Source organism: Nelumbo nucifera, chromosome 5, assembly GCF_055504915.1.
Source record: "Nelumbo nucifera cultivar China Antique chromosome 5, China Antique-T2T, whole genome shotgun sequence".
NCBI classification, from domain to species: Eukaryota; Viridiplantae; Streptophyta; class Magnoliopsida; order Proteales; family Nelumbonaceae; genus Nelumbo; species Nelumbo nucifera.
In genome coordinates this window covers 34,375,898-34,504,581 of record NC_142653.1, presented here as the reverse complement: position 1 = coordinate 34,504,581, position 128,684 = coordinate 34,375,898, and the positions used below count along the sequence as shown (strand labels likewise).

Sequence of the window (128,684 nt, the reverse complement as noted above, 5' to 3'; positions counted from 1 at the left end):
ACATCCACTAGAATTTCTATGGAGTTAAGTAAACGTAAATAGCATATTTGCAGTGACCCAAACATGTACTTTCTGTTAAGAGGTTCAAATAAGTCAAACAATCAGCCAGTTTTGTGTGTTCCGGCCAGGATGTTGGACGTCGACCCTTCACCCACCATCGATAACAAGGTCCGTATCGGCATTTTTGCCTTGATGCCAGGTTTCTACTCTCTACTAAGAAGTTACTCAGAGTGAGACCAAGTTCGAAAAGCCCATACTGGTTTTCAGATTTTCACTAAACACAACTTCTGGTATTTTTGTGTGAGGCCCAATTGGGAATGCCAGAAACTGTCTCTAAATCCCTCTCAAATGGTTACTAATTTTGTTTTGACTTTACATCTATATATTTGGATTTTTTATTTTTTATTTTTTATTTTTTATTTTTAAAAAAAATTTAAAACGTAACTGGGGCAAGGTTTGATAAAATTGCATTTTTTTTTCTTGGCAAACTGAGCCAAAAAAACAAATGCATATTAATTGTTAATTAGAAATTGACTCGAATATATTCTGTGAAGGCCCAATAGAAATATTTAGATCCTAATCCTTAAGTAATTGCTTGAAGCTCATGATGAGCAATGGGGCATGCATGGGGTTTAGCACCTAAGAAGAAAGGGTGCCCCACTGCTCCTGCCTGCTAATAAATGGTGTTAATTAATGGGCCACCCACCAGATATTATGGGCCGGACTCTAATTGGGTCCATACATATCTTGTAAGATCAGACTGGCAGAGTGGCAGCCTGGCAGGTATCCATGCAGTTGAATCTCTAGTATTCTGCCAATTATTTATCTGTTGATATATTATTGGTCCATGGGGGGAAACAAAGAAAGAAAACACAAACAACTAAGTAGCGGAGGCAGGTGAAAGAGAAATGAACTCTGGAGGGAAAAGAATGAAACTGACGTTAAGAACGCTAAAATTTCTTATTTGTTTTGGGTTCAATCCCTGAATTGTAAACCGCAAGACAGGGTTTTATGTAATTAAGTCTCAGTTTGGAAGAAATACGAGTACAAATATATAGAGTACAAAACCTTATATTTTGTATTATTTGCACTGTATAAATCTGTATTTATATGAGGCTCAGTTAATTTGGTAGGAGTACAAATGCAAGTATGTATAGTGTAAATGTAAGGTTTAAAAATACCGTTATTATAAGATTTTGTATTGCATATATTTGTATTTATATTCTTCCCAAATTGCATTTGTCTATAGAACAGTTTTATTTATACTAGTACAAATGTATGAAAATACAAATTCTAGTTTAATTTTATTTTCAATGGATATAGTACTGAACAGAACAGAATAGTAAAACAGGATTTATGAAGGCACCAACTCCATCTAGTTGGGACAAGGCTTAGATGATAATGATGATGATTATCTTATTAACATGTTTAGTGGAAGATTGAATCATAAAAGCAAAAGTCTCTTTAATTTATATATAGAAAGCAAGCCTTAATATATTGTGTCTTCGTCATTTTAAACAACAAAATCAGTAGTGTGAGAACTAGGGTGCTCTGATAGCAAAAGTGAACCATCGCTGTTTTGCCACTCAAATATCTATCTCCATCGTCATGATCGTCAGGATCCATGTTCTTGAAACTTTGGCCAAAGTTTAATAATTTCTCTCAATAATTAAAGGTAAATTGCTAAAACCTTCTCTGAAGTTTTGGCCCATTTCTAAAACCTTTCCTAAAGTTTGGTAATTGCAATCACCTCTCATGAATTTTATGATACAGTGGCAAGTAGACCCATCTATTAGAATCCTCTAAGAGGCATGAAAATGTCCAAAATATCCATGCATCTGCTATTGAGTCAGGTTTCAACAGAAACAACAATACCAACTTTATGAAAACAAAAAATAAATAAAGTTGCAGCTTTACCTTTGTATGATTGATATGAAGGGCAAATTTAGAAAATAAATCAGTTTCAGAAAAGAGATTGGAAGGGTTTGGGGTAACAATTCATATGTAGATAAAATTGGAAGATAAACATTTTGGTCAAAGTAAATGTATGAATATTTTGAACATTTTCATGCTTATTTTCAGAGATTCTAACAGAGGGGGGTCTACTTGCAATTATGTCTGAAAGTTCAGGGACGTGATTGCAATTATCAAAATTCGTGGAGGTTTCAGCAATTTACCCTAAATCAAATTATGGGTCAAACTTGAATTCTGAAAATCATCCTATATAGTTGAAAGAAATTTGATTGAATACTTATTTGGGAGGACGTTTTGGTGGTGGCTTTTGGTTTTACTTTTATAAGGTAGGCCTCATTTAGGCAACCTATAAGCAATATGTGGTGGAGATCTTGAAAAATATGGGTAGATTTGAACCAAGCCAAATCGAATATTTGGCTTTTGGAGCTCAACTCAGCAGAGAAATATGAAGCTCAAGTTTGGGTTGGAGTTCAATTTGAGCTAGAAACATGAACTCGAATTCAGCTCAACTCAAAAGCTCATATATTTGATCTCGACTTGAGCTTAAATGACTCATGAAAAGTTCAAATTATATCCACTCCATAAATTCGCTGGCATTCAACCAAATAAGAAAAAAAAAGACAAATTTACATTTCTTTTACTGGTTTCTCCTCCTCTTCCTAAACAGCTCAACCCAAGCTTCAGCCGTCGGCCTCCCACACGGGCCCTCAATCCTTTCTCATTAATGAGGCAGCAAATTAACAACTATAAACTTTTCCTTTCCCCCCCCGCTCAGGCAATGAAATGTTTTAACCAGTGCTATACCTCCCCTTAGGCATAGAGATCAAGGGGTTAAATCTGCTCAATAGATGTAGATCAGGGGGTTGAAGTCTTGAAGATGAATCTTCAATTCTCTCAGGAAGAATTTTCTAGTAAGGTTGACAAACGTCTGCTGGCGCCTAGCCTTGGGTGGAATATGTCATTGTTGTCAAAGGCCCCACGAGGGGCCAATGAAAAGCCTCAATGATTAACCATTTCGCCTGTTTATTTTCTGTCATCCATGTGATTTCTTAATGGGTAGCGAGTATTGACTAATAAGGGGTTGAGAATCCTATCGCTACTTGTTAAAGAACCCATGCAGAAAGTGAAGCCCCACATGAGATCATTAAAGAAAAATACAGATCACTATAATTCTCTCTAGACACTAAAGGCATAAAAAGAGTTAAAATGGTAAAGTAAACGAGAAAAGAATGTCCAAGTTAAATGTCATGAACATGACGACATTGCTAGATTAGTGCTTCTATTACTTTATCACTCCCTTAACTTTTCTATTTGGATTTCTTTCTATCTTCATCACCACCTCCAATATTAATTAATATACCGCAGATGAGAATTCTCTCTGATTGTTGAGAAAAAAGATGTTTTAGAGCACACTAAAATAAGAGAAACCCAAATATCAAGAGGGGTTTGAAGTTTGAACTCATAAATGGTTAAAAGTTAACAATTAAAAACGAAGCAGAAAAGAACAGACACAGAGAATATAAGGCAGCAGTTTTTGATTGGCTAGCAAAGTGTATCGTAATGTGCTTTCAGAGCTTTTATTTGGGTTTGTATCTCGTCTTTTTCTCCCACAACTACTTAACGTATTTCTCTAATAATATGAACTTATGGAGTAAAATTGGGTGGTCCATATCCCAGTTTGATCCTCCATCCAGTGGCTGGTAGCTAGACACATGGAGTTTGGCCCTGACTGGTAACCACACCGAAGGGGCGAGACGGGGCATAAAGATCTGCTCTGGTCTGTCGACGGCCTGAAAACTCGTCTCGGAATGTTAGATATTATGCATATTAATGGCTGTCTGACTTAGTCAGAGATCCAAATTAATTGTTGCCATCAGAGTTGTCTGCACGATCGGTGCATGGCATCTGCCTGCCTGCTGTGATTTGAAAACCTGGCCGTCTCTATGCTTTTCTGCAATAAAATGGGATCGTCGACTTGAGTGGTCCAAGGTCGCATGCATTGCAAGCCCAACAGCTTGCCTCGTAGCGATAGCTCTGACGAGATTGCGATAAGGCATTGAATGCCGAGGCAATCATAAGAGGCTTGTTTTTTTTTTTTCTCTCTCTCTTCCCAAGTCGTCTTTATGGGACTTTATTCGAACACTTGGTAGCTATTAAACTCTGCTTCTCACTGTTCAACTTCGAACTGAGATGAAATGAAATATTGACTAGCTTTATCAATTGTACCGTACGTCTTAAAATCTGGACCGGACCCGGTGGGGTCGACCCGGGCCTACCCCAATTAGCAACACAACCAAGAAGTATCATCAATCACCCCACAAGATGTTGGTTATTAGCATCCAATGAACTTGGCTGGCTACATGGGTAATGAATAATCATCCGGTATTTTTGGACATTGGGATATTAGTTTAGGGACCGGTTCAATGGGTGGGCTTCTTTGGTCCAAATTTGTGACTCAGTCAAATGGTCAGAGCTCATTTTATATGCTATTTAAATTTAAGTCTGGTACATTAATTAATTAGTTTATCTTATTTATTTATTTTTGTGATTCTTTCCCACTTCACATGGTGTCATTGTCTCTGTCAATCACACTCGTAAAACCCTGTTCACTCTTGCTCCGTTTTCAGTGGGTTAGAACTTGATTAAAATGACCTTAGAAAGGTGAGGTAACATATTTCATTGTTGACTCATGACTTCACCACCATCAATATATACTTGCATGCATCAATTGTACTAGCAAAATATTTGATCAAACGTAAGCACAGGCAAATAATATACCTTACGTACTTGGATTAGATGTCTCATCAGGCCTTATTTAACATCAATTAGCAATGTTAAGCTCTTTTCCTGATCTTACTGGCTTCACTGGTACAAAGAGAAGAATAAAATTTTGGTATAAGATATTGATCCATCAAGCCATATATGATATTACCTCTCCCGTACGTCCATCCAAATCATTCCCTACTAGCTAAGCTACCTAGAAAATTTGTTCATCCTAGCATTATTTATGATACAGTGATCAATCAAATTGATGGGATATGTGAACTCTTGATCCGACCCGTAATTTCATCACCCGCTACTTTTGCTGTCATTGTGTTTGCCAAACCTTCACTATCTAGCATATAGGGGTAGGACTAAACAGGAACAAATAAATGGGTGGTTCCCAATTTGTCAAAGAAATCGCCTAAATAGGAACAAATAAATGAAATAAATTAATAAAAAAGACATATACCTCTCTGTTTACCTAACCAACCAAATCTAACTTAATATAAAAGGATAAACTTTACTTACCACCCCCATTTTCAAAAAGCTAGCCCAACTTTTCCTATTTTTGAAAAAATGTGTTATTGTCGTCTATGCTTTGTTTAGACCATCATCCTCTCATGAATAGGTGTTTAAACATAGAAATTACCTTGAATTTCATTTGGTTAAAGAAATTTGGTAATTGAAAAAAGCATTTTTTTTTCTAATTGAGTTTATGCAATTCAACTTAGGGTTACATTAAGTTCATAGTTGGAATCAGAAACAAAATTCTTTGGAATGGGAATTGGAATGATCTATTCCAATAGTCATAGTCTGTTTGGTTTAGACAAAAATGGATTGAGAATTGGAATCAACAGAAATAGAATTTCATTCCCAAGGAAAGGGCAGGGAATGGCCATTCCCTCAAATGGGGGAATGCCATTCTAGTAGGAATGGGAATGCGATTCCAATCCTATCCAACCAAACAGTTGGAATCGAAATAGCCCATTCTGATTTATATTCTAGACCCTTATTCCTATGAATCAAACAGGGCCTTAGATTAATAAAAATCATTTCCCCTTTAGTACTAGAGAGAGCTAAAGGAGATTGAGAGAGATTTGGGAGAGAGAAAGAGAAATGATTTTATTAGAAAGAGCATTTATTGTGATTTTTTACACTATAATTTAAAAATAACTAGACCACATATATAAAAATGGAGAGGAGGTTGAGGTTTGTGTGAACATTAATTGAGGTGAGACGACTCCAGCCTCCCTTTTTAGTTTCCTCCATATAACATTAACATATATGGTTAAGTGTCATTTCTTATTATTATTATATATATATACTTCAATTTCTACTGGTTATTTATTTATTATTAAACACTTAAACAGATATATCCTCCCAAAATAATAGGGTTGATACCTGTTCTTATATCAAGACCAATAAACAAAATGATATGAATATAATATAGCCCAAAATCTGTTAGCCATTTCATATAAGTAAAGAGCCTTCTCTCAATATCAGAACTATAAGATTATTTTAAGAATACCCTAATAGCAGGAGCGATTACTTGCTCTGTTAATAAGCAGGAGAACATGGGTTCATGTCTGACTCTGACCTTATTAGTCACTTGGTGCAGAAATTCTGGAGATTATACGTCTGACTGTCTGTAACCAGTCACTTAATTAGTTTTTTCATTTAATTTGTTTCCTTAATAAGAAGACCCTTGCAGCTTCTCAGTAGCTTCTAGATCAGGTTTATTTTATCAACCTTATCTAGACCTGGGTTCGGTTCTGCATTTCCTATAGGACCGGTATTTATCAAATCAGACCCGACCCGACCCGAAATGAAGTAATTAACCAAGTCAAACCTCTGTCTCTACCTATCAGCGCATAGAGTAGTGTCGGTGAATTCTAAAATAATAGTGGAAGAATTATTTATGTTTGGGCTTTGAATGCATTAAAATTTAAAAAGCTTTTACAAGTCTAAGGGTAACATGCTCCGAGGAGTGAGAGAACGTGACACATATGTAGGCCCAAATTGATATTTCTTCTGATACTGATTTGTATGATTGGATGAGAAAGAAGATGAAGAAAAGAACAAAAACCCTTAAACACTGTTACCACCTAACCTTGCTACTTGCTTGCTATACGTGACTGACTAACATGTAATGTGAAGCTTAATGGACCAACTACGTACGTCATGCAATCAATGATCTAGACTTTGTCCGTTTGGAAGTAAACTGCCCTGTGATGAGATAAACTAGTGGTGATAGCTGGCTACTAGCTTATAAGTAAGCGAAATTGTTTAAAATTCACCGTGACTTCTCAGCATTTTTCTTAAACTAGAGTAGCTATCTAGAGTTGTCTGGATGAGCAGAAAAGCTTTTCAGGTTTGAAAGTTGAAAGTTGAGAGAACTAAAGCCCGCCCGCTTTAGTTTACCTCTCCAGTCTCCATCCGTGCATGGCGTTTCTGCAGCCATTAATGTTGAAAATTACTTTTTTTTACTCTATACCTACTCCCTTCAAAATTCTCTATCATTGCCACGTCTGGACCATGCAAAGGACAAACTTTTGGAACAATGACTAGCGTAGCTACAGATCCCACAGCTAGCAGCCGGCCGGCTTGAACTCATTCTCTCCCCCCATTTCATTTTTCTAAGTGAATGACCCTATTTTTTTTTATTAGTATTTGCTACAGTCCAGATTAGTCTTAATATGTATATATATATTCAATTATGGCGTATGAATGCTTGGCCTCCTTGCATCAAACATGCAACGTTGTGGGGTCGGGAGTAGTTAAGTGCATGATTTAATTACTTCCATAAAATTATTTATATCAATCCATTAATTTATGTATATTATTACTAATTAATTTCTGATTGTTAAAAGGAAAAGTTAATTTTGCTTAATTTAGTAATAAGAAGAAACAAAAGGTTTAAGAAGGTGTGAGGTGTCGTCTCAAATTTAGAAAAAAAAGAAATAAAAAGGAAAAGAAGAAAAAATAAAAAGAGAAGAGAGAGGGACGAAAAGAAAAGGCAAATGGGCCCACGGAAATTCAACAGTGGAAAAGCTGGGTAGAAGGAATTGAATAATACAAGTATGGATGGAAAGACGCCACGAAAGCTTCATCCGGACCCGGACTGCATGACAAACGAGTTAAAGAGTGGTCCTGTTGTGATCCCAGTCGAGTTCTGTTGATCAGGTTCCTGTTCAGATTATTCAACACGTATGCAACTCGAATAATGGCTATGTGCATGGGTGTTGGGTTCTGCCTACATTGTATCCACCAGTTTCATATTGGATACCCAAACCCGGAAAAATGTGAATGAGAGCGAGAGAGAGAGAGAGATCTAGTAGACTGGTGTTAATATTGAATTAGAGGTAGAGACAGGGTTTCCAAGGTCCCTACAAAAATACTGAATACAAGGAAGACTTTTGCTTCACAAGAGAAATAATCTAATATTATTTAATTATTTGATGCTGAGCTTGCAGCCTCATGTCTCTTGGAAGTATAGGAATCACAATTATGGAAAAGTAAATGAAGTAGTTAGTCAATAAAAGTATTCAATATATTAAGATTCAAGAGAGAGAGAGAGAGAGAAAGAGATAGATAGAGAGATTAATGGTTATAATCTTAATTTGATTTTACTATGTTATGTTGAGAGGTGTAGGAGAGGTAAATCGGTAAGCTATATAAAGGGGTGAGAAGGGCTATCTCAGGACATAACCAAACCCCATTTGGTAGTGAAGATGGGAAGAAAAGGAAGCGGGGGGGCCTCAATGGCCTCCTACGTAATCGCTGCTTTAGCGGTGTTGGTTTCTCTAAGTTTGCCGTCAGAGACTACAGCGACCTACTCTTATTCATCTCCACCACCACCGACTCCTCATTACTACTACAAATCACCACCTCCACCACCTAAGCACCCCCATCCTCATCCCTACAAGTACAAGTCCCCACCACCTCCAGTTTACTCGCCTCCTCCACCTCACCCAGTCTACAAATACAAATCGCCACCTCCACCACCACCTCACCCAGTCTACAAGTACAAATCCCCACCGCCTCCTCCTCCGGTCTATTCACCACCTCCACCTCACCCAGTTTACAAGTACAAGTCGCCACCACCACCACCACCTCACCCAGTGTACAAGTATAAATCCCCACCACCTCCTCCTCCTGTCTACTCACCACCACCACCTCACCCAGTTTACAAGTACAAATCCCCACCACCTCCACCTCACCCAGTTTACAAATACAAGTCTCCACCACCACCACCACCTCACCCAGTTTACAAGTACAAATCTCCACCACCTCCACCTCACCCAGTTTACAAGTACAAGTCTCCTCCACCACCACCTAAACATCCCCATCCCTACAAGTACAAATCACCACCACCTCCACCTCACCCGGTTTACAAATACAAGTCTCCACCACCACCTCCACCTCACCCAGTATACAAATACAAGTCTCCACCTCCACCTCCACCACACCCAGTATACAAGTACAAGTCCCCACCACCACCACCTCCCGTATATTCACCACCTCCACCACACCCAGTGTACAAGTACAAATCTCCCCCACCACCACCCAAGCACCCGCATCCACATCCCTACAAGTACAAATCTCCACCGCCTCCCACCCCGGTGTACAAGTACAAGTCTCCGCCACCTCCACCTACCCCAGTTTACAAGTACAAATCTCCACCACCTCCTCCGACCCCAGTTTACAAGTACAAATCTCCACCACCTCCTCCGACCCCAGTGTACAAGTACAAGTCTCCACCACCTCCAACTCCAGTGTACAAGTACAAGTCTCCGCCACCTCCAACACCAGTGTACAAGTACAAGTCTCCGCCACCTCCAACACCAGTGTACAAGTACAAGTCTCCACCACCTCCTCCTCCCGTCTACTCGCCACCACATGTCTACTATTATGCTTCCCCTCCTCCTCCACACCACTACTAAGAGAGAAAACGGTAATTAAACACATTATATTCTTTTTAATTAAGTTATTTTAATGTCAAAACTTTTTAAATACCATCGGCGGCATTTCAGAAATGGGCTAAAGAGCACGTAGGTCAATGCATTACATATTTACGCACGTTGACAGCAAAATTTCTAATTTTATCTACAAATTTTGTGTTGTTTTTCCTTCTTGCAGGAAAGGAAGTTATTCTAAGATGGATAGGATCAAATAAGATGGAGGGCCCAGATCTTTTCTGTGATGGAAGGAAGGCGATTCTCCTGGTGCGGTTCTTTTATGAAGTAGTGTACAATAACGATCGGAAAGAAAAAGAAAGGAAGGATGCTTGAGTATTGTTTGTAATATTAATTAAAGTGTAGTGTAACAGTACATGTCTGTCAGCGGGGCAAGGCAATCCTCGTATGTGTAAGTTTGTCTACGATCCTTTGGCAACCGAGAAGTTTGATTATTAGAAATAATAGATTTCTCAGAAAAAGCTCTAGTGCAATGCTTCTACTCCATACATACAAGTTCTAAATTCTAAGAATAACCAGAAATTAAAACTTGTAAAGGCGTACATGGGTTGCATCTAAATACTTTGATATCACATGGGTTGTGAAAATTTCACTGAAAATGCTTCGAAGAAGAGATACAACAAGAAGCACGTGGAAGAGCCCAATCTTCAATACCACAAAAACTGAACAAATCTGCCATTGGATAGGAACAGAGCTCACGAATTTAGAAACATTAATTACTTCCAGAAGTATGCTTGTTGTTTTCTCTGGTAATGACATAAAATTCTATTCAATAATCAATACTCTGTGTAGTGCAGTATTGTACAATAAATACTACGTTCTCTCAGGAATAAAAAAGTGAACAGAAGTTGATCATCATACAGTCATTCCTTAAAAATGGTAAGCAATGATTAGTGAAGGGTGAAAAATTTTGGTTTTTCCAGTCTATGCGTACGAGAAGGTTAGGTCTGGTCCTCTGGAGCCTGGAGTCCTGGACTCATGCTTGTGCTTTCTGTGTGTCTCTGTATCGGAAGTTGGTGATGCTCCACGAAAGCCAACTGCATGCAAGCAGATGTATGTTGGGGCGCGACTCGCGAGTCGCGACAGTGTCAGTCCTCTCTCTTTTCTGTTTTGTCTTTTCTATATCGAAAGTAGTGATCCCAAGTTCCCAATCTCCGTAAAACGTTGGGAATGGGACTAGTGTCGGTCCTGTTCTCCACAAGATGGTCGTAAACTAAACTATGCTCAAGACGACTGATTAATTACATGAAAGCAACTTCCTTTTTATAATCAACGTCTTAAATGAAAGCAACTACTTGGGTTTTGATTTTTATATCAAAAGATCATTTGCGATAAAGCTAGATCCTACTTGGGGTTTGAATTTTCTATGTTTTCGGTAACATGTCGCAATTAGCATATATTTGGAGCATGAGAAAGAGAGAACGTTAATAGAAGAAGAACGTGGTTTACAAGAATCCATCAAAGTATGGATCGGATTTAGTGGGCCCCGTGTTAGGTGCTCTGATTCTCTGCAAATTGGGTGACTAACAAAACTTACGTTTCCAACAGTTCTTAAGTGCCTAACCTTCTCACTCATGATTCATGGACACGATGAATAAGATAAGGTAATATTATTGTCACTCTCTGTCACTTTTCTTCTACATTTCTAAATTAGATCATTTTTTCTCACTTATGAGTAATGAATGAACACATGGGCTATTAATTGAGCGTGCCCAAGCGTGGACCCCTGCAGCCATATAGTTATTTATTATACTTCAACTGTTCTTTTGCTTTATCAATCAAACTCCTAAACATTTACTAATCTAGTTTTCATTTTCTGTTTGATCAAAATCCGGTTCAGTGGATGTGGATAGATCATAATGCAGTCAGTAATTCCCTAAGTCTGTGTTTGGTTATTGAAGAAAAAAGTAAAGAAAGGAAGGAAAAAGGTGGGAAAACTTTTACAAATCTTCAATAAGTTTTCCTATCTTTTTTTACCTTTTCCTTCAAATCAAACATAAGGAGAACTAATAAAACTAGTTTATATCAAGGTTCAAAGTGTTAGAAATTTGAACATTTAAACTGTATCATATTCTATTCAATTATTATTTTTTTGACTATATAATCTATTTTTGCGCATCTCACCATAAGACTGAGACCCACCTTCTATGAGATGTGTAGATATAAATCATGTTGAAATCGTTTTTTTGTTGGGAAAAAATCTGGATTCATGATGTTTTGGATTATGAAAGATAAAAAGGGCCTAATGCTTAAAACTTAAAGACCCTCCTCCTTTTAAATAGGGTATCAAAAGTTCAAAAATCAATATGTATCATATGATATGCATCACGGGTATTTTGTCTTCAAAGTACTGCAGTTAAGGGGTTTTGGAGCAGGATTATATATGTATATATATATATATATATATATATATATATATATATTCAGGGTCGGGGCGGGGACCTCAATCCCCATCCCCGACCCGATGGGGTCGGGGAAGTTGGATTTCCATCAGGAATGGAGAAAATTGTCATCCCTACTGTCATGTTTACTCATGATTGGTTATGTAGTCCATTACATAAGGTGTGAGGAGTAACAAATTTGGACTCTAATTCATGATTTTCAAAACTAGACTGGACCAGACGGTTGGACCAAAAAACTAGGAATCAATCACCTGACCAGTTTCGTTTTACCCGAAAACTATTTTTTGGCCAAAAACCATTGATTTGGTCAATGAACTGCTGACCTGAGTAGTCGAACTGTCGAACCATCAAACCATTTTCCCGGACAACCATTTTTAAGCTATTTTTTATTCATTTTTATGTTTTTTTCAGAGTGGGCTATCTATTTGGAGTGGACGGTTGGACGGTTCAACACAGGAACTGGATCCAGTACGGTTGCCAAATATTTTGGCCCCATTGATTTGAGACACGTGGCAACTTTGGAGGGTAACATTATCCTTTTACATGCCTTGGAGGGCAATTGTGAGATTTCACCTCTAGGCTTAATGACGACCTCGTCTCTAACCGTTAGGACCTTGATCAAACACTCTAGTTCATTAAATGTGAGAAACATTAATTTAGCCACATGGTGTTCATTGTAAATGAGACAGACGGTTAATAGAGATTGACATGGGAACTGTTACAAACTTCATCAATTCGGGTATTCTCTCAGATGCACTTTTACTCTTGCACGAGCTCTCATCTGGTAGCATAGTCTTTGCTCCTAGAATTACACTTTCATTACCAATAGACCTGTTCATGGGCCGGGTGGCCCGACGGGCCGGTCCGATCCAACCCGGCCCCCGGACAAGCTTGAACACGCAAATGGGCCTGTAGGCTTAACCTCGGGCCAAAAAGCCCGGCTCACAATAAATTCGAGTTGGGCTTGGGATTTGTCGAAATAGCCCGGCCCGACCTATAATTAAAGCTAAAAATCATAGTCGAATACCCCTCTTTATTTCACCTCTTTTTCCAATCAAACCTTTCTTTTCCACATCCTCCAGAGTTCTCAGTCCTCACACTCTTAGGCAGCCAAACAACCGGCGAAGCGGCGAACGTTCACCGACGCAACAACTCCAACGGTGAGTAGACCTGTTCATGGGCCGGGCTGGGCCGGGCTCGGGCCGGGCTTTCACTTGTCATTAAGGGAAGTATGCTAGGCCCGAGCTCGAGCCCGGCCCGACCAACGGGCCTATAACTTGGGCCCGAGCCCGGCCCTGATAAAAAGCCCGAAGCCCAACCTAATAAAAAAAACAACAATTTTCCCTATTCAAATTAGAATTAAAAATTAAGAAATTTTTTTTCCTATTTAAATGAACAATGGGCCTACAAGATGGTTTTTTTCCCCTTTCTTTTATATTTTAAAACACAATTTTACATTCTTAAGTCAAAAAATTTATTCAAATGGACATAATCACACTACTCACTTTAAGTCTAATATTAGGTCGGGCCGGGCTATTTTGACAAAACTTGAGCCCGGCTCAAATTTATTGCGGGCCATGCTTTTTGGCCCGAATTTAAGCCCACGGGCCTATAACCACGTTCAAGCCCATCCAGGGGCCGGGCTGGCCTGTCGGGCCACCCGACCCATGAACAGGTCTAGCGGTGAGTTCTCTCCTTCTCTCTCTCTCTCTCCTTCTCTCTCTTTCTTTCTCTCTCTCGTTCCTCTTCTCAAATCTCAGACACCGGCGACGGCGAGGCGGCGAATATAGGCACCGGCGGCGGTGCGAGCTCTCTCTCTCTTTCTCTCTCTCTCTCTCTCTCTCTCTCTTGCTCAGACGCGAATTGATCACTGTTAAAATCGCAGGGCGCAGCTCACAGTCACCGCGAACACAATCACCGGTGGTGAGTCCTCGGGCTTCGGGCTCGGGCCTAACAAATTTCCATTAACGAAGAGTAAAAGCCCGACCCGAGCCCAGCTTGGCCCGGCCCATGAACATGTCTAATTACCAATAAGAAGAAACATCTCAACCCCTTATTGACCTTGTATTGCCCAAGATTGTACCTTGTATATTGGGATGGCAATGGGATAGGTTCGAGGAAGGGAAGGTTTTGTAAATTTTAGATCTTATTCATCTTTCTAAACCTTTCAACCTGTATCTGCTTCAAAATCCGTAGCATGTTGGATTTTGAGAATTCAAATCCCTTTTGTATATGAAATGAAAAACTCTCCCCGACTCTACCCTCCCTGTATTCAAGGATAGGGGCAGGTTGGGTTTAGACCCTGCATCTAATTTCCTATTATTTATTATCATATATAAGCAACAAATAAGTAAAAGAACACAAATATACAACAAAATTATCAATTACCTGATTAAGACATATAGAAAACACTTAAACTATCAATTATTCCAATTTTCCTTCACATAAAATTTCAAAATATTAAATTTAACACCTAATAGAATCCCAAAACCCACCCTTCACCCCGTCAGAGAGGGTAGGTGCGGGTACACACCCAATAGGGTAGAAATTGATATCCCAACATGTACCTTCATGCTTTATGCTGTTTGGTTTGCACCTTATGCAGTTGAGGTGCAGGTATAAAGAGCATAAGATGCTAAAAAAAAGAGCATAATATACTTACTAATCTAGAATAATCACCATCATCTTCTTCTTTTGTGCGCGCTGTAGCCACTAACCAGTAGCTATGGTTTTGAAGGGTCATCTCGAGTAAAGGGTGTGAATTGAAGACGGTTAAAAAAACATGCATGTATTAGATTTTTTTTGTTCAAATATTGAGGCCCAATGAGTTGTTATTTCAGCCTCGACGGCATCAACATTTATGACTTATCCAAATGGTTTAGTCTTTATAGACAAGTTGCACCGTACGTGGACATTTAGAAACGACAGTGTTGTTATAGTGGAGGATGGGCTCCATCCATTGATCCATATATATTGTATAGTATAGGTGGAAATGAATCAAAAGAAAAGGAGATGTGGGGGACTCCTTTATCCATCATCGACACGTAATGAAAAGACAAAGAATAGAACAAAACACACATTGAAAAGAATCCTACTAACCCCTCTACTCCCACACAAGGCCAATTTCCAGAAAACACAGAGAATTAGCTAATTAATTCCAAATTAAAACGTTGCTTCTGTATCTAGAGACATGAATTAGCTAATTAATTCCATAAAACGACGACTGGTTGTGTCCCTGTATATTTAATTAATTAATTAAAAATACCCTTATATATATATATATATATATATATATAAATTAGCTCAATTTGTGTCTTAAGTGGGTTTGGTTGCCATCAATTAGTAGAAGCAACTTCTCTGCTTCAACACAAATATTCATCAAATGTATTAATTAATTTTCTTCCGCCTCTACTAATTAAGGATTAGGTAATGCATGGGGGGCTACGCCTTTATTTGATTCTCTGTATCATCTAGTAAAAGAAAGCATGAGATTCAAATTAAGAATGAAAAGAAAGAATAAGCGCAACTCCTTTACTCTGAATATTACAAGGACCAAACTTGTAGGTACGGATCCTTTGAAATTTTGCGTAAGAGGATATATACCCATGTAGAAATTTCATTCCTATCTTACCTTGGCAAATTTTCTCTTCCATCCTCTCTGTATAGCATCTTTCTTTTCTTCTTTTGACTACATTTCTTCTAGATGATCCATGGATGACTTAGATATCGTATGGTGGTGCTAATCATTTCATGTCATGCAGTCAAATTTGATCATACCCCATGCAAATATACAATTCAATCTATATATTGAACTTATTGTGAGGATATTAAATATTAATTAGCTTAGTCTTGTTGATACTTTAGAATAATCGCAAAATGGATGGACCCTAGACAAGGACATGAGAAGAGAAAAACCGACTTTTTCTCTTTGAAAAGTATGATATTGATAAACGACATTAATTAAAAAATAAATAAATGATGAAGACCAGTCTCTCAATTTGAACCTGGGCGGCCAGCATACAAAACCAGAGATCATAGAGGAAAAAGTGAGAAAGACAAAGGAACAAAGGACACAAACAGAGGAGCAAGTGAAAGCCTTAATCCGAGGGGTTGAAATTATTGGTATCGTAGTGAGAACAGCTAAGCCATCTCTATGTATGTATATATATATATATATATATATATATATATATATATATATATATTATATGCTTTCACCCTGATTTCCAAAATAATAAAAAGTCTTATGTTCCCTTTGGTTTTATATATGAGTCAGTTCAGTGGTCATTGTCTCAAAAACCACAAAATAAGATTATGAGATTTCAGGTTTTCTCTCTGTGATCACAAATGTACGTAGGAATACCATTGCTTGTGATAAAGAGGGAAGGACAGAAGGAACGTGGGATTCTTTCTCTCAACGGTGTAGAAACGAGACAGGGTGTGGGACAGTACTCATGGAGGCGATGCTCCGAGTAACCCAAACGAGAAATCAGAAAAGAAAAAGAAGGAAAAAGGATTATACTAAACTCCATTTGGATATTTGTTTGATATCGTTTTTTATTTTGCATGATTAATTGGAAACGTAACAAGACAATTAATAATTTAATGCCTGCCCCAGAATTCAGCAGTGGAACAAGACAACAAATATTAGGGTAGAAGTAAGACTTTTCAAAGTTGAATCTGAAACCCAGAGGAGTGTGGACAATTTGTCTTGTAGCGTGTATTGCAAGGGATAATAGGGTGATGAAGTTGCTAACAACAAAAGCATAAACTCTGTAATTTTGAATTTAGACCAGAATTCGATAGTGAGAATCATAAAATTTGATGATGCGTCGAGTCTTTTTCTTGGGGCCATCCATCATGTCTAGCGGTGTAGGAGCCGGTACATTTGCTTAATTAGCTTGCTTTTAATTCAATGTATGTAGGGAAACAATTTCATATGGGATGGGGTGTAGTACTACTGTACTAGTACCATCCATGAATCATAAAACTCATGCGTGTGTAGTACATATTTGGTAAATATGAATATCTGGCTCCAAAAAACCAGCTAGAAGCCTAGAACCAGAGGTTTTATGATCAAGTTAGTTTGCACCTTGATCATAAATATATTTGTATAATTCATTTACCGATACCAAAAAAGTATAAATATAATATTTAATTTAAAATTTTGACTGAATTTTATAATAAATTTTAGAGTTCATTTAATTCATGGGAATAGGAGCTTGGAGTTGAGTTGAAATCAAAATGGCCCAGTCTGATTTCAACCGTTTGATTGAATATGATTCTCATTCTTGGTAGAGTGGCCATTTCCTCTCCTTTCCTTAGAAATGAGATTTCTATTCTAGCCAATTTCAATTCCAATTCCAATTCCAATTCCCTTCTTAACCAATAACCAAATAGATAGGGGAATTGACCATTCCCATTCCGGTTCCAATGAATTTCAATTCCTCTGATTTCAACCGTAAACCAAACGAATCCTGATATTTGGTAAAAAAAAAAAAAAAACAAAGAGAAATCCAATGATAAAGCAATATTGGAATTTAGCATGCGTCTTCTTTGCTATGTATTACCAAACGTGCTATAATAAAAGAGTAGATGAGAATGAGATAGAAGACATAAAACTTGTATGGCCCACAAGTCATAACGTTGGTAGGACATAAGAAAAGATGATGTAGTTGATTTGCCTGTTACGTGCCAAGTGCTAATCCCTCTCAAATGAAATGCCACATTTACAACCGTCGGATTGTTGTGATGGTACAACGTACGAGTCTGTCTAAAATCCAAAGGGAATAGTTGTGGGCTTGTGGCCTTCTGGGTCTTCTGGACTAGGAAACAAAAACGTGTCGTGTCATATCATTTAAGTGGCCAGCCAGCCAGCTACAGATAGTACTAAATTGGCAATATCTCCTTGCACCTGGGACGGACTTGTATTTAAAACAACATTTGGTGGTAACACTTCACCACTGCTAAGTGCTGGCCATCCATTCTAGCTATGTGCCCTGTCTGAAAGGCAAAATCCATGGCTCCCACCCTACAAGAGTAATTAGCTTTGGCATATCCACCAGATTCTGGGCCGTGTATTATTCACTGTTCAGACTCTGGAGAAGTCATCACTCATGAGTCGGATATATCCACCAGATTCTCCTCTATTAGTATATTTATTTGTTATCATGTACAGTATCAGTGGTTTAGCTTCTCCAATAATTCCATAAGATATTTTATCAAACCAGGGTTACCTTCTCTCTTATTTGTCATCGTTTTTTTTTTTTTCTTTTCTTTTCTTATTTGAAAAAAAATATATAGAAAATACAATGCTGCGGTTCTCTACATTTTTCTTTTTGTTTTTTAAATTGCAAAATTTACTCGTGCTAGAGGGGGGTGGTCACTGTTGAATTTTATTAAATCAGTGAGAAGGTGACTTGGAAGGGATGTAAATTAAAAATCTAACCTCTTGAAAAAATTATAAAAGGGGTCATAAGCTCATATACACAGTTAGCTAGAAGCCTGATGCACCCAAATAAGCTGATTTAATTTAATTTGACTCGTAAGAAAACTATACCACTGCCTTGCCTTCAATGATCACAAGAGAAGCTTATTTAATTCCCACTTGGTCCTGGGATTTTCTCTGGATACCCCACACGCATTTAATTTCATTAACTTACCTTCAGTAGGTAGCACTGAGAGACCCAAGGTAGAAAAGGATAGTTTCTCCTCCATATTGAGAGAGCCCGTGAACCTAAAAAGTTTGGTGCCACTTGTGAAGGCCTTTACATTGTGCAAGAGAAAACCAAGATAGGAGGAAGAGGTTCATCAACCCAAAACGCCTCCTCATCAAAAGTTTTAGCCCTTTGAGCTACCTCATGGGCCAATCTATTCCTCAACCGAGGATTATATCTAAAAGAGATTTTAATATTTACAGACAAAAAAAAAAAAGAAAAGGATGTAAGGATGTGGTCCACCAAATGTTATAGATCAGGGGGAAGCTTGCAACTCTACCACCAACTCTGACGTTTTTAAGGCCGTGTTTGGTTGCAATGCAAATAAATATATGCTGATGTAAAATCATGGTAGTGCAAATGATTCGAGTATAAATTCTAATCTATATTTATTTTAAATTTTAGTTTATTTTATTTGATTATAATACAAATAAAGTAAATTAAGACATGAAGTAGAATAAAGTAAAATCCAAAACAAAATTAAACAAGAATTTTCATTTGTTATATTTGCACTCCCATGCATTTATACTAGTGCAAATAAAATTGCACTGCAACCAAATACAGCCTTAAAGAATGTTTTCTCCCTGCAGTCGCTACATAGACATAGGCATAAGAAGCTGTCCCTGAGTGGCTAAGGCCGCCATCACAGAAAAACACATAATCAGCATCTTTAACCTGAATATTTTTTCTGCCCTACGAGCCCAATCTTAACTGATTTGGTTCTTTTTCTGAATGAACTCCCCTATTAGATTCGATAACTGCCCAGCACAACAGAGAGGTCTTTTCTTTTTGAGAAGGCATCTTACTAACTTTGGGACAATAAGATATGAACAGATTACATTAAGGCTGTAGGCTGTGTTTGGTTTGATACAAAAAATGGGGTGAGACAATTTGTTGCATTCTGATTTTTTGAATACAAATTTAATTGGCATGCCAATGGCATAGTATTAAATACTGTTAATATTGATTATCCCCCCAATTCTCCTATATTTTTTACCCTTGACAAAATCACGTTAGGATTTCTTACTTGTTTTGTTTAAAATTATTATATTGACTATTCTCATTTTTTATACTTTTATCATCAAAATTATTAATTTCTATTACCGAGGCCAATGAATGGTATTGGTATAACAGCGGACAACGTTTTCTTTATTACTTCAATTTGGTAATTAAATTTTAAAGGTCATAGATCATATTCATGAAGCCGTCCGTGTGCTACGGACCATAAGGCTCTCCACGTGCAAGCTTTTCTTTTTATTTTTTTTTTTAACTGTAAATTTAGGTTTTAATCATGTATTTATTTATTTATTTATTTGTCTTCATACACAAGGCCCAACTATCATCAGGTGTCCAGTTCTAATCCTATGAATACTTTGGTCCATTTTGGAATGGTCAATTTAATGTTTGGACTCTTCAATCTATTTAATTTGGTTTTTATTTAGATTTGTTTCAATCCAAATTTGGTCCATTAATGTCTATATTCTTATCTTTTATTAATGGATTGGATATTGGTTCAATCTGACCCAATTCAATATAAATTCATTACAGATGGACTAAGTCTAATCCAATCCAATAAATACTTACGACCATAAAGTCTGGCCTGGTCCAATTCAATATGTCTTATTGGTCTGTCCAATCCGTCCAAATTGATTTTGATTTGGATGGATTTCAACTTTCAACCCAAAACTGGTTCCTTGACACCCCCAATCATCATCTTACTATCCCGATCATATGGGGTCTGTTACATGGATCTTGTTTCACCATTCTCTTATAATCGGTCCATGGGCTATATGCTCTGCATGGTTTTATTGGTGATCTTGTCGGTCAAGTGTTATGCCACCCAATACCATCCATAAGCCACCAAAATGCTCACTTCTGAAACCTCCTCCACACCACCATCCCTACCCACCACCAAAGAATACACATTTTCTAAAACATCACAATTATCCTGCTTTTCCACCAGGGCCAAATCCACCACCAATACAACCTCAGCTTGGACCTCCACCCCCCATTTGACTACATATACCAACCACCTCCTCCTCTACTAGCTCTCACAAGTACACCACAAGTTTCAGGTGATACCTGTTTTCTTCTACAAATCTCCTCCACCCCCCAAAATTCACAAACACAAAAACCCAACATTGCCATCACCTCCTATTTATGATGAATGCGTGTCACCACCGTCTACGCCCAAAGTTTTGCAGAAGCAAATAAATATTCGCCCTTTTTCCCAGCTACCACGTTCCTGAGCAACCGCATAGTTACTACACTTTACAAGCCTGTTAAAGAGACAAAACCGTCATAAAAGATCAACGACTTAAAGAGGTCATTGTTCTAGCATGGTGACTACTGACCAAGTTCCTAGTGCAGTGACAATGGAAACAATGCACCTTGACCATGTGTAATGTCTTTACACACAAAGGTTTTATTTCTCTGTAAAATGCAAGAGGTCAACGTGAAACCATTTTTTGTGCTAACTCTAAGGTATCTCATCCAACTATACATGTTGAATCAGCTTTTTATTCCCAAGTTTTAGGTTATTGGTGTATATTCCACTCAAGTCATGTCAGGCAATGGATACATGCATAATGAATTTAGGGTCTATTTGATATGTAGGAATAGAGGTCTAGAATGGGAATTAGAATGGCCCATCTCGGTTCCAACTGTTTGGTTGGGCGGAATCGAAACCCCATTCTCATTCTTGGTGGAATGCCATTCCCTCCCCTCCCTAATGAAAATCGCACATAGAACAAATCATTGTGTTAATGTGAGTTGTCTCCTCGTTTGACTTCCCTAGAGAACTGCAAATCGTGCCTGTCTTCTGTTTACCTTTTATGGAACAAAGGCTTTCGTTGTGAGGAGGTTAGAGTAGCAAACAGATTGTGGCTTGGTTGATCACAAAGATAAACATCTTTCCAGATATCAATAATATCTTTGAAATTTGGAAGTAAAAATTTTAAGATGTTGATTTGAGGTAAAATGCTGAAGGATTAACTTCAGCTTGAAATGGTTGAGATTACAGTCAATTGGTTCCATCTGCACTGGAAATTTCCCAATGAGCCCAATGAACGTCAAATCCATCAAACAATGCCCCTCTAAATGGTAGACGTGTTTTCTAATGTGTTGAATGACAAAGTTCTACATTTGCATTTCTGTGGAAAAGAAAATGGATCACGTTACACAAGGCAATTTACAGGGGACCTCTGGGTATATGAACTATGAAGTACCCACCAAGTCAAGACTAACAGCTAATACAATCCGATTCATGATACATACCTTTCACATATTTCCCTCCTCCGATTCCTTAACCTCTATAATTTACTGAACCTATTGAAGAAAATGGCAAGAAAAGAAAAGATAACAAAATGGGGAAATGAATCTCCCTCAATCAAGGGGGACATGCCGCTAGAAATGTTACAAACCAACTTGCTCATCGGTTGCTGCTTGAACTTTCCTGTCAATAACAGGGTTACTTAGATACTGTTTATAAGAAATATTAGTGATGAAAAAGTGATCTACCTGAATCTCTTGGGCAAATTCTTCCAGTTCAACAGCTATTTCTGAGAAGGAAGGCCGCTTAGAGGGAACTGCTTCCCAACACCTCTGCATCAAGTCTAATAGTTTTGGATGTGTCTTCTCGGGAAGAGCTGGTCGAAGACCCTGACATACACAGAAGAGACCAGTGAATTGATGGATATGGATGTTAGAAGAAGAAGACTTAAGACAGATGCAAAGTTTTCTATAATATCATAAGGTACATGACCTAGCAAGTCAATTACCAGAAAAAAAAAAAAGAATAGATTTGTTTTGGACAGAATCCCCTAAAAAGAGTATGCTGACCAAAAACGCTTGAGATTGGGGTGTTAGTTTAGGCAAGCCTGTTTTACATGGACACTTCAAAATGGTGGCCTTATCCATTTGAGATTTGTGGATACACCAAAACCAACATGACACCTAGAGGGGACTCTTCTGATCTTTGTAAAATTCAAATATATGATTAGTTTCTAATACTTGACAATTTAATACAATGCCATGGATTATGACAAAATTTAGCATAATGTTGCTTGACGCTCCTGGATTCATTTTATGCTTCTGCTTTTAATTTGTTTCTGTTTTTGAATTGTTCATTAATTCTATAAATAAAAAAATCAAAATATACTGCTGAGACCTCAAATCCTTTTCCTTTTTAAAATTTACTGATCTGATATACCTGAATCAGATTCCAACACACAAATACAAGTGTCCATGTGTCTAGAGCCTAGAGCAACTGGTTTTTTTGTTTGGTATTTGGTGATATGCACCAACCCCCCTTCCTCAATATCGGTGGTTGTGGGAATCGAATCCGTGCCTATGCTGGAGCGAACCAGCTAACATACCAATTGAGCCACCTCTCAGTTGGTCTAGAGCAACTGCTTCAGGCAAAGTAAACATGTAACTTATTTCTCAAGCACAACCTCAAGAAAATCAAGTGGCCATTGTGAAGAAATAAGTGATCCAAAGCAACACCTTAAGAGGAAAGTTTAACTTTTTCAGGTTGACAGTGTAGTTGGCACTTTACTAATCCCTTTGAGATTGTATCTTCTTTTGATTTTAAGGCCTGATAGGGGGTTCTACAAAGTAGCCTTTGTGTTAGGAGCATTGTGTTTCACATGGAATATTAATTAACTTGGTTCTTATAGCTAATAAAAAATATGCCATTGGCTCTCATCCATGATGCCCAGATATAGATACCAAGATGAAGATAGATATAGATACCAAGAATCCACAGAAGGGTATGGATATGAAAATATGACATAGGGAAATGGCTCTACTAGCATCCAGTTTACTATGCTTATATTATTCTGTTACATGTAGTTTTTGAAGCTAGGTGTCATTTTTTAATGCTTGTATCTTGCCAAATTTAATAGAACTTCTACTGCATACAGAGTTTTATAGTATGACTATTTGAAAATACCATTTTAAATATTTTAAATTTCCAATGCTATAAGGTATACCATAGAAGTTCCATGCATATTAGTTGCAGTATCAGATATGTATCATGTCCAACACCAGTATGCTAGACATATACAGGTAAACGGGTATCATATGTCATAATTCTGTTTCATAGGAACATGGTTGTAGAAAGGATAAGGGCCACATTTTTCAGAAATAGAAAGGATAAAGACCATGACAAAAATTAAATTTATCTATTATAGAGATTTCACCAGGTCCTGCAAGTGGCGGATGGTATTCTCAAGCAAGGATGTGGATCAACAAAATGATCCACTTTATAAACATATTTAGTGCAAGAAAACACATGACAGCCTAAATCCAACAAATTAACCAACTAGGATTAATGGTCATACCAGAATAAGCCTCCATAAGGCTGGATACTGAAACCAAAATTTTACTATTCCTTTTCTTTCTCCTTTTTATTTTAATCCATGATTTTGAGACCCGTAACATGATGCTTTCTAACAACTTCAAAGATTAAGTTACATACAATAAATGGTCACAACCTCCACAACACCATGTTCATGGAAAAGTAACATTGGTAAAGATTAAATAAAAATTGAAATCAGAGGCTCTCTTTTGATCCACAAAAACTTGTATCAGCAGAAAGTTTCATAAGATAAAATGTTACCCAAGAAAAGTTAGATGGAAACAATCCATTTGTGTGAGTAATCTATTTCAGAATTTTGAAGTTGAGATTCTGATGTATGGTTCGGGGAAAGGTTTTTTCATAATGCAACAGCATTATACTATGTAAATTATGTAACACAAATAAATAAAATTGCAAACCTGTCTCACTCCTAGGGCAGCTTGTAAGGGGGTCATGGTATCATAAGGCACCTGCAATGAGAAAAGTACTTGCATTTAATAGGATTGTCTTCAAAATGGCAGCGTTCTTCATTCTAAAATTTTCTTTATCACCATATAGCATATGCTGCAACTTCAAGAAGTACCTTGCCTGTTGTCAACTCCCATAGTACTATTGCAAAGCTGAACACATCAGCTTTCTGATCATATGGTTGATGGTTTATAACCTTGTCCGAGATCAAAAGAGTGTTAATTAGAATGGCTCCTTAAATCATATCAATTAATTGAAATATAATATACAAGGATTTAAAAAATAATTGCTAGAAAAGGGGGACCTAGATGTTCATGCTACAAAAGGGGGAGGGGGAGGAAGATTTTAGCTTATGCACAGCATTGTAGGACATACTCACATGTGGACGAGCACACAAAAGGAAACTAAAGAAACAGTATAAGGTTCCATTCTTCCCATTTATCTAGCAATTATCCAATATGTTAATTATTGTGAAAGGTAGTCATGAGTTTGACTACAGCCTCAGACCTCATTGACCACTCTAAACCCAGCACATAAAGACCCAGGTATATAGGAAGCTGATGGAAAGTTTGATAGCCATAACCATCATATAAAAACCCATCACTCAGTGCCCAACACTATAGTACATCAAGCCCAAGCAATAGAGATGTTGCAAATTATGTGGAGTATCACCTCAGGAGCCATCCATCTGTAAGTCCCAGTCTCTGCTGTCATTACACCCTCTTGGTTTTGGAACCGAGCAACACCAAAATCTGCCACCTTTACAACCTTGAGAAAAATAAAACAACATAATTTCTTATATGCATTAGAAAGACCAGAAATACACTCCATGTATTCAATTAGAGAAAATCAACTTCCAACACACAAGTTTAAGAAGAGCCAACAAGTCAATTAGTTAGCATCATTGTTTTAAGAGAGAGTTACAAGTTGATACCAGAATCCACCAAGCAACAGAAGCCCATTCTATATTCATCAAATGAATAGGCCATGGCACGGTGACTCAGGGCACCAAACCCAATTCTTAACTTTCAATGTGGTCAAAATTTATTTAGTATTCTCATTGATAAAAAAAAAATTATTTAGTATTCTCTATTTTTTACATTACCACAAGGATAAAAGTACAGGACAACTGAAATAGGAATATATGATTGGTTTAGGATTGTACCTTATGGTTTTATTCATACATTAATGTTTAGGTGCAAAGTTTTTCCCATATCATTTTGTATTATTATCTGTCAAAAACTCAAATGATTAACCATCCAAGATATCTTGAACCAAATATAACTTAGGAGACTTACACTTGATTGGCTGACAGATGTGTTTCTCAGTCTTAAAGAACTGTTATCAATAGATAGGAGTGATGTCTTAACTCTTAAGATCTATAGGCAGTGGAACAACCAAAACAGCTACTCAGGTATTTTTATAGAAAATGCATTCTGATTATTACTCTTACCAGCACTCTGTATGCAAACGTCTTTGAATTTTTGCCAGTCCATGATTAAGCTTCTTGAATCTTGTTTATCATTCTATCTTTTCTTGCAGGACAACACTAAGAAAACATCATATATCTCTAGCTCAAGATGGTAGAATCTGAACTTCTCACTTCCCACAACCTGGTCATTTTTTCTTTGAATGGTTTATCCTTTCCTGTTAAATCTGTTGAGATATTTCAAATAATATATTTATAATAGTATAAATATATTTTATGTTTACTGATTCTAAAATGTCTTCAACAATTCTTAGAAATCTCAATGGTTAAGTCCTTTTTATCTAGTAAGAAGTCTTAGGTTCAAAACTTATTGCTTGTGAAGTAAACTCTTCGATTTTCAAATTAAAGAAATTTCAGTTGCTTGGGGGATGATGGCCAATTTTCTTGAACTTGTTAGGAGACTTCTTGAGAGAGATATTGGATTTGATGGTTCTTCAGACTACAGACACTCATGGCATTTCAAGATTGGCTAGACAACTAGCAAAATAATGGGACATCAGCAAATATGAAAAGATGTCTTGACCAAGTCACAAGACAAATGATGTGTCCCTAGGAGTGACAGTGTCTTTACAAAAAGTAATCTAAAGGGTAAAAAATGAAAGAGCTGTTACTTTGCAAGAGAAGTCACTTCGCTACCCATAAGATAGTGGTGGTCTATGAGATGGAAACACTGTCAGAATTCAGATAATCCTCTTACTCCCCTAGTGCTCTTACAATATTCTCAGCTGGGCTTTTGTTGGTGTTCTTGGTTAATTATGGCAGTGCATAATCAAAATCCAGAAATTGATCACTAATGTTCTGAAACTTGTATCCTGGGGAGAGGTTTGCATAGCCTTGTTTGTATTCACGGTTACTACTGGAAGGGTCAACTACTGTCTAAAGGCAAAATTACAAACATGCCTCAAGTTTTTGGAACTCTCTTCTTTCTTTTTACCTCCACTTTTTTCAGTATTTTTCAATAAAATCTCTATCGATCCTATCCAGTCAGAATTAATTCTTTCCCTGAACTTCGTGTTTCTTGGTAGTTGGTTCTAAGTAACCCTTATTTCTTTTATTTCCTCAAAACCTAAGTCACTTTGGCTAGCTTAAACCCTGATATTTTCTGACTTATAACCTAAATCCCTCAACCCTGCAATTTGTGGCCTGCAACAAGTCTCAAACTAGGGTTTGCATCCCATATGTCCAAAAATGCATGAAGTTATTCTCAAAGTTAAAAGAAACCCATGGCAGAACAACAGCTTAGCTGAGAATATTGCAAGAGGGGCACTAGAGCAGTGAGAAAATTTTCTGAATTCTAAGTGCTTCCATCTAATGCACCTCCACCCTTTTATATGTACTGAAGTTAAAACACAAAAAAGGGAATATCAACCAATAATCATTACCAATTAGCTTCCTTCAACTCAACTAAAAAAAGCCTTTTTTCCCTACTTCCCTACTAGATGGGATTTGCTACATGAAAACTGTTTTTTCTTTTTCTTTTTTTTATTCCACTCTATCAAGGACAATATTCATCTTCCAACATGGTGCACATTGCATTGAAAATTGAAAACTAAGTATTTCAAAACAAACAAACAACATTGTGCAAAAAACATGCATTAGAGGAGAATTCTGATATATCTTCCATATGAAGAGAGAAAGCCCATGATATAGTACTAAATTTTCAGGGCAGTCATTGAGATTGACCACCAAAGTGATTCATTTGGTGATAAGCATGGATTCTTTCATCAAAGAATGGAAACACAATAGTTAGATAAGCACCTCACAGAGTTGAGATTGTTATAGTACAAATTCCTCCTAGGAAGACCATCAGAAGACTAGGACATAAAAAAAAGGATAAATGCATCCACTGGAACTTCTTTGAAAATGAGGAACATCAACTTAGTTGATTGGGTAACATGAAATACTATAGTGCTGAAGAATAACCAGTAACAAGTTGGAGACGTTAAAAGACAACCAAAGAGGAAGTGAGTTGTAGTGGTGAGGAAAGACATATGGGTCCATTATCCAACATAAGATGTCGCCTTGGCCGGAGTGCAACAGTAAAGTAGGATAAATTGATAAACAATTTCATCATTGGTGAGTGAAGTAATATTTTTAGCATGTTGCAAGTCAACTTCAAAGAAATTAAAGGTGATTCAACAAAAGGTAAGTAAAGTAATATTTTTAGCATGTTGCCACTAAATCACATTATTCAGAATTCATGTTCATATTGGTTTGACTGAAGGGTTTTTTAGCCAGTTTCCAACCTAAAAAGCCCTTCCTTTACCAAAGCTTCAGATTGACAGTATAAGACAAGATAAACTAAGATGGATGAGTGGTGAGACTAGAACATGGTTTGAACTGTCCATAAATTTCCTAATACTTTCATGACATATTTCCATTCCCATGGATACCAACACGATACATTACTAGAATCAACATTTTCCCCAATGAAAGCTACTGGTGTTATGTTAAGTACAAAACATGGTATTGTAACATATTGGTGATAATGTTTTAGATATGTGGAGTAGCAGGTATTATTGTCCACCTAATGAACATGAATATCATATTGAGTCACCTCGAACATGAAGTTAAATCTTAGTTTTTATTGTATAATAAATTATTTGGTTGATCTATTAGAACCATTTGCAATTCTATGAGTTTATATTTTGCTTGAACTCACTCTATCATGCAGTTTTGATGATTTAGAACAAGATAATTTAAAAGGATCTACATATGCATCTTTTATCATTACATAAAATAGCATCCTATATATATATATATATATATATCATAATGTTTCCATATGCCTATAGTTTTTAAACCATTTCCATACAATGTTTCTGACATTTCCAACATGTTTCCTATGTTTTGATGGCTGATACTTCTGCCAAAACGGTCATTTTAAACCTTGGACTAGAAAGAATAGAAATAGAAACAAGTGCAATAGAGAGAACTTAGGAGTAGCCCCAATAGGTAACAAGATGAGGAAAGTCAACTGAGATGGTTTGGCTGTGTGTGTTACATGACAAATGACTACACTAGTGGGGAGTCACTTGGTTCAAGTAGAAGGGTCTGAAAAAGCAAGAGGAAGGCCAAAGAAAATAAAATGTGGGCTGAAGTGGCAAGAAAAGATTTAAAGACTTACAATTAAACAGAAAACATGGTTCCTGATAAAATACAATGGCGGGATAAGATTCATGTAGACAACCCAAATAGTTGAGATTAATGCTGAGTTGAGTTTGAGTTAACTAAATCTCATTATTAGCATTCCTAAATGCAACATACCTTGTTAGTATCCATAAGCAGATTAGCTGTCTTCAGGTCCCTATGGATTATGTTTTTATGGTGTAAATACTCCATTCCTTTACAGACATCAACGGCAAACTTCAACAATTGAGAGAGTTCCAAGACATTATGATGCTTGTGTAGAAAATCATATAGACTCCCTCCTGGCATAAACTCTGCAAGCAGAAAGATTAAACCATATTGTCAAACCAGGTCCAAAGGGCTGCTATTGGGTTGGAATATATAAAATACTTGGTGTTAACTCTAACAATACATGGCATCTTATTCATAAAGAAATTGAATGATTGAATGATGCACATAGCATGTTTGCTCAAAAAGAGCAGATGTGAATGTTATAATAGAGAACCCTTAAGTTTTATAGGATAAGGAGCATAAAAGGTTCTATAAGTTTTAGAGAGAAATTTAAGTACAAATATATGGTCCAGTGAATTGTATTTGTAGTAGTTACTCTTTCTATACAAAACATTGAATCTTGATTCTTTTCAGACATGTAAGAGCAGTTATGTGGCTCTTCTCTCTTCTCTTTATCAACTAGCCGTGACCCGTGCAATGCACGGGCTTCTGTTTTAAAGTGTATTTTTAAGGGAAAAAATGAAGTAATAGTGATTCACCGAAGTTTTTATATATTTCTAGTTCTTTACATATAAGATAGTAGAAAAAAATATTTTTTTTTTCTTTTTTTGAGTGATTGAACTCCAAACTTATTCCTTTTTATATAGCTTATATATCATGAGAAGTACAAAAGTCAACTACGTAGTATGAGAACCAACTAATGGTGGCTCAATTAGTAGGTTCTCTAACTAGTAGTAGTGGAGACCCAAAATCAAATCCCACTGCCACCAAGGTTTGGGTTTAAGGTTTTGGGAGATGGGTACCCTGTTGTGTAGCCCTATAAAGCCAAAAAATGTGCTTAGCATGGGATCAATAACCAATCTATGAAACGAATCTACATTAAATTAATAAAAAGAGAGAGGAAAACTTGATAACCCATGGAAAGGAGCAATGATTTCATTTAACTTTTATAAAAGAAAAGGATTAGTTCACCCCATGTATTGGGTGGGCAAATTTGGGTTTTGACATTATGTTTGGGTCCAAGTTAGGATTCATATTTAGGATTGGCCCCTAACCTAACCCAACCCATCTAATTTACACTCCTACTTTATTAGAGAGAGCCAAAAGGGATTAAGAGAGATTTAAGAGGAAACGAGGGAATTAATGGGGAGGGGAGATGTTACAAACATTAACTATTAAGGTGGGTGAGAGAGAGAGAGAGGAGACCAAATCAGCCCCCCCACAAAATTGCCCCCCACAACGTCCCACAGCATATCTCCACCATGTATTGGGAACATCTCCCGATGATAATCCCAGAAATGATAATGTCATCATTGGGAGATGTTCCTAGTACACAGCAAGGATGTACTGTGATACGTTGTGGGGGGCAATCTTGTGGTGGGCTGATTTGAACTCGAGAGAGAGAGTTTAAGAATGATATTGTTAAAAAGAATAAATATGGATTTTATGAGAGACAATGAAGACCCATGAGGGTTTTAATTTTGACTAGTTATAATTTTTAATGATTTAATTTAAAAATAAACCCAGAAATGATAATGTCATCATTGGGAGATGCTCCTAGTACACAGCAAGGATGTACTGTGATACGTTGTGGGGGGCAATCTTGTGGTGGGCTGATTTGAACTCGAGAGAGAGAGTTTAAGAATGATATTGTTAAAAAGAATAAATATGGATTTTATGAGAGACAATGAAGACCCATGAGGGTTTTAATTTTGACTAGTTATAATTTTTAATGATTTAATTTAAAAATAAATGTGCACATGTATGAGAAATGAGAGGAGGAGGTACATGTGAGCTCTGTGGTGAGAGGACCCCTTTTTCCTCTTTCTATTATATATATAGATTACTTCCATTCCTCCTTACTTTTATTTCCATTATGATGTTTTTCATAGGGAACAAAAAGTTTTAGAGAGGATGAAGATGTACACGAGATATAGAGGTAATACCCTATATATAGAAGATTAAATTGTATAAGAAAGTAAACTCTATAAAGTATTATAAACAAATTCAAGGACATCCCAACATGATCTCACAAAGGAGCTTTTTTTTATTTTTTATTTTGTGCACTTCTACTGCAACATCTGGTCTTTCATTTACTCTAATGCAACTGTCCAAGCCCAACTTTTTCATTTCTGATGTTAAAAGTTTGAACGATATACCATTATTTTGTTGGAAAAGGAGATAAATTCTTGTTATTATATTTTAACCTAACTGGAATTGATCTTTTTCTCCCACACATTAACAGAGTAACCTTGTCTCTTGCAAAGGTAAGAAACAAAGTGTGGTTGCAAGAAGTAGTGTTGAAGTAGAGTATCAAGCAATAGCTAAAACCACTTGTGAGTTACTATGGCTGAAACGCTTTCTCCAAGAGATTGGCATTTCTGTTAGTACCCCCATTAGATTGCTCTGTGATAATCAAGCTGCTGTTCACATAACCTCCTCAATCCTGTCTTCCATGAAAGAACAAAGCATATTGGGATAGATTGTCATTTTGTACGAAAGAAGGTTCTAAGTGGAGACATTGTAACACCCTACGTGAAATTAGAAAATCAATTGGAAAATTTGTTTACTAAAGGTCTTCGTAAAAGACAGATGGACTACATTTGCAGAAAGCTGGCTCTGTATGGTAATGTGCTTCAACTTGAGGAGTGATAGTCCCTTATTCCTCAAGTATTTAGGCAGCTTGTCAAGTATGCCACTTTGTAAGAGAAAAGGTGCTAAGTGGAGTGATAAGTACAACACGTGAATTCAGGAAATAGTGGGAAAATTTGTTCACAAAAGGGTTGAGTCGGGGAGAGTGGATTACATATGAAACAAGGTGGGATTATATGACATATACTCACCATCTTGAGGGGGAGTGTTAGAGTCAGCAGTCATAAGGGTAGTTTGGTCTTTTTTTCTATGTTATTAAAATCAGATTGTCCTTTTTATCTTTGTTTAAGTTATGTGTCCCATACTTAATCAGGGACATAATAGTCTTTGTACACCAAGACACATAACATATAAATATGAAGGTAGTCGGCTGAGAGAGGTTGATTTTCTCCAGCTGTTCTCTCTATCCTCTTCCTCTTTCCTTCCTCTTCTATTCTATTCTGTCTTCCTTATTCCAGATCTAGAACTGAACCAGTGCTAACGAACCATTAATAGTTCCCAAAAAAATCAGAAAGCTTATTAATTATTACAAAAAAAATATTAAGTAATACATCATAGCTGAACTTTAGCACACCTAATGACCAGTCAACACACCAATCATCCAAATAACCTTTTCTTCTAAACCATAACCCACCTTTGTGCCTTGAGACAGCAGGTCTTGCAAATCATACCAGCAATAAATCTGTAAAATAGAATAAAGAAGAATGAAAAATGAAAGAGAAGTTCTGATAAAGATTAGAAGAAGAGAGAATGGAAGAAAAGGAAAGAGGAAGAGAGCTAATCGAATCTTTCTCTTTATCCCTCGATTGGATTAAATATGTGCTGAACAATAAAAGATGTAAAGTTACATGAGTGCCTCTAGTTGGGCAGCTGACTCAAAGAAAATAAAAAAGAATAAGGATTGAGACCCATAAAGAAGACCCACTACAGTAGAAATAAAGCTACTAATAAATAAATAAAAACTAAGGCTTGTTCGGCCTAATCTCTCTACACCACCCTCAAGCTGAGCATAGATGTCAAATCTGCCCAACTTGCTTACATAGTGCTGTAGCTTCGCCTTAGGAACTCCCTTCGTCAAAATATCTGCTAACTGTTCTTCTGAAGCAATGAAAGGAAGACACACTTCCCTTGAAACCACTCTCTCTCATATGAAGTGTTTGTCTACCTCAATGTACTTAGTTCTGCCATGCTGAATTAGGTTAATGTTAATGGCAGCCTGATTATGATAATACAATATCAGGGGTTTATCATAAGCAATATCCATCTCATTTATGAGAGATCTAAGCCACAACAACTCTGAAACCCCATGGGCCATAACCCTATACTCTACCTCAGCTGAAGATCTAGCTACAACTGACTGCTATTCCTCCAAGAAACAACATTACTATCTATCATAGCACAATAATTGGACGTGGATCTCCTGTCATTTATATAACCTGCCCAATTAGTATCTATATAGGCCTCTAACTTCATATGATCATGCTTGTCAAAGAGCATGCCCTTCGCAGAAGTTCCTTTAAGATAACATAGCACCCTTTCTATAATGGTCATATGTGTATCTTTGGGAGCATCCATAAGCTGGCTAATCATACTAATAGCATATGAAATGTTTAGATGTGTCATACAACAGATTTTCCCTAATCTTAAACGGGGATGGGGCGGGGACGAGGTTTGCATATAATTCCCCGAACCCAATGGTAAACTAGTAAAATATACCTAGGTTTAATATTAATTTCTAAAATACCTCTAAGTTTCGCCCAAATTCTTAAAACCCTAAGATCCCATAGTTCCATTTTTATAATACCCCCAAATTGCCATAATCCAATTCCTAAAATACCCCAAATTCCCATAATCTTATTTCTGAAATACCTCAAAATTAGATGTATTTTTAGGTGGCTGCATCAGAAGGGAAAAATTTGGGGATACCCCGTTCCCGATGGGGAGTGGGTGCCTTGCCCCGCCACTGGGGATGGGGTAGGGTACTTTGGCTACAAGGCAAGGATGGGGAGGTGTCCTGCCCTATTGCCATTCCTAAGAGGTATAGAAGTTTCCCCAACAATCTCTGAAACACTCCCCTGTCAATCAAGAGCTTTCCATCATCAACTGAGAGCTTATGATTCATATCAATAGGAGTGAAGGTAGGTTTGGCACCAAGCTTCCCAATCGTAGTGAGGTCCAGCACACACTTCTACTAGGAGATGGAGATTCCTTCTTTGAATCTAGCAACTTCAATACCAAAGAAAAATATCAAACTCCTTTAAGTCTTTAATTTCAAACTTAGAATTAAGGAACCTCTTGAGATCATTAACTTCCTATGTGTAACTACCAGTAACAATAATATCATCAACATAAGCAATAATGAAGGTGACCCAACTATCTTTCCTCTTAAACCAAGCACTTGGAGATTGCTTTAAGCCATAAAGTGGCTTCTTTAGTTTGCATACATTACTCTACATCTCCTTACCATACATACCAAGGGGAAGTTACAATATACTTCTTCAGTTAGATCACCATTCAAGAATGCATTCTTAACATCAAATTGATAAAGTGGCTAATCACAACTTACTACCAAAGACAACAGAACCCTCACATAAGTCCTTTTAGCTACTGGAGAGAAGGTCTCCATATAATATATCCCATACACCTGGGTATATCCCTTGGCAACAAGTCATTCCCTTACTCTGGTTAGACCAAGCCTTTAGTTACAAACTTGGAAATGGGTTGAGAGAAAATAGAGGCTAGGAAAGAATAGTAGGAAGATGACAATAATCTGTGAGAAAGTTGTTTGGAAATGTAAAGAGTTGTGCATTTCCTCTTACCTTTCCTCATAGTAATGGGTAGGCCAAGGTCTAGGAAGGAAGGTACTGGAGATGGTGATGTCAGACCTGTCCTCTTTTTGGTGACTAGAAGCACCGGAGGCTCCACTGGAGGTGTGGCCCATGTAGGAACAACCTATGTATGCCTCAGCCTTTGACATTGGCACCACCTCTGAATAATATGATGAGTGATAAAAACAGGACTAGTAGGAGGAGAGGAATAGGAATGGAATAACTAGGAGGAGAAGAATAAAAGGAAACTGTAGAGGACTCGACACAAGGTTCAACAGGAGCTAGAAAGGGATGGGGTGAAGTAAATCATTCAAGAGAATGCTCCCCCTCAGAAGAATGACTATAAAAAGGAATAAACCTATGTAGTGATACAGTGGACCAGACTTGATACTTCTACTTGTGGTTCCGCTCATTGAGTTATTATGCGGCAGGGCATTTTAATCTTTTTGCTTCATGTTATGTTAGCACATATAAATGATATTGTTTAGGGAGGCAGTAACATAAAACACAACCCCCTTTTTACTTATATTCTTTCTCTTCTTCTTCCTTTTTTCTCTTCTTCTTCTTTTCTTGGATTATTTTTCATTCTAAATCTGTTCTGCTAACAGTAGTAACTCCAAGTTGGTATCAAAGCAGGTTTAGGTCTGCTTTTAAACCTTAAGTAAGCTATTCCCAACTGGCTGCATGAGATTTTCTTAGGACTGGAGTTCTAGTTCTTCCCATGGCCTGATTCTTGGAGATTGGTGGATATTGAAGCTTGCCCAAGACTATTCTGTACATGGAGATTGCCCAACAGTCAGGAAGAATCAGAGATATTAAGTTCGGTTGAGATTTAGGGTTTAAATCTTAGATTGAAGGTGGCGCTCAGAAATTTCTAGGTAGTTTTTCAACTTTCTTGAAGCTTTACAGAAGGAGGTAGGGTTCTTGGAACCTCTATAAGGAGTGGCTACTCTTTTAAAACTTTCTCTAGGGCTTTTTTAGGGTTTTTTCTTGAAAACAGTTAATCTACTGAACTGTTGACTCTATTCTCAGTCTTGGGAGGAATTTTTTTATTCAAAAGGGAGCCAATTGAGTTTCTTTTCTTCTCTTTGTTGTGTCCAGCATGGAGGTTTTGGGAAATGAACAAAAATCTGCTGGATATGGTGTTGAAGGGGCTGGTAGTATGACTGATAACAACTCCTTTCAGGTTACTACAATTAGATTTGATGGTTCAAATTACTTGGAGCGGGCTCAATCGGCCATGATGGCTATTGGGGGAAGAGGACAATTAGGTTATGTGACTGGTGACATTAAGAAGCTGGCCAAGGAAGACACCTATGCAAAATGGGTTTAGGAAAATTGCCTTGTGATGACATAGTTGTGCAACTCAATGCAACCTCATATTAGCAGGAATTATCTTTGGGCAAAGACAGGGGATGTGGCTAGGGCTTAGATTTTAGTGTAGAGAAATAAATTGAAACAAGTTTCTCCCCCTGCTTTAGATTGTTCACTTCAGTTTCAGCTCGTAAGCCCTAGCCACATCAATTGTCTATGGGCATTGACAAGGCAATTTTCCTAAACCCATTTTGGCGTGAGATGGATCATCTTGAAACAATTGAGTGGGAAAGCAATAAGGATGCAACAACTTATAACAAGTTGGTGGAAATGAACAAAGTTTTTGAATGTCATGTGGGTCTGGGTTCTAATTTTGACATTGTTAGACAGCAACTTCTCACTAAGGAAAGTGTTACCTTGTCCTAAGCCTACTCCCTAGTGCATAGTGAAGAGAGTAGGAGGAAAGTTATATAGGTAGCATTAACAACTGCAAGACAAAAGCATGGTGGTGATAGGGAGAAAGAGATGAAGAATAAAGAAAAAAAAAGGGTGTTTTGTAAGCACTCCAAGAAACCTACACACACTAAAGACACTTGTTGGAAGCTTCACCCTAATCTTATACCAGAAAGACTTAAGAATAAGAAGGGAAATGCAAATGCAGCTATTACATCAGATGGTTCTTCCCTTTTTGGACCTAGATTTACCTCTCTGGAGGCCTTAGCTACAATTAGGGAAACTTTGACATAGTTGGAGAATGAAGCTAGAATTATAGGATCATCTCAGCCTACCTTTACCACCACTACTCCTCCATCCTCTACTTTAGCTTTTGCCCACTCAAGTACAAGAGCTACTGCTTATCATGCTTCAACTCCAAGTAACACTAATCCCACTTGGATTATGGACTCCAGTGCATTAGATCATATGACTAGCTTGTCTTCATTATTCACTTCATATCATTTGTCCTTAGGCAGATAAAGCATCTATAGTCGATGGCTCTCTTGTTCTAATTTCTGGCAAGGGAAATATCAGAGTATTCGATGCCATTACCTTGTCCTTAGTTTTACATGTACCTAAACTTAGCACTAATTTAGTTTCAATTAGTGGCATTGCTAAAAATCAGAATTTCTCAATAACTTTCTTAGCTAACCATTGTATTTTTCAAGATTTGGTGACTAGGAAGGTGATTGGGACTGGACATGAAACGAATGGAATCTACCTGCTTGAGCACCCACCTGGAGGTGATATAAGAGTTGTAACGTCCTTTGTTTCTCAGCCTGTGAATTAGTTTATGCTTCGACATAATCATTTAGGTCTTTGAAAAGTGTGTTTCCTACTTTGTTTAAGTCAGTTCAAATGTCTAATTTAAGGTGTGAGAGTTGTGAACTTGCAAAGCATTGTAGATCACCTAATTTTTGAGTAATAAAGAAGTATTGTTCCTTTTGAAATTGTGCATACTGATGTGCAGGGCCCATATCATATTTCAGCTATGGGGGGATATAAGTGCTTCTTACCGTTTGTTGATGATTACTTTCGTTTCTCATGGGTTTACCTTATGTGTTCTCATAATGAGGTTCTCACTTTGACCCGTGCTTTTCATCAAATGATTCTCACTTAATTTGGAGTTAGAATCAAAATTTTCAGATCTGATTATGCCAAGGAATTTTTCACTAAACACTTGAATCCATATTTCCTTGAGTATGGGGTTATTCACCAAAGTACTTGTCCTCATACACCTCAGCAAAATGGGGTGGTTGAGAGAAAAAATAGACATATCTTGGAAGTTGTAAGAAGCATTATGTTGAATTTTAATCTCCCTATTCGTTCTTGGGGGATTGCTATTTATACAATTATGTATCTCATCAACCGAGTTCCTTCTCGTGTTTTGGATATTAAAACTCCTTTTACATTATTGCATCCTAATAAAGATTTGTTCACCATCCCTCTTAAAGTCTTTGGGTGCACATGTTCTGTTTAAGTTTTGGGACCCCATCATTCTAAGTTTGACCCTAAGGCTACTAAATGTATATTCCTCGATTATGCACAAAATCAAAAGGGATATTGCTGCTATGATCTTCGTTCTAGCTCTCGGTTTGTGTCCATGGATGTTACTATCTTTGAGTAAGTACCTTATTACCTATGAGTTTCTTCTCAGGGGGAGAGTAGTGAGAGGGATGCTCCTAGTCTTCAAGTTCCTTGGCCTATTCCTATTCTTGAAGGAGAGTTGTGTAATGGGGGTGCTTATCAAAGGTGTAAGGAGTTGAGGGTCTATCATAGGAGGTGGAGGCGAGTTGATTTTGGTGCTCATGATCAGTCAGGGCTAGTTCTTGCCACTATTGCAATTCCGGATTCAAGTATTTCCACCTCCTTGCCTATTGATACATCATTGATCGCTCTCACCTTTTGATTCCTTACCTCCTCCACTTCTAGATGACCTCGATCTTCCCATTGCAATTTGCAAAGGGAAGCGCTGATGCACTTCATCTACTACCCATTGCATCTCTTAGTTCATCACCTATGACCATCTCTCACCATCCTATAACTCCTATTTGGAATCTATTTCTATTGTACCTATTCCTAGAACTATCCAGGTAGCTCTTGTTGTACCTGAGTGGAAGAATGCAATGGAGGAAGAGATGGATGCCCTCATTAAGAATGAGACTTGGGAGGTAATAAACAAGCCAAAAGGGAAGAAGTCGGTTGGGTGCAGATGGGTGTTTATTGTGAAGCATAATAAAGATGGTTCGGCTGAAGGTAGCCCAACTGGTTGCAAATGGGTATACCTAAACTTATGGCATTAACTATCTAAAAACCTTTGCACTTGTAGCCAAGATGAATACCATTAGAGTTTTGTTATCCATTACAGCAAATTTTCATGTCCTTTGTTCCAACTAGATGTCAAGAATGCTTTCCTTAATGGTGATTTGTAGGAGGAGGTGTATATGGAGTTACCTCCTAGATTTTATAATTAAGATGTAGGGAAGAAAGTCTGCAAATTACGGAAAGCTTTATATGGTTTAAAGCAATCTCCAAGAGCCTGGTTTGATAGATTTAGATTGGATCTACAAATCTTTAGTTATGTACAAGCCCACTCCAATCATACTCTCTTCATTAGGAGAAGTGAAGCTTGCTTAACTCTTCTTGTAGTGTATGTTGATGACATTGTAGTGACAGGCAATGATATTTTATGAGATTGGTTCACTTAAGCAATTGCTTAGTAAGGAATTTGAAGTGAAAGACTTAGGTGACCTACAATATTTCTTGGGAATTGAGGTGGCTTGCTCTAGACATGATATCTTCATCTCCTAGAGGAAATATGTCTTTGATCTCCTTAAGGACACTAAAAACTAAGAGTTAAACTAGCAAACACACCCATCAAGTTGAATCATAAGATAAGTACAAAAGGGGGTGAGCCTCTTGAAGACAAAGCCATGTACCAATGACTGATAGGAAAGCTCTTTTACCTATGTCTCACATGTCTTGGCATCTCTTATGTTGTTAGTGTTGTCATCCAATACATGCATTCTCCTAGAACCAATCATATGCTTGTTGTGGAAAGAATCCTTACTTACTTGAACAAATGTCTAGGTCATGGAATACTCTTTAAGAATAATGGCCATATGAAGATAGAGGTGTACATTGATGCTCATAGGGCCAGATGTTTGATGATTGGAGATCAACTTCAAGGTACTGTGCTTTTGTTGGAGGTAACTTAGTGTCATGGCGAAGCAAGAAACAAAATGTTGTTGCTTGCTCAAGTGCTGAGGCAGAGTATAGATCTATGGCTCATGGCGTGGTTGAAGTTTTATGGCTGAGATCTCTCCTTGAGGAACTTGGAATTGAGTATGAGAAGCCATTGAGGTTGTATCCTGATAATCGGGATGCCATTAATATTGCCCACAACCAAATCCAACATGATAGAACTAAGCATATTGAGGTTGGCTGTCACTTCATCCAAGAGAAAGTTTCCTTCCAAGATGTATGCTTGGCATATGTTGCCTCTGATATGCAACTTGTTGATCTCGTTATCAAAGCAGTCATCAAAGTCAAATTGGAATCAGATTTGTGCAAGTTGGGAATGATCAACATCTATTCCCAACTTGCAGGGGAGTATAGTGATACAATGGAGCAGACTTGATACTTCTACTTGTGATCCCACTCATTGAGTTATTTTGTTACCTATTGTGTTATTTTCTTGTTTTCTTTTCTAGATGTTAGTGTACTGTTATAGGCAACAAGGCAAGTTAGTCTTTTTGCTTCATGTGATGTTAGCACATATAAATGATATTGTTTAAGGTAGCACTAACATAATACACAGCCCCCTTTGCACTGTTTAAGGTATCCCCATAGTCTTCTCTTCTTTTCTCTTCTCTCTTCTTCTTCTTTTCTTAGATTATTTGTCATTCTAAATATGTTCTGCTAACAGAAGTAACTCCAAGTCTCTACAAAAGTGACACCCATAGAAACAAACTGGGTGCCACTGATGTGATGAAAACAACAATAACCCTTCTATGTGGAGGCATAACCAAGGAAGATACACTTCCGAGTCTTAGGTTCAAACTTGTGTCTCTTGGAACTAGGAATGTGTACATAGCAAGTGCAACTAAAGATAAATAAAGGAATGGAAAAGATATCAGCATCTAGAAAGAGGACACCAAAAGAAGACTTGAGAAGGCATGTGGTTAATGAGAGGTGGTTGTTATGACTGCATCACCCCAAAATCTCATAGTGACATGGGTAGTGAAAAAAATACTCCTCACAACTTCCACAATATGTCTATTTTTCCTCTCTGCTACTCCATTTTGTTGTGGAGTACAAGCACAAAAGCTTTAATGAACAACCTCAAACTTTTCAAAATAGGAGGTAAGATCCTTCTCAATATATTCCTTAGCATTGTTTGATCATAATATTTTGATCAGGTATCAAACTGGGTGAATAATATATTCACAGAACTTTTGCACAAGTTTAGGCATCTCAGCACGAGAGCACATAAGATAGATCCAGGTATACCGTGAGAAATCATCAATAAACAGAATGAAACATTTATAGCCACCCACAAGGAAAATGGTAGAGCCTCCACACATCAAAGTGAACAATATAGATTCGCAAGATTCGCAAGACTCGCAATGTAGACTTGATAGACTTATTCCTTAAATAATGTTGGAAATAACAAACTTAATGAAGAAAACGACAGATGACCCAAATGATAATGACATAACATAATACAAGTAATTGGCTCTAAAAGACTGAAACAAAGGATGTTCTTTGAGGTTGTACTTGGCTTTGCTTAGACATGTCTAACAAGTATATCCTATTCTCCTCATGACCACTCCCAATCACCTTTTGAGATTTCATGTCTTGAAAAACATAATGAGAAGGGAAAAAGGTTACGCTACAATTCAAGGATTTAGTCAAATTACTATTTGAAAGTAAATTGGTATTAAGCCTAGGTACATGATGAACAAAGTATAATGGGAGTGTGAGGTTTTGATGTCTCCCTTGCCTGTGATAAGAGCAAGAGGGTCATCAACAAGGGATATTTTATTTCAACTAGATAGAAGTTGGTAGGTAGTGAATAAATGGAAAACACTAGTAATATGCTCAAAAGCACCAAAGTTTATTATTGAAGGGATTTTACAATTACCTAAAACAGTAGTATGATTTGTAGTGGCACAAATACCTAAGTGTGCATAAGCAGAAGAGGAATTGGTCTTTAAAGAAGTAGGTGCTACAGCCGTAGACTCCAAATCATTGATTATTCGGCCATATTTCTCATATTTAGCCCTAGTAGCTGCAAGCAATTCCCCCACAAATTTCTCAACATTTGGTCCATGTTCACACTGTGAAGAAGTGGCTACATAAGGCACGAGCTCTAGATGCAACTTCCAGCATGTGTACTTAGTGTGCCTATGCTTCTCACAGTATTCACACACAACATCCTTCTTCCCAATATTAACCTTTGGTTTCATCTTGGCATTAGCATAGTGGTCAACTTGAGGTTCCACAAACTGAACCAGTCTCCTACTCTCCTCACTACTAATCATAGCATAGGCTTGAGACAGGGTCACCTCATCTTTTGTTAAAACGTTTTGTCCCACAATATCATATTCAAGATTAAGCCTGGTTTATAACTCGAAGACCCATATTCTCTCCACTAACTTCCTATATGTCTCAACATCTTTTGTGCACCCCCACACAAAAGTCTCCATAAGGTCAATCTCCTGCCAAAGAGATTTTAGCATGGACAAGTAAACAACTAAGGGCTTCTCCCCTTGTCTTAGATTGTTCACATCATTCTTTAGTTTGTAGGCCCTAGCAACATTCAACTTCTAGGAATAGGTTTCCGTAACACTATCCCACACCTCCTTCACAGTATCCATCCACAAGAAACGCTAGCTAATATGAGGTTGCATGGAACTTACTAACCAGCCTACTACTGCGTAATTTTCCAGCTCCCGGTGATGTACCCTCAATTCCCTTTACAATAGACATGAATCTTTGTAGACTGAGACCATACCAAAAAATTTGTTCCATCCAGCTTTACTATGGGATATTTTGTCTCACCTCCTATTTGCTCCATTGGCTACCTGTTTGTTTCCTCTTAACTCTTACCTCTTAAGAGGAACCTTACAACTTTAAGAGGAAAATGGTTGTTCATTTCCTCTTATCTCTTAAAGGGGAATCTTACATTTTTTTGTTTTCCAATGTTACCCCCAAAATACAAAACACTTCTCCTTATAACTCAATGACCTCATATGCAATAATAATAATTGTTATTGTTATTCATAATTAGTAATTATTATTAAATAAAGCATAATTATTAATTACTATAATCATTATTATTAAATATTAATTAATTATTACTAATAATATGCAATAATAATTGTTATTGTTATTCATAATTAGTAATTATTATTAAATAAAGCATAATTTTTAATTATTATAATCATTATTATTAAAGATTAATTAATTATTAATCAATATAACAAATTTTAATATTATTTCTTTATTCAATTACAAAAAGTTAACAATTATTTAATAATAACCATAATTATGAATTATTAATTACTATTAATTCATTATAATTAATTATTAATTCATAATTACTAATTTTAATTCTTAATTAATTAATCTAATAATTAGTATTAGTTATAAATTAAATTTTAATTAATTATTAACTATTAGTTGTCAATTAATCATTAACTATTCTATTCATTAGTATTAATTAATAATTATTAATTATTAAAATCGTTAACATTAAATATTAATTAGCTATTAATCATTATAAAAATTTTTAATATTATTTCTTTATTGAATTACGAAAATTTAATAATTAATTAATAAAAATTAAGTCATAATTTTTAATTTTTAATGTTGTTAATGAATTATGATAATAATTAGTATTATAACAATTAATTATTAAATAATTATTATTATAATTAATTATTAATTACTAATTCACAATAATTAATAATTATTGTAATTAATTATTAAAATAATTAGTATTAGTTAAAAATTAATTATTAATTAAATATTAATTATCAAATATTATATTAATGATTATTAATTAAGAATGATCAATTATTAAATAATAATTATTATTATTTATTATTATTTATTATTTATTATTTACTAATTATTAATCGTGATAATTATAATTATTTTTTTATTGAATTACATAGACAAAAAAAAATTCTCATATATGGGGTTAAAATGAATATTTGACAACTTTCAGAGTTCAGAATTCAGAATTCAGAACAACATTATTTGCATTCAGAGTTCAGAGGAAAGAAAAGTTCACCAATATCAATATACCTCTTAATGTAATTATTGCACTTTTAAATGTCAAACATCAGAGCAAACAAGGAAGCCCTAAATGGAAACAAATGAAAATTAAAATAGGATATTACTAATCAAGAATCACTGACATGAAGCCAAAACTACTACTCAACCACCCAAAACTAGGGTTTCATAGGACCCGACAACCCAGGAGGAGAGAATGTCTAGCCGCTCCTACCAAGGACTCCAAAACTCTTTCCAACCTAGACTGATCTCAAAGAAGATCAAAAAGCTTCCCTTCAAGCCCCAAGCACCAACTTCAAAGTGTCTCTAGAACCCTTAATTCAGATTCTCTAGTTATCTAGGGTTTCGAGAAATTTCCTAAGAACCTGTCTTGGCCTCAAACTAAGGGTAAATTCCTTTCCAAAAACCCTCCCAAACTGGGCTCTATAAGCTGCCAATCAATTCTCCATACACACTATGTATGGGAATAAAAAAAGAAATTAAAGAAGATGGGAACTGATACCAAGTTGCAAATCACACCAGCAATAAATCTGAAAAATAGAAGAAAGAAGAATTAAGAATGAAAGAAAGAGAAGTTCTGATGGAGATTTAGAGGAAGAGAGAATGGAAGAAAAGGGAAGAGAATGTGCTGAATAATAAAAGATGTAACGTTACATGAGTGGCCCTAGTTGGGTGGATGACTCAAAGAACATAAAAAAGAATAAGTAATGAGGCCCATAAAGAAGGCCCAGTACAGTAGAAATAAAGCTACTAATAAATAAATAAAAACTAAGGCCCATTTGGCCCAATCACTCTACAACTTCGAGTGACCCCTTCCATAGACATCTAACTCTGAGTTAGCAGTTGTACGATCCCAGCGGAAGGAATAACAATTTTGAAGCTAGGGTCCTAACCTCTCTAGCATGATGTCAAAAAACCTAAAGCCCATCACCTCCTCTCAACAACCTTATCACCATTTGGAAATTATCTTCCACATCCAATGACATGTAGCCCAAGGGAAAAACAAAGAAGCAAATTTTAGCCTCACAAGCAATGAAAGGATCCATGCTCTGAGTGCTTTGCTTATTTTCTTAGTAAATATTCTGGTTTTCCACCTTGGATAGTATTGGTTATACAGCCTAATAATTATATTCTTTAAGTGTCTTTGTATGCCCTAGAATCTCTTTCATTCTTTTTTTTTTTTTTTGATAAATGAATGAAATTATCTTTAATAGAGAAAAAGTGAGCATACAAACACCTAAGAAGAGGCATGAGTTGCGACCTCCTCTTTAAGGATGAAAGCAAAAACTCACACTAAATAGAAATCAGTTTACAAAGTAGCCCAATACAAAGAAGCCCTTGAAACCCCTTGTTTAGCAAGAGAATCAGCCAAAATATTTGCTGACCTGCTAACCCACTGAAAACTGACATGTTTCTTGTAAGCCATCCAACTCTTCATAAGAGATCCCTAAAATCCTAATTAACAGTATCCGGATTCGACAACCAACTCACAACCACCTTAGAGTCTCCCTCAACTAACAAATTCTCCACTCCGAGTTGGTTAGCAAGCCGTATTCCTTATAGTGCTGCTAGTATCTCAGCCCTTGTAGTGTCTCCAACTCCCACTGGTCCTGAGAATAAGGAAAGAATGTTGCTATCCTTATCTCTCAAAATCCCTCCTATGCCCAAGGGTCATGGGTTCCCTTGACTACTCCCATCTAAGTTCAATTTCACAGCACCCTCCAGAGGGGGTATCCAACTAACTTGTATTCTACTCTTTTGAGAAGAAGTGGAAGCCACTGCTGCCCTTTCTTTCTGCTTTCTTAAACTATATGGCTAAAAAGCTTCAACCCTTACCTGATCCATTTGGAACCCCTATAGGACTGCATCCTACAGATGTGCCCTAAATGAAATGCTCCAAAGCTAGAAACTTGCATAGATAAGTCTCATTTATGTTACGTAAAGTGAAATCAGTTGCATAAAGAATTGGTCTTAATTTGAGTTTTAGTTGACATTATTACGCATACATAATCAACATCACAGGAAACCACATTTTTGAAATACCAATCTCAAATTATGTGGATTAAGGTTCAACAAATTCCACCATAAAGACGGAAAAGAAACATTCAGACATTCAAATAGTGTGCCCAATTCTAGGAAACCTTTGTTGAGGGTTTGGAGAGGGTGGGGAGATTTCCATATGAAACCATCAAGACAAAATAGAAAACCTTAATTATGCCAAACAAAGTTTGTACCTGTCACTATGCACAGTTCTGGACGTTTTGTGCATGCTCCAATAAACCGAACAACATTCCTATGCTGAACCTCCCTGTGACATTTACATGGGGGAAAAACAAGGAATAGTTAATATATCAGATGGAATACAAAATCCATCTTTTTTTTGGTTGATCAATAACTGTGAGTTTTATTAATAAAGAAATATAAACAGTGAGTACAGATTGAAAATACAAACAAAGAGAGATAAAACTGCTTCTCTCTCTCTCTCTCTCAGAAAGCTCTTCCTTTTTTCTTACAATTGTGCCAGCCCAAAAGAGTTGATCTCTCCCCACCCCTTGTTTGGCTAAGGCATCAGCTAAAGAATTAGCACTTCTTTTGACCCAATGAAGCCTCACTTCCATGTCCTTTGTCAACCACCTTTAATCCAAATTAAAGGTTTTTGGCAACAATTGAGTATTTGGGACAAAAAAGATGACTGACTAAAGGTTTTAATGATTTTAGTTGTCAATCTTCTCCAATTGCATATTAGAAACCATCAAGAAATGGCTTAGCTACTGACCGGAAAAACGGAGGAAAAAAAAAAAAACCTCAATTGAGTGGACTACATAACTAGTTTGACTTAATTCATTTAATTATAGCAAGACAGTGAGGGCAATCCATAATCTAAGATCATGTTTCCAGGAGAATTTTTCTACAGGGGAATCCTCATATAAAGTTAAATTTTTTGACTTCTTAGGGCTTTATTTGAAGAATGTAAAGTGTCAAGAAAAATTCCCGTCAAACATCTGAAAGTTTATAAAGAAAAAAGAAGGAAGAGATCAAACAGTGCATTGAGCAAAGGTTGCTGCTTAAGGAAGAGATCAAACAGTGCATTGAGCAAAGGTTCCACAGCCCACTACACAATTCAGCTAATCCAAATCAGTGTAGAGAGTGGTATTGGATAGCTTCGCCTTCAACTTTGAGATCCTTTCCACAACCACATTGGTCCCTCCTAGACCTAATTATATAAAATTAAATTTTGATGGCTACTGCTTAAGGTATTTGGAGTTGACAAGTTTTGGAGGGGTTTTGAGAGAGCATAATGGGTCTATCATGATGTTATATTCAGGCCCAGGAGGTCAAGGAGGTGAGAGAAGAATTGTTGGCTACAGTGGAGGGTGGCTGAATCTAATGAACATTGTGGTGGAAGGTGACTAAGATAGCGGTAGGCTGGATGACACAAAAAAAGCAAAGAATATTGGCAATTCAGGATTTACATGAGGGAAATCAGACAGCTGGAAATTGACCTGAATTCAAATTTCCGTTGGGTTCATAGATCAGCCAATGGGTTCTCTGATGCTTTCGCAAAATAGGGTGCAAGTAGGAAAGACTTTACTGGGCTGAATTGTAATGTATTAATTGATTGAGGGCGAGGTGATCTATCACCCATTCCGGACTTCCCAACCTTCTTGTAATCTGTAAATTCTATTCATAAGTATTAATAAAATTCTCTTGACTGCTACTGATAAAAAAGAAACTTATTGGATAGTTGTGCATTAAAAACTTGATAGAATTTCACATGTTCTCTGAAAGCACAACAGTTATTAGAACTGAGAACTAATAACTTAGTAACTTGATAAGTTTTATTTATTTTTTACCTTAGGATCCGTACTTCTTGATCAAACTCTATCTCCAAAGTTTCATTTAGATGTCCAGATCTAAGCACTTTAACAGCAACATCCTCACCCGAGTAAACTCCACGATATCTTGCATCAATGTTAAGGTGATGTTAGCAACAGAAATCAGCAGAAGTAGCAAATCATAATAATATCAGTCTGAACTTACAAATCTCCACAAGATCCAGAAGCGATTTTTTCTCCTAGCTTCAAAAATCTTTTATCAATCTCCCATTCACCAGACTTTGGTTGGTTTGCTAACGCCTTCTCTATGACTGAATTGGAAGGTGATGAACCAGACCACGAGCCCTATGGTTTAGAAGAAAGGACTGAGGTAATATTATTTCTATTTATGCCTTCTATAAACTTAGCTAAGACCCATCAAGGGACACCACCACAAGGATAAGAAGTGGAAAGAAGAATGCAGCTTCAGTGTTTTTAAGAGGTGCATGTAATGGAACTTCAGGCAATAAAATAGAAAGAAGAAACAATAAATGTATTCTTGACCAATGAATTGGGAGAAAGAATAAACTTTGTGTCCCAAAGAGAACATGTTTCTCAGTGATAGAAACAATACATGAAATGTAGACATTATGGTGTACAGGAAAACCAAATGCTAACACAATTTCTTTTCCCAGATGCTAATCGAAGAAGAAATTTTGGAAGATAGGCAAAGAATACATAGGCAAAGAAAGAAAAGCAATAAGAGTATCAGATATGTTCTTTCTTGGAGCAACCAAAAATATGATTAGTTGAAAGGCACCTCTGCACAATATCAATTGAGTGAAAATTAAACCAAGTCTATTGATTTTCAGGGCTACGTTATAGTTCTTTCACCCTTTTTTTATTTTGATGACATAAATATCAGAAGCACCAGTTGGGTCAGATCAAAATATTGGATGCAAAAAAATGATATTCATTAATTTGAAACACTAGGATATGCCTACATTGAAAACTTGTCAAACAGTTGTTTGTCTCCTCACTAGTTAATACAGGAGATTTACTTCAAGAAAAAGACCCAATAGTTGTTTGTCTCCTCACTGGTGTGCTCTCTGAAAGCTGATGGTGAGTCTGGATACCATTTACTAATTTCCTGTCGGTTTACTAAAGTCATTTGGGAATGGTTTACTTCTTTGTTTGGGTGCAGGTGGACCCCCCCTTTGAATGTGCAAAGCTTATTCACTTCCATGCCGAATTGGCCAACAAAAAGGGCCAAGATTATGTGGAGATGTATTAGGGCTGCAGTTTGTTGGACTGTTTGGGAGGAGAGGAATTCACGGATCTTTTCAAAAAAGGAGAGAAGCTTGGAAGTAATATTGGAGGTCATCCATATTAGGGTGATGCATTGGTTGAAAACTTTGGCATTGTTTGCAGAATTCTCAGTTGATGAGTTGCTAAGAAACTGGAAGGGGATCACAAAATTAGCTTCAGCTAAGAAGGCCTCAAGCTCTTGCTGGATTCCTCCACCTCATGGCTTTACTAAACTGAATTTTGATGGCAGCAGTATGGGTAGTCCAGGGCCATCCGGAATAGGGGGAGCAATAAGAGATGAACAAGGGAATCTGTTAGCTATGTTTTCTGGACCAATAGGGGTGGGAGATTCCTTAAAGGCTGAGACACTTGCAGCTATGGATTACAGCAATGAAAAGTGTAAAGAGACTGGGCCGAATGAGTCCTAGTATCTGCTCTTGTAATATCTTTTCTTTTTCTTGTTAGCTAATGGGCCTCTCTTAATGGGCCTGTTATTTCTTTTTGTTTGATCTCTTTATGTTACTGCCTAGCTGGCCACCCACTTAAGGGCATACTTGTAATTACTTTAACATTAATTCTTAATAAAAGGGATTAGAGAAGAAAAGGAAGAATAATTCGAACCTTTCTTCTTCTTCCTCCTCTTTTCGCCATCTTCTTCTCTTGTACTGCTGCTCTTACTTCTCTTCTTCCTTTTTCTCTCTAATTTTCAAATTTACATCTTGGTATCAGAGCAGGCCTCTTTCTTCCTTTTTTCTTCTTCCTCTTTTCCCATACACCCTTAGATTAAGAGAGTGTATGGAGAGATAGGTTCTCTATAGCTCAGAGGATCTCTGGCCTAGTTGGTAGAGGGTTTGGAGAGTTTAAATCTGGCTGGATATTGCCAAGAAGTGGTGTTGTTCTATTGCTGCCCAAAACCCTAGCTGACTAGAGATTTTCGAAGGTACAGGTAAAGGTGAAGCTTTGGGTGTGGCGCTCTGTGCTTGGGAGGTGTCTTTTGACTCCTAAAGGAGGGTGGTTCAGATTTTGAAGAGATTGGGAAGCTCTCGTAAGAGCGGCTGCATCTTCTCTCTTCCTCCCCAACAATTGGATAGAGTAAAACCCTAGTTTTCAAGCATCTGGGTTTTGGTTTGACTTCAAGTAAGTTTATATAGACCAAATTTCTGGTTCTTTGATTTTCGTTTGGTTAATGGAGCCATACGGAAGTGAGTTCAAGCAAGTGCCAGTTTCTGGCCTTGGTAGATTCCATTTTGACTGGTGTGACCACAATCAAGCTAGATGGGACAAATTATCTTGCTTGGGAACAGTCTGTAAGAATTTATGTCTGTAGTAGAGGAAAACTCGGGTATCTCACAGGTAGTAAAGTGAAACCCGAAGAGATATGGGACAGTGTTACTAAGACCTATTCACAAAAGTTGAATGTAGCCAGAGTCTACAAGTTGAAAAGTGACGTGAAGAACCTAAGACAGGGGGAGAAGAGTGTAGCAATCTACTACTCTATACTGAAATCCCTATGGCAAGAAATTGATGTTATGGAGACAGTTGTATGGGAGAGTAAGAATGTTGCTGAAATGTATAGGAAATTGGTGGAGAGAAATAGGGTGTTTGAATTTCTCACTGGACTCAACCCTGCGTTTGACATCATTAGGCAAAATATCCTAGCCAAAGATGAGGTTACTCTTTCCTAGGCATACGCTATGATAAGCAGTGAAGAGAGTAGGCGGCAGGTTCAGCTGCAGAGTCCACCTACAGAATACTTTGTACATGCAGGAATAAAGCCAAAGGGTCTTACTGAGAAAAAGGAACAGATATGTGAATATTGCAAGAAACCGAGGCATACAAAGGACACTTGCTGGAAACTTCATCCTGAGCTTCTTCCTGATAGGTTTAAGAATAAGAATAGCTCTAAGAAGGGCAGTTAGGTAGGAAAGCCTAAGATAGCTAATATTACTACAGTACCTGAAGGAGGAAATAAGGAGAGTGAAGAAAAATCAACCATTGAGCAGTTGGCAGCAATGAAGGCGGATTTTGAAAAGTATGGGAGGTTGCTAAATCACTTGGAAGCTATTGTTTCTTCATCTCAATCTTCCAGCAACACATCGACTTCATCTACATTTGCTCACTCAGGTATTCGTGCTTCTGCAAATCATGCTTCAATTTCAGGTAATCATAAAATCCCTTTGATTATTGATTCCGATGCATCAGACCATATGACCAGCCTGTCTAATCTCTTCTACTCATACCACCTTCTCTCTGGTAAAGAGAAAATATCCCTTGCTGATGGGTCTCTTGCTCCCATCTTTGGTAAAGGGGATATAAAGATCTCTGACACCCTTTATTTATCCTCTGTCCTTCATGTCCCTAAACTTAATACAAACCTTTTATCTGTTAGCAGCTTAACTAAATCCATGAATTGTAGCATAACTTTTTTTCCCACTCATTGTGTTTTTCAGGACCTGCAATCTCAAAGGATGATTGGGAGTGGCCATGAGGCGAACGGAATATACTTGTTGGACACACCTGATAGAGCTTTTGGACCACCTCATGGAGTTGCCTTAGAGTCAATTTTGTCAAAATCTATTGACAAAGTCTTGTTATGTCACTTTCGGTTTGGTCATTTGTCTTTTTCTGCTGAGTCATTTGCTTCCAGATATGTTTAAGGGAGTGTCTTTATTGAGCCTTCATTGTGAGTCGTGTGAACTGGCAAAGCATTGTAGACATTCTTATTCAATAAACAATAAAAGATCTCTTTCTCCATTTCATATTGTTCATTCTGACGTGTGGGGGCCATATCATTTGCCAACTATGGGGGGTTACAGGTACTTTATCCTTTTTATTGATGACTACTCTCGTTACACTTGGATTTATCTCATGAAATCCAGGGATGAAGTACTAGCTATTGTGCAAAAATTTCATGAACTCATCCTCACCTAGTTTAACACTCGGATCAAAATATTCCGTTCTGATAATGCTAAGGAGTATTTTGAGAAAACCCTCTCCGCCTATCTTGAAACTTTTGGGGTTATTCATCAAAGTTCTTGTTCCTACACTCCACAACAGAACGGAGTGGTGGAAAGGAAGAACAGACATGTGGTTGAAGTTGCCAGATCCCTCCTGTTTGCATTCCATGTTCCTATAAAATTTTGGAGAGATGTTCTTACTGCTACCTTTTTGATCAACCGTATCCCCTCCCGGGTTCATAACTTCAAAACCCCCTTTAGCCTTCTCTTCCCGGATGAGGATATTTTTTCTCTTCCTCTCCGTGTGTTTGGGTGCACTTGCTATGTGCATGTTCACAGCCATCAAAGGCACAAATTTGAACCTAAGGTTCGTAAATGTGTTTTTCTGGGATATGCTTCCACACAGAAGGGATATTGTTGTTTTGATCCAGTTAGTGGCACCCACTTTGTATCTCGGGATGTCACATTTGCTGAGTTGACTCCTTTCTTTAGTATTTCTCCCAAGGGGGAGAAATTTGAAGAGCTCTTTGCTATGTCTCCAGCTATTCCTCTTCCCATTCCTCTTGAGTCCTCTCATGAGGTGTCTACTTCTCCCATTGGACCTCCCTCCGATATTCATGTTCCTCCTCCACCTCATTCTCCTATAATTCCTCCTCATCCTGTTCTCCAAAGGTGGTACTAAAGGCACAGATTCAGACATGGGCAGGTTGTTTCCACTCCTACAGAAGAGCCTCTTGCTCCTCCCACCATTACTGAGGTAATAGGTCAGCCTTCTTCTAACCCATCTACATCTTTCCCAGACCTTGACCTTCCTATTGCTCTCCGCAAGGGCAAGCGGAAGTGTACAGTCCATTGTATCTCCAAACACCTGTCTTACAGCCTTCTCTCTCCTTCCTACTACTCTTTTCTTGCTTCTGTTTCTTCCCATGTGATACCCAAGTCCGTACCAGAAGCCTTATCTAAACCTGAATGGAGGGATGCTATGATGGCTGAACTGGATGCTTTGCATAAGAACCGTACCTGGGATATTGTTGACTTGCCTGAAGGGAAGGAACCAGTGGGTTGTAAATGGGTGTGTACCATTAAATATCACTCTGATGGATCTATTGAGAGGTTTAAGGCTAGGCTGGTTGCTAAAGGCTACACTCAGATGTATGGTATTGACTATCTTGAGACATTTGCTCCTGTAGCTAAGATGACCTCAGTCCGGGTTTTGTTATCTCTAGCCGCTACTTTTGATTGGCCCCTACACTAGTTTGATGTTAAAAATGCCTTCTTGAATGGAGACCTACATGAAGAGGTCTATATGTCTTTGCCTCCAGGGGTGTATGGGAAGGAAATGCAAGGCAAGGTGTGTAAACTGCAGAAATCTATTTATGGTCTCAAATAGTCTCCTCGAGCCTGGTTTGAGAGGTTCAGGGCTGCTCTTGTCTCATTTGGTTACACACAAACTCAATCTGATCATACCCTGTTCTTGAAGAAAATGGCTCTCTGGTGACCTTCTTGATAGTTTATGTTGATGATATTGTGGTCACGGATAATGACACTCAAGAGGTCAGTAAACTAAAAAGATTTCTTAACTCTGAATTTGAGATCAAAGATTTGGGAGATCTTCGGTATTTTTTGGGCATTGAAGTTGCTAGATCTAAGGACGGTATCTTCATTTCTCAGCGTAAATATGTCCTTGACCTCCTTGCTGAGACTGGTAAACTTGGAGCTAAACCAATCTCCACTCCTATTGATCCCGATCATAAGCTTTCTATTATAGATGGTGACCTTTTATCTGATAAGGGGGTGTTTTAGAGACTGCTTGGGAAGTTGTTATATCTTTGCATGACTCCCAGACATTTCCTATGCAGTAAGTGTTATTAGTCAATTTATGCATTCTCCCAGAGATACTCATTTAGTTGCTGCAAAAAGGATTGTTTTACTTGAAAGGTACTCCAGGGAAAGGTACTCTATTTGCCAAACATGGACACATGAAGCTGGAAGCTTTCACTGATGTTGATTGGGCAGGATGTATTGATGATAGGAAATCCACCTCAGGTTATTGTGCTCTGGTCGCTGGGAACATTGTGTCATGGAGGAGTAAGAAATAGTCTGTAGTTGCTAGATCCTCAGTTGAAGCAGAATACAGGGTAATGGCACATGGTGTGTCAGAATTACTGTGGTTGCGATCCCTTTTTAGAAGAATTGGGGGTTGACTACGAGAAGCCAATGATGCTCTACTGTGACAACCAAGCAGCTATCAATATTACACATAATCCTGTTCAACATGACAGAACTAAGCACATTGAGGTTGATAGACATTTTATAAGGGAAAGAGTTTCCTCAGGCGAAGTTTGTTTGCCATTCATCACATCAGACGAACAATTGGCTGATATCTTGACCAAGGGAGTTCCGAGAGGGAAAATGACACACTATATAAGCAAGCTGGGCATGATTGACATCTATGCTCAGCTTGAGGGGGAGTGTAAAGAGACTAGGCCGAATGGGTCCTAGCATCTTCTCTTGTAATATCTTTTCTTTTTCTTGTTAGCTAATGGGCCTCACTTAATGGGCCTGTTATTTCTTTTTGTTTGATCTCTTTATGTTACTGCCTAGTTGGCCGCCCACTTAAATGCATACTTGTAATTACTTTAACATTAATTCTTAATAAAAGGGATTAGAGAAGAAAGGGAAGAATAATTCGAACCTTTCTTCTTCTTCCTCTTTTCGCCATCTTCTTCTCTTGTACTGCCGCTCTTACTTTTCTTCTTCCTTTTTCTCTCTAATTTTCAAATTTACACCTAATTTTTGAGGACTGATTTACATCTAAAAGAGAAAATTTAAGTGGCTGACTAAGGACATTGAAATTCAATGCACATGGGTAAAGAGAAGTGCAAACTCATTGGCACATGGTCTAGCTAGGCAAGGGGTGAACAGAAACTCTATATTTTGGGCTGTATTGTAATTGTTTTTTTGGTGTTCAATGGTTGTACTCGGGAGTTAAGATTGTTTAGCTCCCTTGCTTTGTAATTTTTCATAATCTTAATTCAATTCACAGTTATTGATCAAAAAAAAAAAAAAAAAACCTTGTCAAACAATAAAACTTAGTTGTCTTTACAACTAGATTCATAAGAGTTCTATAATGAAGGCAATCTTACACATGTTACATTGAATTTCTTCTTCTTCCTCCTCAGGCAAGGGGTGAACAGAAACTCTATATTTTGGGTTGTATTATAATTGTTTTTTTGGTGTTCAATGGTTGTACTCGGGAGTTAAGATTGTTTAGCTCCCTTGCTTTGTAATTTTTCATAATCTTAATTCAATTCACAGTTATTGATCAAAAAAAAAAAAAAAACCTTGTCAAACAATAAAACTTAGTTGTCTTTACAACTAGATTCATAAGAGTTCTATAATGAAGGCAATCTTACACATGTTACATTGAATTTCTTCTTCTTCCTCCTCTTTTCGCCATCTTCTTCTCTTGTACTGCTGCTCTTACTTTTCTTCTTAAGGACATTGAAATTCAATGCACATGGGTAAAGAGAAGTGCAAACTCATTGGCAAATGGTCTAGCTAGGCAAGGAGTGAACAGAAACTCTATATTTTGGGCTGTATTATAATTGTTTTTTTGGTGTTCAATGGTTGTACTCGGGAGTTAAGATTGTTTAGCTTCCTTGCTTTGTAATTTTTCATAATCTTAATTCAATTCACAGTTATTGATCAAAAAAAAAACCTTGTCAAACAATAAAACTTAGTTGTCTTTACATCTAGAAACAATCCATCGCCTACAATCTTACACATGTTACAATTGAAGTTTTTGACCAAACATGCAGAAATAAGCTTGGGTATATTTTCAGCATGTAACTTTAAATTGTGTAAGAGAGTTTTAATAATAACGTAAGTACAACGGATCACACATTTAAGAAAAGTTAATTATCTCTTTCATTAATTCAAGAGGTATAGTTGGGCACCACAAAATGTACTCATGGTCTGCATTGAACTTGGAACTCCCCTTTTCTCTTATTATATTTCCATCCATCATAGATTGCCATCTCCTAAGTTGACTCCAAGACTCTCGAGTTGACTCCACTCCCAAGTATGGGGAGCCAAGTCATGGTAGAGATTCCTGCATATGGCTCCTCTAGATCAAACAATGGACTCCAATGACTCCTTTGACTTGTTCAAGTCGATTTTTATTTACTCCTACCTATGACCTATGTCAATAGTTAGATGTAGACTGTACACTATTTTGAAATGCAAAAATTGGTTTATCAAGTTTCCAAAAACTTGATAATAGGTCTATCTCATTGTTCCTACTTTTCTATAAATGTTTCAACCATATTTATAAGAAAGGTTTCCTAATAAGTTTGATTATTAAAGATCCCTAGATGACCCCACCTACTTTTGCCACATGGAGGAATTCTATGACCCATATGAACCATACATCAAGTAGGGGACCCTTGCGCTGGAACTTTACCCAACTAGTACAAATCATACAAAGTTGCAAACTTATAATTTGTGAATAATATAAAAAAAATATAAGTGTCAAAAAAAAATACCTAGGTGCTTAAGCAAGGCAACCCTCCATGGGCACCTTGTTATCCAGGCATCACCTTGACAACTAAGGTTTCTATATTAAAACCTTACCCTAAAAGAAAATGTTAGTGACACAGCATATGAAAGGATGTCTCAACAATAACAAGGTGCAACAACAGTGATAATACAATAAAGCACCCACCTCGTAATTTTTGTTGCCAACTTGACAACATGAGAGCACGAGAGAGAGAGAGAGAGAAAGACTATAAGAACATATTGATAGTTGCCCAAAGGCTTGTCACTGTGCCAAGAAAGAAACCTAGCTCTACACAGCTTATACAAGAGATAGGAGCTATTATATATACATATACATACATACATACATGACTTCTTTTTCATATATATATATATAACAAACTTCTTTTGCACTTAAATATTGACCCCCGGATATACCACGTGAAACATATTTGATATATCAGATCATAGAACATAAAATTATGCACTGGTAGATTTGTGACCTAAAAACTCTCTTTCCTTCTTGAACTGCTCAGATTTCTCTCTATAGATCAAAAATACTTCTGTATTTCCTCCAATGTTTTGACTTTTTGTAAACACTTCTTTAGAAAATAAGGACAACTATTGTACACTTTTGGGGAATTTTGCACTGCTTCTGCATCATATTTGTAGCTTGTGGTAAGATAACATGTTAGAAATCTTAATGGACAACAGCAGTGTTTGAAATTAATTAATAATGCTTGGTAGGACAACAGTTAATTTCCTAACATGGCACCTACTCTCATCACTACAATATTGGCAAAAAAGTTCATTCTCAGCACTATGGACAAAACACCAACAAGGAAAGATGAGAAACCAGATCATAGAGAAACAGAGAGAAAAGTTACCTCACTTCTAGCAATTGCTTTCTCCATCTCCTCGTGCAAACCATCTGTGTCCTGACCAAATCATTGCAAAGTCAGCAACATTTGGGCTTGTCAAAGATCCCTGTCATAAAGGAAAATAGAATCACAATGCCCCTTAATAAACTATAAGGTCGCCATCCTTGTAGGATAATGCATAAGCTGTGCATACTAAATGCAGCTGATAAAGTGAATTATCAATCATCAGTCCACAAATACGATAAGTGTATACAACATGACAAAGTGAATGCCCTCCATTTATTCTAAGAAGTCAAAATAACTGCTTTATGTCTGTGTATGTGCAAATATATTTGCAAGATAAATTTATTTGCACAGAAAATGAGGAAGAGTGTGACTACTTTGAATAAATGACCAGCCCCAAGATGATAGCATATACTAAAGTGATAGGCCCTTACTCAAAAAAGCCTCATAAAGACAAGCACTAAGGACATACATGGCTTCAAGACCACCAGTAATGAGACAATGTAAACATTCTGCTAACATTAATCCATCCTTAATGATGGCATTTTCTCTTGATCAGACAAATTATATTAAAAAGGACTGGAAGAAGGTATAAAAAGATGCTTTAAGGGGGCAAAAGTACAAAAAACTGAAGCAGGCTGCATTAGTACAGTGCAACCAAAAACTTATCAATCAATTCTCTCTAAATAATTGAAGTCCAAAATTAATATAGGCTTGTAGGAATCCCCCAAATGATGTAGTTAGAAATTTCACTATCTTTACCCAGCCAAGGAGAGGGAAAATCATGTGGAGATGCATCAGGGCAGCAATACTATGGTCAATAAGTGAAGAAAGAAATGAGAAAATTTTCAAGGGAAAGGTAAGAACCAAAGAAATATTAGTTGAAAATAGCACAGTTGAACTGTGAAAGTAGCACATAGGGTAACACATTTGCCCTATTTTCCATAGACAACATTCTTAGAGGATGGAAATGGGTGGCTAATTTGTAAGTGCAAGGGGTATGGCTCAAGTACAATGGAATCCACCAAGGATTAACCAAATGAAGATGAATTTTGATGGATGTATCATTGGGAACATGAGACCATCAAGTAGGTGGGGGTGTGTAGGGATGATGATTGAACCAGTGTTTTAAAAGGCACAGGAAACATACTCCTGGAGGCATGCCTCTAGCATAGAGGTGTGCAGTACACTTCCTTTTCACTTTACATGCTTCAAGAAAGTGAAATGCCTCATATCACACGCCGAGGTTTTAAAGCATTGGATGGAACCATGCTAGAAATATATTGCAGGTCACTTAGCCATATGGATTCCATAAAAGTAGAACAGCTAGCTACATTGCAAGGTTTGAGGGAGGCCAGATCATTAGGGTTCAAAAATGTAATAGTGGAAGGGGATTCAAAAGTAGGGAGTGCATTGGATGAGAAGCAACAGCCAAGGATTATGGCAGTATTGACACATCATAACAAAGATAAGACACTTGTCAGAGCAGCTAGATTCCACTTTTTTGGGGTACAAAGATCAGAAAATACTTCTACCAGGAAGGACAGACATGGAGTTGATTGGATGCCACCAGGGGAGGAGTTTATCAAGCTGAACTTTGATGGAAGTAGCTGAGGAAATCCAGGACCTTCAAGCATAGGAGTGCTGAGAAACAAAGATAGTAACGTGATATCTTTGTACTCAGGTCCTGCGGGTGTGGGAGACTCTTTTAAGGGCCGAATTACTGGCTTCTGTACAAGGAATCCAGCTTGCAAATCAGCTAGGCATAGAGCATATGATTATTGAAGGGGATTCCCAGGTGATAGTGGGTTGGCTGAAGGATCCAGCCACTGTGATTTGGGGTTTTAGAGATCTTCTCAAAAAGGTTAAATGGTTAACAAGGAATATGACAATCAGAGTTCAGTGGGTAGGCAGATCAGCAAACTCATTGGCTGATTCACTTGTAAAACAAGGGGTTTCCCGGGATACTTTATTTTGAGCTTCAGTGTAATTTCTTTTGTACTTATAATTCTGTAATTAGCTTTAAAGGAAAGGTCGCATCTCGTGCCTTTCCACGGGTTGTGTGTAACTCTTATTTGCTGGTTTAATAAAATTTCACTCATTTATCAATAAAAAAAAGATCAGAAAATACTTTGTCTGATGCTTTACAAGGGTAAATAGGGTCAACTTTTTGGGGGTCAAATTTAATGTAAATAGAAAAACTAGATTAGATGTCTAATCCCTAGCCTGCAGCTAGGGATGCTTGTCATCTTATAAATACCTTATTCTTACTAGAATCTAGAAATTTTTAATAGCTACTAAAAAAATAAAAAGAGGACATAACTGATTAGATGTGGTTAAAGTTATCTTCAAACATTCTTATGTTTCTATTCCAAAATGCTCCATAAAATTGAAAGAATAATGCATGATGTAGGAGCAAACAAGTCAAAAATGAAATTATCTAATCCTCTACATAACTTTTGTATTTTTGGATGGTAGGGGTGTTTAGATCATTTTGATTTATATTCATTAGTTTTATTTAGAACATCCAAGGAACAAGTTATGATTTAAGCTAAAACTTGAATACTTCACTGTTATGGATAAAGAATTAAAGATATCAAAACTTAATAATTGGCCAACATGGTCAAACAAACCAACTTGGAAAATCTAGCAGAAATTGTAAGGAATAGATGAAGATTATTAGGAATGATTATACAGAAATATGATTTCTTTTAATGAAAACATGATGTCAAACAAAAGATCCAATTTAGTACAAACAGCAAAAAGTATATATTATGTTGGAAAATATATAAGGAAGAAATTACCTCAACAGGCCATCCATCCACCACGAACACATCCAAAGAGTAGCCATCAGTTGTTGAGAAAACATGTGCTTCACGGATGTTTAGCCCTATATCAGAAAGCAAAGCAGAGAACTAGGAGACCATGCAGCAAAGTTAGAGGCATCATAAATAGTCCCCAAACAGGCTTAAATAAAAACAACAAGACTTTGACCAGATCTCCAAATTACAAAACAACTACTAATGAGAAATGCTGCACTCTACAATGTAATGCTCTTTAAAATTAACAAACCAACATTCAGATGGTAATGAAGTATTTAAGTGAAAACACTCATGAAAGCAATCAAATTTTATAAAAAATAGAATTCACAAGATTTTGCAGAGTATCAAAATAGAGGTCCTGGAAAATGCTAAAGGAGGACAGTCAAAAGGATTTGAAATGGGCTTGTCCAGGTCTTGACTTGACATGTGATTAACACATTTCTACTTCCACTATACTTGGTGTTACTTTCTAGTTTTGGAGGGAGTTATGACAAGAAAACTATCAAATTATAAGAAGTGAAATAGATCCACAAGGCATTTAAAAAATCTTATCTGCACGATAAGAGCAGATGCAATATTCTCTTAAATACCTGGCTAAGAAGCTTTGGCTTGTCTATGGATGAGAATATAATTTCATGAACCGGAGTATATACAAGTTCCTGCCTGCACCATAATTCACTCCATGTAAGCAAATGCAGTATGCATTAAGTATCTTTACTGTTGTTGTTACAATTGAAATTTCTGAGATTTTTCAACAGCATAAAAGTTTATATAAATTTTGTATAGAAATATAAACCCAGCAAAGAGGGAAACAGAACAAAGGTGAAGCAATTTTAGTTATCAACTATAATTAAAACTAGGGATAATACAAGTACAGTTCATTTTAAAACATATTTCAGCACATCCGCATTTTATTGTCAACAGAAAGTGAACTGCTACAGAAATGTAACCACCAAGAATTGCCTGAACACATTACTTGTGTTACTGACAGAAGGTCTTACATGAGCAGATTCTCAAGAAGACAAAGAAGATTACACAATTTTTATAAAATGAACTAGTTCTAGTTAAAATCTGAAGACATGGAACTATTAAAGCATTAGTAGTTTTTTTGTTTTCTGTTTCCTTTTCCAGAGCAGAAAGTTTCCATTTCTGATACACAAGGAAGAAAATCAGAAACTTTTCCTTTTGATCAATACAAACCTTGGATTCAAACTTATGGCTGGCAGCGCCAGCTATTAGCTTTTATGTTAGGGTGACCCAACTAATAATAAAAATAAGGGAAAATACAAGAGTGCCCCGCGACACTAAAGAGCAGAAAAATAAATAAAAAACTAAGAGCGGTTAACTGATTTCAACACTCCCCCTCAAGTTGGGACATAGTGTTATGGACGCCTTCCTCGGGAAGACGTACCATCGCCGCCGGCAGCAACAGGCCCCGGGCCCACCGCCAGCAGCGGCAAGGATTCAGTGATGCTCATCCTACCCAGTTCGGCAACAGCAGCCTTATCTAGATTAGATTAGCTCATTTTGCTTGTTCTTATCTCTTATCTTATCTTGTTAATAGCTTATCAGATTAGGATTAGCTTAGCTTATCTTATCTTGTTAGTAGCTTATCAGATTAGGATTAGCTTATCTTATCAGATTAGGATTAGCTTAGCTTATCTTATCTTGTTAGTAGCTTATCAGATTAGGATTAACTTATCTTATCCTTAGCAAGATAAAACTGGAAGTCTCCCTATTCAGCAAGGAGACTCCCTTTGATTAGGACTCTTGTAATCTCCTATTTAAGGAGACCCCATTATTGAATGAGATATCAAATTATTCAGTCAAGAGTGAGTTAGGAGAGTTGGTGATCTCTTGGACAAATCACCGAAGGTGCCAAGATAGGTTCATCACGAGCAGGAAGGAACAAGGGAAAACAGGAGGTTTTCCCCGTGGACCGACCCGTGACGAGATCCTATTCCCGGGCCCGCAACAGCTTGGTATCAGAGCAAGGCGTCATGGGAGATCTGGAACAGCTACCTTCCAGGGTCCACGACCTCGAGCACCAACTCGTGGAGACCAGCTCCGAAGTTCGTGAGATCAAAGGTGAAGTGCGAGAACTGCGACGACTAATGGAGATGTTTCTTTCCAGCAGGGAAAGGAACTCTGACGGAGGAACAGCAGCTAACGACCGCCGGCCAGATCTGCCAGAGTCTTCCGGCGAACAGCAGTCCGTCGGCCATGGAGCAACCATCATCCCCAAGTACAATAGGCTGGAGTTCCCATCGTACAACGGCAACGGAGACCCCCTAGGCTGGCTGTATCGCTGCGAGCAGTTCTTCCGGAATCAACGAACAAATGACCAGGACAAGGTAAGCCTAGCCGCCTTTCATTTAACAGAAGAAGCACAGCTTTGGTTTTATCGGTTAGAGCAAGAAGAACCTGGGCTCAGTTGGCCCCAGTTTAAATCCTATTGCCTTCTTCGGTTCGGACCCCCATTGACCAGCAACCCACTGGGCGAGCTAATTAACCTTAAACAGACCAGAACAGTTGCTGAATACCAGCGACAGTTCCAAACCCTCCTCGCGAGGGCATCCTCCGTGCGACCAGACCAGCAAGTCGATATGTTCACAGCAGGGTTAGCAGAACCCCTGCGAGTGGATGTCGAGATGCAGAATCCCCCAAATTTGGTCATAGCCATGAACTTAGCCCGCGCATTTGAGCGCAAGCTGCAGCTCAGCCGCGGAATTTTTAATGTGGGTCGTCCACCGAACTCGTGGGTGCCCCCAAGACCAGCAGCAACGACCCCCTCTTCTGCTACCAGCCGGGAAATGAAGCCTCCCACGACCACCACCTCTAGAGCAGTGACAAGTACAGGCAGTAACATGGTCACTCCTCCCATCAAGCGCTTGACCAGGGCAGAAATGGCAGAGCGCCGAGCGAGAGGTCAATGTTTCAACTGTGATGACCTCTACTCGGCAGGACATAGATGCAAGAGGCTTTTTTGCCTTCTCATAGATGAGCAAGAGGAGGAGGAAGGGGAACCCGTCATATTCGAACCAGAGATCTCTCTCCATGCGATCACCGGTATTAAAACCTCTCAGACCATGCAGTTACAGGCACAGATCGCAGGTCAGCCGGTGCGCATTCTCGTCGATTCAGGGAGCACACACAACTTCATAAGTGAACATGCAGCCCTGCAGTTAAAACTACCAAATGGAACTCCGGCCGCGACTACAGGTAGCCGTTGCAAATGGTGAAAAAGTTCACAGTCCAGGGATTTGTAAGGACATCCCAGTACAGGTCAATTCTGAACTAATTCTTGTTGATTTATTTGTACTCTCATTGGATGGGTTTGATATTGTTCTTGGGGTCAAATGGTTAATTACCCTAGGCCCGATTTTGTGGGACTTCAGCGCACTCACCATGACCTTCCACCTGAATGGCAAGCAAGTTTCATGGCATGGTTGCAGGGTTAAAGAAAAGACACCGCAGGTTCATGCACTCCAGACAGAACCGGCAACCATGGAAAAACTTCTCGCCGAGTTTTCAGATCTGTTCCAGGAACCGAAGGGCCTTCCCCCTTCCCGAGCTTGCGACCATCGTATTCCTTTGGTGGCGGGTTCAGCACCAGTCGTTGTCAGGCCTTATCGCTACCCTCACTTACAGAAGGATGAGATAGAAAAACAATGTACAGCGATGCTGAACCAAGGGATCATACGCAAAAGTCACTCCCCCTTCTCTTCGCCGGTTCTGTTGGTGGCGAAGCAGGATGGAACGTGGAGGTTCTGTGTTGACTATAGAGAACTCAATGACCGGATGATCAAAGATAAGTTCCCTCTTCCCGTTGTTGACGAACTGCTGGACGAGTTGCATGGTGCCCAGTATTTCTCTAAGTTGGACCTCAGGTCTGGATATTTCCAAGTTCGCATGGCTCCCGGTGACGTGAAGAAGACTGCTTTTCGCACCCACCATGGCCACTTCGAATTTTTAGTCATGCCATTCGGACTCTCCAATGCACCATCTACATTTCAGTCACTAATGAACGAGGTATTCCAGCCCCATCTGCGCAAATTTGTTTTAGTTTTCTTTGATGATATCCTCGTTTACAGCAAATCATGGGTAGAGCATGTCCACCATCTGAGGACCATTTTCGTACTCCTACGCCAACACAGCTTATTCCTAAAACGGTCCAAGTGCTCCTTCGGGGAGCGACAGGTTCTTTACCTCGGCCACATCATCCATGGGCAGGGTGTAACAGTTGATAGCTCCAAGATTCAAGCTATAACAAAATGGCCCAAACCTCAATCCGCCAAGGCCTTACGCGGGTTCCTCGGTTTAACGGTTTACTACCGCAAATTTGTACAGAACTATGGAGTGTTGGCAGCCCCGTTAACCAACCTGTTGAAGAGAAACTCCTTCCGGTGGGACAACGCAGCTGATGAAGCTTTTCTGTCACTGCGAAATGCACTGTCTTCAACCCCTGTCCTGCAGTTACCTAATTTCGCCTTCGAATTTACAGTCGAGTGCGATGCTTCCGGAGTGGGTATTGGGGCTGTACTACAGCAGCAAGGGCACCCAATCGCTTTCTTCAGCCGCAGATTGGCTGACCGGCATCTGAAGCTTCCAGCCTATGAGCGCGAACTAATCGGCCTTGCCCGAGCCATCCAACACTGGAGGCCGTATTTGTGGGGGCGGTCGTTCATCATCAAAACTGATCATTACAGCCTCAAATACCTGTTAGAGCAGCGTCTCACCACTTCCCCTCAGCAGCATTGGGTTAGCAAACTGCTCGGGTTTGACTTCCGGGTGGAATATAAGGCGGGACCCTCTAATCGCGCAACTGATGCCTTGTCTAGGTGAGAAGAAGACGTGATGGTTCTATGTAGCATTTCCCAACCTCGGATCTCTCTGTTTGATGACATTAAGAAGGCAGCACCACAGTCCCCAGAATGGTCGCTCTTACTGCAGAAGATCCAGACCGGCACGGCCGACCCCGATTGGTCACTTCACGACGGATTGGTACTGTATAAGGGACGAGTCCATCTTCCAACAGATTGCCCATTGATTCCCACCATCATCACCAGCATCCATAACTCCACCCACGAGGGCATTCAAAAAACACTATACCACGTCCGAACTGATTTCCATTGGCGAGGTATGAAGACTTCTATTCGAGATTTTGTCCAGAATTGCTCCACATGCCAACAGCACAAATGGGAAAACCTACACCCGGTAGGCCTCCTTCAGCCCCTTTCCATCCCATCACAGATCTGGGCCGACATCTCCATGGACTTCATTGAGGGACTTCCCAAGGTAGGGGGCAAATCAGTTCTCTTTGTGGTAGTCGACCGCTTCTCTAAATACGCGCACTTCATTCCTCTATCACATCCGTACAGTGCCACTTCGGTTTCCCTCGCCTTCTTTACACATATCTTTCGCTTACATGGGTTGCCGGAATCCATCGTCAGCGATAGAGACCCGGTCTTCACTAGTGCCTTCTGGAAAGAGTTATTTCGACTACACGGCACCACCCTAGCCTACTCATCAGCTTACCGGCCACAAACCGACGGTCAGACGGAAGTGGTTAACCGCACTATCGAGATGTATCTCCGCTGTTTCATAGGCGATCAACCTCGACGGTGGTTGGAATGGCTTCCTTGGGCCGAGTACTGCTACAACACAGCCTACCATTCCTCCCTCGGCATGACCCCCTTTCGCGTCGTTTACGGCAGGGATCCTCCCTGCTTGCTGTCCTACGAGCCTGGATCTACTCGCTTGGACGCAATCGATCACTCCTTACAGGACCGCGACGCCCTCCTCGCCGACGTCCACATTCGCTTACAGCAGACCCAGCTCCGCATGAAGCTCCACTATGATAAGCACCACCGGGAACTATCGTTCGATCCAAGACAATTTGTTTGGTTGAAGCTCCAGCCCTACCGGCAGCGCTCCTTGCGCCACAAGGCTGCCCCGAAGCTGGCCCCTAAGTACTATGGGCCCTACAAGGTTCTGCGACGGATTGGCAGTGTGGCCTACCAGCTGGAATTGCCAGAGACTAGCCGAATTCATGATGTCTTCCACATCTCCTTGCTGAAACCATTTACAGGTGTTCCCCCGGACCAAGTTCCCTCCCTGCCACCCTTGAAAGATGGCAAACTGGTCCCCTAGCCTAAAACTGTCACCCGCTCTCATTTTAATCGTGGAATCCTTGAAGTCTTGGTGGAATGGTGTGATCTACCACCAACAGAAGCCACATGGATCCCATTGGCAGAGTTCCAAGCCACATATCCAGCTTTCGAGCTTGAGGACAAGCTCGTAGTCCAAGAGGGGAGTAATGTTATGGACGCCTTCCTCGGGAAGACGTACCATCGCCGCCGGCAGCAACAGGCCCCGGGCCCACCACCAACAGCAGCAAGGATTCAGTGATGCTCATCCTACCCAGTTCGGCAACAGCAGCCTTATCTAGATTAGATTAGCTCATTTTGCTTGTTCTTATCTCTTATCTTATCTTGTTAATAGCTTATCAGATTAGGATTAGCTTAGCTTATCTTATCTTGTTAGTAGCTTATCAGATTAGGATTAGCTTATCTTATCAGATTAGGATTAGCTTAGCTTATCTTATCTTGTTAGTAGCTTATCAGATTAGGATTAACTTATCTTATCCTTAGCAAGATAAAACTGGAAGTCTCCCTATTCAGCAAGGAGACTCCCTTTGATTAGGACTCTTGTAATCTCCTATTTAAGGAGACCCCATTATTGAATGAGATATCAAATTATTCAGTCAAGAGTGAGTTAGGAGAGTTGGTGATCTCTTGGACAAATCACCGAAGGTGCCAAGATAGGTTCATCACGAGCAGGAAGGAACAAGGGAAAACAGGAGGTTTTCCCCGTGGACCGACCCGTGACGAGATCCTATTCCCGGGCCCGCAACACATAGATATCAATCATGTCCAACTTGTCACATAAATCATTGTGCCGTAGATGATATAATCCCTTGGTAAAGATGTCTACAAGTTGATTTGTGGAACTGACATACGGAGTGCACACTTCCCCATTTATAATTTTCCCTAATAAAATGCTTGTCAACCTCAATATGTTTACTATCATGAAGCACTGAGTTGGCAGCAATGTTGATAGCAACTTTGTTATCACAATATAAGGATATGGGGCCATCAACAAGAAATCTCAACTCATTCAACAAGTTCTTTATCCGCATAACTTCAGCCACTCCATGGGACATTGCTCTATATTCAGCTTCAGCACTAGACCTCGCCACAACATTCTGCTTCTTGCTTCTCCACGTGACTAGGTTTTCTCCCACAAAGGATGTGATTTTTTATGTATATATAGCTCGTTTAGGACATATATTTAATGTTATTGATGTATATTTTTTATTTATTGGAGTATCTATAGTGTTTCCATGCGTATTTTAATTTTTCGTCCGTATCCACGCGTATCCAAGGCATATCCCGATATGTCTCTTAAATTTGTCTTTCTGATACTTTAAACCTTGGTTCTTCCCTATCCTTCACCCCCTTCACCATGGGTATACATCCTGCTAAAGTGGCTTTGCTATCACAGATTGCCAGATTGGGGCCGAGACAGGAATCTGGAACAAAAGACATAGAGCACTCATCAATAACAAAAAAGTAATTAACTTGGTTACCTGGGCTTGGGCAAGAAAATGGAGAAGAATGAAGACTGGTGTTAACATTTCCCCTTCCCTGTTTAGAGGACTGATCTTTATCCGTTTCCTTAGGTTGGTGAGAAACCAATCCTATCACACGGCCAACACTGTGATCCCTCTCTATATCCTACTACTTATTCCTGTTCAGTGAATTCCTGCTCTGCCTCAAGTTGTCCTGATTCTTTCCCCTCATAGGACCTTGCACATCTTGAAACAATAGAAATGAGTTACTCCTTTGTGCTTGAAGATTCCCCCCCCCCCCATCTGCCTGGCCTTTCTCTGTTTTATTTTCTTCCCATGTTCTGACATTCCAGTCCACCAAATCGGCCTGCTGTTTTTCTTCCTCTTGCAGCTGAAACCACCTTCCTAAATTCATGTTTTCCAGAATGTCTTCATTGCCCACGCCTTCATTGCCCACAATTCCTACGTTTGAACTGTCCTCAAAGTCGTCCATTTCCTCCTCATCCACACTACAGTCGGCCCACCCTTCATCCTCTTCCTCCCTTTCTTCCATTCTAATCCTTGTATATCGCGTGTTCAGCCTCTCATATGAGCGGTGTTGGACAGTTTCCTCTGACCTGGAGAGGGACCTACGGGAGAAATTTTTCTTTGCCTTGTTCCTGCCGCCGCGGGCCTTTCTGTTCGAGGTGACCCAAGATGGAAGAAGATGGATGGAAGTTCCCGTCTATAAACTCCTTGGTTTTGGCTGTTTTGCCCCGGTCCACATGATCACTTAAGTTATCACGTGGGTCAGGTTTTTTCCTGCCTCGACCCACTACTGAACCTGTGAACCACCCCTGTCCCCGAAGGGTTCGGACAGCGTAGCTCGGCCTCGCCTAAAGCACCCAAACCACAGTTTTTCTTGGCCACGTCAGCATAAGAAGGGCCGCCTCCTTCTTTACATCTAGATTCAAACCACTTTGAATTAATTTCCTTAAACAGATTTTGTCGTTCGGTCTTCCCCAGCCAATTATTCAGCTTCCTTCTTTATTTCCCCTTGCATGTCAGTATGTTCCACCATTCCCTCGCTGCCACGTGTCCTACCCTGCCCCGTCAGCATCATCTTCTACCTCCGTTCCTCCTCCCCACAACAACGCTTCAGCTCTTGAAGCCAGCCACACCTGATAATGCCATATCCCTTCTGCGCATACCTGAAGAGAGCGAGGCAAACTCTCTGGCTTAGCTCTAGCAACACGAAGCTCAAGTGCACGCAAGCTTCGCAGGTCAAACTCCAACAGAACTCCTCCCAATGTCTGTGTGATGCTTCCAAGAAAGGAAGCCCTAAGAGTTTAATTAGAACACTTCCTTCACCGAGCTCAATCTCGTTGCATAGTGGAGTCCAGCTCTGAATCTGAACCAAACCACCGTCCACTGAGACTGTGTTGAAGCTTAACTCCACCTCTCCAACATCCAGAACAGCTTTCCTCTCTGCAAAGGGCAACAGAGTTGCATCCACTTCAACACCCACCTTCCGAGCAACTGCATCCAATATTTTGGTACAATCCTTTACATCCTTCGCGGCCGTCAGAATCACTCTCTAACTGCAGTTGCCACGCCCAGCATCAACCATCAATCTGCAATGTTTTGTCGAACAAAGCATACATATTTCCCTGCCGAGGCAAGCTCTGTTCCTCAGTGTTCTCAACTGCTTCATTCTCGCTGAAATCCTTCTGAGTCTCTTAGCTTTGTTTTTCTTTGCCTTTGTTGATTATCCCCCCTTCTTCGTTCTCCCTCCTCTCAACAGTAGTAAGGAAGAGGTAAGGCTTATCGGAAAAGGCCACCCATCCCTTCCCCTTCTTCCCTTCCGGCACACACACACCATTTGCCTTTTATTGTTGCCAAAGAGTTCTGTAATAGTGATATACCATCCTTTCCTGTTTCTTCTCAGTTCCACTGCAAGTCTTCCCAGAGTGGACAATAGAGTTCTTCCAACCTTCCTCCCTAACAGAGTTCAGAACACCATCGACAAATCCTTTCACCCATAAAGTTACCTCCTCCGGCAAGAGCACTGTCACTCTACTCCCTTCCCTGATCTTCAGAACTGTCTTCCCTCCAGACCAACCCTGCTGGAACCTGAAACTCTTGGCTTCAACATCCAACTGAGGTCTCCATCTTCCTACTGTTCTGAACTTTCTGATACCATCCATCCTCTTCCTACATAAAATGGAATTCCACTAGCAGACTCAGATGTGTTAGCCCATTCCCATTCCATAACTACATAAAATGGAAGTCCCTTCCCATAAGAAACCTCTATGGATTTTCCTACTTTAGCCCCCTGATAGCCATAAGTGATAAATAGAACTTGCTAAAGCAATTTTGTTGAGCATAACCCTTCCTCCAAGGGGTATGTACATTTGTAGCTTGCCAACTGCTTTTCAAGCCTTTCAATAACCAGGATTCAAGTGTGTCATGTGATGATGCTCTAGGTACAAGCCACCAATAGGGTTATCCAAAATTCCCAATAAATATATGCCATGTTTCAAATGGTGCATCCCGAAGCATTGAGAATCTTGAAGAAAGAATACCAAGCGAAGGACCCTTTTGGATCAACTAAGTGAGCACAACTATTCTAACGACCAGAAACCAGAAATAAGGAAGGTGGAAGATATCCTTCAGATGGTCCAATAACCCTGATAACATCTCATGTTGGTAACTAATAAAGTGTGATCATGGTAGTAAATAGAAAACAAGAATAGAGTGGAAGTCAAGATAAGAAGCATATAATGTAAAACCCCCCTACCCCAACCAAAAGAGCAAAAAAGTGGTGGAGCACTAACCACCTATTTAATTTTTAATGACAAACGAAAATACCATCTTTCATGGTATTCCAGGCCAACACCTATAACACCCAGATATTTGTGCATGCCTAGTTTACCAATGTTGGACATGATATGTACCCAACACAACATCAGATGCTGCATGAACACTTCTAGATATACTCCATAGCATCAACATTTCTAAAAAAATGTAAAATGGTATGTTTTAGCAAACCATACCATTAAAAAAATCCACAATGTTAAAAATGCAATTACATTGGCAAGACAAAAGTCTTAAGAATTTTTTCTCCAAGATTTTAGGAAGTGGAGAGTAGTATCCTCATTTCCCATAGCCACCTCCATGCTGGTACCCATATCTGGGCATTGTAACTCAGTATTACACAAAATAAGGCCATTACCAATGTTGGTCCCAGAATCCATTGATCATCTTCATCTGCGCTGAAAGGTAACCAGTCTCTTATTTAACCATTTTTGTGGGTTGCTGAATGTAAGTTGGTGTCAGCCAAGGAGTCTTGTTTGAGCTCATGCAGTTCTGGAAGCTGCCGGGGTTAAATCAAAAAGGCAAGCTACTTTGGAGCACAGTACCCAATGCAATATGTTGAGTGCTGTGGAAAGAAAGGAATAGGAGGAATTTTGAAAGGAAGAGTTGGGGATTGGATAAGGTGGTCCAGCAGGCAATGGCATTTCTTCATTCCTAGTTGTCAGTCAATGACCACTTCAGCAGAATTCCACATACTCAGTTTTTTTATAACAGTATTCTATTTGGCTAGTCAAATAAATTTGACCTGCTTCTTAGCATTCTTTTTGGGAAATCTCATTTCTTGAGGCCTCACTGAAAACTGGTGTATAGTTTCTGGCTGTACATGTTGCATATATGAGACACTTTGTAATCTGAATTTTACAGTTTACAGTATACTGATAATACAAAATATTACCTTACCTTTTCTAAAAAAACCTTGGGTCTTGGAAGAGGTACACTGGATACAGACCTAACCTTTGCCTTTTTTTCTGCACAAAGTGGCCGCTCACGGGTTCCAACCCACTTTTTCATGCACGACAGCCAAGATTTTACCATTATACCAAGCAATGACCCATATAATTTAGTATTACACAACAAAAACCATAAAGTACAAAGTTGTCTACCCAAGTAAGTTGTCAGCCTGGCTATTGCCAAGGTAAGACAACTCTGCTCCCCTCCCCCAAAGAAAAGGCTAGGTTTAAAATGATGGAAATTATATATAATATAAAAAAGAAAAGAAAATTTATGCATCTTTTTCCCTTTTCAACAGGAAAATTTTATTGATCAAAGAAAGTGAAAACAAACACCTTCAGAGAAGGAACATCCCCAAGAGATACAACTTGATTGAGATAACCCCTAACTATTATACACTAAATCCTACAAAACTATGAACCCATCCCTTGTAGGCGTAAACATGGACCCATCACCCAGAAACATAGGAGAGTGAACCCTCGGTCCTGAATAAGAATACCACAACAAAGATCAGCAAGAAGAAACACTATGATATTCATGTGCGTTCACTAAACTCAGCCCTAGGAACCCTTGCACCCAGAAACATAGGAGAGTGAACCCTCAGTCCTGAATAAGAATACCACAACAAAGATCAGCAAGAAGAAACACTATGATATTCATGTGTGCTCACTAAACTCAGCCCTAGGAACCCTTGCACCCCCTCCCCCCACACACAAATCTTGTAAAAATCTCGTTGAAAATCAAGCACATACACCCAAGTCAGCTTCACCAGATAAGAAATGTAATTACTTCTACCCTCAAAAAGAAAGAAACGAAAAGAAAATTTGCATCAGTCAATAATGATAGTTCATAACAGCTCATATGAGAAGAAGGGGGAGGATTTCTGAAAAAGGTACCTTCCAGAAAGACTCTCCGTGAGATAATTCCCATCTATATTTCCATTCCTTCTAACATCCAAATTTAAGTCCCCAAGCTTTGAACAAGGTTCAAATTCAGCCTCACGTTTCCTATTTCTGCTTACAGAAGTGCTACTCCAAAAAAACAAAAAATAAGGTGAAGAAAAAAGAAGGAAATCAATGAGTGGGAAATGCAACCAACCCACTGGAAACTTCAGAGACACAGCAATACAATATTGATGCTTTAACAACTCCATTCTGCATATTTCATGGAAAGGACCAATAAAAAGTAGTTAGATTAATATTTCTTGTAGGTAGCATACTTGTCATGCAGTGGTGCATCTTCTTCATGTTCAGCATTATCACATGCCTTCGAAGTAGAAAGATCTCTTGGAGATGGGTCTAGGTCATCAGTCTCATCTCCTCTGTTCCGTATAGTCTTCCCAGAAGAAAAAAAATATATATATTAATAAGATATCTCAAAAAGAAAACTGTACAAGATAATACAGAAAAACAATGTTGCTTGGAGAGAGTGTGGGCATGGGTAAAAAGAAGAAAAACGAAGCAACGCTATAAGAGAAGGCTCTAATTGGAAGTTGTGTGTGTGGGTGGGGGGGCTTGCTCCTTGAGGCTGTGCCGCTGTGTTTCATTTGAAGGAAAAGGCAGGGAAAGGTAGGGAAATCTATACAAGGTTCGTACAGGTTTCCCTTATCTTCTCTTCCTTTCCCTACCTTTTCCTTGAAAGCAAACACAGCTTGAATGTCAGCATATATTCTTTGATAGAGAGTTCTGCTAGCAAAGTAGCAAGTTATTAATACAACTTGGTGAACAGTCAAAATGTGTCATATGCTACCAATATCACAGGCTATATACACTGACAGAAAGGATGAAGTGTTACAACAACAAAAATGTTAATACATAATAGAAATTTCTCAAAAATAGAAACCACAAGAGGCCAATTATGAAAGCTGAATAACCACTCATGTTTCATAATTAAACTTGGACAAATCCAGTGGAACTTACCACTGTCATAAACATTCTAAGAAATAACCACCTCAAACAGAAGCATACTGGACAAGAGCCAGCAAAACCATGGGAATGAAAGAAACAAGAATACAGAAAATGAGAGAATAAAAAGGTCAGTTTGTGTCCCTATAATTTGCATGAATAGAAGTCTTCCTCATTCATCACAAATAAAGACAGTGATGATGGAAATGTTAATAGGATTCAGTCAAAAAAAATGGTATAATTTTGAGATTCTGGTTCATTTTTCCAGTTGGAGAAGTGGCAATTGGCTGTGAATAATCCATGATGACCCATGAGAGGATGGATCATCGTGGACTAACTTTCTGTTTAAATTCCATACCATGAGATCTAGGTTAATGCTTTTGTTTCATTAATACAGTATTTTACTATTTTCAAAAACAATCCATCATGATCAGAGATGACTCACTTCATCACAGATCATCACCATTTTGATCCTATTATCTCCACCACTGCCATTACCCCTGTTGGATACAGAATTTAAACTAAAAATTGAACTATCCAACAAGATATGGCACCCATGTACAGGTATCCAGGTATCGTAGTGGCAAGGTTTAAAATGTCGATGTTGATGGAAATATTGTAAAAATTAGAGACATTGTGGAAATATTATGAAATATGTGGAAATATGCAAAGATGTTTTGTAAAATGATAAAAGAAGCATTAATACATATTTCTAGACTATTATCTTATTCCCAACCATTATATAAAGCTAAGAAACTAAGATCAATAACAAATTAGTAAATGACGATTTACTGTTTTATTATGCATTTTGATGTTTTTACAAGGTTATCTGATATTTTCTTTTCTTATTTTTAGTTCTGATTTATTATAAATTCTAATATATTTATTTCACACTAGTAAATAGAAATACATTTATTCTGATTTTTTAAATATTAAAGTTATAATACATTATGTTTTATTATAAATTTAATAAACTGATTCTCCTTTGTGTAGTATTAAGATTATGATAAATTCTGATTTCTTATAAAACTTAATGAATTTATTATGATTTTTAATACTAAATTTATAATAAATTATGATTTAGTATAAAATTTATTAAATTTATTCTGATTTTTTATATTAAATGTAGAATATGGTTTATTATAAAATTTAATAAACATTTTTTGATTTTAATAAATATTTTAAAAAATATTAACTAGTTAATATTTTATTACTTGAAAAATATTTTATGATAAATATTTTAATTGAAATATTAATGGAATAATCTATATTAATATATTGTATTATATTAATATAATATACTAATATATTATATTTTTAATGTACATTAGTCGACATCCTGTCGACATAATAGGAAAAACTGTATTTTTTTTTGGTTATTTGGACCGATTTGGTCGACATTTCCGAAATATAGGAAATGTCGACCGACATAATGTAATTTTTATATTACCATCCATTTTCATGTTGGTGAGACTCGACATCGACATATGTCCGGCGACATTTGGCAACATTTGAAACCATGCGTAGTGGTGGGCTTCTCCTGCTTCCTCTTTTTGAAATAACCCTTAATTTTACATGTCCTTCCAATTCATCCTATTTATTTCTTGGTTTTTATTATTAACATCTTCTTACAACCTTCTACCAGTCTTTGAAGTTTGGGAAGAACACAAGTTACTCATTAGAAAAGGATCCTTTTTTTACTATTGCGTTCATTCAAATTTAAGAACCATTTGAGTATGAAAACCCTAAACCTTCATGCTTGAAACAAATTATCAATCCCTAACCCTATGTTTGATTTGATAGTGGAAAGTTCTTAAGAAATTTCATAAATTTTGTTAAGAACTTTCCTTTAATTTTCTGTTTCTATCTTATTTTCTATCAAACCAAAATAGCCTAATTTTTTTCACACTAAATCAGTTGGTATCTTAGAATGCAAAGTTAGCTTGTTCTATAACAAATCCTACATTGGATCTGACAATTGAAAACAAAAGCTTCAATTTGCTAATGACTTGATTCTGTTTTGTGAAGGAGATCCAGAGGATATGGAAAACCTAAAGGTGTTGGTAGAGGATTTTGAAAAGATCTCCAACTTGAGAGTAAATTGGAATAGAAGTCAAGTAGCTGGAGTCAATAGGCAAGAATCAGACAATTGAAATCAAAAGATTCAATTTGCTGATGACTTGATTCTGTTTTGTGAAGGAGATCTAGAGGAGATGGAAAACCCAAAGGTGTTGGTAGAGGATTTTGAAAAGATCTCCAACATGAGAGTAAATTGGAATAAACATAGTGTAGCTGGAGTCAATAGGCAAGAATCAGAGGTGGCATCTTTGGCTAAATCTCTAGGTAGTGATAGAGGTGTAAATCGGGTCGAGCCGCACGGCCCGGCATGGCACAACTGCTAACGGGTCGTGCCAGGCCCGGCACGGAGGTCTGTGTCGTGCTGGGCCGGGGGTTCGAGGCCCATGGGTTGGCAAAGCACGGCACGACAGCACGTGTCGTGTCGCCCACGGCCCACGTGCCAGCACGGCCCAGCCCGCGGCACGGCCCACCAGGCCCATAACAGGCCACGCTCAGCCCGCTCGGGAATATAGCCATTGGGCCCCCCTCCCAAAGGGGCCCAACGGCTAGTTTCAGCTTTTGGGGGGGGTTTATAGAAATACCCCCCCAACAGCTATAAACAGCCATATTAGGGGGGTATTTCTGTATTTTGCTTATGGGGGTTGAAAAAATGACATAAATGCCCCCCAACAGCTATATAACCACTAGTTTAGGGGGGCATTTTGGGTAAAGTTATAAGTAACTTTACAATGACCAAAATACCCCTCCCAACAACTAAATAACAGATAGTTTTTTGGGTATTTTGGGCAATTGAATTATGTTCAATTCTTATAAATAGCCCTATCCTCCACCATTCTCATCACACCAATTCAACAATTCTCTTAGTTTTCTCTCTCTCATACTCGTACATTCTCAATTATCTACAATCTGAGAAATTCTGATTAGCTGATTGTCTGATTCTGCATTCTCCAATTCTCAAGTCTTATTAGCTGATTGTCTGATTCTGCATTCTCCAATTCTCAAGTTTTTTGGGTATTTTGGGCAATTGAATTATGTTCAATTCTTATAAATAGCCCTATCCTCCACCATTCTCATCACACCAATTCAACAATTCTCTTAGTTTTCTCTCTCTCATACTCGTACATTCTCAATTATCTACAATCTGAGAAATTCTGATTAGCTGATTGTCTAATTCTGCATTCTCCATTCTCCAATTCTCAAGTCTCAACTTTATCGAAGTTTCGACTTTCAACAAGAAGAAGGCTTGCTCAACCAGCTCAAGTATCTCAATTCGGGAGGCTTGAACATTGAAAGGCTTCAACCGTTGAAATCAAATTGGGATTTTGAACCGGCAATCCGAGTAAGTTGAATTAGATTAATTTTTATCTTTTAGAATTAAAAAAAAAATGGCCGGCCCTTCTCAAAACTGATTCCCCAACATGTTCACCATGGGTGGCATTCAATCGCATCACGATAGTATTAGTGTTAGCACTGATGTGTTTGATGTCGATGGAAGTGGAACTTTCACCCCCGGTAGTAGTGATACTAGGGGAAAAAGGAGGGCTTCTAAGCTGAGTAGCCCAATTTGGAAAGTTTTCAAAGTAGAGGATATTGAGGGGAAGGGGAAAAGGGCCGTTTTTCCAAAAATGTAGGAAAGACTTTAGTTATTGTAGCAAGGGTGGTACAGGTCATTTAAGCAAACATCTGCTCACACATGAGCGAGAAAAAGATGAAGGGAGAGAAACAACCCAAACACAGATTGGGAGGGGAACTAGTTTTGGTACTTTTAGATATTCACAAGAAAAAATGAGACAAGAACTTGCTAAGTATATTGTACATGCTTTAAAAATTTTCTAGGAATACTATAAGAACTGATGCTTTAAAAATTTTTTATTCATATAAACAAAATTTAATTTCTTTGTTAGCAAATTTTAATTCTAAAGTTGCAATTATTTCGAATGTTTGGACATCCAAATTTAATATTAGTTATATTTGTGTTACCGGCCATTTCATTGATGAAAATTGGCTTTTGAATGAAAGAATTTTAAGTTTTGCTAGGCTTGAATGGCCACATAGTGGCCCAGCTATTGTTGCAAGTATTTTAAATACTTTGCATGCTTCTATTAGTTTTGTTAATGCTAGCAATAATAATTCTGCAATAAATATTTTAAAATCTCAATTAAAATCATGCTTAAATGGTAAATTATTTCATATTAGATGTGCATGTAACATCTTAAATTTATGTATTCAAGATGCCTTGAATATTATTTCTAATCATATTTCAAAAATTAGAAATTGTATTATATATATAAAAAGTTCAGGGGCAAGAAAAACAAGATTTTAAATATTTATGCCAAAATTATGGTTTAAAATATAAACATTTTATATTAGATGTAAAGCATAGGTGGAATTCTACCTATGCTATGTTAAAAAGTTGTATATCTCATAAACAAATACTTTCTGATTTTTATAATTTAAAAATGCCTAATGATATGATATTTGAGGAAGATTGGGAAATGGCAATCTGTATGAGATTTTTTAAAACATTTTTATGATGCAACAAATGAATTATCTGGAATTTATTATCCAACTATTTGTAATTTACCGTATCAATTAATGGTAATTAGTGATTGTTTTTCCAAATATAGAAATAATCCACAATTTCAATGTATTGTTGAAATTGTGGAAAATAAATTTAAAAAATATTGGGAGAACATTTCTCCCCTTTATTGTTTATCTACAATATTAGACCCTAGGATTAAGAAAGATGGTTTAAATATTTTACTTGAAACATATTATGAAAATATGAATATTGATATAGGAAATAAAAAAGAAGAAATTAATAATTTATTATTTGAAATGTACAGTTTATATGAATCAGAAGTTGTAGGAAATATTCCTACAACTTGTTCATCTTCCTCTTCTTCTCCTTCTAACATTGAGCCCAATAGTAGAAGAGAAAATTTATTTTATTTAATAAGTAGAAGGCAGAAATCTGCTAGTTCTACAACAAGTTCATTTACTAAACTTTATTTTTATTTGCAAGCAAATTTTTCTAATTTAGGTGAAGTATCAAATAACTTTGATATTTTAGCCTGGTGGAGTGAACACTCAAAAAATTATCTGGTTCTCGCTGCCATGGCACGTGATCTACTAACCCCTCCAGTGTCTACAATTCCATCGAAGTCTTGTTTTAGTGCAGGTACCAGGGTGCTAGATGACAAAAGAAGCTGCATGAACGATGAGAGGATAGAGATGTGCATCTACTTCAAGGATTCGCTAGATGCAAAAGATAGATTACAAGACAAGGGAGGGCATGATACAACACCGAACATTTCATCCAAAGCAGATGATGAAAGTCAGGAATGATGACTCATGAATTTGACTACTTGTAGAATTTTTCATTTTTTCAAATTATTGTAAAATTTCTAAATTTTATTTAATTTATTTGATATATTTTTTTAATTTTTTAACAATGTAATTTTGTATTTTCAATTTGTAACCATATTGTATTTTTTATATTTTATTAATTTATTCCATTTTTATATTTCATTCATCCAAGTATGCAATGATCCAATCATTGTATTTGTAATTCACTAATTTGTACCATTCAAATTTAAATGAAATAAAATTCCTATTTTTCTTCCAATTTGTTATTCCATCATTCTTATTTCAATTTGGTTAAGTATTTTTTTTCATTTATGTATTAAATAACTTAGATTTCTCATTTCTTAATTTTTTAAATAGTTCCTAATTCCCAAAGTTCATAGAAAAGTTAAATATTTCAGTTTTGCAATTTTACTTAGAAAATAAATCAAAGTTTTCAAAAAAAAAAATAAAAAATAAAAAAACAGTGAAACCCAGTTCGTCCTAGGCCCAAGGCCCGCCCTGTGGCCCAGCCCGGCACGGGCCCGCTTGGGCTGGGCCGTGGGCCGTGCCAAGCCAACCCCCAAAATTTCCACCGAGGAGGGCGACACGGCCCTTGCCAGCCCGGTATGGCCCACTTTACACCTCTAGGTAGTGAGGTGAGTGATTGGCCTCTAAGTCTGAAGTATCTAGGCTTACCGTTGGGAGAAAACCCGAGGCCAGAAAGCTTTTGGTACCCGGTTTTGGAGAGAATCTCTAAGAGATTAGCAAAATGGAAAATGAACTACATCTCTTTAGGGGGTATAATCACTTTAATTAAGTCAACACTAGAAAACTTGCTAGTGAATTTCTTATCTACCTTCAAATTGTCTATAAAGATTGTAGACCAGATTAAAAAAATAATGAGAGATTTTCTTTGGGAACCTAGTGATTCTAAAAATGACCACCAGGTAAAGTGGGAAGTGGTGTCTAGAAAGAAAGACAAAGGGGGGTTAGGGATCGGAAATATCAGATTAAGAAACACAACATTGTTACATAAATGATTGTGGAGATATCCTAAGGAGCAAGAAAGTTTATGACATAAGGTGATAAGAAGTATTCATGGATTGGTAGAAAATGGATGGGATGTTGGTATCGACCTTAGGACTTCTCACTCTTCTCTGGGGAAAGACACTATTGGTGTCATGCCCGTTTTCTCACCTTTCATCAGGTATGATGCTTGCTTGGGTAACAAGGTACTTTCGGAGGGAGGACACTTGGATAGATTCCAGATCATCTATTCCCTCTCTTTGAAACATTTCAAGTTATTTCTTCTTTTTGTGTCTAAGGATTCTTGGTATCTGGGGCTAAGGAGAGGTTTGAGCAACCCAGAAGTGGGATTGGCAAATGAACTTTTTTCTCTTCTCAACTCAATTTTTTTGGACCAATCTTGTCCTAATAGTAGAATTTGGACTGAAACCTCTTCAGGTTGTTTCTCTTGTTCTACCTTTTTCAATGCTTTGGTGCTCCCTACTAGCTTGGTTAGCTCCTTTCCTATTAAAGAAGTTTGGAGTGCTTTGGTACCTCCAAAGGTAAGGGCTTTTTGTTGGGAAATGGTTCTCCAAAAAATTAATACTTTGGAAGTGCTTCAAAGAAAAAGACCAAATTGGTGCTTGTCCCCACGTCTATAGCTTTTGCTTGAGGAATGGTGAGACGGTGAATCACCTATTAATATCTTGCCCTTTTGTTGCTATTATATAGAATGGTTCTCTTCTCTCTTTGATTGCAAGTGAAATCCTCCCTCAAGTGTAGCGGATCTCTTTGACCCTAGCTTCTTCTGACATCCAAAGAAGAGGGGAAGGGTGATGTGGAGAACACGAGGGTAGCTATCCTGTGGGCAGTTTGGAAAGAGAGAAACAACAAGATTTTCCAAGGGAAAGAAAAATCAGTTCCCGAACTTATAGAAGAGATCACCATCAAGGCCATACATTGGTTGAAAACTCTAGACTTGCTAAGGATGTCTTTGTAGATGACTTAACTAGAGGTTGGAGTATAATAGCAAGGTCTTCCATTCCATCCTCTACCATATAAACAGTTTGGTCCCCTCCTTTGCAGTGTTTTGTGAAACTAAGCTTTGATTGCAGCTTTGTTGGAAACCCTGGACTCTCTGGAATTGGGGGTGTGTTTAGAGATGCGGGAGGAAGAATCCTAGCTATGTACTCTAGTGCAATAGGATTAGGGGACTTGCTTAAAGCAGAAGTAATGGCCCTCCTCTAGGGGCTCAAATTAGCTAAGCAGTTAGGCTTTCAACAGCTAAAAGTGGAGGGAAACTCATGGTAGTAGGATGGTTGCAAACAAATAATTTGGCAACGTGGTTCCTTAGACAACCTGTAAGGGAATTATTGAACCTCACAAGGGAGCTGGGTGCACATGTTATTTGGACTAGGAGGTCAACAAATGCTTTAGCTAACATTCTAGCAAAGCAAGGAGTGAATCGGGAGTCTTTGTTTTGGGTTGTGTTGTAATTTGATTTTATGTTCAGGGGTAACCTTATATTTCTATAGGTGGCAGTTGAATTTCTGTTTTTAAGCTAATGAACGTTACCGTTTCCTATCAAAAAAAATTGAAAACAAAAGCTTCAACTCTCCTACCATACCTATCAACTTGAAAATTCTATTTATCTGGTCAAAATCCAGTGTCTTTCAACTAAATATGAGGCCATCAAAATTTTTGAATGATATATATATAAATGCATGATCAATTTGTTGACAGAGATATGAAACTTCCACAGATGTGCATAAGTGCATTGTTAAAAGTCTGTTATTCTTTAAGTTTAGTACCGTAGGGGTACTATTGTATTTTCCACATCTTTTATTTTATGTTGTGTCACCCTAGTATAAATACAAAAAAGCTGGCGCCGCCAACATCTTTTTTGACTCTCAATCTCTCTTCTCTCTTCTCTCTTCTCTCTTCTCTCTTCTCTCTTCTCTCTTCCTTTATCCTTCTCTTCTGGATAACATGGTATCAGAGTGGGACTGTCAGATCTGAAAGGAGAGATCGAGCAAGCTTCTTTTATGTCTTCTCCCTTCACTAGCTACAGTTTGGTTTATTGAAGATCCAGAATATTTTTTCTTCTGCATCAGACTGAAGTACCCTCTCTCCCTTCCTCCTTTTTTCTTTTTTTGGTCATGTGCCAAGACAGAACCTGTAGTAGGTTCACTTGTTTGATGTGAAGTGATCAGCACCTCTTTCTTCCCTCTTTTGTGGGATCGGCTGATCCCTGTGATGGACTGTAGGTCGGTGATGACCTTTATATGCTGCGACAGCAGCCTTATAATGGATTTGTAAGTCAGGGGATGACCTGTATATGCTACGACAGCAGCCATATCTGATTTGTAGGTCAAGAGATGACCTGTATGTGCTGCGACAGCAGCCATATCTGATTTTGTAGGCCCATGATAACCTGTTAGCGCTGTAACAGCGACTATTTTTTGTTTGAAGAACTGAGTTTCAAAAAGGAAAAGGAGGGGAGTGGTTGTCTCTAGTCTCCTGGTGCAAAAGGTTTTTTTTGGGGGTGTTAGACTGCTCTTTTTAAGGTTTTTTGTGCTCACTTTGAGTATAACCTGAAGCTGTGATTATGAGTGGTGAAGATTCTGCCACATCTGGTGTTTCCTCAATGCAAAATGGAATGAATGGGGGTATGGATTTATCCTTCCCTATGGCTGTCATACCCCTGGATGGGTTAAATTGTTTAGAATGGTTGAAGGGAATCAGGTTATACATTACTGCAAGGGGAAAGACAGGATATATAAATGGGAGAATTAAAGAACCTAATTCTGGGAGTGCTGAGTTTGACAGATGGAACTAGGAAAATACCATGGTTATGTCCTAACTTTTAGTGTCTATGCAACCTCAGGTGAGAAGGAACTTTATGTGAGCTGAAACGGCCTATGAGATTTGGGAACAGGAAAAATCAACCTATTCTGAACTACATCACTATGAAAAAATCTATCAGTTACAGGTAGAATCATCCACTTGTAAATAGGGGAGAAGAATCTTTCTGTATACTATTCAGACTTGACTTCCATCTAGAAGGAGTTAGATCACTATCAGAGTGTGGACTGGAAGTGTGATGAAGATGCAAAAGCATACAAGAAATTTGTTTCCCGACAAAGAGTATTTGCATTTCTGCATGGCTTGAACCCTGTGTTTGAATCCATCAGAGTCCATATCCTAGGCAGCAAGGATCTTCCATCTGTCCAGGAGGTTTATGCATTAGTACAGTTAGAGGAAAGTAGAAGAAATTTAATGAATAGTTCTGGAGGGGATGCAATTGTGTTGGCAACAAAAGGGAATGTCACTACAGGTGGGGGAAATCTCTTCAAGAAAGGGGGACTTTCAAAAAAGGGTGGATGACAAAGACAAACTATGGTGCACCCATTGCCAGAAACCCCAACACACCCGTGATACATGCTAGGATCTTCATGGAAAGCCAAAATGGGCTTATGAATTAACTAAGAAGCAAGGTCCGGATTTGAATAAGAAGTCAGGATAGCAAGGTCCAAGAAAGCCCACTATAGCAGACATGGCTACTCAGGAGAATCAGCCCCCAACTACTACTGTGACTCAGACACATACCTCTGGTTCTGACCCAAGGGAGAATATTATTAATTCCTACCGTGACCATTTAAAACTCTATGATAGAGCAATTCGTCAGATGGATCCTCCTCCTCCCTCAACTTCATTTGCGTCTACATCAGGTAATTCTACCACAGCTTTCCATGTATCGTCTCATTCCCCTGACTCTCCTTGGATAATTGACTATGGAGCGTCAAAACATATGACTGGTAAGTCCACTTATTTTCATACCTATCACCTCCTCTCTGGAAGAGACAAGGTGAGACTAGCTGATGGTTCATACTCTACCATAGCTGGTCAAGGAACCGTTTCTCTTCCCTTTGGCCTCACCCTATCTAATGTTTTACATGTTCCAAAATTCTCTATCAGTAGTATCACTAATTCTTTAAACTACTCAGTGACCTTTTTCCCTTCTTATTGTGTGATTTAGGATTTGGCCTCAGGGAAGACGATTGGTAGAAGACATATGGTGGATGGGCTCTACATACTGGAGAATAAGGCTAGTCTTATAGTCACAAAGTATAAAGTCAGTCTAGTAAGAGTCAAGTCTATTTATGGCACAGTCGTCTTGGTCATTTATCTTTTGAGTCTTTAAAAATGGTGTTTCCAGAGTTGTTTAAGTCAGTGTCAGTGTCAGAGTTTACATGTCAAACTTATCAATTGAGTAAGCATTATAGAACTCATTTTCCTTCAAAGAATAATAAATCTGAATTTCCTTTCCATATTGTTCATTCTGATGTTTGGGGCCCTGTTACTTTACCATCTGAGAGTGGCTACAAGTATTTTATTACCTTTATTGATGATTACTCCAGATACACATGGGTGTATCCCATGCGAACCAGGAATGAAGTACTAAAAATTATCCAAGATTTCCACCGAATGATCTTCACCCAATTTCAAACTGAAATCCAAGTTTTTCAATCCGATAATGCCAAAGAATATTTTCATAATGATCTCATGGAGTTCTTCACTTTACGTGGATCATTTCACCATAGCTCATGTGCTCGAACACCACAACAAAATGGTGTTGCTGAGAGAAAGAACTAACACCTTCTTGAAGTGGCCCAGGGGTTACTAATTCATATGAATGTCCCAAAACATTTTTGGCTTGAGGTTGTCCTTTGTGCTACTTATCTCATTAATTGTATGCCCTTTCGCTGATTAGAGTGCAAAGCCCAACATCAGCTTCTTTTTCCTAAGGCTCCTCTTCTTTTTATTCCTCCTCGTGTGTTTGGTTGTTGTTTTATTCAAAACCTGTCACCCACCCGTGGAAAATTGGATCCTCGTATTATTCCTTGCATATTCTTGAGGTACCCCATCACTCAAAAGGGATACTGGTGCTTTGATCCCGTCTCTCGGAGGTATTGATGTCTCTTTTTTTTAGAGTGAGCCTTTCTTCCCTGTTTCTCCTTAGGAGGAGTATAGGAATGAGGAAAAACTGGTTCAACTCCCTCCTCTTCCTAATCCTCCTCCCTTTTGTGTTTTCTTTCATCACAAAAGCTAGCCATGTTCGAGAGTTGTGGAGTACCTAGAAGTTGTACCACCAATGCCATCAAACTCTCCGGGGGTGGATCCTACCCAACCAGGTACCTTGGTTCCCATTGATGTTCCTGACCCTATTGCCATTGATACCTCTATTGTTGATGACCTTGACCTTCCTATTGCTCACCGGAAGGGTGTTTAAGTCTTGCACCACTAAACATCCCATTTCCCATTTTGTTTCCTATGAGAACATTTCACCTCTTCCTTTCGGGCCTTCCTTTCTTCCATTGACAGTGTTCCCATTCCTAAGAATGTGGCAGAAGCTCTTTTGGTGCCTGAATGAACAGATGCTATGAAGGAATAGATTAATGCTTTGTATAAAAATGGCACATGGAAATTGGTAGATCTTCCTGAGGGAAAGGAACTAGTTGGATGTAAATGGGTTTTCACAGTAAAACATAAGGTTAATGGCACAGTGGAGCAGTATAAAGCTCGTTTAGTGGCAAAAGGGTTTACACAAGTGTATGGAGTGGATTATGCAGAAACTTTTGCACCTGTTGCTAAGATGAACTCCATTAGAATCCTTTTCTCTTTAGCTACTAATCTTGATTGGGACCTTCTTCAACTAGATATCAAGAATGCCTTTCTAAATGGTGACCTTGAAAAGGAAGTGTACATGGCACAACCCCCTGATTTCCGAGCTCAAGGTAACGAACAGAAAGTGTGCAGGTTAAAAAAAATCATTATATGGCCTGAAACAATCACCGAAAGCCTGGTTCAACAGGTTTCATGTAGTTGTTCATCAAAGAGGATACAAACAGTGTCAATCTGATCACACATTATTTGTGAAAAGAGGGGAAGGAAAAATTGCAGCCCTGATAGTATATGTTGATGATATAATTACCACTAGTGATTGGAAAAATGAAATTCAAAAGTTGAAGAAATTTCTTGCTACCCAGTTTGAAGTGAAAGATTTAGGTCATTTAAGGTACTTCCTTGGGATTGAAGTTGCCCGCTCAAAAAAGGGTATCTTCATTTCCTAGAGAAAGTATATCCTAGATCTGCTCCAAGATACAAGAAAATTGGGAGTGAAGCCTGTTGATTCTCCTATTGATCCTAATCACAAATTAAGTGACTATCAATGTGAATTCATCAAGGATGTGAAACAATTTCAGAGACTTGTAGGAAGATTGTTATATCTTTCTATAACCCGACCAGACATTGCTTATGCGGTGGGTGTTCTTAGCTAATCCTGTGCTGCATGATAGAACTAAACAAATCGAAGTCAACAAACATTTTATCAGAGAAAAGGTTGTCACAGGGAAAGTGTGTACTCCATCTATCAGTTCTGAAGACCAACTGAAGGGGGAGTGTTAAAAGTTTGTTATTCTTTAAGTTTAGTATCACAGGGGTACTATTTGTATTTTCCACATCTTTTACTTTATGTTGTGTCGCCCTAGTATAAATACAAAAAAGTTGGCGCCGCCAGCATCTTTTTTGACTCTCAATCTCTCTTCCCTGCTCTCTCTTCTCTCTTCCTTTCTCCTTCTCTTCTGGATAACATGCATATTACTTTCTTACAAGCATAAGTTATTAATTTTCAATAAGGTATCAGATTAGATGATCAGACATTCATCAGAGACCTATATATGGAACTTCCACAGATGTGCATAAGTGCATATTACTTTCTCACAAGCATAAGTTATTGATTTTCAATAGGGTATCAAATTAGATGGTCAGACATTCAGCAGAGACCTAGATATGGAACTTCCACAGATGTGCATAAGTGCATATTACATTCTCACAAGTGTAAGTTATTGATTTTCAATAAGGTATCAAATTAGATGACTAGAGATTCAACAGGGACCTAGGCTATTTTCCTAGCCCTGAGATGATGGTGATGAAGGACTGCTCTTCTATAATGATAGCATGGCTCCAAAGTTTTAAAAGATAGTCAATGGAGACTCACACATTTAATGTGAAAGGTTCAAAATATAGAAGCTAATTTAGAATCTCATTCCCATTAATGCCAAAGGCAGCTAATTCCTTCTCCAATGCCTTTGGACAAAAGTGCAACCTCTAGTTCAAATTATTACATGACCCTCATCTTTCCATGCATTTCAGCTTTAGTTCTTGAAGGCTGTGGCTTGGTTAGCCAAGACCCAGCTGTCAGTCTAGGCCTACCCTTTTTGGATCAGTAGGCCTACTACCTAGGCAATTCCTTGTTCTCTAACCAACAAATATTTTTACCAGTAACTGATCAAAGAAGTTTTATTAATAATGAGAGAAGATGAATTTAATACAACCAAAAGATAGCCAAATAACCCTCCTATGACTTTTTCATTATGTCTCTAGTTTGATTTAGAATTTAGATACACTCAAGCATAAAAATGGTTATATGGGTTTAGGCAATCTGAGATTACAAACTGTATATGTACATATACTGAATATTTCTTTCTTAGGTGGCATTTGAAGATTAATATTGAAGATTTATTAAAAAAATAGATTAAAATTGAAGATTTTCTATCAGATGTATATTGTGAATGGTGCAATGCTATGCTCATGATAGATGAAATTCTTCCTGACTAATTGGTACTATAATAATACCATAAAAGTTTATTTAGTAAGTTCTTTCACCATTTGATTGAATTTTTCTGTTTCTGTTTCCCTTATTTTCCAACATTGGAGACAATATTTCACAGATTCAACTTAGCAATGTTTTTTATCAATAACCAAAAGATTCCATTAAAATTAGGAATAAATACAAATTTACAATCCAGAAACTTAGAAATGAGTTTCAAAAGCAAATTTGCAAAATAATGCCATGCTATCTGGTTATGGCACCTTCTCTTACATAACATTGGATGTCTCCTATTTCCATTTTTCTGGAATGAAAACCATGATGTACGTATATCACCTGAATGCTGGACCTGGAAAATGTTCTTAATACATCAAGAATGAGAGACTAAATGACATTGAAGAACATCTTGCCAAATTCTTTGAGAGATAAGGTCTACAGTGGTAATCCTTATCCAAGGAGGAATACACAAAAATCTTACATTTATCTGGATACAAGTGATTTTAACTATATATTTCATTCTTCTCTTATAATATTCTGAGGTTGAATGCAAATTCATTGATAGGATATGATAATGTTGCACTCAACTCTCAACTTTAAATCGAACCAAAGCACATAGGTCTCCCTGTTATATTCAAATTCAAATTAGACAAAAATTTGGCCATCAGAAAATCAAACTAATGAGTAGTACCTCCAAGGATCGGATATGGAAGACAGGTCGCTTTTCTGGGTCCTTTGCCATAGCAAGAAGTTTTTGATGTAACAAAACATCTTCCACTCTATCCATATTCACATCGAGTGCATATCTAAAACACAAAGAACATACATGACAATAAGTCTCCCCATCAAAAACTCGAGGGTCCTTCCAACAGTAATTCAAAGAACCAACAAGAAGGATAATGGAAAACATAATAGAAGCATCTATATCGAATGACCCAAAAAAGAAACAACAACCCCAAGACCAATTTAAATCAAGAAAACACACTAGAAAGTGTAAGTTCACTTTTTTTCCCGTTCAAACCAGTGTCACTACTTCATACATCAGTCGACACATTGCCTAGCTTTTCCATATCATCCGGATTCTGAAACTCTAAACAAAAACAGTCCCAAAAAGTAACAAGGAGCAACAAATTCCAATCTCCACCAACTCAAAACCAGTACAGTACAGAATGAAGAACTGCACCTTAAGTGCAAAATTCAAAGTCAACCCAGAGCTCAAATCACTAAACAAAACAAACTAAACTGAATCAAAACACTAAAGATGTGATGTAAATGACTGATACCTAGAAGGCAAGCGATTAAAATGAGCATCCAACAGCTCACGAAACTCGGGATTACACGTCGCTTCCTCGTTCCCGCACTCCATCAAGCGGTTATACACATCCGTCCTTACATCATACCCACTGAAACCCCCGAAACTACTACGCTGAGGCGAAGAGCTCTCCCCAACCCCTTCAATAAGCTCCATATCTCTTATCACTTTCTCCCTCTGTTTCTTCAGATCAAACTAAAACAACCCCCTCATCACCAAAAGCAGAATCACAACAGCAAAATTTAACAAAAGCTGAAGAAATCGATTCTGAATATTATTTTCACCGAAAAAAGGATTTAAAAGAAAGAGATGGAAACAGAGAAATGAAGATCAGAAGTCGGTCAGCGACACCCACAAAGGATCTTTGACGGTTGAGAGAATCTAGAAAGGAGAGATTAGATATTTCCACAAAGGTCCAAGGCTAAATTCGTCTTCCACCACTGTAGCTCACAGAAGCTCAAACAGAATGTCTAAAAGAATGTCAGTTCTCAGAGGAGAGAGGAGAAAGCTAGATAGAGAGGAGATTAGACAGGTTGGTTCATGGATGCATCTACAGTAGCCTGAAAGAATGGCGTCCCAATTTTTTTATTTATTTTCACTTTGTCGTTTCGAATTTTAATTTTTCTAAACCGTTTTTCGAAATGAAACTACAAAAAGTGGAGTGGATAGGGTTCTGAGTTATGGATAAACTGGGTCAAGTACCATATAAGGGAATCAGTGGCTCTGAAAAAAGCCCTTGAATTTTGTTAAAATTGCCGTGAAGGACAAGGACTGATTTTGAATTTTGAAACTTTTAATATTTCGTGGCCGTACGAAGAAAAGGAATTCTTTAACGGGATATCGGCTGTCACAATACTTTAAACGTTAAAAAGGGCAGAACGCCGTTCCTTCCGCACGGTCTGGAGCGGAAAACGGAGGGGGCTTTATTGGAGTAGGTGACGTTGCTCGCGCCACACGCGGTCTGGTGGGGTTCACGTTGAACGCGTTGCGTTTCTAGAGGCACGCGCTGGCCTAAGATCCAGGACCCAGGACCCAGGACCCATCACCCAATGGGATAGTAAAAGGAATGAATAGGGATGCAACGGATCAGGTCGGGTTCAAATCAGGGTGTATTTGAATCCGATCTGATACTGTTCATATGGGATCTAATAGAATTTAATTTGAATTCGAATCTTATTGGTAAATTGGATCTTTGAATCTGATTCAATTCGACTTGTTTTCTTTACAAATTAATAAATTATTAAAAGAAAATTTAAATATATTAATTGAAATAATGTAAAAACAAAAATATAAGTATTTTTAATTATTTTCATTATATATATACATGTTTTTTATTAAAAAAATAAATAATATACCAAATTTATAAAATATATTTATAGTTAAATAAATAACATATATATTTATTATATATTTATATTTATAAATATATAATATATATCGGATCGAATCTTATCAGATCAAATAGGGGTGATCCGAATCCAATCTGATTTCTGATCGGATCCTATTATCCGTTCCGATTTGAACAAGGGGGTGATCCGAACTCCACTAAATAGTATCGGATCAAATCATATGATCCGATCCATTTGCACCCCTAGGAAAGAATCACCCGACATGAGTGATGAAATGACAAAATTGTAATACTAAAGAATATGAAACTTCCACCATGGAAGTAAATTATGAGAGGAACAAATTGTATATGAATCTTGTAAGTGTCTAGACTATTTGATATATAATAGACTGGATGGTGTTCAACAAATTTAGGTATCATCTTACAACAAATAAATAGTTCCTTCTAGTTTTGGATCACCAATTGTGATCACAAATATCTATCATTCAGGTGACAAATATATTATTTACACTATCAAATTATTGTAAAACCCAACAAACCACAAGGTTTTATACGATTCTTACAACTACACAAACCATCCGATATGGTGGAGATTGGATGTGTTTTATAGACTTAGAAACCATATGGCATTACATAGGTCAAATGGTTGCTTACAATTTTAAATCATCAATTATAATTACAATAATTAATTACATAGGTTATCTAACACATTCAAATTCCTTTAAAACCAAAGAAACCACATGGTTGCATATGATTCTTATAGGTATACAAGCCATCTGATATGGAGAAGACCGAATAGTGTACTAAGCTTAAAACCCATCCGACATTGAAAAGACTGGATAATTGTTTGCAATTTCGGAACGTCATTTATAGTTACAAACATCTATCCCCCCAATGATTTGGTTGTAGTTACATTATCGAATGCACCTAGAACCCAATAAACCACAAGGGTCTGTATGATTCTCAAAAGTGTATAGACCATCTGTTATAGTGGAAACTGAATGGTGTTTTACAAAATTACAAACCATTCGGCATTACATAAGCCGGATGGTGTTTCACAATATTAATCCAATGAGAAAGGAAGCTCTATCTTCCTCAATCGTTTAAGATAAGCAGCATACGCCTTCACGAACTCGTGAGGTGAAACATGCTTCACCATTCTAGCAGTCTTCATGACTACAACATGTAGAGTTGTGAGATAGTGATGAACTTTTAGGGGTTTTACTCTCTAAGACATGTTTCGATGAGATGGGATGGAATAGGCCCCATGGTAGCTAAGGTAATCTTTTTGTTCACAAATCACTTGATTTGATGGAAACCTTTTACCTAGGAAAAATAGAAACTCTTTCACTTGGAACCATAATACAGTGGGGATCGTATAAAGAGAGGTTCATCAAGAATTAGACATTTAGACATTTTAGATTTTTTTTGTTTTATTTATTATTATTTACTTATGCTGAATTTGGAAGGAGTGTAAATACAAATTTGTACGGTGTAAAATCTTGTATTTTGTATATATTTGCACTTTACATATTTCTATTTGTACTCTTATCAAACTTAGCCTTAAAGAAAAAAATTTATATTCATTTTTAGTGTTGTTAGGGAAGGATGGATATAAAAGTCTTTCATGAGTTTTTTGAGTTTGGCTCATGAAAAGTTCAATTTAATTTGATTTAAATCGAGTTTTGAGCTAAACTCAAGTTCAATATATAAGTCAATTTGTAATTGAAGCTAGCCTAATTGAGCTTAGATTTTATATGTATAATTTTTAATTTTTTATATGTAGCTTATTTCAAATAAATGAGCTTTTAGTGAAGTCAAATTTGAGTTCATGTTTTTTTGTTGAGTTTAAATAGCTAGATATTCGATTAAACTTTGTTCAAATCCATCCATAAATGTGGCCTATGCATTCCTTCAAATGAATGCCATATTGGCCCCTCATTAGATGCACTATCTTTTTATCTTTGTAAATAAGATTGTCCAAAAGTATATTTTAGTACCTTTGTTCATTAAATAATGAAGAAAAGATAAAGTCATTCCGGTGGGATGCGATATAACCTAAACAAAAGATAAGGCAAATATTGCTTTATAGAGTAGTGAAGGTTGTATTTTCTTATTTGTTACATGGAGATTTCTTGAAAGCAAATAAAGTGAAGACTTTGAGAGCATGGCACCCAATTGCACACCGAAAAATGGAAGAACAAGTATTGGACAAACAATTTCACTAAACACTTTGCATAATCTTAGAGCATAAAAGAGAAAGTATCTGGCAATCCCCTCTTTTTTTAGAGTGATCAAGATTAAATGTGATGTAGGGACAATTACCACAAATAATCTCTCTTTTGATCTAATTTGTATAGCTTATCAAGGTGTTTTCTTATTGTCTTCAAGTGGTATTTTTTGCTTCTAGAAATGGAATTCTTGAAAAGGAGCTTATGACAATATTCAAAGCTGTTTTGCTTGATGCATAGCTGGAACAAAAGTGATTATCGAATCTCACTTTCTTATTGTTGTCTCTGCTTTAAATGGAAATAGGACCTCCTTCCATAATACCAATTAAACAGTTCAATTTCACATCTTCTATGCTGAAATCTTGTGGATTATTCCTATCCCATGTCGAAATCATAATATTTCATTCATAAGATGAAATTAGGCTCTTTCTTGCCATGGTAATTATAGTAGTTTTTTAATTAATTCTTTTATAAAAATATATTTCTAATTAAAGGGTTTCCAAAACAAAATGACTTTTTTGGCCACACAATGAAGAAATCTTGAGCCAAAACAAGGATCAAATCCCGCTGCCACCAGGGGTTGGGGGGTTAAGGGAAAGGGGATGGGCTACCTCATGTTGTGTAGACCCATGAAGCAAAAAAAAAAAATGAAGAAATCTTGAGCCAAAACTAGGACATTCAAAGCAAGTAATGTGGAAATACGGAGTGAAACCTAGGCTACATTTAACCATTGTAAGATCTCTATCCCATTGAGATTTGAGACATGATCACATGAAACTATTTGATTGTAATTTCCTACATAGTGAAACTAAGGGGTGTTTATTAGGCCATGTTTGGTTCACTGCTCTAGGTCTTATTTTTTTAATTCTTGCTCATTATAGGCAATAACATTAGAGTGTTTGATTACAAAATTCTCGCGCATGGGCCACATTCTTTTTAGAACAAAAATCAGCTCATAGCACAAAAAACGAGGTAGCCTGCAACATGAAAAATAATCATGTGCCATCTTGTTCATTTTCATTCTTTGAGGAAACTCTTCCTACAAAACTATTGCCATAGATATTTACTAGCAAACTACCATGGAAACTCACCTCGACAAACATTGGCTACCGGTAGGGGTGCCAATGGACCGGTTTTGGATTGGATTAATCCAATCTAACCCAAAACCTTATCAAATCGGATTTGGGCGGTCTATATAATTATTGAATTGAGCCAATCCAAAATAAATTGGTTTGTATTCTTATCGATCTGAATCGAATCTAAACCAAATTCCCAATAATCCGATCATGAGGCCAAACCCTTGTCCAATTTGAAACTGATCAAAATTGAAGCCGACATAAAAGCACTTTTATGAAAATACTTTTGCAAAAACACTTTTATAAAAGTACTTTTACACAAAATCACTTTTATAAAAGAACTTTAATAAAAGTATCTTTATGAAAGCACTTTTACAAAAGTACTTTAATAAAAGAACTTTTATGTAAGTATTTTTAAAAAAGCACTTTCCGGAATTACTTTTATGAAAGTACTTTTGTAAAAGCACTTGTAAAAAAGTACTTTTACAAAAGCACTTATACGAGAGTACTTTTATCAAAGTACTTTTATGAAAGCACTTTTTATTCATTCACTTTGGATTGGATTGGACCCAATTCGATCCGTTTGCATTTTAATTGGACTGGATTGAATCACAACAAGTGTTGTTTTTTTATATATTTTCTGGACTTCTCATGTTATTTTGGTATTTGATTCAATTTGGATTGGATTAGGTCCAATGCAGTCCATTTGCATTTTATTTGGACTGTATTGGATTTGGTTTGTATGGATTTGGAGACCTAGGCTAGCAGTTTATGAATACTGGCCAGTCTGAAAAGAATTCATTTTTAGAAAAAGTGTTTAGTTCATAGCAATATTTTCTCATTCTGCTTATTTTTATCCATTCTTTTCCATTTTAAAATTTAATCTTGGGTAAGAATGAAAAAGAATGAGAGTTGAACCAAACATGGCCTAAGGAGCCCACAACCTCCTCAAAAACTTATACTAAGGCCACATTCGCTTACTGGTATCTAGTAAGGCAAGGCCAAATGCCTAAGCCTAAAGGCGATGCTAGAGAAAAAGGCCTGGCCTCATTAACCTCAAACCCTACTAGTAAGGCTTAGGCCATGTGTTGTTTGAGGCTTACACCTTTGGCCTTTTGGCCTCTTAATGTTAAGGGCTTGAGCGTCAAGAATTTGGCACACTAATGTTGAACGAAAGTTTATAGAAGGGTAAAATAAAAATTTAAGGCAAAAAATAATAACTTATTTTGTGTTGGTATATTGCACAAATAAATAAATACATATAAAAATAGTTTGCTTTGTTGTTTACATTCTTTATTTTCATGCTTTGCTCTTACCTACTTTCCCATGAATTGGGATATGCTCCTCAAGAGCGCCTCACAACCAGATCTCACCTTGTATTAGGAACATCTCCCCATGAATAATAAATATAAGTATGGGAGATGTTCCCGATGTACAGCCAGGACATGCTATGAAGTCGGTATGGGAGATGTTCCCGATGTACAGCCAGGACATGCTATGAAGTCGGTATGGGAGATGTTCCCTATGAGGAGCAAATCCAGATTCAGACTCCTTTCCCATTTATCCCATTGTTGATAATATATATATTTTTAAAGCACATGCATCACATAGATGGTTACTATTCGCTTATGAATACAAATGCAAAAAATAAAAATAAAAAAATAAAGAAAAAAGAAACAAGAATACTTTGCTTTTAAAAATTATTACTACATATCCTTATCTGAACAATTAGATATTTATATGGTATTTAGATTTTAGGGGAAAACCCTATATTGATAAGATTTGAATTTATGTCTAGTATATTAAACAATCGATATAACATCTTAATTTTATGTTTTTTGCTTGAGGCATAGGCCTTAAAATGCCTTGAGGCTTACACCTCACCCTTATGATACCCAATTGCCTCACTCTCGTAGAGGGTGAATAAGTGAAAGCATGAAAAACAATAGCACCAAAGTTTTTCGGATAATTTTTGTTCAGGAATCACTTGTCCAAATAAGCGTATTACCCAGGTATAGAAAAATGAACGAGACCTAAATATGAATTAGTCATATTTAGGTTTTTATCTTCAAATTTTATGTAGCGGCCCTTGTGTTCAAGTTGAAAAGGTTTTAAATGTTGTTAGACACATTTTATAATGTGATTGTAGGAATTAGTCATGCAGTTCATGTTTTTGGACTTATTTTAAAATCCAGGTTGAAGACGTTCTTATGTGTTCATTAAATATGAATCAGATGGTTTGTAATTGATAACAAGAGCAAAAAATAAAAAATAAAATACGAATTATAAATTTTAAATTATAGTGATCTGGATCTGTTATCAATGTTGCTTAGGCCAAATCAATGATTGTGGTGTTCTTGGATTTGTCGGTTTTATTGATTAAGTTTTATGAACATAGTTGTCTGCTCCTATAGTGATTACATTACCAATGAAATTATGGGCATTTTTTTAGGTAAAGTTGCACTTAAAGCACAGGATAATAGTTGTGCTCAAAGGTACATCCTCCTTGTTTTAGTTGCTCAGGTTCCATTTGTCCATTTGGGTCTAGGTGGATTTAGAATCAAGGGTGTAAATGAATTGAATCAGGCAATATCTGAATTCAAATTCAATTAAATATTCGAATATTTGATTCGATTCGAATTCAACCAGTTAATTATTTTAGATAATTAATAAATATATAAAATAAATATTTTATTTGTATAAAATATATACATATATAAATTATTCATAAAATTTAATTAAATATATTATATAAAACATTTAAATATTTTATTTATTATATATAAGAATTAAATAATCGATCAAATTTGGATATTTATCGAATCAAATCAGGTTATATCTGAATTCGATCAATTACAATATTCAAATTACTCGAATTCGATTTGATTATGTCAAATCTTGAATTTGAAATCGGATTTTCAAATACCATTGACACCCCTATGTGAAATATTTCATAAAATATTAGGATTCAGCTATTTGAGCATTCTTTTATTGGGTGTTGTAATATACTAATATTTGAAGAAGCACCAAAAGGAAATAAAAAGAAAAAGGCCAGCCACTTCCATGCTTTGCTATAGTTCAATTTCCTCTTAGAGGGCTAGTCATTTCAAATTCCAATTCCATGGAATCGGGGCAGATTCAAAAGTAAAATCCATTCTGTTCCCATATCCAAACACAACCTAAATGATAGGCTTTTTTAATGAGCTTGCTTTGTAAAATAGAAGATAATGTGCCCATGGTTTCCCTTCTCATGTTCTTTTTTTTTTTTCTTTTTTGGTAGAACACTTCTTTCACCCCTTTCTTTCCCGCCATCCCTCTCACTACTCTTTTTCTTCTTTATTTCCATTTATTTTTACCAAGAGTAAAAAAGGAATGACCAACAAATTCTCAGGCTCTTTGCAAGCTTTAATACCAATAGTAAGATGAAAGGAACAAGGAGTCAAAGTTGAAAAAGCTGACCTTTAAGGTTAATAAGAAGAAAGTTAAACCTCTACTCAACCTCTACCCCATCCCTAGTGTCAGGCAGGTTTAGGGCAATACCCACTCCCTGTTAGGGATGGCGAATCCTCAATTTTCCCCACCTTGTTCTCAATGTTGGGCGAGTTCAGATTAAGGCACCCACTCCACATTAAGGATGGTGAATTCTTGATTTTTCCCCACTTCATCCTCAGTGTCAGGCGGCTCAAGGCAAGGCACCCACTCCCTGTTAACCCAATGTTCATTTTGATAACAAAAATGATCAAATGGATATAATGGGTATCAATCACAAGATAAATTTCTAAAAGTACACTAAATTGTCTTTAATTTTCAAAAATATAATTTTATGAAAATTTTGAAAAATTTATTACATTTGTGTAATTTTAAAAATTTATTCAAATTTATTTTTGAATTGTTGTTAAATAATTTATTTTCTTTTTAAATGGTTTATTGACATAATTAAACTAATTTATCTTATATTTTCTAATATAAACTAATCAATAATTTCCTTTTTTCAATATTATACTAATTTATCTTAATAATTTGCATAATTATTGGTTCAAATTAAAGTTTCCATTTTCCATACTTATTTACCTTTAAGAATTTTCAATAGTTTACAATGAAAATTACATAATTTTTCAATAGTTTTCCAAAATCTATCAAGTGTAATAAATTTTCCTAAAATTTAGAAAATATTCCAATAATTTTTAATAATTATTTAATGCATTTTAAATAAACTTTAAAAAAATTACATCTTTTAATTTCCAAAATTTTATTTTACAAAAATGTAGTTTTATGAAAATTTTGAAAAATTTATTACATTTGTGTAATTATGGAGATTTATTAAAAAATATTTTAAATTGTTATTAAATATTTATTTTTATTAGGTAGTTTACTAACAAAATTATACTAATTTATCTTTTATTTTCCAATATAAATTAATTAATAATTTCATTTTCCAACATTATAATATTTTATTCCCCCATCTACATTTGGTTATTAACTATAATAATAGCAATAATTGAAATTGTATACTTTTTGATAATTGTTAAGTATAATCCTCAATTTTATATAAATTAGTTAAAGAGTTTTCAATTTCTACAAAATGTTGTTAATTAACATGAAAATAACAGTATTTACCCAATATGCTTTGAAAAGTCATGAAGAGTTAATTAATAACAATATTTATTAATTTTTGGTAAATTACTAACCATACTAATAAGAATATTTAATTTTTGGTAATTTACTAACTCTACTTACTAACTTTTGGGGATAACACTATTTAACTATTTATTAATTAATATGAATATTTTAATGAGAGAGAGTGGATATAGATTGGGGGAGAGATTTTAGGAATTAATTGGGGAATGGGGAATAAGGGTAGACGAGAGAACTTAGGAGAGAGATTTTAGGAATATTTTTAGGTAGTTGGTTCGGGAATGGTGGCGTGGCTTAATGGGAGTGGTGGGAAGGAGAGAGAGAGAGAGAGAGACTCAAGGAGAATGGAGGGTGGGGGTGATGGAGCAAGGAGAGGCATGCTGAGGTGGACCATCTTAATTACTATATATATAAATATGCTAACGGGACCCATGTGATGCATGAGCTTTGTTAAGCGAAAGTTAAACAATAGAAATACATAGGAGTATATAATTGTTTTATATTTTAACTTTTTAATAACCAATCTGATTGAACTCAACCCGAGTTGGCCGGCTTTCTAGTATTTTTGATAAACTTTGGTTTAGCAATTTTCCATCTCGACTCGAGTTGGTTAGTTTCGATTTGGCCATTTCTAAACCGACCAAAACTTAATCGACCTGACCATATATATATATATATATTATATTTTAAATATATTTTTTTAATATAGGAAAGTGAGAAAATTCCCATGTTTCTTACTCTAAAATATTTTATATCATAAATTTAATTTTTTAATAATACCACTATAATTTATTAAACTTAAATTTAATTTTTAAGTTTAAATCTTCTGAACAAACAAACCAAACCGAAAATAGACCCAAACTAATACAACCTGAGTTGTTGGGTTTTCACTAATGGTCAATTGTTTCAGGTGACAAACTCCTGACCTAACCACACCAATTTGGTTGACGAAAGAGCCTACAACCGAATTGAACCAATCCTCGAACACTCATAATTTCAGCTAAATTAATAGGCTAATCTCTAATAAATAACAATAGCTTAATCTCCAATAATTATTGAAATTTTATAGCAAAAATACACAATTATTGAAAATAAGTTTATAATGAATATACAATAGATATCTTATAAAAATACAATAAATACTAAAAATATATTAAATTAGTCAATAAATGGTATAATCTCAAATAATAGTTTAATCTCTAATAAATATTAATCAATAAATTATAAATAATACATAATTACTAAAAATAAATTTATAACAAAAATAAAATAAATACGATAAATTAAATTTCAAAAGTTAAATAATAGTTGTTTAATATCCAAAAATTATTGACAATTACTGTTAAATAACAAAACAAAAATAGATTTATAAGCAATTATTGAAAACATATTTATCAAAAAATACAATAAATAATTACTGAAAATAAATAAATATTAATTTTAGTATATATATAAATATATAATGAATATACAATATTATTGTAAAATAATTACTAATAAATATTTTTTTGAAATTTATTTTCTATAATTATTAATTTATATAAGTGAAATTAGTTATTTACAATATTATTTAGTTATTTGAATAATGTTGTTATTTAAATTTTTAAAATAATAATTATTTATTGAATTTAATAATCTATAAAATTATAATTAGTACCGTTATTACATAGTTCGTTATTAATTTTGTAAAATATTAACTTTTTATTAATATGAATATCATGAAATCTATTATAATTATTTTTCTACTTTTAAGACTTTTTTAATTTATTACATAATTTCTTTATTTTAACTATTCAAAATTTAGTCATGTTAAAGATTTTATTATTTAAATATTATATAATTTTTTTAATTTTTTAATTATTTGAATTTTTTATTTTTATGTTATTGCATAAAATTAAATATTTTATTATATAATTATTTAGCTATTTTAATGTTTTGTTATTTAAGATATTTAGTTATTGAAATATTTAAATAATGTTTTATTTTTTAATGTTAAATTTTTATTATTTGAATAACATTTAAATTGAATAATTCATAAAAGTATAATTTATATTGTTACTACATAATTTCATGATGAACTTTGTAAAAATATAGAATTATTAATAATATGAATATTATTGAATCTATTATAATTAATTTTTGTGTTTTGATTAAATATTTTAAAGTTAGTATATAATTTCATTATAATATTTAAATAATTCTGAATATTTTTAATTGAAACTTTCTTTAGATAGTTTAGGAAGGAATCTCTCTATTAAATTAGAGAAAAATTAAGAGATAAATAGGAATTAGAGATAATTTAAGAGATACATAGGAATTAGAGACAATTTAGGAGAAAGTGGGGGAAAGTGGTGCCACTTGGCTAAACATTAGAAAAGCAAATCCCTCTTTTTTTATGGTTGTTAGAAATAGTTAATCCTATGTTATTTCCTTATTGGTTTAATGGGTAATTATGTGGAATTAAAAAAATAAAAAATTCAAAAAAAACAGGAAATTAGGAAGGGGGTATTGGAGCAAGGAGAGACATGGCAACGTGGACTGTTTCGCTATATCTATCTATCTATCTATCTATATAGATATATAGATAAGTTTTTTCTATTACCATCTTTACCCTTGTACCTTTTTATTTTTAAAGCATGTTAGATGAGCATTTTTGTCTCATTAAATTAGCAAGGTGGGTAAAACTAAAGTTTCCCAAAAATTGATGAACTCCTCCCCTCCCCCCATTTACATCCCTCCATAGTCCTCAAAGAGGAGGCATCAATGCATATGTGGATATGATCTTATGAATGGAGAAAGAATCCCATTTCTTGTGCCAAGGATGAAATTTTCTCCATTAATATTCTAGTCAATTAATATACTTATCTCCTGCTCAAATAAAAAAAACATGAATAATTTTTAAATTCAATTGGTTAGAAAGTTAGAACTTGATTGCACGCCTCAAAGAGTATCGGAGATTTCTTTTTTAATTTTTTGTAGAAGTTTCCTTTTACAAGTGTAAGGGATGTTTCCTTATTTTAAAGAAACTTCAATATTAAATGCTATTCTTGTAAAGGAAAATATTAAATATCCATCTTATTTATAATTCTAGGAACAGGGCAAATGTGAATCTAGGTTTTGAAAGAGAATATACTCTTCCAAACAATGCCCACAAGAACAAGGTATTCGCCTTGAGTCGGGATCTCCTGCCCACGCCTACCCACAATACACTATCCCTCGTGAATTGGGAACATCTCCCCTGCATAATACTATGCAGAGGATGAGATGTTCTCCATGTATGGCTGCAATCTGGACTCATTTGCCTCAAGGTTCATTTCTCTTCTTTTCTTCAGTAGTAGAGTCCTTATTATATTCTAAGTTGCCCCTAGAAATGGAACTATTTTATCTCCAACTGAAAAGGGTTTCTATTTTTAAAACCTAAAAATTATAGAATTCATGCCTATGATAGTATTATTTATTTATTTATTTATTGTTATTTTTATTGTTTACTAGATTCCTTTGACTTTTATTTCATAGAATTCCTTGCAACACTTCACCAAATGACTAAATTGCAAAATATAAACACACTGAGAGAGACGTTTAGGGAAATACAAATTCATTGAGAGAGACGTTTGGGGAAAGCATTATGCAATTTTCTAATTTAATGGTCGTGATCCTCATCATCTTGATTGATAACAACCTTATCCTAACTATTTGGAGCTGGGAGCACAAATAGACAGCACCAGCACCCAAATCCGTCTAGGTCCATATGATGAAACCACAAAATTTTCGATACTAAGTCATTGAAACTATTCACCAAATCCTTACGAGGATAGTAGTTAACATGATTTTTGAAAATGAACCGGTGACTGAATTGGTCAGGGGTCCGGTTATCGCTTCAAACGGTCTGATTGTTTGATTCGAATGGTCAGCCCGTTTTAATAAAAAAAATAAAAAAATAAAAAAATTGGAAAATGATCAAAACCGTTCGAATGGTTAATCGGATGATTCAGCAGTTTACTGACCAAAATCAATAATTTTGAGGAAAAAACGGTTTTAGAAGAAAACGAAACCAATCAAATGACTGATTCCGGTTTTTTCAGTCCGATCCGATTTTGAAAACAGTAGTAGTTAAAATGTCTATTAAATAGAATAAAAAAGAAAAGAAAAGAAAAGAAAACAGAGAATTGATTGGTGAGATTAGATTTCCAATAATCATGCCCCAAAGCTCAACATTTTAACTTTGGTAGAAGCCCATTCATATCATGGCTAGCTCATTTTAGCCGAATGAATCAGAACTTAGAAGTAATCTAAGCGGGTTGGATTATTTTAGGGTAGTTTGACTTGTTTCGATATCATATGTATGTATTTAATAATTATTTTATATAATAATAGAAATATTGATGAAGTAATAGTGATAGTTTGGAGAAGGGCAGATTCTCCAATAAACCCAAAAAATAATTAAGAAAGGAAAAAAAATCCCGTAGAACAACTTTATTATTGTTATATGTGAGGGATTTAATTTATTGTTTTTTCAGCATATATTCCCCGTTATAAAAATTGGGATGTACCCAAATAATCGCCCTAAAATGAATCTACATATACACCAACTTTTGTTATTAATTAATTTCTTTTCAATTTGTTAATTTTGGACCCTAAACTTTGACTGGTCCTTGAGGGGGCATTCTACAACACAAGGTTTAAAATATTGATATGGGGCGATACATCGGTAAGGCGTATTGGCCTGTATTGGTATTGTTTTCTTTGTTTTTTAAATTTGGTTCAGAGGGATTTATTTAAGGCCGGTCTACCTCCTGAACCACTCATTGACCCGAAACATTTCCTGTAGGAGTGTATCAGGAAGGCTCTGAAATGATACATATCGGCCGATACAGCCCAATACGTAACAAAATTTCAAACCTTGCTACAATATGAATGTGTTTGTTTCCATATTTTTTTTTTCGGAATTATCACATCAGCAAAAAACAAAAGCATGTTCTTGAAATCTATTTTTGTTTTCAAAGGAAAAAACAAGATGGTTTTTGTTTCAAAAAACAATGAATATTTTTGGAACCATCAAAACAATGGTTTTTAAAATAAAAACAAAATTTCTAATATAGAAATTATATGATATTTGTAACCTAATATGATATAATTAGATGAAAACATATTTTCGAAGCAAAAAATTCAATAACATGTTTTTTTGTATTTTTGTTTTTGAGAAACAATCTGTTTTCAAATCAGATGGTTTTAATTTGCTTTTTGGAATCAGTAACGAGAAAAACAATTCACATTGTGGAACGCCTCTTAAATGAACACAGACCAATTTGTTTTCTTGTAGCCCTATCTAATGGGATTGTATACCAAGGTTCAAAATATCGACACACCCTGATATGCCAAAAGGGGTGTATCAATGCTTTGAACATTGCATTTTTATCTTTTAGATTTTTCTTTTTTGAAATTTTAGAGGGGTCCTATTTTTATGTGTTTTAATCAGGGTTCAAATTATCGATACAGGGTGATACGTTGATATCGGCCTGTATTGGTAATGTTTTCTTTATTTTTTTTCTCAAATCTGGTTCAGAGGGGCCTATTTAAAGACGGTCTACCCCCTGAACCACTCACTGACTCAAAACACCCCCTATAGGGGTGTATCGGGAAGGCCCCGAAGCGATACATATCGACCGATACAGCCTAATACGTAATGGAATTTCAAACCTTGGTTTTAATAATTAAAAAAAATCTTCTTAAAAACACCTTAAAATAGATGTATTGTATCAAAACTTTGAATCTTATCCTACACTAAACAATTGGAACATTATGCTAGTGTTTTAAAAACTGACCTGGAGGCCCATGGGTCACCAGTTCAACCATCCGGGTCGAACGGGTCAAGCTGTGCAATGTACGTATATTATGTGTGTGTAATGGGGCGACGCCTTGAGATGCATAGATTTTGAAAAGTTACATAAAATAAAAAAAGATGATATCAATCAGACATCGGAACACAAAATAACGGCCTTCCAAAGTTTGCATGCATAATTAGTATGCAACCCGTGACCCAATCACCGAGTCAACCGGTTCAATGATCGAATCATCTGGGTCGGATGGTTTTTGACCAAATCAGCAGGTTTGGACCTTTTTCTGGGTTTTACTCAAATAGAACCCAGAATCTTGATTGGATAACGGTTTGAGCGGTTCAACCGACTGGATCAAGGACGAGTTGAAAACACTGCATTATGCCATGTCATCAAGTGGGTGCCCAATCTGGTGGAACCTACACAATATTCCATATGTATGGTTCATGAATCATGGTGGATTTGTTTGCAAGAGTAGACGAAAACAAACTGCATTCATAAAATTTTTCTTCCTTGACAACTGACAAGTCAAGCTCCAAAAGCGGGCTTGAACCTGCCAAATACTGGAAGAGAACTAAACCCAAGACTCCAAGAGTGCCCAAATGGCCAAGCATAAAGTTGAGGTTGTTGATGGATAGCCTTACTTTTGAGTTTTGACACCTTCACAGCCTTTGTGTAAGGTCATTTTTACAGCCTTTGATAGCGAGTACAGGCAAAGGAAAATAAGAGAAAAAGTGAACGACAAACTCTTTGCTGAAGCCTCTTCTAAAAATCTAAACCCATCCTCTCTTTTTAATTCTAACCAGTAGGCGATGTATTACAGGTCGCCCATCAATCCCCTTCCAGTCGTTGTCGCCAAAGAAAGCCGGTGATACTAGGAGAACTTACTCTTGAGATTTGAGAAAGAAACAAACAAAGGAATTCTATAAAGAAAAGATACTTAAATTAACATGCTTCCTTTTGGAACTATTGCCTATTAACTTTCTCGTGAGGGGATCTTATCCTAAGCTGACGAGGCTTCATTTCCCTTGTCTACCTATGGATATATACCTAAGATTCGAAGGCTTGTCATTTAAACAAAGTTCAATCCAATACATTAATCTTATTTTCCTTGGATTATGTTGGATTTTAGCCCTAATAGAATCAGTGATAGATTACTATTTTTTATTAATAGAGACTACTTCATGTATATTTGGGGAGATGTTTCCAATGTATATATTAATAGATTACTATTTTTTATTAATAGATATTCCCAATGTGTGACTTCATGATGTTTATAAGTGCATTTTACTTGCAGGAGATCCCGTAGCAAAGAACTGAGTCAACTGACTCCATTTGTGTATCAAGGAATTAGTGATTACTATCTAAGCCCTACACTATTTTTGGTGCCGTGCAAGGAAAATGACTCGAAAGGCACAAAGGGCACTAGCCATTTGCTGTCAACTATCAGACTAGAATTCATGGGACACAATACCCCACATTATAGTGGCATGAATCCCCTCGGATTCTAATCGAACGTGCTGGCATGCTGATAGATTGATATTTCTATGTACACAAAGTGTTTAAAATTATTGAGTGAATCTATTCTTTGACATGGTGAAGATCTTAATCTTGTAGCTACTTTTCATTTCGAAGATCTCTATGGCCCAAACCAACTGATTTTGTGCTTTCTTTCATGATATTGATTTGCACTTGAGAAAACTTAGAAGGAGATGATTTCCTACACGGGCAGTTTAGCACTTTTATAGCTTGAGTGGAAGACCAGTAAGCCTCAACTCCAATGGAAGGAAGACCACATACCACTGAGGGAAAACAATATTTAACTAGAACCCAAATGGGATGTCAGCCCAATTTTTAGGGCAGATTTGGCTCCAAGACAGGAACCAGTAGTTTCACTGCTTTAACCATTGGATTGGAATACTATGGATGAGAGACACTGGTATAGGACTATCTGTATCTGACCCTCCTGGTCCAAGGCCTGATCAGGATTTCATAATCATACCAGAGAAATTCAGAAAACCCATCACATGACGGCATGAATTTAACAAAAAATAAGTTGGCCCCACCATCCAAAGAATCTAACCAATGAGATTAGGACAGATGGGTTTCAATAATCTGACTTAGCCCTACATCCATTGCTGAAGGAATGAACCCACAATTAGGTGGGAAGTGGTTGTCTAGTGGGCCTAGTATAGCATTTGGATGGGCCCTGAACTAATTGGCCATTGTACAATTTGGAAGGGCATGACATGTGATGAAAGTGATAAAAATGATAATATAATGAAGCTAAGGGGGTTGGGTAGTCAATCACTTGTTTAAAAAGCAAGTGTCCATCAATAGCGTGGTCCCAAAGAAAAAAGAAAGAGAAAAGAATTTCAATTTTGGTGCTTTCATCGATTGGGGCACGTGATGAAAGGATTGGAAGCCACGTGGGCTTTGCTTCTGGGTCTTTGGGTATTAATGGTGAGGTGGACCAGGTGGTGACTGGCTCTGCCTGGCCTTTACTCCAAAAAAGGAAAATCATAGTCTGCGTGCAGAGTTCAGACTTATCTCCCTTGACCAGGGATGGATCGTAAATCGTAAGATCCTCGGGAAGTGGAAATCCCGTAGAGGAATTTTTTAAGCCTGTGATGCGAATGGAAAGGATTCATGAATTCCCTAGGTGTTTGGTTTTACCGTATATCTGAAAAACGGTGTCATTTCAGTGACACAAGCGTTTCCCTCAAGCCTCTAACCTTGTTTATTAAAATCATTTATCAAATAAATATTTGTTTTGATTTATGTGAAAGTTTTATCCATGTATTTTTCACTGTTCAGGTTACGTGGTGTCTAATGGCAATAAAGAGGTTTAATGGCACCTAATTTTCAAGATGAAAAAACATTTTTCAACCGTTTTTCTCATCTAAGACAAGAAAGTATAAAAAGTTTATTAAGGGATTGTTCTGTGACATAGATTAAAAAAATGGTGGGTATGACTTTGGTTTACACCACACCACTACGGTAAGGATCAACCCGCATTATACCACAGTTTATATTTATTTTGAACTGTGGACAAGTGTGAACTACTCTACTCTACGCTATACGTCTATACTCACATTGGTGTTCTATCGATGTGAGATGGACTTGCCTCACCACACATTTTGATTCTATGCATTTTATATATAAGTTATAAAGTGATCTATATAATTGATCATAAATGATAAATTTTTATATCCAAAATAAATTAGAAAAAGCATTGATAAATTAATGTTAATCAATAAATATTTATTTTAACAAAATGATAATAAAATAATTTAAAAAATTAAATAAAAATATTATTTTATTGAGAAAACATTAAAAAATTAATATTTAAGACTAAAAAAATAATAAACATAATTCGTATACTTTAAAAATGATTGAATTATTTAAAACTAGAAAAACATTATTGACCAACATACCAATTGATGGAGCAAAGGGGGCAGAAGAGAGTTTTCCTTGTGGTGGAGAAGAGCTCCCAACGGTAAAATGATATAGGGGTACAAATGAAAGATGTGATATACGTATCCAAAAAAAATAAATGTAAAATAGGTGTGGACCAAATGCATCCACGAGAAAAAATAGTATTGAAGAGAATTTAAATTGTCGCCAGTGCTGGTATACGATATGGACCAATCATATCCACATGGAACCATATGCACTCTTCATCCCATGAGTGGACCGAAACGGTCCATCCACGAATGAAACACAGTTTCGAACGCCCCCTAAATGAACAGCAACGGAACCAATCAGTCCCTACTCCAAACCAATCTATCACACTTCCTTGTTAGGCAATAACAACTGACTTGAATGGTTTTTGACTTTTTGGATTCAAAAATGTTTTCTTTTCTTATCAATTTTTTTTTATACTACGTTTATATAAATTGGCAAGGTGGCTTAGCTACACAATTAGCTTACTTATCAACTCCCCCAGCAATGAACTCTATGTCCGTATTTGAAATCTTCCTAGACAAGCGATTTTATGCTTGTAAGCAACATACTGACTATTATTAATACAACCCATAGGCCATAGCTAAAACCTAGAGATCCCTAATCCCTTAGACCTTAATCATAGGCACAAATTTTCCCATTTTGATAGTTGTTGTTCTCCTTTTGAGCTAAATTTCTAAGCTCATACACGGATGGATGCCTTTAGTTGTGGCCTAAATGGGTTCTCAATGCATATTACTGATCAGAAGGTGTCTCTAAATTTCTCTTCCACCTTTCATCCATGGAAGAAGTTTGGGCCGACAAAAACTCGGAGTTGAACCACAAATGTTGAAGCAAACCCCAACTATCATATCTGAGATATATATTCGGTATATGTCTCACAACCTTGCACATTGCAGTGACAAAATCAAGTATGGGAGATGTTCTCAATTAATGGTTGAAACTTGAAAGTAAAATTGGTGTGGCATGCTCTGTGAGGGGCAAATTATTGAATATATTGGCAATTTTGTCCCTTATCTAATGAGCAATGGACAATCTACGTTGGACATTAAATCCTTTTAGATAGGTGGGAACCAGCGTAGCTTCTATTTGACTGTTTGACCCTATTTAAGGAATTCTTTCAATTTTTTAGGAAAAATTATTTAAACCTCCCCTGTGTTTTCTGACAAATGTGTAGACCTCCCCTATACTTTGGCCTTCCCAAAAACATCCCCGATCTCTTAACTCACAAGAATCTACCTACAGCTACCTAGAGGACACTATGATTGTATATTGGGAATATTTTCTGCATGAATGGTAATATGTAAATATGGGAGATATTCTTAACATGCCACTGTATTATATGTTTGGCATCCATGCTGTAGATATAGCACTGTTTTTTGAAAAAACGATGTTTTTTTTTGTTTGAAATCATTGCTGTCAGGTAGGACGTTTCTTAGAACAACAACTTTTTCTGTTTGATACCAATGCTCTAGGAATCATTCAGTACCGGTATCCATTATTTAGTGCCACATCACTGCCACTTCACATCCCTATTGGCAACAACGAGTTGCAGTTCTAGGAAACATCAAATTTGATGTTGCTCCAAGCCATGCCTTGACGATTTTCAAGACATCACTTGGAGATCTAAACAAAACAGATACGCGTACTGATGAATGGGTAGGAGAATCCCTTCTTTCATGTTTCAAATGAATATGTGAACACACTCCTATCATTGACTGTCATGTAATGGAACCAATGAAATTACTATCTTGCCCCTTGTGATGAATGTGCACAGTTTAATACTGTTGTTTTCTTTTCAAATTAGTTGAATATCACATTCTTTTAGTAAGCAAGGTTTAAATTCAACCTAACTTGGCCTTTGTTCGTTTGATGAAGTGAACAATGAAACCCCCTTTTTAGGGATACTTCCATAAATTTTCATCGCAATAAGTTTTCTAATGGGCAAAAACAAGATCTTAAAAAATTTAAGTCAATTATGTTTTTCTATAAAACGATTAACAAAGGGGTGTATTCTTATTTATTTGAAACATGAAGAGAGGTTTTTGTAGATGTAATAATATAAGGGAGGCTTCAGTATTTGTTGAAAACACCGGTGAGGTTTATGTAGTTTTCCCTTTCTTTATTGCATTTAATGCCCTTTATTTCAGGGCATGTGCATTGAATGGAAACTGCAACAAGAAAAAGATCTAGTTAAGGTCCAAAATAAGAAAATGATAAAAAAAAATATTTCATTAGTTTTTCCCCAAAAGTGGTTAGGGGTTGGTATTCCCACCCCGTGAAAACGCCAACCCCCCACCCCAAGAAGGCCTTTGGTGATATTTAGCATTAATGCCTATTTTTTAGAAAGTGGTGGCACGTAGGTGAAAGCGGTGCTTCAAACAATGCTTTATTGTTTGGTACCATTTTTCTAGAAAAATATTGCTCTAGACCAATAGACCACACTTTGAAAATCAAGAAAGCGTGGTCTAGAACAATGTCAAATTAAGTAGATGTTTGGCATTGGTGCTAGGAATAATGCCAAAGTGTTGTCTAGAACATCATATTGTTTTTTCATAAAAATGCCAATTTCAATATTTTTTGAGAAAACGACACGTTGTTGTCAGGGGTGCAATGATGTGGCATCATCGTGGACGTTAGATAATATAGATCAACGTTGAAAATGTTACTGCCACCACTGGTACCAAACAAAACCAGTGCTGTTTTCTCAGAAAACGCCTATGTGGCAACACCAATTCCAAACAAAAAATAAAATGGTGCTTACAACTCCACATGCCCAACACCATTTTTATGAGAAAACGGTGTGATGTTCCCAACACCGATGACAAACACCTACTTTGTTTCTCCTTTTATGATAGATATATTTCTCTCCTTAGCTCCATAATTACTTTCCTTCCTTGTAATTAAGGGTCTGTTTGGCTCATGGGAATAGGGGTTTGGAATTGGAATCAAAATAGTTGGGTGGAATCGGAATCCATTCCCATTTTTGGTGGAAAGCCATTCCCTTCCCCTCCCTTGGGAATGAAATACTATTCCAACTGATTTCAATTCCCATTCTGATTCATGTTTGAATCAAACTATGGGAATAAACCATTTGATTCTTATTCTAAAGGATTCCGATTCCAATTCCGACTTCAAACCAAATGGACCCTAAAAAAGAAAGGGTTAAGTGGATTCCAATCCACCTCAGAAATCTGAATTGTAGCCCCCTCCTAGTCTATTAGTAGCTCCCCCTAAACCGCATCCTACCTGTAAATTTGGCATCAATCCATGGGCAGGATTCGGTCCACCCCTAGAAATCTTAGCTCCACCCTAGGGGTGGATTGAACTATGAAAACCCCCAAAAAGAAAAAGCAGCAACTCTACCTCTAATCAAAGCACACAAATCTTTCATTTTCTTTTCTTCTTTGCATGATTTTCTTTCCCCTCTTTTTTTGGTGGGCTACAATTTTCCCTTCTTGGACCTTAACTAGATCTACCAGTTGTAGAATTGAAGGTTCTAGCAAGTGCATATGTCCTTATAGGGATGCAAACGGATTGGATCGGATTTGAATCAGGGTATATTCAAATTCGATCCAATATGAAGATTCAATAATATCTGATAGGACTCGATTTAAATTTGAATCCTATCGGTGAGCTTTGGATCTGATCCAATCCAACTTGTTTTCTTTAACAATTAATAAATTATTAAAAAATAAGATATACTAATTTAAATAAAAATATAAGTGTTTTTAATTATTTTTATAATACATGTTTTTTATAAAAATAAATAATATAATAAATTTATAAAAATATAATATAAATAAATATATTTATAAATAACTAAATAACATATATATATATATTATATTTATAGTTATAAATATATGATATATATCGGATCAGATAGGGGTGATCCGAATCCAATCCAATCCGATATAAAGATTCGAACAGGAATGATCCGAATTCGATCAAATAAGATCGGATCTTGGGTACCCTCTTAGATGTTGTACCGGCGATACTCTTTATAGATGTTTAGGCAATTAGCCATAGCAATCCTCTTTTAACAAATGCAGCATACCCCTTGTAAGCGAAACAATTTCTATCAAAAGTCAAAACAATGAAAAAAAGAACACAAAGTACTACGGTTATGATGTTTTTGGTCTTTTGCTGGTTTTTGGTATGGTTTCTGATTTTGATAAATTGGCCGATGCTGCAATTGTTCTTGCTTTAAAAAACAAAAACATTCATATCGGCCAATACCCCCACGATTTCCAGTTATCAAAATAACAAGACCAAATTCACAGTCACTTGTTTTTAGAACATTTTCAACTTAAAAGATGTAAAGATGTTTGTAACCTCTCATCCTGGTGTGGTTTTTATAAAGTGATTAATTCTTGTGCAAATGCCTTTATCAAGAGATATCATTTTCTATACAAGGACTTAAAAAAAGCAAATTGATTAACATTATTAGTTTGCATCATCTACTCTATAAACTATTAGGTTGTGGATCAAGCAAGAGTTGGCCTATAAAATCAACATTTTAAAAACTGAATAAAGCTAATGACCTAGGGGTTGTTTGGCAAGTCTTTTTGGGAAGATTTTCCGGTAGCTCTGACAGTTAAAAGATGCATTAAGCTTTTGCATTAAGATCTGAGTAGCCTAAAGCCCATTTGGTTAAGGCATATCTTTCCGCACGAAGACGAATAAAAAATGCAAAAACTCCATTTGGAATTTCCCGAAAATCGCCCATTTTGAATTTTTCGCATCTTTCTGGCACATTGACTTTTGGTGGCTAGATCAACCACAAACCAAACGGGAAAAAACCGAATCACGATCTGCCAGACTTATAAATAATGGACGGACTGCACGAAAAAACACACCAAACAGGGTCCTAATCAAGCATCCCTCCAAATGGGCGGTGAAAGATCAAACCTGCAGAACCACATGCACTCCATAGTATGGCCTATGGGCATCACATGCACACTTCTCTAGTGTGTATTATTTAATTCCCACTTAAAATTGGATATATGCCTAAACAATTGGCAATATTGGAAGGTAGAGAGCTCTAGATGGATTGAATTGTTAGTATCTCCATAAATTACTCAAATAGACATGCCTCAGAGCTATCAAGTAAGACCCTAGTTCTAAATTGTTCCAAACCTGAAGAAATTAATTTCTTCACACACTTGAAGCTCAAGCTAACGGTGGAAATGACATGATGTCCCTTGATTGAGGGAATGAAGACAATTCTCCAATAAATCAAGCTAGTTCTAGGCCAAACTTTGATTCTTATTCCACAGGGGATTGAGGTTAATGGGCTCTACCCAAAATGAAAATAATGCATGTGATGTACGTAACCCACAACTTGAGTCTTCTCAATAATAATGTAGGGCTGTAGGATCTTCTGGAATCTGGGGTCTAATAAAAAAATACACTAATGAAGTTAATGAACCCTTAGATATCTTCACTAAGTTGACTAATTAGATTCCATTTGGATGAAGGAGACATCGAGTTCCAGCATGACATCACTTCTAAAGTGTTTGAATAGTACTCATTTTGTCTTGGTTCATGCATGTCTATTGAGTAGTAGGTGAATAGATGAATAGCTGAGCATCCTCTGATTGCTTTGCTTTTGCCAAAAGGTTGTCAGCACAGAGAGAACACTACTATTCCACTCCTTTGTAAAAGAGATGGGATGGTCCCGGTGGGAAGGAAAATGCTCTATTACATCAAGGCCCAACTCTTAGGTATAGGCTTAATGACATCATATATACTTCTTTTATCTGTCATAGTTCCTAAATCAGATGGCTGTGGGCCTTTTGGAAGGTCTTTGCCCATATTAAGGATATTTTATGGGCCTCCTGCAAGAAAATAACACTGGTACTGGTAATAAGGCAAAGGGTTTGCTAGTTGGGCTGTTTGGTGAAGAAGTCAAAATGGCCCATAAGATTTCCACATGGGCACATGGCAAATTGTTTATTGGCTTCAAAGATTTGTGTGTATTTTTAAAGAAAGCTCAACTCTCTATGGACCTCAGATCCGCAAATTCTGGATACATTAATCTCATGGTTTATCATCCCCTTGAAAATAACAATAAAGGGTTCATTATTATCATATTTTATTTAAAAGAAGCTTTGTTTATCCAAAGCAAAAGAAAGAGAAAAGAAACTCTGAAACCATTTCTAAATTGTAATTGATACATGTTCAACTATCATCTTCAAACCTGTTTGGATATCCTGAACAAAAACATAATAGCAAGAGCAATGTTAATATATAAAACAATGTAGTTTTTGCAAGGGACACAAAACCATCTAGCAGCACACATGAACAGAATTAAACCATGGAATTGAGTGAGACCGGATCTCCTGCAAGCAAAAACTTGCATGCGCACATCTCGTTCAACTGCACATTGGAAATATCTCCCATATATGTATGTCAAATTCATGGGGAGTTTTTGCTTCCAGGGAATACCATCGCGAATTGAGTGCGGCTTCTTGGAGCCGCAAAGGGGTTTCATTTTGATCCCCCCATGGCACTTTCAGCAGAAAAGTTTGGCATCTAGTGAGCAAATGTCCAAAGACTTCCCTAAGAACTCAAAAAAGCCCCTTTAATGGGGGTGGGGAATTTGAAATCTGCAAGAACTACTAATTTCTCCATGTGCACAATTCCACTCCTTTTTAAGATTCCTTCTAATAAAGATGGTCATCTCATCCTTCTTTAAAAAAGTTTTCCAATGAAGGAGTTGTCCTTGAAATTTAACTTTCTTTAATTAATCATGCTGTCCATGCTGCTGTATAATGTTCCAAAAAGAATTGTGGTTCCACAGCTTTTGTACACCACCTCAATGGCAAATTTAATCATTTGTGGTACTATTTATGCTTTATCTTTTAGAGGCAAACCACAGACAATGGCATCATTCATTGGGCACTTTCTTCATCTAGAAACATGTATGCTTACTGATTAGTAAGAGCAAGCATGGAACTCCTAAGTGGATGGGAAATATTTGGCTCCTACTCAGTTGGATGCTTTGGATGACATGGATCCAACAATCGCATTTTACATGTTTATTTTAGGGTTTAGGGTTAGGGTTTAGATATAAAAATTAAGAGGTGATTGGACGCTTTCATGCATCCAACCACGGTAGAAGCGGAAGTAAAGCCCTAAGTGAAAGTGCTCATCATGTTGAACATGCATCAAACTCCAACACTCCATGAATTCATGATAGATGCTTTGACATAACAATTTTCTTTACAAAAGGTTAATAGACACAATGAATGTCATTTTTTTTTCTGCAAACCATTATTAAAATAAAAGGATATACAGTTCAAATTCCTTTTGATAGACATATTAAAATGTAGACTTTTTTAATGGTTTACACTCTTCCTTCCATGGATGTGTCTGTGAATCCTTATTTTTGCTTTTGGTTGAGTCAGACTCCCAGACATGCGTTCCAATTCATTGTTGAAGAAAAAACGATTCCAACCTCATCAATTCTTTGCTTACCTGATTTCTTTTCCTGTTTCCTCTTTATAATAACACACAGTGTGGTTCAAAGCATGAAATGATCTTATTATATTTATTCATCATAACCTTACAACACTATATATATGGTCTTGGACTCTTGGTGGTTTTTGTATGTGGTGGCTTGCTGTATTCAAAATATTGTGAGTTGAAATGTACTTAGTTCTCAAATGAAATGTATTGAATAATTGGTATTTGAAGGCAATAAGTTGTGGTGTGTTCCCACAAGAAATAGTCATTTTCAAAAAGTCACCAATATTTTATGATCCAAAACAATAAATTTCTGGTTCTAGAATATGGAATCCAGATCTACTCCTCACACCCATCTCATAATATATTGCAGTTGTGCATTAAGAATATTTTCCCATGAATGATAATATATAAATACTGGGCATACCAATTGGAACACAAGTTCACCACAGCACCAAATACACCCTAAATCTTATAACTAAGAGAGTAGCCTAATGACTCAAAATTCATGAGTCTACCAAGGAGAAAAGACTACCTTCTGTTATTGGGGCAATACTCAATTCAGGGGTGGAGTCAAGAATTTTTTATGAGGGGACAAAACGTATGGATGGGCCATAGAGGAGGGGGGGGGGGGGCAACTATAGGATGAGAAGTGATGGGAGAAGGAAACTTACATAAAAAAATGTATTCAGTGTGTGGACTTCTGGACTATGGGGGGCCATGGCTCCCCTAAGTCCCCCTAGGGGAGTAATCAATCCAAAGGCATAAACTCTAAAAAAAGGAAAGAAAAACCAGAAAAAAATTAGAGCTCTCATCTCCTTTTATATTACGGATTTTTTTTCTTAAGATCTGTTTAAGAAGAATGTAAATACATATATGTTCAATACAAATATGCACAATTCAAGAAAATGACAGCATTTATATCTACACTCTTCCCAGAGGGAGGCTTAATTAAGTAAAAGAACATCTAATTAATTAAGCTTGATATACCATCCTGCATCACTCACGCCCTCCACCCTTGTAAGATGATATCAAACTTTCACGCGAACTTATCAACAAAAGATTCATTATTTTAATCAATCTAAGCTAAAACATCAAATTAACAACTGTCAGTAGTTTCTAGCTCTCCATTAAAGGTCTTAGTAGTTTTATCCACAAGGGGGAGATGTGGACTATATCCATTCATCATTTTTCAGAGTTTGACATGCACGCATGCCATGAAGCACCCACTACTTTCGGCAACTTGCTTAACCATTAGTTAATTATATGGAATATTTTATGGAGTAAAGTAATTCATCTATATACTATAAAGGAGTGAATGTCCCTTCTTTCTAGATTTTTCATTGGACTTTTTCTTGTTTAAATATACAAGGGACATAAAGAGGATATATATATCCTTTACTTTCACTTCAAAAACTGCCCACTTATAATTGTTCAAAAATTGTTCATGAATTATAAATAATTTTATATTAGAGATGCTGCCTGCCACGTGCAAACGAAAAACACTTGTACTAGTTATATTAAAAGGAGTGAAGATCATTCAACACTCGCAATTAATCCCTAACCTCTTAAAATTAATTTTGTTAGAACTGGACTGGACGTAAAACTGGAATGGTCACTGTGTCACCGGTTATATATCCGGTGCAACCATATGGTCCAGTTTGGTCTTAGTATCTGACAGCAATGGTGGAAACTCCACTGCAACAAAAAAACACTTATTGTTTAGACATTCAGATGCTGAGATTAGTCTCAAGCTTGAAATTGGTATAACAAAATTGCCACAAGACTTGGTCTAAAGAGATTGAGCTTGATTAAGATAGGTTTTATCGACTACTTTTAATTGGTGGTTTAACCTAATATTCCTTTTACTGTGCAAGGAGGCTAAAAGCAGATACCCATTCTTGCTTTGGTTGTCTACCTTTAATCCCTATCCTGCTTTAACCATATCTACTCTCTTGACAATCTTTTTCCTTCTTCTTCTTATCCAAATGGTCGAACTAACTTGCTGTATGTTACAGTTAGGGTTGACAAATTCTACTGCATTCAAGCCGTGTTTCCATCACTCCCTTTCAAACCCAACTGAATTAGTCTCCATCGCTCTCATCTTCATTGAAAACACCATGTGGTCGGTTGGTGTTTGCGGATCGAGGTGTCATAGTCTGCTTGGATTTGGAACCCAGAACAGTTCCCGAGTTACATTTATAGGGTCCTTCTTGATGGCTAAGCTCGTCAAGGAGATGGGCCTCCTCATACAGTCATATTCCTTTAAAATTAAAAGTTAAAACTTTATTTATATCCATGGATATTGACTGGGTTTATATACACAAATAAGCAATACCAGGATTACAAACCATGCTTGAGGACAACCACTAGAAGAAAATCGGTCTAATTACAAGAATACGAGGACAACCACTGCCAGCCTAGCCTCCTAGGTCAAGATCTCTGCCCTTAAAGATTGGTCCGAAGCGATTCAATTAACTCTAAAGAGGCGGTATGTCAGAACCGCCAGGAATTAGAAATGTCTGTTTTTCATGGGAACACAGAATATCTTCATTCTTCAGATAAAGGACCCCACCCTTCCAAGGAAATGAGCATGTTAAGTGAAACTAGGGATCAATTTAAAGATGAACCCACTTGACCCAAGAAGCTGGAAGGATGGTGGATTTGGTGCCTCACCTTATAAAAAACCATTGTGCATTGAGGGGAGCTCAAACATCAAGGAGCTTGTTCATACATACAATTTAACATACAAGATTTGGACATCACCTTTAATCCCAATTTCTAACGCTCAAGCTATTAAGTTATGAGCAATGTGAGATTTTTTTCTCATACAGTTACATGTTCATTCCAACAATCAAAACAACGAAAACACCTATAACTCCATCATCTATCCAGGTCACTTGTTCAGTGACTCGATCATATATCCAACCAACACGACATGTTGAAAAAAATGTGAGGGGATTGATCGATTCTTTAGTGCACTTTTTTGAAAGTAGGTATCTACCTACCAAACACTTGATCAGGTAGATAAGCTTTTTATAGTACAAATTGTTAGAAAACAATGTTATAGAAATTGGAAGAGAAACTCTTGTACATATTTAAAGATATTGTCTTTAGAACATTATTTTCCCCACTTAGTTTACTAAGTTTGTTATTGAGTTGATGACAAATTCGTTCTCAAGATACAATAGTTTTTCATTTCTATAAGTGTTTTATTTTTTCTTTCGGTTAGATCATTTTGTTGAGGGTTATAAAGAACAAAACATTGATGTATAATTCCATACTATGATTTTGCAAAATCGCAAGTGTAAGCAGAACATTAATGTATAATTCCATTTATGTCATTTGCACTTGCAATTTTGCGATTTCACAAATGACATAACTTGCGTTGCGTTTTTGCAAGTAACATAACTTGCAATTTGCGATTCTGCAAAACTCACTCACTTTACCACTTGCAATTTTGCAAAATTGCCATATATTGTCATTTCAAATCATCTCATCCCTCTAAAATTATAATCATTTCATGCAAACCACACAGATTTGAGTAAAGTGCACTTCTAAATTATCTCAACAGCATGCCTTTAATTATACTCTCTCTATATTTCTAAGGAATGTTAAAAGAACTCTTATTTAAAACCCAAAGAGAATTAAATAATTTTCCAATGTTGGACAAATCTTAAGAGAAGAGAAAACAAGTTAAAACAAAGAATTTTAGTGAAAACATTATCATGTAATTAATCAGTCAAACACCCATTGGATTTAATCTCCAATGAGATTAAAATCCAACACAAACAGTCTATTTAATTAATCAGAAGATCGAATGCCTCTCTGATATATAAGAGTCTAACAATCGAAACACTTACTTTCCAATACGAACATCAATAGTCATTACTTACAATCAAATAATAGTTCATCTGCCTCTTGGGATTCAATAACAATTTATTGCAAATGGACAGCCTGATTGGGTTTTAATTTATGGACCTAGTAAAAGTGAGCAAGTTAAGAATGAAGAAACGGGCAAAGGAAGCAGGGATATCGGTAATTTTGGTCTTAACTCCGTTGTGAAAGCAAAATGGGAAAGAGATGGAGAACTAGAAATATAAAGACTAATAGAATATGATTGGTTAGTCTTGAATTTTGGATAAATTCTAGGAACCCAGGCTTGTCGAGAACCTTGGAATTATCACCTAAATTTTATTCCTGATGATTACTTGGGCTTGTTACTCTTCTCACCAGACAAACAAAGAAGCTTCAGCTGCCAATTAGAAAGATATACTAGATACTAAAAACAATACTAGAATCCCCTTTGGTAGCGATGAATTGGATTGTATCAATAAGTCCATCTGCCCAGATCCAAACCTCAAATCATTCAAATACGAGCAAAGGGATGAAAATATGAACTTGACTCAAGAGAATAAGGACGCTTTTAGCTCCATAGAATCTGTCTCTCCAACAGTGCAATTATGGGTTTGTTTCTTCTTTGGTCATAAAATGTGGCTTACTGAAATATATATAGTCAATGAACACCAAGACTACTAAACAGTAATTGATTTTCATCATGATGAAACCTCGAAATCTCACAGTGTAATTCGGAAAATGGGGAGGGTTGAATGGACTGTTTCAATGTAGAATAGACAGAACCACTGGTTGCTTATTGATCCCGATGGCCTGGACATATTGGACGTAGGGTCTAGCCTAAAATGTTAATGGTGTCGTGTTGTCAACCCAGTTTGATTTGTCAACACAAGTCTCTTTCTAGTTTCTAGTTTGCCATCCAAACCAATTCTATGAAAGTGGTGGTTATATAAAAATCTTCTACAATGATATTGATGTCAAATCCACGGATAGGATGCGATTTATAGGACTAATAGGAGGTGGCTATGTCCCCCCCCTCCCACAAAAGTCAGAGACTCAGAGGTTGAAGCATAATTAGATGAAACTTGGTAGAAGAATACAGTACTATTTAGGCATGGGTAAGGAAAGGAAATCGTCTGATACAATATATTTAGCTTTGTGACTGATTCAAGGATTCAAATAAGCATTAAGGGTTTGTAATAAAGAATGGGTTAATGATTGTTGACAAAGAATCAAGTCACATCAAATGCATATATTGGTGTCCAGATTCCAAAGCAGCCTACTAAAACAAATTTGCTTAAGTTCATCTGGGCACTAGGTCTCTTTCCATGATTTCTTAAAAGTTAAAAACAATGATTTTACTGAAACCAATTGACAATATTATTGGTGAATTTGAATGTAAATTAATTTAGTTCCAAATGTAACCCTGTTAAAGACTAAAGTTGTTTTACCATGCATTTAACAAGGCAATATGTATAAAATACACATCAAAAGATTGTAATAGAACACCCTTAATTATCCTCTTTTTCCATGGCCTTTCTAGCTAGAATCAATATATAGAACCCTCTTAATGACTTAATGCAGACAAAGTAAGGGGGTGGTGATTAAGGGATAAGGGTAGATCTATAGCATTGAAAATGAGGAAAACAAGAAAAAGGAGAAATCAAAGGCCACTTTAAATGCAATAATCCACAAGCTTAACACCTTGTCTTTTGACAAAACCATTTTTTTGTTTTTGAACTGTTTGTTTAGATGTTGATGATAGAAGGTTCAAAGAAAGAATGAGATCCAAATTGACAATTTCCTAGCATAAAGACAAGTGCTCTGTGAACCATGATACTTCTGAGAGAACCTCCATGGGTCGAGTCCTATCGTTTTTTTCTTCTTTGTTTTCTTTTCTAAAGAGGAAAAGAGTCACTCAAACATAAACCAATTGATCTGTAACTTTCCTATATGGGGTTACCAAGTAGTTGGTCATTGTTCCATGAATCTTCATTTTTGTTCCTTACTCATCATTTTATAAGAGATCTGTCCATTAATTTCTGTGAGTCTTCTCCTAGAAACGTCTTGTAACTCAGATATCCCATGAACACCAAACAAAACCTTGGATCGGTTTGCCTGCAGTTGAACTAGTCAACCTAGCTGATTAAACCACTGATCTGTGACCAAGATTTAATCTATTATTGATGCATTTTTATTTATTTACGTGGAAGAACAACCCATGTTATTGGCCATCTTTTGGGCTGACTCGTCAGTCCCATCGGATTGGACCCTTCTGTTCCCACTGACCTTGTCAACAGGTAGCAAGCACAACACGACAATGAGGGCATCATCCCACATTGCTTGCATCAGAAAGAAACCAAACAGCAAGAGAAGCCCATAAGCATTCCATTCATATTCCATTGGAAGTGGAGTCAGGAAACCATAAAGCAGCCATTAAAACCATTCAAAAGGAGAGAGAGAGAGATGACAAAAGAAAAAATTGGAGTTATCAAGCTGTCCACTTCACACTCACATTTATTCTTCCACCATCAATGAGCAAGCCAATCAATCAACAGATTCCTTAGATGCCAACAAACAAACCAGTGGCGGGCTTTGTGTGTTTGCTTCTTTGCTTCTGATAAAAAGAACAAAGCTAAATATAAATATTATATTACATAGTGACGGTGACGATGACATATGTTAGATACCAAGCCTATTACACTCAACAAATTATCAATTGGGAAGCTATTGTCTCTAATTTGATGTCGGTTGCAGTTTAGCCGACCAAAGTTGGATGGTTTAATACGGAGCTGTGATGATATCACCTGGTTTTTCTTAGCAAGTCAAGTTCTATACTTCTCTAACATCCACATAAAATAAGAGCACCAAAATTTCAAGAATATTTCATATTAAGCTCACCAAAAACAATTGGGTTCATTAGTTTGGTCAGAAATGCATGAGGCCCACTGGATTGGCCACGTTTAATTTCATTGCCCATATCATCTCTCTACCATGCCTGATGACTTGTTTGGGTGGTTTTCATATAAGCTCAGTTTATTTTGCAGTCGCGGCAAGGTGTTTTAGGTTGATTTTTTTTTTTCGTAGTACAGAGTAGAGAAAGAAACAGGGAGACTCCTTTTGTGCTCCAAGCTAATTTGCCACTTGATACGGTTTTGGCCACCAGTTTCTATGTCAACAGTTTCATAATTCGGTTCGAATGGACGGTTCATTATAACTTAAAAAAGAGTACAATAAAAAACCATTGTCTAAGTTGAACGGGTTGATTTTCGACCACCTGGGTCAGTGGGTCGGACCAAATCAATGGCTCTAGACAAAAAAAAAACTATTCAGGGGTGAAACAGAATCAGAAGCTGAACGATCCAACCATCCGGTTCAACGATAATTCGAAAACCATGCTCTGTTCATGCTCTATTCCTCCCTATGTATGCTGGTTAATGAATACAATTACTAGATTTGCTTAATCTCTTGACTCAGTTCGTTCAGTTCTTGACATCGATTGATTGGGGTGCGTTTTGATAATTTGTGTGATTTTGTTTTTTAAAATCATATCAGTAAAGGTAAACACCCCACAAGTTTACGAATTAGAATGGATGAGGATTAGAGGTGGCAATTTTTCACCCAATCCGCTGAACCCGCCCATTTATTTGGCAGGTTGTGTGATTAACCCATCATCCAATTCATTCATTTAAATGGGCTGGGTTGTGAATAACTGTTGGGTTAACCATTACAAATACAAGTATTAATTCCTTAGCCTTTTTTTTTATTTTCTTCATTTGAATTAAATAATTTATAATTAATGCATTAATTTTTTATTAATTGTTGATTAAATTTAGTTTTGTTTTGAATCAACACACTTCACCCAACATAAATCCAAATCAATTTCACCCAAGTCCGATTCAGTTCAACACAGTCTGACCCAATCCAACATATACCAATCCGGGTCAACACGAATTTGAAATAGACCTCAAATGGGATGGCTCGGTATCGCTTGCTTTGCCCAATTTGGGTCATCCGGTCCAACCATTATTCACACAGCCTGGCCTGACACAAACTGATCTGGGTCGACCCAAATTTGAAGCGGGTCAGACTGGGTGAAGTCCAGATCCTAATAATGCATGTAATGTGATTTGAACATTCACCACTTGTGTAAATAGCAACTACTATTACCATTAAGCTATGACCAACTTATTTATTAGGATGGAATTAGTTTTTGGTTTTAAGTACATAAATATTAGATTAATGGGTTTGGGTGAGTTGAATTGGGTTAAAGCGGGTTTGGGTTGAACCCAACCCATTTAGTTTTACATAATTGGGTCACTAACGGGTTGGCGAGTTAAATGGATTGGATTGAAACTCAACCCAAACCAAACCCTACCCAACCCGCCCAAGTGTCACCACTAATGAGGATGACAATTCATAAGTGGGTGTTCATCCACATGAATAACAATTGCCATATCGGCAAAAGCTATATCCTGATTCCTGGCAACTTTGGTTACGTTCAAGAAGAGTGGGCCGAATACAAGAGAAGCCCATCTTCTTCTCTCGAACCAAATAAAAGTTTGAGCTACATCCTGCTCAATCCCAATATTTTCATCATTTAGACCAAGCCCAAACTACACATGACAAACACCGCATAAGCCCACCCTTTCACATTACTAGCTCCACTTCCCAAATGGCCTGCAAAGCCCAAATCAGGTCCATCGAAATCAAACCAAATGCAACTAAGGGGGTGGGGCGTTCATTTTTATTTTTTATTTTTAGATTTTGAGAGGAAAAAGTTGGTCAAAGGAATTTTGGTTCCCATTGACCAAGATACCTATGTTCTTTTTTCAAATTTATGTGGGGTGGGATTCATGGGAAATTTATTTTTCATCGGTGTCACTTAGCCGGGTAAATGATACCCATCTCCGAAGTGGGTAAGTAACTTTCCCACCTGGGGGAGAGTTGTCAACACTGAATGGGACAAAATTATCCTTTTTAATAATGGATTTTTAGGGCTAAAATAGTCATTATATTATTTACCTGAAAAATCAAAAAACATGAATAAATGCACTTACCTGAGTTAATATATTTACCCGGATAAATGCATCCCAAAACCCAGAAATTAGAACAACTGATCTGAGCTGGAACTCACTGAGACCAGCATATCAAAGCCAGATCAGAAATCCAAAACACTGAAACCGAATATGATAACTCGGTTTCTGTTTCTTCAATAATTTACTGTTGAGATTTTTGAAGTTATATTTATTAATTTTAAGATATTTAATACAGGAGTGAGGAGAGTGCATTGCTTAATAAAACTGACCCAATAATACTCATTTGTCACTCATCACTCAACCTACCCAATGGAACTGGAAACAATGTGGTGGCTCTCCAATCTCTTTCAGGTGTAGTTGTTCAGGTATAAACCTCTCTGTTATTTCAGTTTTCTTATTGATTTGTGTCTCAGTTTCTTAACGATGATTTGGGACTCAAAGATTTGGAATGTCTCGGATAAGCAGTAAAGTGGAAAATGTATATCTATATGTTTATTATTATTATTATTGGGTCCTTAGTTTGATATGATTCAAAGTGGGCCTTAAATCTTTGGACCCGAGTTATTAGACCCACTAACGAATGGATCAAAATGGGCCTTAATTACTAACCAGGCAATTATTTTTTTATGGGTAAAAAGACTTAAAAATATACGTTACATTTCATAAATTGACTTATACTTAAATATATTTTATGACTTTTTTACCTTTCATTTTCTTTTAAATTTTCGAAACATATCCTATGTTTTTCAAACTTATGTGGGTGATAGGTATATCAGGTTCCCCCTCTCTCTTCTCATGTGGGTGGTGGTTGGAGTTTACTGCAAACTTGTGAACTCTAATCGTCTTAATCTTAACGTTTTAAAGCCCTATTAAACTTGTTTTGCAATCTTACAAGCCGTTTATGCTTTCAGTTTTAACTCTAGTTTGAATTGCAAAGCTCTGTTTTATTAAGTTTATGGAGCGATCAAGTCATCCATCCGTGTATTGTAGGTCTGAGCTAGTTCTCTTGAGTCTAGATCCTACAAAAAAAACATGATTACAGAGAGAGAGGGAAAGCAAGTTCCACCCTCCACCATACAATGGTGTGGCTAGAAGATTTGTTTTGACAAGCTGGAACTTTGAAAGATTTTAAAATTTTCAACTGCCCCGTGAAATGGAAAGGATGCATAATCATGTTCAAACCAGTTATGTACTTGTTGCGTGATTCAGTTACACAAAAAGAGGCTTGAACTCCAACATCACCAGAGGATGAAAGAAACGGCGGAAAGCTCTGTACCAAAGAGGAAACCAAAGCTTCCCGAATCATTGTTATTCTGCATTCGTTTTGGGGAAGAGGACGTCTAATGACGGTTTAGCTTTTCATTCTGTTACACATCCTGATTAATTCAATGTGGTATAGATCTCTAATGAGTTTGACCAGTATAAAACAGAGGAAGGAACAATTGTTGTTCATTAAATGAGCTACAATTTTCCAAGTTAGATCTCATATGCTAAACGGAATAAAAATGAAAAAATAGGGCGGTGTTTGAAATCATGTTGTTTAATATGAGGCATTTTCTCAGAAAATGGGGCTGCATAGGTATATTGTTTTCTCAAAAAAACATTTTTTCGGGTTATCTATTTGGTACCATTGTTGTTGTTGATATATAAATGTTTTTCAATGCTTTGTTGGTATACTGTTGTTAGCGACAGTAGAAAGACGATAAAATATGAAAAAGGGCGTTTTCTCAGTCCACATCTTTCCTAATTTTTAAGGTATAGTCTGAGAAAATGTTTTTCAAAAAAAAAAAAAGCTAACCAAACATCAGGTGTTTTCCAAAAAAACAGAGGATTTCAGATGTGACGCTAATGTGATGCCGTTTTTCAAAGAAACAATATTGATGCCAAACACCTACTAAGACGCAAGGAAGGTGATTTAAGACACTTGATACCCACTAATTGTTGTCACATCCCAAACATCACCCCATGAATGACATGAGAGATATTCCCAAGAGTTGAAATCGGCCCCATGGCACATTCCAACCATGTATTGGGAACATCTCCTTTTAACAAGAGTTCAGATCTCCGTCTCACAACGTTTGCCCCACAATGATGACATCATCAGTTCTGATATCATCATTGGGAGATGTTTCAAATACAGTGTGAAAATGTGCTGTGGGGCATTATAGGGCAGAGATGTGGTCTCCTTTGACAAATACGAGAGATGTTCCCAATCCACGCTGAGAAGTACTTGTAGGGCACCCGTGGGACACGCTCTGTAAAGCGCTGATGTGATCTCTATTCCCAATGTTCAACCGTAATGTCCTATAGCTAAAGATGTGATAACAACTTGGGGTAAGAGATCCAAGAGGCTCTTGCAAATTCTTAATAAATAAAAACAGCAGCATCAGTGCATCACCCAATCCTTTTAACTCCAATGGAAATAGCAAACCAAAAGAGCCAATCAAAGCTGGTCGAGTCGAAATGGGAATGGGTCGAGCAAACACCAAAGCTCCATGGTGGTCACGTATTATAATTCCAATAACATACTTCCATGCTGATGTCGCACCATCCAAGTTAAACTTCACCGAACCCACAGGGGGCCTAGACCATCGAATGGGCTGGTACGCTGACGCACCTCAACGGCTCAACTGGACCTTTTGATACTTAAATATGGGCTCCAGGCCTCCAGACATCATTTCTCGCAAGCCAAGTGTGCCATAAGATAATAACAGAGTTTGGAATTTGGGATTCCTTCTCACGGAATCCTCCTCTGACCCACCGCACATCACAGCATGTTGCTGTCTCATATCGGGATGGGGAAATGTTCCCAATGCACGGAGTAGCACTCCCCAATGAGTTATCACCAGATTACAAGTTTTCACCATTTTTGAAAGTAAAATAATTGAAATTTTTCATCATTTAATATAATATCAGTGATGGGCCTGGGACAATGGGCCACAAGGCTGATAGGTAGTTGGGAAAAGTTCAACTATGATGCCGGAAAATCGGAAAGATATAATACCTCAAAAATTTACAATAGATCATAAAAATAGTATCAATCAGGAGGGTTTTCATTACAAAATTTGGTATTCATCCAAGTGAAAGTGGTACTCATTGAAGTAAACTATGAGCATACTTCTTAGTCAGAAAATTATCTAAAGCAGAAACCGAATCAAATTAATCGATTAATCAGTTTGGTTTATCAGCTTTTTAGTTTTTTAATGTAATTTTTATGCAAATAAAAAAGCTCTCTTATTTCTCTAAATTAAAGAAAACAGCCAACTAACATTACAAAAACAATAAAACAAAGATCCACAATAATATTTTTTCTAAATACAATCAAATAAATTAATCAAATAATAATTATTATAGAAACACATTAATCTTCAATACTCATAACCTGGTTTCCAAAACCGGACCGGACTGGAAAAACCAGGAATCGGTCCGTTTTCCCCAAAAACCAGATTTCCCCCCAAAACCGTTGATTTTGGTCAGCGAATAGCTGAACCGGGCAGTTAACCGTTCGAACCGTTTTGACCATTTTTTATTTTTTTGAATTTATTTTATTGTTTTTGTCAAAATGGGTCGAGCATTCGGTTCGAACACTCGGACCGTTTGACCCGTTAACCAAACCCTTGACCGGTTCGATCACCGTGCCGGTTTTAAAAACCATGCTCACAACTCCTAATAAACCAAGAATAAACAATTGGAAAGTATATATAACCCGATCAGTTCAATTAACTGCAAGTATTTAAGATTAACTGAAACCAAACCAAAAAAAAATCTCTAAAAAGCAAAACCGAACACTTGAAATTTTTTTGTTCAGATTCTTGGATTTTTCCAGTTTTCATGAACACCCCTATTCATCCGATGTAGTTGCACTTATATCAGTTACATGGCAGCAAACCACATGGCAAAATTTGTTTCATTTCTATCAGGAATTTGGATTTAGGCCATGTTTGGGAGTGCTTATTGAATAAGACATTAAACAAGTGCTTATTCTAATAAGCACTTATTTGCATTTGATACCCAATTTTTTCAAGTGTTTATTTAAAAAAAAAAACACTTATTTCATATTGGGCGTTTGATAGTCTTTTCTCCAATAAGCAATTAGATAAGCATTTGTGACTATTTTGTCCTTCATTTTCTTTCAAATTTTATGAACACTTTTATAAAAGTACTTTTATGAAAGCACTTTTCTGAAAATACTTTTACAAAAGCACTTTTATGAAAGTACTTTTATAAAATTCAACTAGGAATAGTTTTATGAGTGGTATTTATAATTCAACTAGGGATAATTTTGGATTGAATAAGTACTTATTATTGTATAAGCACTTAAAAAAAACTGGAAATTTGGGCTTGAAAAATAAGCTCTTATTTTTAAAATAAGCACTCATTTCGGACTTATTTTCCAAACACCATTAAATGCTTAATGGTGTAGTCTCAGCCCAAATAAGCACTTATTTTTAATTACTCCAAAACATGGCCTTAGTCTCAAATTCTTTCTTTTCTTTGACTTGCATTCAATCATATTGTAATTTGAGTACGTAATGAAGGAAT

At 36.8% G+C, this 128,684-nt stretch overlaps 2 protein-coding genes across 5 annotated transcripts; one reads left to right on the top strand and one right to left on the bottom strand.

Annotated features, from left to right (window-relative positions):
* Positions 1 to 8,468: 8,468 nt before the first annotated feature.
* LOC104600146 (uncharacterized) lies at positions 8,469 to 10,174 on the top strand. The gene is made up of 2 exons (XM_088887431.1): positions 8,469 to 9,691; positions 9,877 to 10,174. The coding sequence occupies exon 1, from the start codon at positions 8,469 to 8,471 to the stop codon at positions 9,678 to 9,680; it is 1,212 nt and encodes a 403-aa protein (XP_088743557.1). The 3' UTR covers positions 9,681 to 9,691; positions 9,877 to 10,174.
* Positions 10,175 to 21,954: 11,780 nt separating this feature from the next.
* Positions 21,955 to 89,773, bottom strand: LOC104600147 (serine/threonine-protein kinase STY46-like). 4 transcript variants are annotated; one of them, XM_088887701.1, is made up of 16 exons: positions 89,158 to 89,767; positions 88,566 to 88,680; positions 73,089 to 73,204; positions 72,766 to 72,897; positions 61,020 to 61,092; positions 60,412 to 60,522; positions 57,611 to 57,661; positions 48,146 to 48,285; positions 47,959 to 48,066; positions 46,339 to 46,412; positions 29,418 to 29,593; positions 25,334 to 25,429; positions 24,777 to 24,857; positions 24,613 to 24,663; positions 22,351 to 22,491; positions 21,955 to 22,285 (listed from the first exon to the last, which is right to left on the bottom strand). In XM_088887701.1, exons 1-16 carry the CDS (start codon positions 89,340 to 89,342, stop codon positions 22,262 to 22,264), a joined length of 1,674 nt encoding a protein of 557 aa, XP_088743827.1. In that variant the 5' UTR covers positions 89,343 to 89,767; the 3' UTR covers positions 21,955 to 22,261. The 4 variants fall into 4 exon arrangements, with proteins under 4 accessions (XP_088743827.1, XP_088743828.1, XP_088743830.1 ...); XM_088887702.1 differs by lacking the exon at positions 72,766 to 72,897 and having other exon boundaries at positions 89,158 to 89,769; XM_088887704.1 differs by lacking the exon at positions 89,158 to 89,767 and having other exon boundaries at positions 72,766 to 73,023; positions 73,136 to 73,204; positions 88,566 to 88,611.
* Between the last annotated feature and the right edge of the window lie 38,911 nt (positions 89,774 to 128,684).

Coding starts and splice junctions, on each gene's coding strand:
- LOC104600146 (XM_088887431.1), top strand. CDS start 8,469: ATGGGAAGAAAAGGAAGCGGGGGGGCCTCAATGGCCTCCTACGTAATC.
- LOC104600147 (XM_088887701.1), bottom strand. CDS start 89,342: ATGGAGCTTATTGAAGGGGTTGGGGAGAGCTCTTCGCCTCAGCGTAGT. Junction 73,205..88,565: donor TCCATATCCGATCCTTGGAG/GTACTACTCATT, acceptor TCTTCTGGGAAG/ACTATACGGAACAGAGGAGA. Junction 24,664..24,776: donor GGGAGTTGACAACAGGCAAG/GTACTTCTTGAA, acceptor TTCTCATTGCAG/GTGCCTTATGATACCATGAC.